General features: G+C 40.5%; 2 protein-coding genes and 1 long non-coding RNA gene across 16 annotated transcripts; 2 read left to right on the top strand and 1 right to left on the bottom strand.

The window, feature by feature from the left end:
- Window positions 1-5779: 5779 nt before the first annotated feature.
- PPP4R1 (protein phosphatase 4 regulatory subunit 1) lies at window positions 5780-68447 on the top strand. 11 transcript variants are annotated; one of them, XM_082697339.1, is made up of 21 exons: window positions 5953-5997; window positions 6746-6790; window positions 27165-27249; window positions 27567-27594; window positions 28057-28163; window positions 32855-32997; window positions 33662-33808; window positions 36241-36348; window positions 36486-36551; window positions 37231-37389; window positions 41638-41765; window positions 48417-48940; window positions 54569-54741; window positions 56066-56161; window positions 57733-57918; window positions 59611-59772; window positions 62631-62731; window positions 65469-65589; window positions 65687-65821; window positions 66266-66407; window positions 67290-68447. In XM_082697339.1, exons 3-21 carry the CDS (start codon window positions 27222-27224, stop codon window positions 67451-67453), a joined length of 2718 nt encoding a protein of 905 aa, XP_082553465.1. In that variant the 5' UTR covers window positions 5953-5997; window positions 6746-6790; window positions 27165-27221; the 3' UTR covers window positions 67454-68447. The 11 variants fall into 11 exon arrangements, with proteins under 11 accessions (XP_082553469.1, XP_082553468.1, XP_082553465.1 ...); XM_082697347.1 differs by lacking the exon at window positions 5953-5997 and adding an exon at window positions 6369-6531; XM_082697343.1 differs by lacking the exon at window positions 27567-27594 and having other exon boundaries at window positions 5780-5997.
- Window positions 68448-73819: 5372 nt separating this feature from the next.
- LOC309847329 lies at window positions 73820-81246 on the top strand. The gene is made up of 2 exons (XR_014302402.1): window positions 73820-74972; window positions 75557-81246. It is a non-coding gene; the product is annotated as an uncharacterized lncRNA (long non-coding RNA).
- RALBP1 (ralA binding protein 1) lies at window positions 80097-138327 on the bottom strand. Of its 4 annotated transcripts, XM_082697353.1 has the most exons (11): window positions 137618-137902; window positions 109003-109196; window positions 106407-106705; window positions 103875-104333; window positions 99874-100223; window positions 98256-98417; window positions 97129-97260; window positions 90751-90858; window positions 84525-84646; window positions 83722-83845; window positions 80097-82006 (listed from the first exon to the last, which is right to left on the bottom strand). In XM_082697353.1, exons 3-11 carry the CDS (start codon window positions 106648-106650, stop codon window positions 81740-81742), a joined length of 1968 nt encoding a protein of 655 aa, XP_082553479.1. In that variant the 5' UTR covers window positions 106651-106705; window positions 109003-109196; window positions 137618-137902; the 3' UTR covers window positions 80097-81739. The 4 variants fall into 4 exon arrangements, with proteins under 4 accessions (XP_082553479.1, XP_082553478.1, XP_082553477.1 ...); XM_082697352.1 differs by lacking the exons at window positions 109003-109196; window positions 137618-137902 and adding an exon at window positions 138134-138327; XM_082697351.1 differs by lacking the exon at window positions 109003-109196 and having other exon boundaries at window positions 137618-137898.
- Window positions 138328-144179: the final 5852 nt, after the last annotated feature.

The following is a 144179-nucleotide window of genomic DNA, read 5'->3' as shown; positions in this document are numbered from 1 at the left end:
AGATTTTTGGCATTTCCTATTTTTCCTTTATACTGTTTTGGAATTTTATACATGTGTTTTTTTAAAAAAGATTTTATTGATTTATTTTAGAGAGAAAGAGAGAGTGTGTGTGAGCGGAGGGGAGAGAGAATCCTGAGCAGGCTCCACACCCAGCACAGAGCCTGATGTGGGGCTCGATCTCATGACCCCAGGATTGTGACCTGAGCAAAACCAAGAGAGCTCGATACACAACAAGATGAGCCACTCGGGTGCCCCTTTACATTATTTTTTTAACTGGAAAAATAAAAAAGAGTATATGTCACAAAGAGATAGAATCTCTCCTTCCTGTTCTCCCCCCGGTAGAGACAATAACAAAAACAAACAAACAGAAACAACAAGAACATAGTTTGAAGGAGCAATGAGTTAGCACCCAAATTCAAGATTGTCTTAACCCGGGATAACTTGGCTTAAACCAGAATGGAAAGGATATAGATAGATAGATAGATAGATAGATAGATATATTATTATATCAGATTACATCACATTATTTTATCAGTTTATATCACAAAATTATATCAGTTTCAGGTGTACCTCACAGGGATTAGACACTTGTACATGCTGCAAACTGATCACCACAGTGAGTCTCATTACTGGGACTAAGGCGCGTGTTTGGGATTTTCATGGGATTGGTGTGAGCAAAATACAGAAAGACAGTTTTTGCATCCTTGGCCAGAATGAATTAAAAAAGCCTAGTCAGAAAGTTGCTAGGTTTGAAGTGGTTAATACTCTGGTCAGGATGTTAGGCGAGAAAAGAGTGAAAAGGTGATCTTGAAGGTTTCAGTGGTTCAGTCAGCAGGGGATAGTGATGGCCTAGCTGGCAAGACCATACACCTAAAAGGACAGAGGCTTTCTCGATGCCAGAGAAATTGGCTGGGAAGTTTTGATGGAAAAGTTGTGGACGTGATATACAAATGCTATCAGAATGAGGATTCCAAAAAACAAAAACAAAAACAAAGACAAAAAACAGAAAGAAAAGAATGAGGATTCCAGTGTCTGAATTCCAACTCCCCTATTTGTGATCTGACTTCTGACAAATTACTTAACCTCTTTGAGTTTTGGTTTCCCTTATTTTAAAAACGGTAATATCGGTGGGGGGGGCACCTGGGTGGCTCGGTCAGTTAAGCGTCTGCCTTCCCTCAGGTCATGGGTCATGATCCTGGGAGTCCTCGGATCAGCCTCTGTCCTGCTCCCTGCTCAGTGCCGGCCTGCTTTTCCTTCTGCCCCTCCCCCTGCTAACACCTTCCCCCTCTCCTACAACCCTTCTCCCCATGCTCATGTTCTCTCCCTCTCTTTCTCAAATAAATAACATTTTTAAAAAGAAAGGGTAATACAGCATTGTTTTAAGGGTTAAATCATGAAGTACATAAAAGCACTCAGCATACTATCTGACACATAGAACTCAAAAATGTTGCCAAATGCACCATATTACCATTGGAGGAAATGGAGCGGAGGGTACATAGGACATCCCTGTCCATGTTTTGCAACCTCCTGTAAATCTGAAATTATTTCAAAATAAACAGTTTAAAAAACGGATTGGCTCTTTTGTGTATGAGTCGCATTGTATCACTGCACTAATTTTTTAATTTTTTTAATCAAATGAAGGCATCAAAGACCAGGAACACAAGCAATTGGTTCCAAAGAGTTACACAGAAGCGAAATGAGAATGGAAGCAATTTGTTCTGAACCATAGACCCACAGAGCAGCATTACTGTGAAGTGACCTTAAAATCAAGGTATGGTTTATTCGAGGAGTTTATCTGGGTTTCAGTATTTTGTCAGCACATCCTCTGTGGGGTAGACTCTTCCAGATTGCTTTGAACCACAGCTAACGTTTTCAGCATTTTAAGAGAGAGGCACAAAGGAAATTAACACTGCTATTCTAATGTACTCGTTGCTCGCCATTTTCACATTTTAGGATTTACCATAAATTTAAACATTGGGAAGCAAATTGTAGAGGCTCCTCTACCTTGGCTGAAATAACTACATTCTCAGGGAAGAATCCCTTGGGCTCTACTAACGTTTTCTACTTATTTTACGGTAGTGGTTCCAACAGGATGCTCTATTCTATTCAGAACAAGCCTGTGCTCAGACTTGCAGTAGCTGCTGACCCTGAGAAGGAGCTTCTGTTCTGCCACATTCCATAGGCAGCCTCCAACTCTTGTAAATAGAGAAAGAGCTTGAATAGGGATGACGCCGATGGGGCTCATTTTATATTATGGCCGACTGTTGACTTCCTCCTCTATTCTTTCTTTTTCAGCATGGTCTGAGAAAATGTATCGTTAGCTGATGTGAGTAAAAAGAGATCCGTTGTCTTTGAAAAACAAAACCAAATTATGAAAGATCTAGGAAAGGCTAAGTTTTCACGTTTTGGAAGGTCACCTTGACACAGAACTTTAAAAGAAGCTAGAAAAGGCAAGGGAACAAAGAGATAAGAAAAATTGTACACAAATATTTACCTTTATACAACTTACCAGAATGTATAAAGGAGGCTTTCGATAAGAGATTAATTGGGGCAATTAGAAAAAAAAGAAGAACATGTTTGGTCTTTTTACTGGGGAATGACAGTCTATGAGGGACATCTCATCATCCTGACTCCCAAAAACACAGAGATGAATAAAAATGAATATTAAACATTTGTTTAAAAAGTACTTTCTCTTATAAGTATTTCTCCATTTTCATACTGATCCTTTTTTTTTTTTACTGTTCAAAACAATAACTAATAAATCTGCCTGTTATACCTTCTCGGCTTTGGGAATGAACATTTTGAAGAAAACAGTAAACGGTTCAATTATCGATACAAAAATTAATGGGATAGCCTCATGCAATGCCAGGTAGGTTTTTTAAACTGGTAATATTTTCCCCTGATATTTATTGTGTTTGTTTTTGAAGAGCCAAATACACCCATTTCCAAGGCTCCTTGGCAACTAATGGAAGTTTTCACGAGTATTTAAAAGAGTACTTATTCTGAAAAATCCAGGGCTTTGTAGCCACAAACTCAGATAATACTTTTCTAAAGACTTTATTTGTTTATTTGACACAGAGATAGAGAGAGAGAGACAGTGAGAGAGTGGACACAAGCAGGGAGAGTGGGAGGGGAAGAAGCAGGCTTCCACCAAGCAGGGAGCCCGATGAGAGATTCAATCCCAGTACCCCGGGATCATGACCTGAGCTGAAGGCAAACACTTAATCCACTGAGCCACCCAGGTGCTCCTCAGATGACACTTTTTAAAAAATGGACTTGTGGGGCGCCTGGGTGGCTCAGTGGGTTAAAGCCTCTGCCTTCGGTTCTGGTCATGATCCCGGGGTCCTGGGATCGAGCCCTGTGCATCATCTTGCTCTCTGCTCAGCAGGGAGCCTGCTTCCCCCTCTCTCTCTGCCTGCCTTTCTGCCTACTTGTGATCTCTATCGGTCAAATAAATAAATAAATAAATGGACTTGTAGGGTGCTGGCTAGCTCAGTTGGAGAAACACATGACTCTTGATCTCCAGGTTGTATGTTTGAGCCCCATGTTTGGGCTAGAGATTACTTAAAAAAGAAAAAAAAAACCTTTTAAAGAAAATTGATTTGTGACATTCCCTCTATTTTACAGATTTCAGTGGAAAATAGGCTCAGAGTTGACACTTCCTGTTTGTTGTGCTCTTACCACCAATAACAGCTTCTGGGACCCACAGGCTACATTATAAGTGAAATTGGGGTAAGGGTATACAGGAAAATAACTGCATTCTTTGTTTAGATACCATTTTTTATAAGGAGGGGATAGAGTGAATTTTGTTAAGTTCCGGTTTAAAAACCATTTATCTTGGGGTGCCCAGGTGGCTCAGTCAGTTGGGCATCTACCTTCAGCTCAGGTCATGATCCCAGGGTACTGGGATCAAGTCCTACATCAGGCTCTCTGCTCTGCAGGGAGCCTGCTTCTCCCTCTCCTTCTGCTGCTCCTCTTGCTTATACTCTCTCTGTGTGTCAAATAAATTAATAAAATCTTTTAAAAAATAAAATAACCATTTATCTTATCTTTATGACAGAAGTAGAGAAAGAAAATCAAATGTAAAACATATGTACTTACGCTGAACTGTGAATAAGGAAATCCTCACCGAAATGTCTAAAAACCACACTGCCTAAAAAGGGTCTGTAGTAACATGTAAAGCAGTTAGGATAACAAATGCATAGTTCTTGAAGAAAATGGACAGAATTACACACAGACATCTCCTTTGCTGCCTTCCCAGACAATAGTGAGATGAAGTTTACTGAGGCCTAGCTACCAAAAGCAGAGTTCCTTCGTCTTGGTACCCCAGGTTAGCAATTGGTACATAATCTGTTTTCCCATCATCGCTGAGCATTATAATAAACCTGACTTCTGGGTAGATTGCCCAGTTTTCGTTGTCTTTGTATAAGCAGTGGCTGAAGTATAGTAGATACTCTGTAGGTTTTGTGTTCTTGCAAAATCACCAGCTTAGTGCCAAGAGCCAAATCCTCTCCCCTCCTCCTTTCTACGCAGAACTGCTAAAAACAGTAGGTGGTCAACAAGACAAATATTCACAAGCAGGGCAGAACTCTCATGGACTGAATCAACTGAGGCTGGTTTCTCTTAATAGTTTGTGAATTTCCAGCTGTCATTTGAGAATTGGTGTCAGCTGAATTCACAAAAGGGCAATCTGCAAGGGAAAGAAAAAAATAGGCTATGAGTTTGTCCTTTAGTTTTTATTATTCTGTATTTGAGAAAATTAGACACACATCTGGAGTAATAGATTCTATTCTGATTTTTATTTGCTTTTAGAAATCTGTGGTCCACCTTGTCATAGCTGAGGGAAGTTTTTAGAATAGCGATGTGGGACCCATTTTATTACACAGAATTATGAATTTCAGAGAATCGATCTGATCCTTAGTCGGATTCTCAATGGCATTAAATGCCAATACAATGGGATAAGATGCCCACCCCCTTGCGGTCAAAAATCTATGTGAAACTTCTGACTCCCCAAAACTTAACTGTTTATAGCCTACTGTTGACTCGAAGCCTTAACCAATAACCCAGTTAGTTGATCTGTGTCTAATATGTGTATCCTGCATTCTTACAATAATACCTAACTTCTTCTTTTTCCGCTATTTCTAGGCTATGCTGTTTTAGTTTTTTCAAATCGTTGCAAATCTCCCCAAATTCTTCTAATGAATTTGTTTTAAAAAATCTACGTATGGTTCAAACCTGCATAGTTCAAGGATCAGTCGATAGTGTCCTTGGTGAAGACCACAATACAGAAGGGACAAGCTGATGATTCAGAATTCCCTGTCCTTTTCCAGAAGCCAGACCTGTCAATACGGCGTCAATTAAACAACTGGATGTTTTGTTCTCCACTTCGGGAGATTAACATTTTGGAGGCCTCAGGTGGAGCTGGAATAGATTAGAGTCTTGGAGGCAGGGCAGTGCGAAATGGAGTCAGAAAACCTGGATTCAGCCTCCGCTTTGCTTTTGGGCTTAACACATGTTTAAAAAAAAAAAAAAGCGGGAGTAATAAAATTAGTAATAGTGATTTCAGCCGTGCCCATCAGGTGCTCACGAAATTATTTCAACTAAGAAGTAACATGCTGGGTTCCTCATTCTTCATCGATCCCAGGAATCCTGAGCCAGGTGTCACCCTTCATTTACAAACGGGTTACACACCTAAGTAAACGGCAGAATCGGGATCTGAACCCGGGCCCGCCGGCGCACTTGCCCGAGCATTTCCCGCTTTGCCAGCGCACGAAGGGCAGGCCACGGGGGCAATAATCCGTGCCTCGGACTTAGACACGCGCCGGGTGGGAAAGTGGGCTACACTAGGATGACTTTGTCACTCAACCGCGGTACAGCCGAGCCCTGGGCTTTGTTACCAGCCACTTCGCGAGGGCCCCCAGCGCGCGGGGAGGCGGCGCTTCCTCCACCCGGAGGGTGGGACCCTCGGCCTCCGCCGGGCCTCGGATCGCCGACGACGTACGTGCAAGCCCTGGGAAGGGGGCGCGGGGCGGCGAACGGCGAGCCCGCGAAGAAGGGCCGCGGCCGACGAGGCGGTGGGCGAGGCCGGTGACCCAATAAAGCCTGCCGGGCCGCGGGAGGCCCCACCCGGGCCCGGTTCCGGGCACACGCCGCAGGGTCCCGGGCCGGCGGCAGCTCGCGCGCGCCCGTCGCAGCGCTCGGCGTGAGGGCGCCTCCGGCCGAGGGTGTGAGCGCGCGCCGCCGGGCCGGGCCGGGAGCGAGGGAGGCGGGAGGAGGGAGCGCCCGCCGCCCGGAAGCCGCGCGGAGCGGCGGGGCGAGGCGGGGCGAGGCGGGGCGAGGCCCGGGCCCCGCGGCCCAGGCCCGGGCTCTCGGCCCGCCCCGCGCGTGCCCGCGCGTGCGCGTCCCCGCCGGCCCGTCCCTCCTCCTTGCCGCCCCTCCCGCGCGCGCTCCCCGACTCCCCGGCTCGCGCCGCTCCATGTAGCCCCGGATCCCCGGGAGACCGAGGAGGAGGGGGCGACCACAAGATGGCGGGTACGTGGCCCCCTGTCCTCCGGGCGGCGGCGGCGGCGCCTCCTCCCCGCGTCCGTCCGCCAGCCGCCCGCCGCCGCCGCCGCCGCCCCAACTCGCGGCCGGCGCGGGGTCTTGGCGCGGGGAGGCGCCGCGGGGCCGGGAGGGCGGGCGGCGGGGGCGGTGCGCCGGGTCCCGGGGGCGCTGACCGGGCCTTTCTTCTCTCCCCTCGGCGCAGACCTCTCGCTGCTCCAGGAGGACCTGCAGGAGGACGCGGACGGATGTGAGTGCGCCCGCCGGCTGTCGCGGCTCCGGCGGCCCGCGGGGAGCGGCCGGGAAGGAAGGGCGGGCGGCGGCGGCCTGGGCCCGGCCGGCGGGGACCGGGCTCGGCGAGGCGTGGCCCTGGGCCGGCGGGGGCCGTGAACCGGAGGGAGCTTTGCTCTTCGGGAAGGGAACGGCGCGCCCGGGTCCGCGGGCGGCGAGAGATGCCCTGTCTGACGCCCGAGCTCGGGCCCCGCCGCGTCGCCCACCCTCGCATCACCCCCCGGGTGCCTGCGGGCTCGGGGCCCGCTCGGCGTCTGTTTCGGGAGGAGAGAGTGGCGGGGCTGAAATGTGAAATGGGCATTTGGGGTGTGCTTGTTCCCGGTGGGGGGCCCTTCGCGGACCACCACCCCCCTCCCCGCCTCTCCCCTCAGGGAGAGGCTCCGAGAAGGAAGGTGTGTTTTCTTAGAGTTGCTCGCAAGTATCACTCGGCGGCCAGCTGTAGGGGAGCCTGGTCCCGGCTCCGCCGCCTCGGGTCAGTTACCCGGGCTCTCCCTGTGTGGAGACGACGTACCTGTAATTTCCCTTTAGCCCCGAGCAGTTTTTAGATTGCCTCGACACCCCCCTGTGATTTGTGGATTACGGGAAGGATAGAAGGTGTGGCCTCATCGGGAGTTACTAGGTTGGGAGAGAGTATTTCTTTAACGCATGTACGTTCGCCAGTCACCCAGACCTCCCTAAATATTACAGTTTCAGCTTTTCTTTGAGAAAGGGAAGTTTTAAGAGAGTCGATCTTTTGTTTAAAAAAAAAAAAAAAAAACCCACACACAAACTTTGACATTGTGTCCAGAGTAGTGTCAGGAAGGAACTGGTAATTTAGAAAGGAATTTGTTTATTTCGTGTGTGCTTTTCTAAGCATCAGAAGATAATTTGGAAATGGTTCTGCGTTGAAATGATAACCACGGTAGAATTTGTGGTGTATTTAGGGGAAAGCCTGCCCGATGCAGAGATTTACTGTGGCTAATACTTAGGTAAGTAATTCAGAGATGGTTGCAGTTTGAAATTGCTCTTTTAAATACCGGGTCGTTAATCCTTAGTGTCGTCTAATGTGGTTTTTTCCTTGGCCAAATTAAGTTTAATTTTTAAATTCCTAGATGTTTTGAGTGAAGTAAGGGGGAGTTTACTATTCAGAAGGGTTCTCTGAAAAGAGTAATCATTTTTAAAGCAAATTAACCATATGCAGAATTAACTTTTGCTAACTCGGGCTTGTTTATTTAAAAAAAAAATTCTCTTAAAGGGAGCAGCAGTGCTAATGTAGTGAAGGACAGCTTCTACATTTCACCTGATGTCATATGTTGTGCCTGCTAGCAAGTTTGAAAGGTTATTCAAGGCAGCCATCGATTGCTTGCAGAATTAGGATTGGAAAGGTGGCTTTGATTGTTATCTCCAACAGGGGCTTCTCATTCCTGTAATTATGTTCAAGACTTTATAAATAGAAGAAACGTCACTCAGCAGGTGTTTAGGAATGTGTGAAGGAAGGACTTCTGCCTAATCTTTTATTTTCACCGAGATGCCATGCATATAGAGCATGACCTGTGGTGTGAGTTTCCTCATTGACCCTAAAGGAGCACAGTCTAGAGGGGAAAGCACACCTGTGAAGAACTCAACAATGGTTTATTCATAAGCCTCAAGACTTCTGTGTACTGAGGATATAGCTCTGCAAAGGATGGCCACAGTCTATGCCCTCTAGTGGTTTACAAGCAGTTTTAGTGTAAGTGTGATAATGAGGATATCAGAGGCAGTGAACCTCAGTAATTAATAGACAAAACTCCGAAGCCAGATTGTTTTGTTCCAGTTTTGGTATTGTCATTTTGGACAGACTCGTACAGCTTACTTAACCTGGTCCAGATGCTGAAGTTGTCATTTGTCGATAGGCATAATAGGTATTGCCTGTTTAGAGTTGTTTAGAGGCTTCTGTAAATGAACACACAGAAAGCACTTAGAACAGTACTTGGTAAATAGTACTATTATATGGTGGTGCTTAGGACTGAAGAGGAAGGGAAGCTTAAAGAACAGAAAAGGAAATACTGATGTTGAAAATTACACTACAGAATTAATGTAATTATAAATTCTTCTGATGCTTGCAGTTAACTTATTAAAGGTTTAATTTAGGATAAAACAGACATCTGAAGGCATAGTTTATTTGCATATTTATAAATTGGTTGAAGACTTTGTTAGAATAATTGTTTTGTTTTGTTTTTTTCAGTTGCTATGGTTTCACAGGTACCTTTACCCGGAATATTTAGAAACAAAGGATCTTTGAACATGTGGCCAGTTGAAGGACCACTTGCTGTTTATTGTGAAGGGAGAAAGAATGAGGGGGAAATCTGGCTATGGTGCCTAGGCCAAGGGTGAGAGAGAATGAGAAAGCTTGTCACATCCTGGAGAAGATGGAGGACCAGGGATGTCGGAAAGAATGGATCTTGGGCTACTCTTACAATGGAAACGTTATCATATGAGCCGATTTTCTGTCTCACGCCATTCTGGTATGGAGGCCTGCTTCCAGAGTAGTTGTGTACCAGTTCCTGCTGCTTCAGCCAAGGTCTAAGTCAGCCCTTGTGATGGGAAGACATCACTTTCTGGCCAAACTCCAGAGTCTTGGTTGTCTTTCCTAAATGCAGAACCTAGACAAAAAGAGAGTAAATATAATAGTACAGGTAATCTGTTGCTATGGAGACTAGGAGAGGACCTGGGTGTGGTCTGGATTTTGAAGTGAGGGGGGCATTGCCAGACCTTGATAAGAATCTTAGGTCTTTTGTTTTGGTTTAAGTCCCAAAGTCTCTGTACAGAGCCCATAGAAAAGTGGGCAGAATGGAGAAAAGGTTGGTCAAAGACTGACTTGGCTGATAGCCTTGAGAAAAAGAAATGAAATCCTAGTATGTGAAAAATGGTGCTTTGTATGTACATAGCAGAAGGTCATAAAGGTAAGTAAATGAAATGACTAGGTACTGTTAAGTTTGTCATAGGTTAAAAGTGGTACTTTCCATACTGTACCATGAAACATACTTTGAATTTCAAAGTGAAAGAAAGCCAGTGACACCCATTTGAATGGGTATCTCAGCAGAGTGACTTCAGAGTCCGGGGGAAATCCTGTTTCTTGAATCATGGGAGGCCATGCAAAATTTCAGGTAGACTTTGAAAGAGAGAGATTTTAAATTTCTATTATCAGTTTTCAAGGATGCATTTTATTTTATTTATTTTTTTTAAAAGATTTTATTTATTTATTTGACAGAGAGAGAGATCACAAGTAGGCAGTAGGTAGAGAGGAGGCAGAGAGAGAGAGAGAGGAGGAAGCAGGCTTCCCGCTGAGCAGAAAGCCCGATGCGGGGCTCGATCCCAGGACCCTGGGATCATGACCCGAGCCAAAGGCAGAGGCTTAACCCACTGAGCCACCCAGGTGCCCCACAAGGATGCATTTTAGATTTACATTCCATTTGCTGGATTTCTAAAATAGGTGAGATAGGGCTTATAGTAATCTTCTGTAAGATTGGATGAGTTAGAAGGCTGTTGTATTCTGATAAGTTAGCTGATGTGCAAGGGACTAAATTATTTTCTCAGGAAATGAAACTCCTTAACTACCAGTCAGAATTTTAAGGTAGGCTCCTGGTTCTAAATATTTATTGGAAATACTTTCTTTTCTTAAATCGCTTAGTTTACAGCATTGAGCAGCAGCCCAAGCCTGTTGTATAGGCAGTTTGTTTGAACCCATGCTTAAAATACCCTTGAGGATTAATCTAGCATGCTGTATGTGGTTTGATTTAACTGAGAGGTCATTCGGATGAAGCTTGGGTGTAATATAGCTTATTTAGTATTTATGTTAACTTTTCTTTCAACTGTAACTAGCGTGACGTTGAAGAGCCTTTGGAGCTATGTTATGTCATATGCCATACCACAGAATTGTTCATATTCGAAGAAGTTTTGGAAAATTTTTACACTATATTCTTTTTCAGGTTTGAGGGCACTATTGGATTAGAGTGAATTAAGGATGGATCCGGGACTAACTGGGTATATTTGCTCGGACTGTACTTCTTTCAAAGAGTCTCTGGGCCCTCGGACTACTTTTGAAAACTAGTTTTGATAAAATTCTTAATGTCCTTGCCACCTAAGGGAAGTAAGGAAAAAATTAGGGCTGTGTGTAGTAGCGGCCGGGGAATCAATTAAAAAGCTGTAGGAAGGTGCCCTTGAAAGCCATAATATTTAGAACTGTTGTTAAATGGGGATTTGGAAGAGTGAGTCATGAGACTTGATAGCATATTTTGATTGCTACCAACAAGACTACACAGGAAAAGTCTTTATTTAGAGATAATATAATTAATATCCTAGAAAAGCATGTTTAAAATTGGTTTTAGTGGTACCCCCATGTATATAGAATCAGTTAATGGTGTGTTGTGTAATAATTCTCTGCAGAATTTTTTTTTCTTTTTTCTTTTCTTTCTTTTTTTTTTTTTGTTTTGTTTTGTTTTTTGTTTTTTGTCTTAAGATAAAAGGAGAAAACCTTTTTTGTAAATATGCACATCAGCTGCCTAGACTTGTATCTGCATGACTTGGGGGAAAGATGAACAGCCCTTGCTGGGTAAAGTTGATTAGTCTGCCACATTTGATCACTGGTTTATTATTTCTGGTACTTTTGCCTCAGTTCCTCATCCCATCAATACAAAGAACTTATATTTTAAACTATTCACTCCTCTGTTCGCCTTTTATTTTGCTTTGAGATTTTTCTCTCCTGATGGCAAAGAATTTTTGCCATAAGGTACATGATGGAGTGGGCTGAATTAAAGTGTTACTTTGCCTCTGCCTTCAGCTCAGGTCATGGTCTCAGGGTCCTGGGATTGAGCCCCACATCAGGCTCTCTGCTCATCAGGGAACCTGCTTCCTCCCTCTCTCTCTGCCTGCCTCTCTGCCTCCTTGTGATCTCTTTGTCAAATAAATAAATAGAATCTTTAGAAAAAAAAAATGTTACTTTGCATTTAACTTGGATCTGAAAATAAACCTAATTGAATGTTTTGGAGGAGGAGTGGTGGCACATCTGTGGGGTTTGGGCTAAGGTTAAGAGGTTAAGAGGCCTATATTCCCTCTAAGTTCTGAAGCAGGCACTTCTGCACTGATCTTTCAGCTGGCAGGTCACCTAAGGTCCCCCTTCTCCAGATCCATCCTTCGATCCTCCTGACTGTTCAGTCAAGTGTTCTTAGCTCTTTACCCTCCTAGACTTGGTAGCAGACTTGTTCTCTGGCCTACTTGGTGTCAAGTTGGTGTTTGAGCATTTATCATGCTGTAATTCTGGAACACATCTCAGTGTAGTTCTTTTTTTAAGATTTTATTAGTTGAGAGTGTGCGTGCACAAGTGGGCAGAGAGGGAGACGGAGAAGCAGACTCACTGCTCAGCGGGGAGCCCCACGTGGGGCCTAGATCCTGGGATCATGACTTGAATGAGCCACTCAGTTGCCCCAATCTCAGTCTAGTTCTGTGCAGAGGAAAGAGCATCTGCATTCAGATTCTGCCCATTGCTGTTTATTCACTTATTATCTTGAGTAGATAACTTCTTGAGCAGAAAAACTTCTTTTTTCTCAGCTCTTCTCTGCCCTCAAAACATTGATGGACACTTGGAATGATTCCACTTTTGGGCTGTTAGAAATAAAGCTCTGGTGAGCATTCATGTACAAGTCTTTGTGTGGACACATATGGTCTTTCTCTTGGGTATGTATCTAGGAGTAGAATGGCTGTCTCCCTTTTTAAGGAACTGCCAAACTGTTTTCCAAAGTGGTTGTACCATTTTACACTCCCACCAGCGGTGTGTAAGAGTTCCCGGTGCTCCATACCCTTGCCAGCATTTGGTGTGGGCAGTCTTCATTCTAGCTGTCCTCTTAAGTATGTATAGTGGTTTGGGTTGTTTTGGTTTTTTTGTTTTTTTGTAGTTTGAATTTGTATTTCCTTAATGACTAATAATGCTCATATTTTCCTGTGCTCATTTGCCATCTATATGTCTTTGATGAAGTGCCTGTTCAAATCTTTTGCTCATTCTTTCATTGGGTATTTGTTCTCTTACTAAATTTTGGGAGTTCTTTATATATTCCAGGCACAGGTTCTTTCTCAGGTATGTGATTTGCAAATACTATCTTCTGTGTATAACTTGTCTTATTTTTAGCAGTGTCTTTAGAGGAGTAGAAGTTTTGAATTTTGAGGTTCAGTTTATTATTTTTTCACAAATGCCCTTTATCAGGTTGAGAAACTTCCCTGAGTTTACTGAGAGCTTTTTTGAAATTAGGAGTGGATGTTGGATTTTGTCACATTCTTTTTCTACAAATATGGTTTTCTTTATTTTTTTAAAATACGAATTACATTGATTTTTTTTAACTGAATGCCATTTAATTTTTTGAATGGAAAATTTCATTCAGATAAGATGACAGCAGATGAGTCATCATATCCCTCCTTACCCTCAACTTTCATTTACACACCTCTAACATCTGGGCTTTTGGGGGGGAATAGAGAGGAGGCAGCCAGAGTACTTTAGTGACATCCCAGGTGTTATTTTATTTTAACTATAAATATTTCACAAGGCATATACCTGAAATATGTGTAATCTGTGAGTGGAAGGGTATCTAAGATCCAGTAAATAATGTAACTAAGGTATGGTAAATAATGAAAGTTTGAATAATTTAATTAAATTCTTTTTCTTTTCTTTTTTTTTTTTTTTTTAAAGATTTATTTACTTCAGAGGGCATGCGTGGAGGGGAGGGGCAAAGGGAGAAAAGAGAATCTCAAGCAGGCTCCACATCCATAATAGGGCTGGACAGGGGGCTGCATCTCAGAGCCCTGAGATCATGACCTGAGCCGAAATCGAGTCGGACTCTGAACTAACTAGGCCACCCAGACACCCTAAATGATTGTTCTTTAGACATTGGCCTTGTTGGTACTACTGCAATAAAGCATATTTGAATAATTACTAAATTTACTTTCATATTGATCACCGGTTTAAGAGAAGCAATATCTTCTTTATTTTTATCATGCTAAGCACATTTTGCCCTTGTGGGCTAGCCTTTATGGAAGCAAAAGAATACTGGTGAACTAAAGTTGAATTTTCTATTTTAAATTGGTTTGCCGGGGGGTTGGGAGGTTGCATGAGCCTGCTGGTGGGTGTTAAGAAGGGCAGGTATTGCATGGAGCACTAGGTGTGGTGTATAAACAATGAATTTTGGAACACTGAAAATAAAATAAAAATTGTTTGCCAATATCATCTAGAATCACATAAACTTCTAAAATTGTGAGCTGTGCTGTACCTCTAGTGAGCCAGTGATCCCAGAATTACTGAAATCAAGAGCTAGAGGGCAGATTATATAATTGTTCTTTAAGCAGAAGAAAGTAATAAGCCCAAGGTCTCCCAGATAAGGGTGGCAAGGTGGCTAGAATACAATTCAGATCTTGAAGGTGTTGATGTCCTTTTCCTAGAGCTCATCTAACATAGCTCTTTAGTTGAAAAAGAGAGGTGGGAGAAATTTCTGGATTTCATTTTTTTAATTACCATTTATTATCATATTGTGTGTTGGGCAATGTGCTATAATCTTATAGTACTCCCCATGAGGTCTGTGGTAAGCGCAAAGTTTTACAAAAGTGGTATCAGATGAGGCTTATCTGATGGTTAAATAATTTGCTCAGTCCCCTAACTTGAAAGTGTTAGGTTAATGAACCTCTGTGACACAGTCTTTCTTACTTTATTACCTTTGACTACTGTGTTCTTCCTGCCTTCCAATTTGACTTCCCTTAATTTATCACTTACTTAGGTCATTAACCTCGTAAAGGTTCTGAAGGACACAAAGGTACTAACATGCTCCAAGTATTTGGTAGGTAAAATCATTTTTGTCCTGAGTTACTCCTATTTGTCATGGAAATGTTAAGAGCAAAATACACACTTTCCCTTTGTGTTTAAACACTCATGTACGGGGGAGACAGTCATTGCAGTAAAAGTGGCATGGGATCTGATATATCTGATCATCACATCAAGTGATCATTCTAAAATCTGAATTTATATTTAAACTAACTATACTGTTTTGAATTTATAGTCAGAAAGACTTGATAAAAATCATTTTTACATTTAGTTATTAACTTAGTGTTTGCTAGAAATAACTTCAAAACTTGGAATAAAATCAAGACTCCACTTAATGGAGTATTAGATTGGTGGTAATTTGGATCTGGATTAGCTCTAATTTTATACTTGGATTACCTATGGAGAAAAGGATTACTTACCAACTTAGTAGGGTTAATAGGACTATGAGGAAAATGTTTACTCCCTGAAGGGAAAAAACAACACATCTATAATGTATAGGAAATCCACACTTGCACACACTTGCAAGGGCTTTAGTGTGCTGCATGTTCCTCTGGCAAATACTGTTTAGGAAGCGTGATCTTGGTAACTAATTTGACAGAAGGTAAACACACTGATGCCTCTTCTATTTATATGTAGACTTTAGGGAAATGTTTTTAGAATATTCACATAGAATGAACTTTAGGAAATTATTCTTGCTTAACTTCAATTAGAAGATTAAACATGCTATAGGATGCCTTTATATGTCCCAGTAAAGATCATTTCTGAGGATTTAGTGAACTTTTAATATATTTAAAGGAAGGCTATCTGGTGAACATTGTCACAAAGTGTAAATTGAAACAACATACCTGTTGCTTGATGTTATACAGTCCTTCAGATCTGTTGTTTCTCTTAATCATTTTTTTCCCCAAACAATGCCTTAATTACATTTCTGCTACATTCCTAGACCAGGGATTGGAAAGTCAGTGAAGGAACAGGCTGTAAATATTTTAGGTTTTTTGGGCCACGTGGTCTCTGTTGCAGCTACTCAGGTCTGCCTGCGTAGGATGAAAACAGCCCCGGACAGTACAGAAATGAATAAGGATAGCTGGCTGCTCCATGCACAGATCAGACTGGGGCCAGTTTCGCCTGCTGGTGGTGATTTGCTACCCTTGCAACTGTACTGTTCAGTCCAAGGTCTGTAACATTTTTACCTTTACCTATAATAGTACCCATCACACCGTAGACCTTCAGCACATACTTACTAAGGTGAGTTGTGGTTTTTCTGGCTAAGCTAAATACGGTCATAAAACCTTAATTGTAGTCAAATAGTGAAGTAATTTATTTTCAGAGTAAATGTGAAAAATTGATTTAATTGAATTGAAAATTTTTAGACCCACAGAGAAGTTGCACAGGTGTTCTAGTTAATTCCCAAAATTCTTCACCTACCTCCAACTAGTGTTAACATTTTGCCAGACAGCTCTATTTTTTCCTATACATTACACACACACACACACACACACAGTGTAATATATACATTGTTCTTAATCTTCTTTGCATTTTTTTTAAGATTTTATTTATTTATTTGACAGATCACAAGCAGGCAGAGAGGCAGAGAGAGAGGAGGAAGCAGGCTCTCCGCTGAGCAGAGAGCCCGATGTGGGGCTCAATCTCAGGACCCTGGGATCATGACCCAATCCAAAGGCAGAGGCTCAATGCACTGAGCCACCCAGGCACCCCTTCTTTGCATCTTTTAAGAATAAGTTTAGAAATCAGACCCTTTAGCCTGGATCTCCTAAGAGCAAGGCCATTCTCTCATAATCAGCGATCAGATTCACAAAATGTAACATTGATACAATTCAAATATGTAAGAAGTAGTCATTTTCAAATTTTACCAGTTGTTTGATAATGTTTTTTATGGCAACCATTTTACCAATCCAGCTCCAGCATTGCATTTAGTTGTAATGCCTCTTTGAAAGCCTTTAGCTTTCATGATACTGATATTTTTGAAGAATCTGGTTTTATATAGTTTCCTCATGATTAGATTAAGGTTTTGCACTCTTTTTTTCTTTGGGCTTTTCTTTCTTTCTTTTTTTTTTTTTTTTTTTTAAACAGGAATACTATGTAAGCAGTTCTGTAATTTTTCTCAGTGCTTCATCTCAAGAGGCACCTGATGTCAGTTGTCCATTATTGGTGGTGGTAATTTTAACCACTTGATTAAGGTAATGTCTGCAAGATTTCTCCACCTAAAGATTCTGTTCTTTCCTTTAATAATTAGTAAGGGGAATAGTTGGACACCGAGGAAATACCTCATTCCCAAACAGACTTCTACCCATTAGTATTAGAATGTGTCTGTGATTCTTACTTGAATCCATTTACATTTCCTGTTCGGCAATCTGCTTTACTGAAGGGCATCCCCTTCCTCCCTATTCATTTGTTGGCTTATTTATTAAAATACCATCTTAAAGCCCATATCTTAAGGTAAGACTTTTATAAAAATGATTAAATCTCCAAGGTACATCTTGTTTTCATTTTCTAAAAAGAATGTAAAGAATTGGGAGACAAAATTTGGGAAATTTTATTGTGGTCTAAGTAGTATCAAGGGAAGAAAAATGGGAGGAGGGAGGACGCATTGTCTGTTTTTTGTGGGTTTCTTTTTTCCCCCTATTTTAGAGGCTATTATTAGAGACTACATGGTGAATGAAAGGATGCTGTGTGGTGATCAAGCTTGGTGAAAGTCAGGTTCCAGAAATTAACCATTCTCTTTGGTGTGGTACCTCTCAGAGGCATTAATATGCTAATGAGCTTGTCACTATCTTAGCAGAGGATGATGTACTCTAGTTCCCTCAAGTATCGCTGTGGGCTACCTTTCACTAACATGTTAATTAAGTGCATTATTCAGGAGAAGCATTAGACTTTTTTTTTTTTTTAAGGTAATAAAAGAATGAACAGGACAGTCTATGCCTTCAGGGAATTTATCTATGTTGGAACTGGGGACAGGCAAAGGAAAATGAAAGAAGGAAAAACAGCTCAAACACTGTGATTGCTGGCGGAATAAAAGCTAGGGCACCCAGACTGGGGGATTCAAAGAAGAGATCTTAATTAGAAGAGGAGGGGTGCTTGGGTAGCTAAGTTGGTTAAGCAACTGCCTTTGGCTGGCCCCAGGATCCCGGAGTTTCAGGATGGAGTCCTGCATCAGGCTCCCTGCTTTCGCTCTGACCCTCTCCCCTTTCATGCTCACTCGCTCTCAAATAAATAAAATCTTAAGAAAAAGGAAACTGAATGGTGTTTGTAAATAGGTAAGTTTAAACTGAGATGAGGGTAAAAGGGCAGAAGTGGGACAGATGTAATAAGGACATAGGACAGGAGGGTTGTGGGAATTGTGACTGGAAATGGGCTCCAGTCTGGTCGTGCAAAAGAGGGAAAGATGCTGTGCCAGATCACGGAGTCCCTTCAATTACAGCATGAGAAAGTGAGTCCCTTAACCCTGGCTGTCTGGGAGTTTTGGGGTCGGGGAGGGAGGGGGGAGGAAGGGCGGGGAGTGTATTGAACAGAGTAGAGCTTTAGGAAGATAGAAGTGGTTGTGATGTGTAAACTGGGGTAGAATGAGGGGAGACGAAGTCAGTGATGGAGGGTAGTGGTCTTCAAAGTTACTCACTGTATACTTCCTAAAATAGTTTCAAAAACACTGTTTCATGCATTTTTAAGTTTATAGCTATTTTTAAAAACAAAACTTATAAATGTAACTGTTACAAAGTTTTAAAAAATCTACATAGCTTAGCACTTTGATGACTTTTGTCATCCATTTTCAAGAATAAACTTTTAAGGGACGCCTGGGTGGCTCAGTTGGTTAAGCAGCTGCCTTCGGCTCAGGTCATGATCCCAGCGTCCTGGGATCGAGTCCCACATCAGGCTCCTTGCTCCGCAGGGAGCCTGCTTCTCCCTCTGACTCTGCCTTCCACTCTGTCTGCCTGTGCTCGCTCTCTCTCTCTCTCTCTCTCTCTGACAAATAAATAAATAAAATCTTTAAAAAAAAAAAAGAATAAACTTTTAAGTTGTGAATGTTAGCCTGTTCTTTTTATCTTGATATCTTTCCATTTCCTACACAATTTTACTGAGTAGGTATCTCAACAGAATGGATGGGGCTTTTTAAAAATATTTTTTTTTAAGTTTTTTGTCTGTTTGTTTTTGTTTTTGAGAGAGAGCATGAGCAGCGTGGGGAGGGACAGAGGGAGACCTAGAGGGAAAAGCCGATTCCCCTGCTCAGTGGGGAGCCTGAAGCATGAGCCAAAGTCACTTAACCAACTGGACCATCCAGGTCCCCTGCATAGGGGTTTTTAAAAAGTGATGTATGGGCTGCCTGGGTGGCTCAGATATTAAGCATCTGCCTTAGGCTCAGGTCATGATCTTAGGGTCCTGGGATGCTGTTCTGCATCAGGCTCCCTGCCTGGTGAGAAGCCTGCCTCTCCCTCTCCCACTCCCCCTCGTTGTGTTCCCTCTCTTGCTGTCTTTCCCTCTCCCTGTCAAATAAGTAAAATCGTAAAAAATAAAAATAAGTCACGTGTGTATTCATGATGAATATAGTTTGCCAGAATGAGACAATACTTAGCATCCATTTCTACCTTTTATTATTTTAAGACCTGTGCGTACTGAGAAATTTTGTTGATACAGATAAGTTGATGGAAATGGTTTTGTTAGCAGCACTAATTTCCTTTAATTTCTTCGAGCTTATATGCTAAAATTTTTAAAGACATGTTTTTAATGAGCTATCAGTCTTTTCAGTTTTTTAAAAGCAAAGAATTAAAACATATCTGACTTGTAAATGTCTTTGTTACAGTCTTTAGAGAGTTGATCTCTTAACAATTCCAGTAGTATCTCCGTGGCTCTGTTTGACAGTGGAGGTTTTTCCAGCCTTGGGGCAGTGTAACATGGTGGTCTTGGAGCTGAGAGAGATGTCTTTACTTGTCCTGTGGAGGCTGGAGATTGTAAAAGGGAAAACCTTAGGATCCAAACTCCTAGACACATTTTTGCAATGAGTACTGGAAGTTGGGGGTCTAAGATATCCCTTCAAGTCATCCATCTGATTTATTCCCAGGATAATCTTTGTGTCCCTCGTGGGCTTCAGGTGCCCTGGTTTGCTCTCAGCAAAAGACATTAGAACCTCTGAATGAGGGTGTTGGGAACTGAGAGGTGGGAATACAGAATATTTTATAAAAGTCATCCCCCCTAAAAGTAGAATTTATAGTTCTTAGCAACTGATTAAATGATGGGGGCCAGAAAGGTATATTAAAAAGGAAACTGTATGGGCATCTGGGTGGCTCAGTGGGTTAAAGCCTCTGCCTTCAGCTCAGGTCGTGATCCCAGGGTCCTGGAATGGAGCCCCACATCAGGCTCTCTGCTTCCCTCCCCCACCCCTGCCACCTGCCTCTCTGCCTACTTGTGATCTCTGTCTGTCAAATAAATAAATAAAATCTTAAAGTCTACAGTTACTTTTTTTTTTTTTTAAATGTTTGAGAACTCAAGATCACAGGATAAAGCCCTTGAAGAAGAGCTGATTTTTATAAGATCTGTTTGGACAGTTTAATTTTTAGAACAAATGTGACATTGAGGTGGAGAGTCTATGATGTACCTGCAAATATGGATCTGGCATCAGGGCAGGAGACTTTTGGAGGTTATTTGCATTATAGGTGATTATAGAAGCCATGCATTTTCAAGGTGGAGGGAGAGGAAGGTGTGTGTGTGTAAAATGTGAGGACAAAAGTAGAAGGAAACTGCCTACATAAAATGATGAGAAAAAAATAAGACTAGTCCAGAAAGGTTGAAAAATACTCAGGATGGTGTACTTCCAGAGAACCCAAGAAAAGAGAATTTAAGAAGAGGGCATTGGAATAGTGAAAATCAGCTTTGTCAAGTGCTGTAGAGGAGTAGCACAATTGATCTAAGAAGGGCCCTCTAGTTTTGGCAAATTACTGCTGATCCTTAAGATGAGAATCCCAAGAGTAAAGGAGAAATAGGCCAGATTGCTTGTCTTGAGGAGGAGGTGAAGGCTGTACAGGGAACTACCTCTTCAACAAATTTGATGAAAAATCATTTTAGAGAATAGCAAGCTTAAGTTCTGGATTGAGTGTGTCAGGAAAAAAATCCAAGTACTCAGAATTGACCTTAATGACCTTTTTATTGCTCATAGAGTATAGTGTACAGGACTTCTCTTCCCTCCACCATTGTAATGTTACTGTTTCCGTAGTAGTTGAGTCTTCGTTGAGGTGGTTGGTGTTTAAAGGCAGTGTTGTTGGGAAAATATACCTTGCAACAGCAGTAGCATGAGAAGCACTTGTGTATCTTCTCGTGCTTTTATTTATTTTTTTTTTAAAGATTTTATTTATTTATTTGACAGAGAGAAATCACAAGTAGATGGAGAGGCAGGCAGAGAGAGAGGAAGGGAAGCAGGCTCCCTGGTGAGCAGAGAGCCCGATGCGGGACTCGATCCCAGGACCCCGAGATCATGACCTGAGCCGAAGGCAGCAGCTCAACCCACTGAGCCACCCAGGTGCCCCCTTCTCGTGCTTTTAAACATATCTGTGGTCAAGAGTAGAACAGTGGTCAGGAGTGCTACTCAGACTGTTCTTCCTTGCTTTTGTTCTGGCTGCCCACACTCTGCCCCTGACTTAGTGCTGCAGAGTTCATCAGATACCTTTATGACGGTAAAGTAGGAACAGGGTTGATTTTTTGAGGGTAGTTCTGGGAACTTAGGGATTTGGCACATCTTCTGAGAATTTAAGGTTTAAGAATAGTAGATTCAGAATTCTTACTGAAAGAGCATGAAATTAGCATGAATTTGTAATATGTCTAAGCACTGTTAACAAGGAATAGAAAAGAAACTTATGGTGATGCAGGTAGAACCAGGATTGTCTCCACTGAATTAGAATGTACTCTTAAAGGGGACTAAGGCTCCTATATACTTCTTTCCTCCTCTTCTTAAGGGTGTCAGATAATCGGGAGAGGAGTAATGTGATACCTGGGGTTCTCTTAGAATGCTGTGTAAAGGCAAAAGGTCTTTGGCTTGGAAAAGAAGGCTTCTTGCTTAACTTCTAAAAAAAAATGTGGTTTTAATTAATAATTGAGAATTTTAATAAAGTGTTAGCGTAGCACAGTTGAATAAGCATATTTTCTGCCCAGAATTGTCGCCCAAAAGAGGTAACAACTGTTGAATTTAACTAAGTTGTTGCTTAGCATCCCTGTGCCATTCCTAATTACAGGGTGGCAGTGTGACTTCTCTAGCCAGGTAAGAGGTTATTGCAAGATGTAATAATGTTACTTTTTTAAAATTAGAAGGCTAGGTTGATTTTGGTTGGCCACATTCTCCTACTCTTCTGTCTCCCTTCTTTGGGAACCCTGTGCTACAGGGAACCCTGTGTCCCGCCTTGTGCTACAGTCCTTGGGCAGTTTGCCAGACATGGCATGGTTTGCCTTTACTCCCTCCCCATCCTTAGATCTCTCTGCTGGGAATGCCCTCTTCCTGCCTTCTGTCCTGCTTGGCAACTCCACTGTATCTTCCAAGAACTGCCTGATTTTTTGAAGTCTTCTTCTCAGCAGGGCAAATTTAGACCTACAACAACTAAAAGCATATAATACTTAACAACATACTGTGTATATTCTTATACTGTCTGTCTTTCTTAGTATGTATGTGTACACATATCTGGACATACATACTTACATGCATGTACTTTGTCTAGTGTTTATATCTGTGTTCCTTATTGAGTGCTTGGCACTCCGAGTATATGGACTGCCCTACTTACTGGTTTAAATGGATGAAAACATTTAAAAATAAATGAAAACCACATTGAGATTCTCTGTATCTAGAAACAGACCTAAATGCACAGGGGAGGAAACATTTACTCATTTGCCTGACTCCATGTTAGAGACTTTATAGACGTTATCTTAGAATGCGTGTCTTAAAAGTCTTTCCCTTTATTTTGTAGATGAGGAAGCAGACCCAAATTAATTAGGTATTTGTGTTACGTTCATATAATTCATGAGTAGCAAAACATGAGATTTGAACCCAGATCTGTCTTACTTTGAAGAGCCTCTATCCTTTTCACACCACTGTTCGCTGTCACTATGTAGAGGTTAAATTAATCATTTTGAAACTTCCACATGGGTCGAACTTTAAACTTTTACATTTTCCTTAAATTTAAAATAGCTAAAAATTGGACCATTGCTTTCTGCTCCTTTGGATATCCTTTGGTTCTGGAGCAAGGAGCTGAGAATAGGTAGAGGATACATCCTGAACTGTAAGGATATTTTCTCCTTTCCACTATATGACCTCTTAGCTTATTACAAAGGGAAGTATTCTGTTTTATATGTTAACAAAGAGAAGTGTCATTTTTCTGTTGTTACGTTCTCATCATTTTTTTTTTCTTGATCTCTTAGTGTGTATTGTAACACATTTGGTTCTTATAATTTGGGAGTAGAAGGATCTGTTGAGTCTAATTTATGTTTTGGGTCTTTGTCATATGATGCCTTAAATATAAGGCTTCAGTTTGTCCTCTGGGGTTCTATTCCTATTAGGAATTCTCTTCTATTAGGGTTCTGTTAGAATTCACTAAAACCCACAAGTTTTCATTGTAAGATTGAAGAGTGCACTTACAATGACGAGCACTAAGTAACGTATAGAATTATTGAATCAATTATATTGTGCACCTGAAATTAATATAACACTGTATGTTAACTCTACTGGAATTAAAGTAAATACTTAAGTAAGTAAAAAAATTTTTTTAAAAAGATGTCATATATGGGGGGAGGGGGGTTGGGAGAAGGGGGTGGGATTATGGACATTAGGGAGGGTATGTGCTTTGGTGAGTGCTGTGAAGTGTGTAAACCTGGTGATTCACAGACCTGTACCCCTGGGGATAAAAATATATGTTTATAAAAAATAAAAAATTTAAAAAAAAGATGTCATATAGCTTTTTCATGGAAGCATTTATTTTATAATTAAATGTGGGGTTTTGAAAAAGTGAAGATTGCCCACTTAAGTGTTTATTGGAATCCTGTCTCTCATGCAGAGCTTGCAAGTCCTCTTCCTTTTTCCACTCCATCCTGGTTGCCCTTCAGCTAAGACAGTAAGTTTCCCGGGGTAGAAGAAGTATAGGAATTTGGGGAGGTCAGGTAATTTGAAAAAGTATTTTAGAGTGATCATTGTCTTTAATATGCTTTTTGGTCACTTTGAAATTTCAAATAACATGAAAAGATGACCTGGTTTTTCTTACTTCATCAGTGGAGGAGCCTAAGTTTTTAAGGCTGTGACGCCCTAAGGGCTGCTGCTGCCATAGTGTCAAAGCCTCTGTAAACTGAAATTAGTTAACCAGGAAGAAGGTGCTCAGGTGGGGTATGGAGGCATGAAACGTCTCTCTTCATCTGCAGTAATGGTCCTCGTCTTTGTCTTTTGTGTAATACTGGTATCACCACTTTGGCTTTCTTAGGCTTACTGTTTCATGTTTTATCTTTGGTGTAAAAGAAGAAAAAATTCTTTTCAACCAGTTGGTTGAGATTTTGGCTTTAAAACTATGTCTCTGGTGGATAGGCTATAGTTGGGTGTTACTTTTTTATTAGTTGGGGATCTCTGCTTTTAAGTGTATAGTCCGCTTATATGTAATGTAATTACTGGTCTGCTTGGATTAGGTCTGTTTTTTTTTTTTTTTTTTTTTTTTTTTTTTCTGTCTCTCTCTTTTATCCTCTGTTGCTTTTTTCATGACTTCCTTTTGGGTTAACGATATTTTTTAGTATTGCATTTTAATTCCCCTATTGGCTTTCTAGCTATTCTTTTTTGTGTATTTTAGAGAGTACTCACAAGGATTGTAACCTTTTATCACCATCTAGTTAGTGTTCTTGCATAAACTATAGGATCCTTATTAACTTGTTCAGCTACATTTACTACCTCTGTGTTGTCTGTTTTATCAGAGAATGTTATTTACTGTACCATCACTCAGTATATACTGTAGGGTTTTTTCGTTAGTGGTAATAGTCTTTTTTTATTAATTATTTTTATGTTTCTCTTCTTGCAACCTGTGGCAGACATTTGCAAGATAACTGAGTAAGACTTAAGTGTGCACTCTGTCGTGTGGGAACCAAATTTTCCTGGTCTCCATAAAGATGAGATCCAGAGTGTTATTAGTCCAATCAAAAACTGATGAAGAAATCTTATTAGTTCAGAAAGGAGAGTTCAGGCCAGGATGAATCCACAGATACTGGCAGGAGGCAACAGTTCTGGGAGATTGTCACCATTGCCTGTGCCAGAGTGGAACATCTTTTGTAGAGAACTCATTCATTGTCAACCGTGGTGGTAAGAGTGGTGTCCAAATTTGAAGCAAAATACAGTTTTGTTGCCCTCTAACAGTATGTTTCTTAAATATGGTTGTTCCACAATTTGCATTTGGATTAGTAGGGGTATTTATTAAAAATGAGTGTTCCTGGAGATTACCCCAAACCTCCATAATCAATATTTGACTGTGGCACCTGCTGTCTGCATTTCAAGTTAAGTGCTCCAAGCTTGCCTTATACACGGCAATGTTGGACAATCGCCATTCTAGGAGTCCTGGCTTTCTAAGGACCAAGTATCGTGATTTTAATGGTTATCTTTAAGATTAACAAGTATGAGGCTGATGAAACAGTTTGGTCATAGTCATAGAATTCTAGAGCCTGCATAAAGGTACCTTTGAGGTCATGCTAGCTCAACAGTCCTGTACTAGAAGGAGAAAAACAGAGGCCAAATAAGAGTATCTGAGTGGTTTTTACAACTTTCTGATTCAAAATAAATACTGTGCTATGAATTATAGATCAGCATAAACTATAAAAGTTGTCTGTACTATGTAAGTAATTATTTTAATGTTAGGTGCTATTTTTAATCCAGTTTGAAAATCTCTGCCTTTTAATTGGGGGTATTGATACTATTTGTGCTCAGCAAGGTTATTGACATGGTTGGGTTCAAATCTCACAGCTTTCTATGTGTCCTGTCTCCTCTTTTATCCTCTTTTTCTGCCTTTTGGATGGAATATTTCTTTTATGATTCCATTTTATGGCCTTATTGGCTTACTAGCTATATATCTTTGGTGGGTTTGGGTTTTTTGTTTTTTTTTTTTTTTTGGATGTGTAATGGCTACTGTAGAGTTTCTGATTAGTGTACATCTTTAAACAGTCTGCCTTCAAGTAACATGTTATCTCCTCACAGTGTAAGAACAGTATACTTTGCCCTTCCTGCCTTTGTGCTGTTATAGTCACACATTTTAACTTCTATATATGTTAGAAACCCGAAGTACATTTTTTTTTTAAAGATTTTATTTATTTGATAGAGAGAAATCACAAGTAGACGGAGAGGCAGACAGAGAGAGAGAGAGGGGAAGCAGGCTCCCTGCCGAGCAGAGAGCCCGATGCGGGACTCGACCCCAGGACCCTGAGATCATGACCTGAGCCGAAGGCAGCAGCTTAACCCACTGAGCCACCCAGGTGCCCCCCGAAGTACATTTTTTTAAACTTTTTATTTAAATTCCAGTTAGCATACAGTGTAATTAGTTTCAGATGTACGATACAGTGATTCAGCACATCAGCACATTCAGTATTCAACACCTGGTGCTCATCACAAGTGCCCCCCCAATCCCTACCACCTATTTCACCGACCTCCACTCTGTTCATTCTAGTGAAGAGTAGATTTTTTTATCTTTTTTTTTTTTTTTGCATTACATATTTTTACTTTAAATAATTATCTTTCAAAGAGATTTTTAAATAAGAAAAGTCTTTTGTACAATTGGTGTAATTTTCTTTTTGCTTGAAGGACTTTAATAATTCTTGTAATTCTTGTAATAATTCTTGTTTGCTAGTGATGATGTCTGTCAGCTTTTGTGTGTTTGAAATCTGCGTATTTGAAAGATAAAGAATTTCAGAGATACTTTAAGGATGTTTATTTATTGGCTACAGAGTTGTAGGTTGACTTTTTGTTTTGTTTTGTTTTTGGTTTTTGGTTTTTGGGTTTTTTTTTTTCTTTTTTCTTTTAGTACTTCAAGGAATGCTTTACTCTCTCCTGGCTTATATTGTTTCTGATGAGAAGCCTGCTATAATTCTTACATTTGTTCTTTTGCTTAAAACGTGAGTTATTCTGACTGCATTGCAGAATTTACTTTACCAGTGTTTGACATTTTATTTAGAAGTTGTTAGTGTTCTGATTGAACATGTAAGTTCTCAGTGATCACACTGTGCTGAGTTTTCATAGCCTCTGTTCCCTCTGTTTCTAGAGACAACTAGACATACCTATAGAAAAAGGAGAGGGAGCATCCTTGAGTCTTTCATGGCTTGAATGTAAGAGTTGATGTAAGAATCTCTTGTGATCTTTTATGTCACTCCAGAAACATTAAAGATAGTCTTATTTATGCTGCTTCAGACAGGCAAGGGGTACTTTTTAGTTTCAGAGTGTTATAAGGAGTATTTCTGATGTCTCTGATAGTTGGTGTGGATGACTACAGCTCAGAGTCTGATGTGATTATTATACCTTCAGCCCTGGACTTTGTCTCACAAGATGAAATGTTGACGCCACTGGGGAGACTGGACAAGTATGCTGCAAGTGAGAACGTGTTTAACAGGTATGTGCCTATTCTTTTCCTTGTGGAAGTGGAAGGATTAATTACTACATTCATTTCAATAGGGAAAATCCAGTTTTTCAGTTTAAAGTAGTATTAACATGTGTAGTCTCAGCCAGCATGTTTTGTTAATAATCACAGCCAAGGCCTCTTTTATAATTGTTTATTCCTTGATCCTAGTAAGCATGTGACACTCTGTTAGCATTTTGGCCAAAAAAACCCCAAAACAAATAAAAACACCATTACCTTTTTGGTGTTCGGCATAATTTTAATATTTGTGTAAAGTGATTACTGAGGGGAGTATATTATTCTTTCAACAGATGATGCTGTAAACCTACTATGTGCCAGGTGATGTTCAAGGGGATTGGGACGCTTCCTAATGCATTGTTTCTCCAACTGTGGTCCCCAGGATACCTGTATCAGTTTTCTGGGAAACCTGAAAGTCTTAAATTTTTTGAGTATAGATGTATAAATCTCAGTAAAAATGTGTGAAGGTAATATTTTACATAATGAGGAATGTGTGTATTTTCCTATAATTTGATAGTTGAAGATAACTGAAATTTTATAGAATTTTCAGTGACCTTAGAAATTTGTCACTTCAGTTAAAGATGAAAAATATTTTGGTAAATATTCAGTCTCTTGTTAACAATAAAATCCATGCTGGCATTTGTCACTTAGGAGATTAGTGACTTAATGTATGTTATAAAATATCTTAAAAAATTTTTTTTAAATCATGTAGCCTACCTTTTGGAATTCTAAATATTACTTATTAACACTGCTAAGCACTATATCATTTTCTTTTTCTTTTAGACAAATGGTGGCCCGGAGTTTGCTGGACACATTGAGGGAAGTCTGCGATGATGAAAGAGATTGCATTGCTGTTTTGGAAAGAATTAGCAGATTAGCTGACGATTCAGGTATATGTTAATGAAGAGAAAGGTTTCTTTAACCAAATTTGAGTTTTTATGAACTAATGAAAAACTTAGTGTATTATGAGACTTGTTTAAAAGATTTCCTAAATAAATTACCAAATACATCAGTAAGAAATAGAAAAAAAACTTTATAAGAGCCACATTTTGTGGTTGGTTTGTTTAATTTTGGAAATTTCTCATCAGAAAAATCTACAGGTTGTTTTTGCATCATGTATGTTAATATTTTAGGATTGCTGAAAACTTAAAAATAATTTTGAATACATTTTAAAAGGGATGGAGTGAGCTATAACTTTTTTAAGGCAAATATAAAATGCTTCTATCAGTCATGATAAAACTAGAGTGTTTTGTCTCCAAAGAGAAGATAAGATGGTCTGCTTAAGAAAGAGGTAAACCTGGGGTGCCTGGGTGGTTCAGTGGGTTAGTCTCTGCCTTCCACTCAGGTCATGATCCCAGAGTTCTGGGATCGCAGGCTGGCTCTCCGCTCAGCAGGGAGACTGCTTCCCTTCCTCTCTCTTTGCTTGCCTCTCTGCCTACTTGTGATCTCAGTCTGTCAAATAAATAAATAGAAAAATTTTTTTAAATGTTTAAAAAAAAAAAAAGAAGTAAGCCTGACTTCAATATGGTTATATTAAGTTTCTTAAAAATATTTTTTCTTGAGGCAAAATATGCATAACATAAACCTTACCATTTTAACTTAATCTTAAGTCATATCCATATCTTTATTTTTTATTTTAGAAACAATTCAAAAATAAATAATATTTCTTTCTTAAACCCATTATCTCTTTATTAAAATGTGTTATTTTTCACTTTCTAACAAACTTTTTGGCATGTAAGCACTCTGATTTTTAATTTTTAGATGGGCTCATCTTTTGGTGAGCAATTTGTTTTAAGGGACTATGTTTTACTATTTACATAAGCCTTAAGTGTTTTTTTATTTTCCTATAGGAAAAAATTCATAAGTTTACAAATAATCTGTCTAATAGTGACATCTAATGATGATATATGTACTTGCTCATATATGGATGCTTGTTCCAGAATGGTTTTAGGAGAATCTCATCAATTACAATTTTCACTTACTTATTTTTTGCATTGTGGCTATTCCTTTCTTAGTTATTAGAATAGATATTCTTTAGGGAGAAATTTGTGTTTATTTTCTTTTACCTGTTTGTCACCCATGGTACTTGTTTTTATAAATATATTTATCTATATATAGTTGACCCTTGAACATGGGTTTGAACTGTTCAGGTCCATTGATAGATTTTTTTCGATGAGTATAGTACTTTAAATGTATTTTCCTTATGATTTTCTTAATAACATATTCTTTTCCCTAGCTTACTTTATTGTGAGAATACAGCATACAATATAAAACATAAAAAGTACATGTTAATCGACTTGTTATTGGTAAGGCTTTCAGTCAACAGTAGGCTAATAGTAGTCAGGTTTTGGGGGTGTCAGAAGTTTTATGTGGATTTTCTACACAGGGAGGGGTCAGTGCCCCAGCCCCTTAGTTGTTCAAGGGTCAACTGTATATATATATTTTTAAATATACTCTCAAGTTGTTGAGTTCATGGTAAATATGACTATTGACTTTCTATTGACTAAGACTATTGACTTTTCTATTGACTTTCACATTTTTTTGTTCATTTGATAAGCATAATACAGTGCACAGTCCTAGGCCAGATTCTAGAATAAATGCTAGAGCAGTTACTAAGGTGAATAAGAATTCCTGTCATCAAATTAACAGTTTAATGAATGCAAATAACTTAAAAATAATACTTTATAACAGGGAGAGTTGGTGCTGGTTTCAGAAAGTTAGTGACATTTAGTGAAATTTAGTAGAATGATGAGGTACAGAGAAGGGAAACCGCATACTCAGGAGAAGGAAAGACTGGTTTAGAGGATTAAGGAGTTCAAAATAGTGGCCCATTTGGTCAACAGGTAGTTTATTGAGTCTATGGCTTAAAATAATGAGGCTGTTCAATAAGGCAGTCAAGGGCTAGATTGTAGGGGTTCATACCGTGACATCCTAGAGTGTGTTTTTATGATATAGAACAGTAATGTACCAGTACAGACACTTGGTGACATAGATGGGCAACAGGAACACTTGCTGGGGGGCTCTGTTACTTTACTATTGAATAAAACTCACTACAAAAAGTACATGGACTGGGGTGCCTGGCTGGCTCAGTGGGTAAAGCCTCTGCCTTTGGCTCAGGTCATGATCTGACCTGAGGGATGGAGCCCTGCATCTGGCTTTCTGCCCAGCAGGGAGCCTCTTCTCTTCCTCTCTCTCTGCCTGCCTCTCTATCTACTTGTCATCTCTCTCTGTCAAATAAATAAAAAAAATCTTTCAAAAACAAAAAAAAGTACATGGACTATAAATTTCCGGCCCCATGAAGAAAAGCAAAATGAAGGCCCATGTAATTACTACTCAGATCAAGAGATAAAACTAGCATCCCGGAAACCATTTCAGGGCACCTTCTCATTTCTGTCCTGTTCTTCTTTCCCAAGGTAAATCCATGTTTGACCCCTAAGTGTATAGATTAATTTTCCCCTCTGAACTTTTATATGGAATCATACTGAAAATGTTTTTTTGTGTCTAGCTTCTTTATACTTCTGAAGCTTACCATGTTGGTGTGTAACTGTATGTATAGATTTTTAAAAATTGAAACAGAAAAGAGTTGGATGGAAAAAAAACTTACTAAATTAGTAGTAAATTTAAACAAGCATTTGCTCTATAAAAATCCTAAAACTATGAGTAATAACTTCAGGGAAATAAAAAAATCAAGATAGAACTTGATAAGATACGGCAGATGAAAGACTTAAAGGTTCTCAGCTCCTTGTTTGCTTAAGAGAATGGAATATATGCATTAATTTTACAACTGTATTTTTCAGTAGTCACGATCAGCCCAGCTTATCAAGTTGGAGACCTTGGACTCAACTCCCTTTTCTTTGTTCTCTTCAGCCATCATAGTAGCTCTGAAATCCCTCCCCAGCACTTCAGTTCCTCCCATATGACTCACAGTGTGTTCATTTCTTGACTCTGTTTTGTTCCATTGGTCAGTTTGCCTAACCAGGTCTTTGAAGAAAGAAAAGTTACTGATCACATTCTTTTTTTCTTTTTTTTAAGATTTTATTTATTTATTTAAGAGAGGGACTGAGCAGTGGGGAGGGACCAAGGAAGAGGGAGAAGCAGACTCTTGGCTGAACAAGGAGCCTGATGTGGGTGAGAGCATGACTTGAGCCAAAGGCAGACGCCCAACCAACTGAGCCACCCAGGCACCCCTACTGATTTCATTCTTAACCAGAACTGTAACTTGTATCCTTCTTTTGCTTCAAAAATATGTATAATTATTAGGTCCATGTAAGCAAATACAGGGTCAGTGAGGAAAAGGAGAGGCCTATGTCTTTTTTTTTTAACTAAAAAACAAAACAGAAGCACTATTTTGTTCAGTTACTGTCTAACTTCAAATGGCAGAACCATGTAATAGAAATTCCAAATATTGGTTTGTTGATAAGATTCTTAGCTTTGTAAGATGCTAGTGCATTTTCTCCTGATACTTTCATTAATTTCTGTTTGTTGAAATCTAAAGTTCCTCTGGACCCATGCATGCATATTTACCTTAAAGTAACTGTAATGATATAATCATTAATACCAAAGTTCTAATTAGGTCTGATGTAATGAATTGTATTGATAATCTGTCATGTCTGTATGTGTCTTGGTCATTTGCATTTCTTCTGAGAACTACCTGTCCTTATCCTTATTTTCTTCCTTGTGTTCATTTGAACAATGGGTTCTTTGTATATTGTTATTAATATGTGTATTTTCTCCCAGACCAGCTTGCCTTTTAACTCAGTATGATACCTGTTGTCTATAATGGAGGCTTTATAAAGTGGAATTAATTGGTCTCAAAGTTGGTGTGGGGGTTTTGTTTACCTTGGAATGGCTTCTCACCTCAAGATTTAACATTTTTTTTTTAAATGTTGTCTTTTAGTGCTTTTGATCTTTAAAAAAAAGTTTGGAACTTTAATTATAATTCATGTATGATATGCAGGATAGGAATCACCCCTTTTTCTCACATAACTGATTCTCCTGCCATTACTTTTAGGCAGTTCCTCCTTTTGAAACCCAGAGATTTGAAATACTATATTTGTCATTCTTAAATTTGCTGTACGTACTTGGGTCTTTTCAGATCTTTTGTTTCTTTAAATTGATTGGTCTACTTTATTTTAGTCTTAGTTATTTTTAACTGTAAATTCTGTATTCATTGATTAAATTTAGGTTAGGAACCAGTCCTTATGACTTGTCCTAGGAGGCTCTTAAATAGTTCATAGATATTACATATTTTGTAGATGTGAATATTGGATATTTAACCCTAGCATATGTGACACAATGTAGGTGATGGATAAATTTGGTCATAATAGGAAATGATTGCATACTTAGTGCACAGTAGGAAGATAGAAGCCTGGCGATGGGAGTAGGATCTTCCTTTTACTTGAGGGGTTGACCTGCATATGCATATGATTGTGAAAAAGGATCCTAGAGTTAGAGAACACTGTGTAAGTCCCTTTTATGCTGAGGATAGAAGTCCAGAGCTTTCCTGAATAGTCTTACGCCCAGGCAAAGATTTTGTGAATTTGGGATAATGTGTTTGTTCACATTTCTGTTATTTCAATAGAACCGACGGTGAGAGCAGAGCTGATGGAACAGGTGCCTCATATTGCATTGTTTTGTCAAGAAAACCGGCCTTCAATCCCATATGCTTTTTCCAAATACTTACTACCTATTGTGGTTAGATATCTTGCAGATCAGAATAATCAGGTAAGAGTGCCATTTACATATTCTTACATTTACCATGTTGTATGTAGAATGGCCTCCCCTAGCTGGCCTCATTTGAGTGCTTTTTCCTCCTCAGCTTCATTATTCTGTTTTTCAAAATGACTTTGTGTCTTAGACAAGATATGTTGAGAGTCTGGCAAATCTAGAAAGTCCCCTTAATGCCATGATAAGACAGTGCCCTGTAGCTGCATTCTTACATGGTACCCTCATGGGTGCCCCTCAGAAAGTTTGCTAATTAGAGAGTCACCGTTCACAGGGGTGGCTTTCCTTTTGCACATGTGATAGCATGTGAGCTGGGAGGAGGGGCAGAGGGAGAGGGAGAGAAGCCGACTTCCTGCTGAGTAGGATACCCAATGCAGGGCTCAGTCCCAGGGTCTGGGATCAAGAGTCGGACGCCCAACCAGCTGAGCCACCTGGGCACCCCACAAGGATGGCTTTCCTGTTCCAGTTCATTTTTTGCATCATAGTCTGCCAAGTTCTGTCTTGGCAATAGCTGGAGAAAATAGCAACAAGTTTTTTATTTGCAAAGTTTTGCCAGTTATGAATCCCTTTAAGTCGAGATGAAAAGTCTTCACTTTCGTGAAAAACAAGTAGTAGAGTCTTGTTACATCATGTATGTACTTGGTTTATTCTAATTTTTTCCTAGGTAAGAAAAACAAGTCAGGCAGCTTTGCTGGCTCTGCTGGAGCAGGAGTTAATTGAGCGATTTGATGTGGAGACCAAAGTGTGCCCCGTCCTCATAGAGCTAACTGCCCCAGATAGCAACGATGATGTGAAAACAGAAGCTGTGGCTGTAAGTAGAAGACACTTTTTCTTTAACAGGCAAAAGTTCATCACTGTTTTGACAAATAGGAGGTGCTCAAATATTGTAGTATGTACTGTGGAGTTTATTAGGTATCACAGTAGCCCCAGAGCATTAGAAAGGGCTAGAGAGGGACATAGGCATATAAAAGAGGTCTGTGTTCTGCGGGCCCCATGTTGTGCTTTGCATCTGTGAATTAGATGAGCTCTATCGCAGGGCTCTGAGAAAGCAAAATTTGCAGCAAGAGAATAATAAGTAACTGTAAATTCATTATTACGGAAAAAGAAGATGGGAGAACTAATCAGTGCAGTTAAAACAAAAAACACAAAACCCCAGTATTGAATAAAGTAACATTGGTTACACTTTTTTAGGCACGATGTAAGCACAGGAAAAAAAAAAAAAATAGCTCCTGCCCTGACAGTGTGGTCCTTGGGGGAAGGATAGTCAGGCAAGTAATTTTATAATGATATATAATATGTGATAGAAATTGTGAAGATAAGAAAAACACATGGATTAAATCATGTACATAACAAAGTCCGGTTTAACAAGTCCATCTAAAATTTCAGATCTACTTGGAAAGTGAGAGTTTACTGTTTAAACCTAAAATAGGGACATCTGGCTGGCTCAGTTGGTGGCATGTGTGATTCTTCGTCTTAGGGTTATGCGTTCAAACCCCATGTTGGGTGTAGAGATTACCTAAAAATAAAATAAAAAATAAAACCCTAAAATAATAGCATCTTTGTAGATATGAAAAGAATTACACAAAAATTGGGTAATGTTTCTGAATCATTAGGATGAATTAAGTTATCTCTATAGTCCCCTTTCCCTTGGAAATGTCTTGATTCCATTATTTTATTTTTTAGATACTCCATGCCAGTTAATAGTAAATTTAGATACTTTTCAGTAATATCACTTTTATTGAAATGAAATTCACATAATGAAAAACCATTTTAAAGTGTACAATTAAGTTAGCATTTAGTACATTCACCATGTTGTACAATCAGCACCTCTGTCACATTCCAAAGTGTAGAATTTTTTTTTTTTTATTTCACAAGTTCCTCAATGAAGAAAATCAGGTTTTGCATAACTGAGGAGAGTTTAACTTGCTCTTTTATTTTCATGGGACTTAATAATAGTGACACATTTGTAACTAATGGACTATATCCAGCACTAGAATGAAACCCGGGATTCTTCTACAGTCGGTTTATTTATTTTATCATGTTCTGCACATCCTAGCTTTCTAGTTGTTCTCTATCTTGGAGACAGTTCATTCTGATTAATTTAATTACGTTAGATCAGTGATACAGAATGTAACTTCAGATCTTTAGGGATTGAAAATGCTTAGAAACCGTATAGAGTCAAAGAACAAAACTGGCTTTGGAATTTGGGAAATACAGATGTTACCACCAGTTGTGAGGATGCTGGGATTTTGATAGGGATTGTGTTGAATCTATAAATCAGTTTGGAGATAATCACCCACCTAACAATCCATGAGTATGGTCGATTTCCCCATTTAATTACGTGTTTGATGTTTTTCCTCAATGTTTTGTAGTTTTCAGTAGGACAGCATTTCTGTATTTTGTTGAACCGTGTTTCTTAACATTGTTGTGAATGATACTGTTTTTAAATGTTTTCATTTCCTTGGTTCATTTTTGGTTCTGGTATATGCCCTGCAAATTTCCTAAGCCCACTTATTTGTTCTAGTGGCTTTTCTGTAGAGTCCTTGGGATTTTTCTATGTAGAGAATCATGTCCTGTATGAATAATGTTTTCTTTCTCTTACTTCTCATCATGTTTGTATGGGCTAGGAGTCGGTATAGTCATAACAGACCATCAGATGTCTTTCTGTACTAACTGGAGGGTGGAGTGGGGTATTCCTTTAAATAACACTGGGCCAATTTTCAAACATAGTTCATCCTCATTTGCCTGAGACTGCATGTTGGAACTGGGTCCTTGTCTTCATTAGAACCAAGGGACACAGTTCTCTTTTGCACGAGTTTCTGTTAACTTGGTACTTTGCAAGGTAAGGACTGCCTCTAGAGAGTCTTCTCTTAGCAGTACAAGTATACTGAGCCCAAAATTCTTCTTGTGGATCATCTTTCCTTTGAACAGTGACCATTTGTTTTCTTACTGTTAAAGTTACCAGGCAAAATAATATGATTGAAACTTTACTCAGAAATGAAATTTTTCAGATTATCTCTGGGTTTACTGTGCATTTGGTAATTATTGATAGTAGTAAATATCTATTTTTCTCCCTTGAACCTGGATAAATAAGATGAATGTTGTTTGTGATATATGCGGGAAAATGATGCCACAACCTATTATATTTTCTAAAGTATATACTTTTGATAAGTTAGCAGACTTAACTGGAAAAGTCTTAGTTTAAAGATGTTTTCAGTGTGCTTTTGTTCTTATCCATTTTAGATAATGTGCAAAATGGCTCCCATGGTTGGGAAGGACATTACAGAGCGTCTTATCCTCCCTAGGTTTTGTGAGATGTGCTGTGATTGCAGAATGTTTCATGTTCGAAAGGTATTTTTTAGGCATTTTGTTTGTTTAAGAACACATGGTTATACTGGTTACTGTATTGATATGTGAAACTTAAAAGATTGTTTTAAAAGCCCTGTGTTTGGATGATTTTGAAATGTCAGTCATGCTTCTGTTGTCAGGTCTGTGCTGCCAATTTTGGAGATATCTGCAGTGTAGTTGGCCAGCAAGCTACTGAGGAGATGTTGGTGAGTAGTGCAGAGATAAAGGGGTAACAGAGGGGTAAGCAGTCCATTACAGAGTAGTACATAAAGTTTAAAATGCATACATTTACCCCCACATTTTATTAACACAGTCTCATGAATGTGAACCAGAAAGATAATAATGACTCTGAGTTTGGGAGTTTACATTTCTATAATCTAGGCACTTGAATTGTGTTTTGATTATAGTTTGTTAAAAATGCAGATATGTGATATGTAAGGACCATTGATTTATTTTTACCTCTCCCATTTCTACTAAAGAAATCAATTGTACTCGAAGAAATCTGTAATTTTATTGCAAATCTCAAGTATTCTAGTGACAAATCTACAGCTTGTTATTTTTAAATGCTTAGTGCCTGGGATATACATGCTTCGTGTACCAGTTAACCTACTTAAAGAGTTTCTGAAACCATCCATTAGGCAAAACAGCTTAGGTACAAGCTTTTGCATGAAACTGAAGCTATCTTTGTTGTTTCTGCTTTTCCAGTCAGCAGGGCTATGAATGAGGTGTGATTTATTTCATATTGCTGAGTTTTAATACAAAACGAGTCTTCTAAATTGTTACAGGAAAATCTAGTATTTTGAAACACTGTGAAAGCAGAAAATGAAATAAAATGAATCGCTGAAACCCACGTTGTCTGCCTAACATACCATTGTCCTTGCGTAGCTGCCCAGGTTTTTCCAGCTTTGTTCTGATAACGTGTGGGGAGTCCGGAAGGCTTGTGCCGAATGCTTCATGGCGGTTTCCTGTGCGACATGTCAAGAAATCCGACGGACTAAGCTGTCAGCACTGTTTATTAATTTGATCAGTGATCCTTCACGTTGGGTAGGGTTTTGTCTAATTCTCATTTCTGTAGAATAATACATTTTACACAAAACATGATTTTGATTTCATGATTTAAGAAATAATTATGTTATTGGTAATTGTTTTAGGGGTAGACAGGCAAACTACTATATTAACTTTTTTAACTGGAAAAAACTTCTGTACAAATAGAAATCACATTCATTCTAAGGGTATGATGTGGTATATTGATTTTCAAGCATTAAACCTTTGGTAAGTCTCACCTGGCCAGAGTGTAATAATTTTTGATATCTTTCTAGACTATTTGATACTATTTTGTTAGGGGTTTTTATTTCCATATTATAAGAAATAATGGTCTATAGTTTCTTGTGGCTTTTGGGGGGGGGTTGTTTTGTTAACAGGGTAATAATGGCCTCATAAAACAAGTTGGGAAGGGCTCCCTCCTCTTTGTTTTCGGAGAATTTGTGAAGAATCAGTGTTCTCATTTAAATGTTGAGTAGAATTCAGCTATGATACCGGCTCAGTTTGGACTTTTCCTTTGTATGTAGTTTTGTTTGTTTTGTGTTTCCTAATCTCTTTACTTGTTATAGGGTTATTCAGATAATCTTCACTTGTTAGAGACTTATTCAGATTATTTTTTCTTGAGTCAGTTTTAGTAGTTTGTCTAGGAATTTGTTTTATGTAAGTTATCTAATTTGCTGGTATATGATCTGTAGTATTTTCTTCATAATCTTGGTATTTCTGTAACGTCAGTAATAATGTCCCTTCTTTCTGGTTCTAGTGTCTTTGTCTCTTGGCCATACTGCTGAAGGTTTGTCTGCTCTGTTCATCTTTTTAAAGCTTTAGTTTCATCAGTGTTCTCTTTATTTCATTAGCTTCCACTCTAATCTATATTATACCCTCTCTTCTGCTGCTCTTTATTTTTCCAATGTCTTGAGGCAGAAGATTAAGTTAGTAGTTGAGATCATCCTTCCTTCTTTGAGTTACCATCCAGGGTAACTGGCTTTTAACCTGAAGAGCTTCCTTTTGTGTTTATTGTCCTGTAAATGTGGTAGCAACAAATTCTGTTTCTGCTTATCTGGGTATGTCTGTATTTTGCTTTCATTTTTGAAAGTTAGCTTTGTTGGGTACAGGGCTCTTGGTTAACAGGGTGTTTTTGTTTTGTTTTGTTTTGTTTTCAGTTTCTTCGAACACTTTGTGTCTTACCCCCTGCCCTCTGATCTCTCTTGTTTTCGCAGGAAGTTAGGTTTATTTTATTGAGGTTCTCTTGTAAGTGGTATGTTACTTTCCTTTTGCCACTTTCAATATCTTCTTGCTTTTGACTTTTGGCATTTTCACTATGATGTGTTTGTAGATCTCTTAATTTATCCTACATGTTGAGCTGCTTTCATGTGTAAATTACTGATTTTTAATAAATTTGGGAACATTTTGAGCCATCATTTCTTCAAATATTGTGTCTTTTCTCTTCTGGTATTCCCATTACACATATAATGGTGCACTTAATGGAGTCCCAAATTTTCTGAGATTCTGTTCATTTTTCCTCATTTTCTTTTTTCTCTCTGTTCATTGCTAAACTTTATTAATATACCTTGAGTTTCCTCATTCTTTTTTTTCCTACCAGTTCAGAACTACTTAAATGGTGAGTTTTTATTTCAGTCATTATAGCTTTCAGCTCCAGAATTTCCATCTGGTTCTCTTCATGTCCTCATACCTTCCTTTACTTCTTTATTCATGCTTTCCTTTCATTCTGTGAACAATTTATAATGGTCACTTCGAAGTTTTTTTCTAAGTCCAACATCTTAGTGTTCTCACACATACTTTCTGTCTCTTAATTTTTTCCCCAGTGTGTGGATTATACTTCTTTGTTCCTTTGCATGCTTTATAATTTTTTTTAACCTGGTCATTTTAGATAATACAGCAGATTTGGGTACTTCTGTCCCTCTCTGGGGCTTGTTACTGTTACTTGTTTGTTTAGTGACTGGCTGGAATGTGTTAGTGAATTCTTATTCCCCCTCCAGGAAGCACAGCTTTGGACATGTCTACATGCCTCCCTCCCATCCTGGGATGACCTCATTTTGATGAGAGTGGGAGGGACAGCAGCCCCAGGTTCTCTTGGCTCCTCTATCCTGGTCTTACAAGCTGGGGCAGGGACTATATTCTGAGTATTCTCAGAGCCCAGAGTTCTGAGCCATGTCCAAGGTAGAGCTTCCATTCTACCAATGGGCATTGTGCAGAAGAAGGTATGCCCAACAGGTAGCGGGGGACAGGGTGATAAACCTCAAAAGTCCTCTGGCTGGAGGCTAGAAGAGGGGGAGGCCATTGCTGCTGGCCATAACAGTTTGCAGTAGAGGTTCTGCCTCCCTGATTCAAATACCACTGACTGGCTTTAGTGAATATTTATAGATATTCCCTCTTTTGTTGTCTGCCCTAAGGGCTATTTCCAGAGGTTTTACTTGGTGGGGTTTTGGGTGGGTTGTTTTTGGGTTTTTTCTCCCCCATTTTCAACGATTTCACTGGAGAGTGGGTGAGTGGCTCTCCTTATGCTGTTGTGCCTGAAATAGTTCTCAGGACCTTACCATATGCATTTTCCAGACAGACTCCACAAAGAGGGAAGACTGTTAAGCCTTAGCACGACTTTAATGTTTAAAATGTATGAGATTGTTAGAAAAAATTATGTGGCTTATTTGAAATTTTCATTTTTACTTTATCATTGTCTTGGCTTAGTGATATACAGTATTTCCTGCTAATTTGGGAATATGTTTATATTAAAATGAAGGACTCCTGGGGGTGCCTGGGTGGCTCAGTTGATTAAGCCTCTGCCTTTGGCTCAAGTCATGATCCCAGAGTCCTAGGATGGAGCCCCGCATTGGGCTCTCTCTGCTTAGCAGGGGGCCTGCTTCCTCTTCCCCCTCTGCCTGCTTCTCTGCCTTGTGATCTTTCTCTCTCTGTCAAATAAATAAATAAAACTTTAAAAAAAAATGGACTCCTGAAAATCTGTCATTTGAAGTGTATATAAATCTGGTAAGGGTTTGAGACAAGTTCAGAGTTTTAACAGGATCTAGAGTAGACTAAACTCTTGCATATAATTTTGAAAGTTACCTTTTATGTTTTTATAGAAGTAACATTTTATTGACTCTAAAGGAGAAAAGGACCTGTAAGTTCACACATATGCTTCTCTTTGCTGTCTTGTATATAATTCTAGCCTTTTTAAAAAAATCAATTGAATCATTTTTTATCTGCTTCCCCCAGAAGGTAAATACTAATAATAGGCAAACTTCACATGTATTTGCCTTTACAGAATTTACACATGTCATGTAATCATCTTTTTTTTTTTTTTAAGATTTTATTTATTTGACAGAGATCACAAGTAGGCAGAGAAGGCAGACAGAGAAGGGGGGAAGCAGGCTCCCTGCTGAGCAGAGTGCCTGATGCGGGGCTTGATCCCAGGACCCTGGGATCATGACCTGAGCCAAAAGCAGAGTCTTAACCCACTGAACCACCCAGGCACCCCTGTAATCCACATTTTAAACCATGGACAAGGTATTGTTTGCCCTCAAGGGCAAGGTCTTAGAGAAATTGGTTTGCGGTTTCTCCCATCATAGTTGCCTCTTTCAGATTGTCTCCTCCTTCTGCTTCCTTTCATAAAACCTCTCTCCCCCAGTTTTTTTTTTAATCAAGATTACAAAATAATACAGGAATATAATATGAAATAAAATTCTTAACCCTTTTTTCTGTTCTCCTACTTGAGACATTCATGGATAACAGTAATATGTGCATCCAGATTTTCGTGAAATATATTTTAAGTCAATATTCTGTTTCTGATAAGTGCGTCCATAGTTCTGACACATCTGTCTTGTTTCCTTGTAGAAAGCAGATTATAGTCTTGCCTAGCAGAAAACATGAAATGGATTTATCACGTTTTGTCAACTTTATTGCTCTATATTTTCTGTTTGGCAATCTTCATTTTCTTCTGTTTTCCTGGAAAATGCTGCAGGCAGGATGTCCTTTAGTTCCATGGAGATACTCTGGGGGATCTCATATTTATATTCTCATGGTATCAATATTCAAGCTAGATTTTAAAAAATTGAAAGTAAAAAAACAGTTTATGAAGAATTTCTAAATCCTAGCAGAAGAATGATATATAGTTCTGAATGTGGGAAGGCTTTGTAGAAATTACCTTATTACTATTTTAACCATACTTAGTATATGGTAAGTACACTGTTAATAATCCCTTAATTTTAAGTTTTATTACTGTCCTCTTTTTCTTTGTAGGTTCGCCAAGCGGCTTTTCAGTCTCTGGGACCTTTCATATCTACTTTTGCTAATCCATCTAGCTCAGGCCAGTATTTTAAAGAAGAAAGCAAAAGCTCAGAAGATACATCAGTAGAAGACAAAAATAGGTATGATTTTTTTTTAACTTCACTTTCCAGCTTTATTGCTTGTGAACGTATTTTTCATTTCTTCTATAATAAATGTTCTTTTTGGAGACTTTGTTATTTCTCTTGATTGTAAAAATGGGTAGATACTTTTAAAGAGCTATATTTTAAATACATTTGTTAAATGTCTCTTTGGTTAGTTACATCTTAAGTGAGAAGGTGAAAACACGCATAGCACACTGAGCTTGGTCCCGGCCATAGAGAAAAGTATAAATGACAGATGTGATGATAATTTTTGAATGTTTATTTAATAAATTAGTTACCGAGTAAACCATTTATTGACATTTGGAATAGATGAAGTAATTGTTCTACAGTTTAAAGTGTTTAGTGTTTTAAGGGGTAAAACCTAATTTAGGAATACGTTTTAGTATGTAGTCCATTTTTTACTATTATTTTTCCTTTCAGTCAATTAATTTAATTGTGGATCTTGAACTCTGCCTGCAGAATGAGGATTATACTCTCTCAATCTAGGGGGAAAGTATTATAATGATCAGCTGATGTACTGATTAACTAGAATATCAACTTTAAGTGTAATAGGGCAACTAATTTTAAAATAAAAATGACAACTCTGATTTTTATTTTTAAATTTTTTTACATTAAAAAATTCTTTCAGCTTTTAAAATTTATACTATATACTTGGGAAAAAAGAAATCAAGCCTAATTTAGCGCATGGGAAATACACACTTTTATAGGTGTGCACTTGAAATAATTTAGAACCTGTTTTTGAAACAGTCCCTACTATAATGCTTGAGTTACCATAGTGTCTTGTCCCTCCCTTGTCATGATGCTAATGGACATTTTCTTCTGTAGGTCTTGATACTGTGATATTTGCTTTCTTGGTGTTTTGATTTGGCAGTTCTTCCTTTCTTCTCTGCTGCCTTGTTTTACCTTTTTGCCCGTTCTCCTACTGTCCTGCTGAATAGCCAAACAAACCTGAGGTACTGTTTTTTGTAAAGGAAGAAAATCACTCTAAACCTGTCTTCCTAGCAAGCAAATTCTGTCAGTTCTTTTGAAAAACAGCTGCTGCAAGGAGTTTGACAAAAATGATGATGGGGGGAAATGTTATGTTTTTCATTTTTAAAGTCAGTGTACTTTGTTCACTACCTAATTGTGCAAAGACTATTACTTTATTTTTAAATCTGGAGAGTCTAGTAAGTGAAAATATAAATTTACAGAGAATTTTTTAGGTCAGGGGTCAGCAAACTTTCTGTAAAAGGCCAAATAATAAATATTTTCAGTCTCTGGCACAACTGCTAACCTCTGCCTTTGTAGGATGAAAGCAGCCATAGACCGCATGTAAGTGGATGGGCTTGGCTGCGTACCAGTAAAACTTTATTGACAAAAGTAGTTGGAGTGATTACCATGGCCAGTGGTTGTACTGACTGCTTGTGTAGGACATTACTGGAAGAGATATTTAAAGGTAGTTATCTTTTACCTACAAACCTTAATTCCTCTTCCATTGTAATGAGGTATGTCTTAATGTCAAGTCAGTACTTTTTGTAGCATTGTATTTTCACTATATTGTTAGACTTTATTGAATTGTGTTAATGGTAGAAGGGAGGGAAGAGAGAATTTCTGGCTAAGGAAGGAGTTGTATTAAATACCGTAAAAGCTTTTTTTGTAGTTTTACTTCCTAACTTCAAAAAACAAACAAACAAACAAAAAAAACCAGTCCTATGTATTATTAGTTTCAGAACCATTAGTTTGTTTACCCTCTTAAATACTGCACTGGCTTTTGTTCTAAGCTGTCTTAAAACTTGTTTCTTTATTTAAGATTGATTGGTTGGTTGATTATACGGAAATTAATTGAGCACCTACTATGAACCAGCTCCTATAGATAGAAATCAAGAACTCAGTTCCTGTTCTCAAGGTCCTCTCAGTTTTCCTAAAATTCAGATCTCCCAAACAAATATCTTACAAAGTTAGCAAGGTTTTGACAGTCTGTTTCCCCTACTATTGATTATATAGTTTTCATTCTGATCCTAGAAACATTTAATATCACTTAATACTCTCTGAAGCCTTTATTGATTTTAGATCTCTGACTTTGTATACCAGATTTATCTTTCACCCTAGATCGGGTTACTAATGCTTCTTGGAAGGTGTTAATAAAGGCTACTTCCAGAAGCAGAGTTAAAAATTTGTATTTGCACTTTTAAATTATGTAAAATAAGCATTCCCTTGTTTTCTTAGTTGAGCAAACTGTTACATTGTTCTCTGAATACACTTAAATTCTTTTGGTTCTCTTTGCTTTCTGTTTGAGAAGCTGTTCTGTTCCATCCGACCCATTTAACAAAGTGAACTGTCAGCGTGTTTGCTGTCTGTAGACTCACTACTTCCACGAATCTTTTCTTGAGGTTTTTTGGAAATTCAGAGCTTTTGCATCTTGGCTGTCAGCACTGGAGTGAGAGCACTGATTTCTGATCCCTATCTTTTCAGTTGTGTATTCGCGTGTATCCTACAGCAGACTGCAGGTCCGTCTGCTGTGGCAGTCGAGTTCTGAGTTTTTGCGTGTAGAGCACCTTCACTGGGCCTGGCACAGAGTTGGCATAGAATAAACCTTGAATGAATCATAAGGGAATCTTTAATCTCAGAAGCCTTAAGTAGGTATACTACTTCTGTCGCTTTTTATCAATCCAGCTTAATGCCAGCTGTGTGACAGTAAAATTGATGGTTGCTGGTACAAATTTGGAAGTATTTCAGTGATGTGAAAACTTCATTCGGCTAATTCACGGTACAGGAAAGACATATGTTCTTTGCTTTTGTGTCAGGACACACTGCTGCTTGACCAGCTGTGCCACTGGTCATTTTCTCCTGGAAATAACGTGCACTGATTTTTCTAGGCCCACAGTCGGTAGTCCAGAACTCAGAGGGGTATTAATAGAAAACTTAGGTAGACACTACAGGAAAATTAACGTTCTGGTAGAGAAATTTCTGGCTTACCCTGATATTCTCGTTACTTGTATTTCTTAGGAAATGGGGTAATTCTCTCATTTGGCAGAATCAGAGTTCTTCTCAGCTTTTGAAATGATTTTTACTTGTATAATAGCATTTGGAAATCTGACAACTAAGAATATCAGAATTTTAGTATTTAGTAGCTGGATCTTGCATTGACTAACTCCCAGCTCTGGGAAAAATTAGTGTTCAGATAACTTATATTTTTGCCAATTCATACGTGTAGTAGTTCTTCCCAGAATTTAACAGTAGGGAAATTTTTTTTTGTCTCCTTAAAACCATGCTAGGAGTTTTAAGTTTGGACAGACTAGTAATTGTAACATTAGACAAATAGAATGACTTCGCCCTTCTTTTTTTTCCCCCATAAGAATATTAAAGTTTAATCGTAATGGCATGGTGAGAATAGTAATCAAGAAATTTTAGGCCCAAGGAATAGTTTTGCATACTGAATGGCCTTTGTTGTTATTTGAGAGAGGGAGGGAGAGGGGCAAAGGGAGAGAGAGAATCTTAAGCAGGCTCCACTCCCAGTGCAGAGCCCAAAATGGGGCTCCATCTCACAACCCTGAGATCATGACCTGAGCTGAACTCAAGAGTCAAATGCTTAACCCACTGAGCCACCCAGGTACCCTCTGAATGGCCTTTTTAATTAGGTTCTTTTGTGTATTTTAAATGCAGGATTTTTAAAAAATTTATCAGATAATAGATGAAGACTTACAAGTTTTAACCCATTTGGTCTCCTCTCCCACCAAACAATATCTTGTTACTCTAATTTTTTACATTTAGTTTTCATATCAGAAAAATGGCAAAAATAGCACAAAGAATCCATATGCCCTTCAGATTCTTGAAATGTTAACCTTCTACCATATTTGCTTTATTGATCTTTTTTCTGAATACTTTGATGTTTTAGACATGATATTCTTTTTTGCCTTTCTTTAGTATTTCACTGTGTATTTCCTCAAAGTGCAGGCATTTATACATAACCATGGTTCGATTACCAAAATTAAGAAATTAACATAGGTATAATATGTCATCTAATCTAGAGACTATTCAAATTTCAGCAGTTATCCCACTAAATTTTTAAAACAGAATATGTCTTTTAAGGACCATGTGATTGGCAAATACGTAATTCATGTAGAAGACATTTATTTGGCATAACAGCATTAGCTTCAAGAACTGTTCTGGAGAGGGAAGGAATCTTAAAGGTTGCCTAAGCCTGTGTCTCATCCTTACTACTAAGGAGTAAATGTGGAATCATGGGGGCCTTGAAAGGCTCACAGGTTTAGGGCAATGCAGTGTTGGCCCTGGGACAAGGACCTGGGAACTCGGGGCCCAGCTTGCACGCAGATGTAACAACTCTGTTGTACATGCACACTGTCTCTTTTGCAGTCCTAAGAATAGAAGGGAAGCACCAGAAGTAAAATGCTGTCATTGTTCGGTACATTTTCAGATGACTTCTTACATATTTTTTCTATAATTTTTTCAAGTTTCATTAAAATAATCATGTGTTTTTAAAAAAACATATTTTTGAGAATAATGTGAACATTACCCTGAGATAAAGTGCACTCAGAGGGCAGTTGATAATTTCATGGGAATGTGTATGGTGGCTACTAACTAGGAGAGGACATGGGTGTTCGTGTCGCCTTCCGTTTGCTCGGTCCTGGTGAGCCTCTTCTTTAGTACCTTTTGCTGTGTGTACTTAAAGGCACACGCTGTTTCCAGGAGCACCTTTCATTTTTTCCCCACACTCTCAAATTTACCTACACATCCATCCTTAGTTCCCTCTCACATTTCTTATCAAAGAGGTGTGTCTTGGCCCCTTGAATCTGTGCACCTCTGTTCTTGAGCTCACGTTCTTCTTTCTTAGATCGTGCTCTTATCAGGGATAGGGTCTCCTGTGCCTGCAGTTCCTACAACTCTTTCGCTATGGCACCCCGAAAAGAATGCCTTCACTCTGATACTCATTGTGTCTTTCATGTTTCCATTCCTCTTTCTTGCCTCACGCCCATCTAAGTCCTACACCTGGCCTTCTGAACTGATGACCTTCAACTTGGTCCTTGGTGTCTGACCGGTTTCCCGTGGACGTCCCCCTCCCCCAGAATGCAACCAAGGTACCTCACTCAGCCTGTCCAAACCAGAACCCATTAGCCTTCTCGTTAGACTGTTCTTGTGTTTTCTACTTTCAGTTGGTGCTGCTGCAATTTGTTCTGTCACCCTAGCCAGAAATTTGGCAGTCTTTCCAGATTCCTCTCGTTGTTTCCCATCTCCAGCCTGCGATAAATCAGTAAACAGATCCTGTTGGTCTGCTCATCATTTGAATGCGTTTACTTCTTCATAGCCCCAGATGTACTGCCTTCATTCACCAAGTCCTTGCTGGTTCCCACTTCCTACTCACCTCCGCCCCATTTTCCACCCTGCTTCCAGGATGTTTTCTCAAAAATTAACGCATCTAAAAATGCAGTTCTAATTCCTGCCTTACCCCATGTAGCCCATAGGATCCATTCCAGAGGTGTTGGGTATGCAGTTCGGTGGCTCTGGCAAAGTTCTTCACCCTGGTCACATTGTTTCCTTCTTGGAGCCATAAGAGACACGGCTGTTTTCAGAGTGTGTTACATATTTTAGGTCATGCTTGCCTCTACATATGCTTTTCCTCCCTTGAATACATGTTCTTCCCCTTAGCCTTGTAAATGTTTACTGGTTCTTCTAAGCACTGCTCCTGTCATTTCTTCTAGGCCTTTTCATCTCACCTGCATCCCGCTTCCTGTGCCCAGTGTGCTTCTGTATTTTCCACTCTGTCTGGTGGTGCTACTTGCTTACGTGTTCGGTTCTCTTGTTTGCCTGTAATTTAATCTCGCTGACCAGACCTGCTTCTTTTTCACATTTGAATCCTCAATACTGGCTTCGTTCCGTGGCTCTTAGTAGGTGCTCAATACATGTTTGTTAAATTTAACAGAGTCAAATAAAAGATAGGAGATAAACATTAAAACTTACTGTAGTGCTTTAGTTTAGATAATGGACGGTGGTAAACGTGGACTTTAATTGAGGAGCTTGTACCCATCTGCCCTTATCAACTAAGTCATGACTATTTTGGAAAACTTTTGGGAGTAGAGCTGGAAAGTATGGAAGAAATTTTTTTAAAACTTCATTTACACTAAAATGGATTTTAATACTTTGTGAGATAGTAAATAAGGATCTTTTCTAATACTGCACAGAGGTTTTTTTCCTTTTCTTTTTTATAAAAGCAAATGGGTTTTAATTCTCAGCTTTTCAGTACATCATTGGAGCAGTGGCAATACCATGATCCTAAGAATCAGACCATTTTTTAAGTGCGTTGTAGGAATGTACCTTCCTACAATTTTTCTTTAGTTTATTATTGAAATTAGCCTGGTATTTAAGAATCCTGGGATTCTACAATGTTATTTTTTCCAACTCGTGTAATGCTTAAATATCTAGACTTATGCTTAACAGATGTTCACATCTCTGAGTACAGAACAGCTGATGGAAAAAGAAGCATTACCAGTATATAAACTACTCGATTTGTATGGATAATCTGTAAATTTAATATTGAACTTGTCTAAATATTTTATGTAGTGTCTCTCATTGAGTTTTTTTCAGTAATTATTTTTACACTTTCATTTTTTTTCCCCCCAAATGAAACAATAAAAGGATCAGAGATCAAGAAGTTCCAGAGGATGTACAGATCAGGCCAGAGGATGTTTCTTCAGATCCCAGTAGTAGTAATTCCAGTGTCAAACTGGAAAACATGGTGGAAGATCATGCTGAAACATCTAGGAAATCTCCAGGTGAAATAAGTGTCCCAATGGACAGCTCTTTACTTTGTACTTTGTCCTCAGAATCTCATCAGGAAGCAGCTAGTAATGAGAATGATAAAAAACCTGCTAACTACAAATCTGCATTACGGCCAGAGGGTGGCGCCAGTTCACCAGATTCAGCTCTCTTAGATCAGGAATTGTACAACTCCTTCCATTTCTGGAGGACTCCTCTTCCTGAAATAGATCTAGACATAGAGCTTGAGCAGGGCTGTGGGAATACTCTCAGCCCAGAGAGACCAGAAGAAACCTCTGAAGTCACCACACCAGGTTCTTCAAATATCACTATGGCCACCAGAAAGGAACTTGAAGAAATGATAGAAAACCTAGAGCCGCACATTGATGATCCAGACGTTAAAGGTATGGAAGAGTCTATCAAGTTCTTTACTCTAAAGCAGATATAAAATATTATTTGCCAACTCTTTTTCCAGAAAAATTGCCTTTTTAAAAATTTATTTTCACCATCATCATCGTCTTGATAAATACAATTAATCTGGTACCTAGGAAGTTTTGTTTAGATGAGCTCATCACTGTGTTGCTAACTGGAGCGCACACACACAGATTTGTTGATTTACAGATCACTCTCCCTGAAATCGTCACAGTTGTTCAAACAGTGCTTTCCAGTTTTAGTCTGGAACCCTGCCTTAACTATTTCATTCTGGGCCCTATTAACTTTTTTATAAAATAACAGATACAGTGTATTTTAAGGAAGGACTGTGGTCTATTAACAGTAGACAGAGCTGTCTGTTCATGGAATATGTTTTAAGAGCTATGAACATTTATAACGGTCATTTGGATTTTGGTTTCTCAGTTTCGACTTTTTTCCATGGGATTACACATCTATTACCCAGATTCTTTCATGGTGGACAATGGCCTTAAAGGCTGTTCTGTGTTAAAAAGGGCCCTCTTACAAAGGGGAAGTGTGTTCTAAGTCAGTGGGTAGGAAATGAGTCAACCTGAGGCATTGTTCTGCCTGCTGGGGCTTGGGACCTGGTTTAAGGTCCGTGGGGCCAGGACCAGATGCAGGTGTTGTCTTTTCCTTTGAAGAGTAAAGCCCTGCTTGTGACTCTCTATAACCATCCAGTGACATCTGAATTTCACAAAGCTGATTTTGGAAAATCTCCCATAACTACAAATCTTCAGATCGTCTATCACTTTGTGGACTGAATAACTTTCTCTCTTTTTCTCTCCCTCTCTCTCTCTTTCTCTTCATTTTCCTTTTCCTTTCCTTCCCATTTTCCTTTTTTTACCTTGTTAGTTTCAGAAGCTAAAATTTCTAAACTGTCAGTTTGCTAAGTGTTGGGAAATGCCCGTTTTTAAAGCAGATAACATGATAGATAGCTTCAGTATTCTTATAACAACATACAAAATCTGTTGTGTTTAAACTTTGAAAATTGCATCCGTGGTGGTTAAATTCTCAGTTATCTTTATTGGCTTTAATTTGTCATTTTTAAAGATTTCCTGTTATAATTTTAAACTTGGAGAAAAATGACTTGAGTGAAGGGCAAGTTCATGTCCGTGATTGTTGAACATTAATTTAACTGGCAAATGGTCAGTTTCATTATTTTTAGCCTCTTTTGGGGGGGATTTAGTTTATATCAGTAGAATCCAGCTTTCTGATTGGACACTTGTGTGAGATTAGACACACAGCCAGTTGTAACCACCCCACTGTCAAGATACAGAACCATTCCATCGCCCCAGAACATTTCTTCACACACCTTTAGTCAGTCCTTTCTTCCCAGCCACTAGCAACCACCAACCTGCCTTCTGTCCCTGTGATTTTTGCCTGTTCCAGAATACAACATAAATAGAATCAGGTAATAAAAGCCTTTTTTGAGTCTGATTTCTGTCCCTTAGCATCATGTATTTGAAATTTATCCTTGTCATTCTGTGTATCACTAGTTCATTCTCTTTTGTATAATTATTTTTATCATTGCTGTTTAATATATTCTGCAGCAAGGGCAAGAACAGGGGATGGAATATTTCCAATAGAATATTGTATTTTTTAAATCTCTCATGGTAGATTATTTTTTATGAAAACCTTACAGCCTTGCTTTCTTTGCTCATTCTTCAGTGTGGCTCCTGTCACTCTTGTTTATCCCGTGACCCAATAGTCTGTGTTCTAGGACGGCTTGACGAGGTAGAGGGCACTGCGGTTTCCGTTTCCTAGCACCTTCATCAGAATCTTACCGGGGCGTTTGTCTCCTCCACCCCAGATGGGACGCGTGGAGACCCGGAAAATTCCACCTGAAACCCAGACTGTTCACAGCGGAGGGTACTCAACGCTCGATGAACATTGGTCTTTACAGGTTCTCGCTTTAAAAAAAGCTTTTAGCTTTAACAGCCCTACTATTTGTCAGTTTATTCAGTTTGTCAGACTTCAGTAACACATATTTTGAATCAATCTTATGCTCCATTTTTATGAGAAAGAGATCACTAGCTGGGCTTTTTAGGGCTGTTGTGGGAATGCTCACTGCATTCCAGTACCCGCCAGATCTCTGACGTGTTAGAGCACGTAACAGATGGTAATTGAAATATTTGAATGAGCTATGTTAAAAACATTTTTAACAAATAAGCTAAAAGTGAGAGCGTGCCTTTTCAAAAAGACCTGTGTGTACATGCGAGTTAGAGGATCCGACTTTGTTTCAGAAGGCGGCTAATCCTGTTTCACTTAAGATAGGACTGTGAATGTGTAGGCCACAGGCGAGTGATTTCAGTACAAGTACTGAATGGCAGTTTAATCCAGTCTTCCTGGTTCAGCTCTTACACCCGCTATAATCGACATCTGCTGCCCTGTTCTTGCTGCGCATAGTGACCACCCTCTCGGGACATAAGCCTTGACTCATCAGTGCACTCAGCGTTACTCAGCACCTACTGCTGTGCGAGGTCTTTTTCTCGGCACTAAACACACAGCAGCAGCAAAGAGACCAAAATCCCGGCCTCGCAGAGCCCAGGAAGCGAACTTCTCACACACAAACCGCTGTGCGTCTTGGGTGCTGCAGTAAAACGTAGACGGGCAGTGTTGGGCATTTTCTCCTTGGGCTACAGAATTTCTTTTTTTTTTTTTTTTTAAGATTTTATTTATTTGTCAGAGCGAGCGAGAGCGAGCACAGGCAGACAGAGTGGAAGGCAGAGTCAGACGGAGAAGCAGGCTCCCTGCGGAGCAAGGAGCCTGATATGGGACTCGATCCCAGGACGCTGGGATCATGACCTGAGCCGAAGGCAGCTGCCCAACCAACTGAGCCACCCAGGCGTCCCTGGCTACAGAATTTCTGAACTTTTTATTTCATTGCCATCTGAGGGCATGTTTAACTTGTGTTAAAATTTCAGTAACTATGCCTTAATTGTCCCTAGTATCGGAAGGTGTTTTGAAGGGCTGTACCTTAATTTTGGACACGTCCTCATTTCTAATTCTGCCATTGTGGGCAGCCACAAAGTGTCAGGAAATGTCTACCTTTTGAGTTAGTTCTGTTGCGTGTGTAAGTTTTTCTTGTCCACTGGCCTGTGGAGTCGTAAAGCCGCACTGCCCAGAGAAGGCGTTTTCGGGCATATGCTCAAGTCGAGTTTCGGCACTCCCAGGCCTCTGCGTCACTTGTCCCCTTCCCTCGTCACTAGCGGCTAGTGGGCATTGTTGGGAAGCCGTGACAGGGTTGGGGCCGCTGCTTATAAGGCACCTTTTGCTTCCCAGTCTTGCTCATTTAACTCTTCCCTTCGTCAAAACATTCATGGGGTTTTTTTCTTGGTGGATTTTTGGTCAGAAAAACTTGTGTTTCCAGCAACTAGAGAGATGCTCTTCTCAGAGAAAGAGAGCCCTTTCTCAGTCCTAGAACAGAAACAGCCTGTATGGAGGGCCAAAGGGGGAAGTAGGAAAACACGAAGAAGGTGTAAGTGATCTTCTTTTCTGAAATACCTACCTAGGGAATTTGAGGTTTTTCTGGCTTTGTCTAGGGCAGTTTCAAAATCTCTAGCATTTGGGATCACCAGGCTGATTCAGGGTTGAACTCTGAGTAGCATTACTGATGCCATGTTGGCTTACTCTAGCTAGACTCATAGACTACAAAAGGAAAGAATGCCCAACCTCACCAAATGCAGATTTTTACCCAGTATAGACCCCATAGAAGAATTGGGCCATTTTGGCAGCCATGGTCAGAAAAAATCCTCTTATTCCCTGATTGAAATCAATAAATTGTTAGGAATTTGTGACCAACCACCAGTATGTTGTATAAAAGTGAGAGATTGTTATAAAGTTTTAGCTTAACTGTACTAACTTCTTTAGGGAAGGAATAAAATTCCAAGTTTCTAGGTTGTCTCTACTTCTGAGCATGACTCACTGGGGACTCTGTTTCTTCACGAGTCCATGATGAAACCAGCCTTGGTTCCTGGGATTTCAGTCTATATTTTAAGTAAAATGCAAATTTTGCTGAAGACCCATGCATTCGGTTTTCTTAAACTTGTGGTGTATCCTGCTGAAATTTCAGCATTTAGCCCGGCATTGGATTCTACTTCATTCTCTGGGTGGAGAGTTGGAAGCATTAGGTTTCCTCAGGAGCCAGTGCTAGGCTCTGTCTTTATCTTTATATATCAGTTTGTTGGGGAAGGTAACTTCACAGTATAACTCATTTAAACGTTTATGAATGTACAAATCTTAAAGTAGACAAAGAGAAATATGTAGTCCATTTCAAGAGAAATGACTCATATAAGGCATTTTCCATGAAAGGCTTTTGATTAGTTACATCCTGGGAAACAAAAGGCATTAGGGCTCTTTCTCACACCCTGTGCACTTTATGTGGGACAAAACATTCTAACCTTTATGTATCGTGCTGTCTCCTTTGGGACTGTTTTGATTTTGTTTTGGAAACTTCAAAAGATTCCAGAAGGGAGCCTAAACTGATTGAAAGGATTAGTACAAATTGCAGCTAGAATTCTCAAAAGAATGTGCATACTTTTCATGAGTAACTCTTTATGATTAAACACCTTCAGTTTACTTAGTTAAGCAGCCAATGACCTCAATAGAATAGAAGCTCATCACGCGTGTCTCCTGTGTCTCTGTTGCCAGGGGCCTGATGTGTTTGGCCTTGAGTTTCCTGAATGCTACAGCCGCATAACAGGCGCTCAGTGAGAGCCCTTGGATTGCTTTTTTTTTTTTTTTAAATAATCTCGGAGTGAAGTGGGGACACACTTTCTAATCTTTCTACTAATTAATTTCGAAGTTAAAATTGATGAGTTTTTATATTTTGAGCATCCCGGTGGATTGTTATTCAAACAAGCATTTTTGGAGGGCAGGGGGCTACATGTCTCAATTGTTTGGGAGAAGGAAGAATGCCTTACTTTAGTTTGGATCATGTTTAGAAAGAAGGTGTAACTCCAAACATAGGTAGTGGTGTTTGCCAGATTTAAGAATCACTTGTGGTAATTTGTCGTTTTGGTTTGCTACAAGCAAGACAGCGCTCACATGGGGGGGGGGGTGTCTAAGCCACTAATTTCATTTTCAAAAGGAATTAAAGGAAAATAAAATAAACGGGAATAAGATATGAGATATTGAAATGTAACTGCACCAAAAATCTTTGTAATTACCGTTGTTTTATGTTGGCAGGGTTGTGTGACTGCTCTTCTGCTAAATAGCTTAGTAAGTAAGCCTTGTGAGTTCGATTCTTGCACTACCAAAACATAGTTAACTTACACTGAACTTGACTCCTTTTAATAAACTGGAGGTACCTCCAAAACTAGATAGCATTTCTCTTTCATACTAACGCAGAATAATGTACAGTAGTGGATAAACATTTTTAATCTCATGAAAGCATATTAGTTTTTTCCTTTTTCTCTCGAAGGACTAATGATTTACCGCAGTAGTTTTTTTTTTCAGCTTTTTGATGGCAGGGTCAAAAAAGTATACATTTCATTGATAACCTGTAGTGCGAACGGAGAAGAGACTTGCCCGCACGCTGCCGGTTCTGCCGCTCACACGCCCTTTCCCTGTTCCGCCCACAGCGCAAGTGGACGTGCTGTCCGCCGCGCTGCGCGCTTCCAGCCTGGACGCTCGCGAGGAGGCCAGCGATGCAGAAAGGAGAAGCGATGTGCAGGACGGGCTGGGTGTGAACGAGCCACCAAACTGTAAAATAAATCACGACGCCTCCGTGCCTTTAATCCGCGATGCTGTTGAGGTAATGCACTCAGTCACGCGTTTCTCCAGTGAGCTCCATTCCAATCCGGAGTCTTTTGTTGGGGAATAGTTGTAGCCAATCACTTTCTAATGAGGGCATTCTGTTTGTTGCCGATTTTCTCAGCTCGCTCTTGGCATAAAGGGAAGGTAACTGTCACCACATCCTGTCTTTGTGACATTAGTGTCATGTTCGGTGCTTGGAAGTGTAAATCCCAATCCTGTCTACATGACCATTGGAGTAGCCTCAATGTGTTAACGTAGCTCACTGCAGTGAAATAGTCTTACTGGAAACAAAGCCCTTTGTCAAGAATCATTAACTCTTCCCTTTTCTTTTTGGAGAGGTGCTTTGTTTCTGATGGGACCATTTCACTGCAGCAAGCAACACAGCATTCTGAGCGGAAGATCGGGACTTGAGGCCATGTTGCGGAGGGCCAGTGGCATTATCTGGACTCTGGAGTGTGAGGGTGGGTACTGTTATGAGCATCATCTTCCCTGTGTACTTGGAGCTGTTCTGTGTGATCCTACCCCGATCTCCTGCCGCACCCCCGCCCCCAGCCAGCATCACGTGGGATCGGTATTTCTAACCCTTGTTGAGAGAAATGCAGGGAAGGAATAGCACCACTGGTTGCCAGGATTGGTCAGTCCCAGATCAGAGCAGCCAAGCGATGGACTCAGGGAAGAATGCTGGCGTACACACCAGGGATGGAGAGGGCTCTTAGAGTGGCAGTGGATTTCTGTTTTGCTTCTTGTTAGGTGACAGCTGGTAGAATTAGAAATCTTAAAGGATACTTGTGCTTCAGAATGAAGCCCTGGCCACCTGTCATCACTGGAGATTTGAATGCTATGGTATCTCTGCATTTTAGAAGGTGTTTTGTTTGTTTTGGAGTTTTTTGGAGCTGGTGAAAAATAACATTTGTGAAATTAGAAATAGCCAACAGTAGAAGAACAACTACATAGGACATCCCGTGACCTATAAAGCACTGACCAGAAGCACCCTCTATGATATAATAATACTACCTTACAAGTAAGCTAATTTTAGATCTTGGAGCCATTTCAGAATTACTTCTCAATTTACATATTTTCATGAGTTTATTCTGGAATTCATTTGCATACATTTAGCAACGTATTATGCAAGTTAGACTCAAGTTGGGGGGGCAGTTCTTACGAGGTCTTAGGTATGGTTATAAGCTTTTAAAAGCTTGAAGAATTTGTATGTATTTATATCTTTGGGTAGTCGTGAAAGGTAAGTAACTTAGTAAGATGGTTTAAGTGAAGGACACTTACAGAAGGGACAGTTCTTCACGTAAATATTTTTTTCCTAACAGAATATGGAGTCTACGCTTTGCTATATTCATAATGATTCGGACTTGAGCACCAACAGTAGTTTTAGCCCTGATGAGGAGAGGAGATCCAAAGTGCAAGTAAGTGACAGCACGTCTCTCTGTGGTGAGTGCCTTGTCCATTCCTCTTCGAAACCCATATCCCACCAAATGTGGTCCTCCTTACAATGAGTTCTTTTATTGTATTTTTATTAATTTATTATTAATAAATTATTAATGATTAATAAATTATCAATAATTATTTGTAATACTAGTATATAATACGGTAAGAAAACTCATAGAGTAGAATACAAGCAGAAATCTTCCTCTTCTCACAGCTGTGATCACATTCTTCAGAGGAACCATGGATCACAACTTCTTCCCTTCCTTCCTTTCTTTCTTTCCTTCCTTCCTACCTTTCTGAGGGGGAGGGACAGAGGGGGAGAGACTTTTAAGCAGATTCCTCACCCAAAGCAGAGCCTCACCACGGGGCTCGATCTAATGACCCTGAGATCACAACCTGAGCCAAAATCAAGTCGCACGCTTATCCATCTGAGCCACCCAGGTGTTTCTTCATAAACATTTTATGGGTTCAGAAACAAGAACACGGACTCCTTTTTGTCTGTCAAAGACAGAACCATGCTATCATACCTAGGTATTTCACGGTGCCTAATTTGCCAAGCATTACAAGATACAGCTCAATTTCATAGATGAAAATACAAAAAATGTCCCAAAGCTATATAAAGCACCATCAATGGCGAGTTACCTGCCAGTTTCAGAAATTTTAAATGTGGGGAAAATATTCTTATGGAATATTTGGAATATACTAATTTGTACCTTGCCTCTGTATGTGTGTATGCGCGTGTGCGCTTCCCGCACCCCCAACCAGTGTTGTTTATTTTGCGTGTTCTCCCAGAGCTGTGTAATGTGTACATTAACAAGATTGTGTGGACATTCTTCTTTTCCTAATGTTTATATGAACAGTTAGAAATTTATTCACTCTTAAATTTTATAGGTAATTGCTCAATTTCCATTGAAAGGTAGGTGGTGGTTTTATAAAATCCAGGTTGGTAATAGTGCCCCTGTTCTGTCCCATTCACGAGATGACGTCAGACTTGACCAACCTGGCCAGTGTTGAGAGGTGCTAGTCCTACTGTTGATGCAGCTTTTCAATACAGTAATCAGTTCTAATCATCCCCTACACTGTATTCTGTTTTAAGATCTTCCTGTTTTTCTTCTAGAGTGGCTGCCTTTATTTACATGTATATTTTCCTTAGCATGTTTTTCTTACCTCTTCTCAGTAGATCCCTGGAACTTTGAGACTGGGTTTTTCTCTGCTCGTTGAGATGCTCTGTTATTCTTCATCTATTTAAAAATAAGTTTACTCAGGGCGCCTGGGTGGCTCAGTGGGTTAAGCCTCTGCTTTCGGCTCAGGTCATGATCCCAGGGTCCTGGGATCGAGTCCCGCATCAGGCTCTCTGCTCAGCAGGGAGCCTGCTTTCCTTCCTCTCTCTCTGCCTGCCTCTCTGACTACTTGTGATCTCTATCAGATAAATTAAAAAAAAAAAAATTTTTTAAAAAAGAAATAGAAATAAAATAAAATAAAAATAAGTTTACTCAATTTATGCCTGGCCTGCTACACTAAGTCCGGGCTGTGTGTCTCTCTCCATCAGGATGTTGTGCCTCAGGCTCTGTTAGATCAGTATTTATCTATGACGGACCCGTCTCGTGCACAGACAGTCGACACTGAGATCGCGAAGCACTGTGCATACAGCCTTCCCGGCGTGGCCCTGACCCTGGGCAGGCAGAACTGGCACTGCCTGAGAGAGACCTATGAGACGCTGGCGTCAGACATGCAGGTGGGTGTGTGTGGACGTGCCCCGCAGAGCCCGGTAGGGCTTCTGTTCATGTTCCAGCAAATACTTAGTATTACAGGAAGTCACGTGCAGAAGAGCTCAAAAGTAATACCAGAGAGCTTGCTTTTGTGTGGTCCAAGTTCTACCCTTTGGAAATTATTGCATCTGACCTGCCCAAGTTCCTAACTTACAAATGTGTTACTGTCTTAAGTTTTGTGTAGATTGTTTCTATGCACAGTGTTATAAATGCTTCTTTTATTTTCTTAAAACCTTGATAGAACTGTAGTAGTTTTAGCTCTGCTGAGCTCTGGGCCCTGGGTCGGTGAGCGTTGCAGTAAAGGCCAGGGAAGCTGTATGTATGTGTGTTTGTGTGTATGTGTGTGTGTACACAAGCACACCTGAGCATGCTCTCCTCGAGACCTACACATTACCAACACCATCCCCTCCGAAAGAAAAGAAAATGTGAAATACTGACCCTAGGCCATCTTGCCTGGATATCCGTGTGATTTTGTGGCTCTTTTCCTAGATCTTGTTGACTTAACTTCCCCTCCTGTTAGGTCTGCTTTCTTTCTGTATCATACACCAAAATTTTGCCCCTCTTCCAGAAGATCTATTTGGTGAAATTCATCTCTTGGTTATTAAGAAAGCAGTCTGGTTAGACTAATTTATACTGAGATATGAATAATTTTCCCTTAAATGTGTTGGTAATGCATTTTTTCAAGTTGTGCTGTTGACTCAGCAAGGTAGCAGTTGAAAGTAATCTTAAGAGAACATAGTTTAAGTTCCTTCTCTGACCTATGAGGTTAGCCAGGGTCCGGGTGAAGTGAATTTATCCTGTGTTCACACACTTCTTCACCAGTGGAACTGGGTAGGGGACTGCAAAGGCCCACTCTGCAGAGTGCAGTACCCTCCACACTGGCAGTTTTCTGTCTTCGTTCCACAGGCCTTTTCACCATTCCTGTGGGGTGTGCACCTCAGGGCCCCTGGTGACTAGGAATGCCCCGGATGGGCAGGGCTTCATGCCTCTATCCCTTCCTCTCCCCTCCCCTCCATCAGAACATCTCTGCCTTCATCTGCTTGAATGTGGGTATGAAATTTTATTTCAAGAGTGGGGTCTAGTGTTTGGGATTGGGAATAAAACTCTTGCTGTAAATTCTCAGCAAGTAGAGTGTTCTAAGCTGAGTAGCAAAGTAAAAAATTTTTAAACTAAAGCAACATAAAAAATGTTTTTAATGTAAACTTCCCTACATTTTCCCATTCTTACATTTCTTTAATTGCTAATTCCCTAAAAACAAATTTCATTGTTTTTTTTAACCATAAGATAGACTGTACAAGAATCAGAAGGGGAACAGTCAAGCAAGGACAATACTCACCAGCCTGTGGGACACCTGTAATTCAGGCGTCCAGTGTTCAGAGAACTACAAAGACTATGCTAGTAGTGATTTCAGACTTTTTTCCCTTTGTAAATGAAAGGAGATTAATACGTACTGTGTAGGGCTTTGAAATTTCTCTGTCAGTTTTTGAGACAGCAGGCATTTAAAGCCGAGCTTCTGTTCTTAACCATTACTTCTGTTCCGATTTAATTGTTTGAGCTTGGGAACATCCAGATCTGTTCGCCTTCACACGCCGGCTGAGAGGTAAAGTGCTCAGTACTGTGTGCGTCGCTTATGAATGCGGTCATCTTTATCTCTGCAGTGGAAAGTTCGAAGAACGTTAGCCTTCTCCATCCACGAGCTTGCAGTTATTCTCGGAGACCAACTGACAGCTGCAGATCTCGTTCCGATCTTTAATGGATTTTTAAAAGACCTCGACGAAGTCAGGATAGGTGTTCTTAAACATTTGCATGATTTTCTGAAGGTAACTTTTAAAATTTTTCTGCATAAAAACAGACTAAAGTTCCACTGTGGAATTTTTGGTTTTCTCTATCCACCAAGATGAAGTTTCCCTATGTGTTCTATGTAAGAAGACAGAGTCATGAGCTGATAGTGAGATGTGACTTAAAAAAAAAAAAATGAGGGGCGCCTGGGTGGCTCAGTGGGTTAAGCCTCTGCCTTCGGCTCAGGTCATCCCAGGGTCCTGGGATCGAGCCCCACATCATCGGGCTCTCTGCTCAGTGGGGAGTCTGCTTCCCTCTCTCTCTCTGCCTGCCTCTCTGCCTACTTGTGATTTCTCTCTCTCTCTGTCAAATAAAATCTTAAAAAAAAAAAAAAAAGTTTTAAAATTTAAAAAAAAAAAAATGAGGTAGTCCCATTCTGATCACTTTAGCTGGTGTCCTTTCAATTTTTTTTTTTTTTAATTTATTTATTTGACAGAGATCACAAGTAGGCAGAGAGGCAGGCGCAGAGAGAGGAGGAAGCAGGCTCCCTGCCGAGCAGAGAGCCCGATGCGGGGCTCGATCCCAGGACCCTGGGATCATGACCTGAGCCGAAGGCAGAGGCTTAACCCACTGAGCCACCCAGGCGCCCCTGTCCTTTCAATTTTTAATTTTATGAGACTGACGCGCTGCCTACTGCGCTAAGGAGGCACCTTAATTTTTAATTTTAAAATCATTATACTAAATTTCATTTTTAAACACTGTTAGATCATGATTACAAGCACTTTTCAAAATTATTGAATTAAATATATGTACAAAAATTCCATGAACATTAAGTTCGGAGGCGCTATGTGATGTTTTAAAAGTCCATATTTTAGGAGTCGGTATGGATCTCTGGTCTTGGAGGTAAACACCTGTGATCTTACAACTTGTTAGTCCTGGAATATTGTTGTTCCTTAAACTATAACCTTGAAGTTGGCTCTTATAGTTTGAAGTTTGGAGGTACAGAAGTGATACAATCCTACTTTCAAAAAACATTGGTACTGTGTTTGACACTGTATTGTTTTATACAGATCATACTGAAATTTCTCAGCCTGTTCCATTGACGTGTCATTAGAGCTCCCTGCCACCACCCCCAATTCAGAATCCAATCAGGAATTGCATATTGAATTTAAATATAGTCTCTTTAGCCCTCTTAACTCCAGAACAGTTTCCTGACTTGTGTCTTTAATGTCACAAGCATCTTTGAAGAGGCTGAGCTGCTTGTGTTGCAGATGGCCATCAGTCTACACGTGTTATGCATTGAGAGTCGGTTCCGCGGCTTTGGTGGGCTGGCACGTGACCTGTCCGCATGTCCCGTGGGGGTAGTGCACGATCACTGCCTCACAGGCGATGCTGACTCTGGACAGGCGACTGTGGTGGTGTGGGCCCACTCCCTCCACTGTAAAACCACCTGTCACCTCCCTGATTAGTCATCACTTGGAGTCGGGGGGAGACCTTCAAACTGAAAACACTTCCCCCCCACCCCTAGACTGTCACCCAGAGCTTTGATCCGTGCATCTATACACGGGTCTCACCTCAATCAGTCATTACTATGCTGGTTGTAAAATGCCGATTTTCTATTTTTATAATTCCTTCTCCATTTATTAGTTGGCATTCTCATGTAAAATTCATCTTTTCCTTCTCTCCCTCCCCCTCCTTGGAAGTTTTTTTTGTGTGTGTTAGGTGTGAACTCTGGAATTTTTCCTATTCAGAGTAATCCATTTCTGTCCTTGGTTCTGAACATGAGTTTGGCTGACAGGAGCCCCCGAAAGCTGCCTCCCGTGCCCCTCTGATCTGTCCCCTCACGTTAAGCACATCCTTGCTTCCGGGCCCACCTTCTCCTTTCTGTGCCCCAGCCCCGAGTCCGCTGTTTCTCCAAGGAGCCTGGGTTTTCCAGCGGAGTGCGGGGAGTTAGAACTGCGACCCAGGCCGATGTGCACGCTGCTCCCTGGGGGTCATTTCCTCTCTGTAGGAACAGGACCTAGGAGTGGTTTTTTGGTTTGGGTTTTTTTTTTTTTTTTTTTTTTTTAATTACTGAGTTCATATTGATAACTCCTCTTCCAGTCCCACACCATTTACTTTCCTTTTTCACAAAAACACTTTGTGTTTTTCCTTTTCTTTCATGGTAAAAACTCTGTTCTTAACATGAACATACTCAGTCGTTTAGTCTGTTCCACAGTATACTTCAGGTAGTTCAGAATTACTCCACCGATATTATGTCCAACATCAAGTTAACCAAAAAAACGTCCAAGATTTCCTAAAGTACCTTGTTCTTGGAACATACCCTATGAACCTGTACTCTCAGAGTGCTTTTATTTCTGCGTGATTCTTAACTGTTCAATACAAAGTTAAGTTTGCTTGCTTCTGTATATATCAAATTTTAGGGTTTTCCCCCTTAGCAACCAGAAACCTACTTTAAAATGGCCGTAGAGCAATTATTGGGATAAATTTTCTTTCACTCAGCAAATATTTATTGAGTACCTGCCACGTGCTATCACGGTGCCAGGCACTGGGCTCACTCATGTGAGTGAGAGCACATGACTGTCCTCACAGAGTTCACGGTAACAAGGGTGCCCTAGGAATACAGTGGGTCAGTCCTACCATATGTCTGTAACTAAGGCACTGTAGGGTTCAGAGGAGATGATGCATGGCTCAGGGAACAAATATTTCCAAAAAAGATCAGACTCTTAAAGGTGAATGGGATTATCAGAGAAAATGACCTGTCAATTTTTAAAACAATTAGATGTACCTACTACATATGTTCTCAGAAGAATTAACTATATTATAGTTGTTGTCAAGCAGTCTAGTAAAAGTAATAATACCTATATCTTAGCAAATATTTTTTATTTTGTCACTTCAGCTTCTTCATATTGACAAAAGAAGAGAATATCTTTATCAGCTTCAGGAGTTTTTGGTGACAGATAATAGTAGAAATTGGCGCTTTCGAGCTGAACTGGCTGAGTAAGTTCTCAAAATTTACTGGACTATGTTTCGGAGGGGTATTTACTTAGTTCATCTTCACCTTTTTGCTATTTGTTCATCACTTTGTGTAGATACAAGTTTCTGTCTGGTGTACTATAAAACATTGCTTGAAGTGCAGGTCTTGCTAGCAGTGAATATATTCAGGGCTTTTTGTTTTAGTTTTTTGTTTTTTTGTTTTTTACCTATTTCGCCTTTTTTTTCTTACTCTGGTAAGATACACATAACCAAAATTGCCATTGGTGGAAATTTAGTATACCCGTAGTGTTGTGCAACCATTACCATTGTCTAGTTCTAGAACATTCCAATCTCCCAAAGGAGATTTCCACAGTCATTCCTCATCCTTCTGTGCCCTCACCTTCTAGCAACTGTTAACCTACTCTCCGGATTTGCCTATTCTGAACATAAAAGTGGAATTTTATGACATGTGGCCTTTTGTGTCTGACTTCTTCACTTAGCATAATGTTTTCAAGATTCATGCATGCTGTAGCATGTGTCAGAACTTTATTTTTGTAACTGAATAATACTCTGTCATATACCACTTCTCAAGATTCATTCATCCATCGATGCATGTTTGGTTGTTTCTACATATTTTATTGCTGTGACTGTTGCTGCTATGAACATTCATGTACAGATTTTTCATTGAACACCTATCTTCAGTTATTTTGTGGTGGATTTGCTGGGTTATTGGATAATTCTGTTTAATTTGTTGAGGAAGCATCAAAATATTTTCCACAGCAGTTGTCCCGTTTTGCATTCCCACAAGCAGTGCACAAGGATTCCAGTTTCACCACATCCTCCCCAACATTTGGTGTTTTCCTTTTTTTTTTTTACCAAATTATAGCCATCATTCTAGTGGTTGTGAAGCAGTGTTTTTTTGTGATTCTGATTTGCATTTCCTTAATGACTGGTGGTGGTTAACACCTTTTCATATGCTTGTTGGCCATTTGCATATAATCCAGAGAAATGCCTGTGCAAGTCTGATGCCCATTTTTTAAGTGGGTGTTTGTCTTAAATTGGGTTGAGTTGTGTTTTTCTCTGTATTCTGGATTCCAGACCTCACTTGGCATTTTTAAAAGATGTCTTTGCTGGGTTTAGATTGGGACTGATAGTCTTGGTGGTTTTTTGTTGTTGTTTTCTTCGTTCACTGAGTCCTGGCTTGCTGGGTTTCTGACTGAATGTAGGCACCTCTCTTCTGCCATTAGGGTGGAGGGTTGGGTCTGTCTAATTAGGAGCAAGCTGGGTTTGGGCTTTGTTGTTGCTGTGACTGCTCTCAGAGCCGGGTAAGCTTTGCTGCTTTTCACCATGGCCTGCCAGTGGCCTTTGCTGAGGGTGGGAGCTGGGGTCCCAGGGGGCCTTCTGATGTGTTAGTGTCCCACCCTTGGCTTGCAGCTGGCACGAACCCTTGGTAACTGGGGTGTCTCTTCTCCTCCCCTAGCTGGAGACTGTTGGTAAGACATGGTAGGCTTGTGCTGGGGAAGGGGAGAATCTCTGTTATTTTGGTTCAACCTCAGTCTCTGGGAAGCCCTGGGTCCCTGGGCTTTCTCAGAGACTTACCCTCTCCCCTGTAGCATCCAGTCTCTGCTTTGAATCTGCGGTCTGTGGTGGGCAGAGGTTCCTGCCCCCCGCCCCAGCAGGAGGAGACTTGTGTAGTTATCAGTGTAGGGTCTTGGCTTAAGAAGGTTGGCTGCCCTCCTCTGTGGGAGAGAGTTCTTCTCCTCTGCCACCAGCCACAGCATGTTCGCCTGTGTCCATGGGTGGGTGGGCTTTGCTGCTATAAGGCTCAGGCTCGGTAAAAAGAAGGGCCCCAGAGTGCATGGGGCTTTACGCCTGTCCCCCAGCATGTGTCCCTCAAATCCTGCCTGCTGAGCGGCCCCTCAGCTTTCCTGACCCCAGATTTTCTCATGTGGTATACACCGCAGGGAGGCCAGCAAGAAAGTTTGCAGTGTCAGAAAATGGAGTCAATAAGCGTGCTTCTCATCTGAGTAGTGTGTGTGTGTGTGTGTGTGTGTGTGTGTACATAAACAGACACATTGGTCATTGCTGTATTACATATATTCATGCTTATAATTTACTCTCTGCTGATTATGCATATAAATAGTCTTAAATGTAAAATCTGAAAAGCAAAAATCTCATTCCTATAGGAGGTATTTTTTCAAGGGCATTGTTGTGTCTACTCAGAGTAGCCTGGTGTACACCGTCAGTCTTCACGTGTCCCCGGTTGTAAAAAGAACAGTCTCCAGGCAACCTCTTCACTTCTGTTATCCCTAGTAAACGTATCATTCCCTTAGAAGCTGCTCAGAGCCTTGACAGATAGACATCAGGTTACCTGATACTGCTGGAACGTCTTGTCTGGAAACTGATTTGTAGATGGAAGTTTCTTAGCATTCTGAACAGTTACTGTGGAAAAAATGTGTTCGTGTCCCAGTTGAATAGGAAATGCATTGCTCTGTCTCAGTTCCTGTAGACAGTTCTGCAGCATTTGTTTTCCTTACATTTGAGTGGAGGAGAGACTTCTTGAACTTGCATAGTGTTTAAATGCGTTTCTAGATACGTACAGATTAGAGACAGCTATGCATGAGAGACCCTTAATTTCCAGTCTTTGCATGTGTTCATCTTACAAATAGTATCCAGAATTACAAATTACTCAGATGATTAACCTATTTTCATTTATTTTAAAATTTTAATTATATTTTATTTTTATAATTCATTTTTATAGACAGCTGATTTTACTTCTAGAATTATATAGTCCCAGAGATGTTTATGACTATTTACGTCCCATTGCTCTGAATCTATGTGCAGATAAAGTTTCTTCTGTTCGTTGGATTTCCTACAAGTTGGTATGTGTTACAATTTTTACAGTTTTTGAGCAGCACACTGTTCAGTAAGCTCCTAGAGCAGAAGCTATTCCTTATATCTCTGTGCTGCGTCTTGTAGGTCAGCGAGATGGTGAAGAAGCTGCACATGGCCACGCCCCCCACGTTTGGAGTGGACCTCATCAATGAGCTTGTGGAGAACTTTGGTAGATGTCCCAAGTGGTCTGGTCGGCAAGCCTTTGTCTTTGTCTGCCAGGTACGTGAAGACTTACCCATTTGTGACCCATTTTTCTATCTGAAACTTTCACTCTTTGCCTCTCCACACCCTCTTTCTCACCTTTAAGGACCAGAGTTTTGCCTCTGGCTCTTCCCAGGTTCACGGGTTCCCTAGAGTCTCCCTAGAGTCGGCGTCTGCCATCGCACAGCCGTCCACTAGGGGGTGCCCGGGGTCCACGGCACGGGCGGGTAAATGCGGGTGACTGCGTACACTCCAGGAATCAGTGGAACTGTTAAAAAACTATCTGTGGGGACTTAAAATTATGTCCTCTTAGCTTTGAGTTCCCAAGGGCCTGGAATATTGGTTTAAAAAGAAGTAACTAAAATCTGGAGCACTTCAGTCATCTCTCAGCACTAACATTCGCCAGTATTCTGGTTTGGTGGATTAACGGGCGGATGTGAAGCTGCTGTTTGTCTTTCCTAGACCGTCATTGAGGACGACTGCCTTCCCATGGAGCAGTTCGCTGTGCATCTGATGCCGCATCTGCTGACCTTGGCGAATGACAGGGTTCCCAACGTTCGAGTGCTGCTCGCCAAGACACTAAGACAGACTCTGCTGGAGAAAGGTGGGTGGCTCGTTGGGAAAACTGAGTGTGGCGGAGAGCATGCGTGGGGACTCCACGGAGGGAGTATTGTATGTCTGCAGATGTAATCTGATAGATTTGTCCTCTCCCCTGAGAGGGGACACAGGTTGGAGGACAGGGACTTGTTTACCTTCCGACCCCAGAGCATTTCTTTTATAATTGCAGACTTAGTTTGAGAGATTGGATAGTCGCTCTAAGACCGGAGGAAAAACTCTTGCCTTCGGTCAGCCCCACGTGACAGGTGTTACTGCTGTTCGAGGCCGGGAGGCATGTTTGTGTTTCCTCCTCCTCTTCTTTCCTTAGACAGAAGACAGGCGCCCCTGAGGATTTGCTTTGCTGCACATCCTAATAAGCTGCTCGAGATTTAGCTCATTTCATTTATTGTCCTCCCCCCAAAATGCCTAATAAATACCATTTAATGCATAAACTCGTGAGTGCAGCACAGAAAGGTTTGCAGTAGATGTCTAAGAATATGGGTAAATGAACACTGCTTTTTTCTCCTTTAGAATTCATTTATCGTTTTAATAGCAATTATAAGGAAATGGCTAGAGAAGACTGGTTTTCACTCATGTGTGTGATTGGTATTTGGAGCATTTTTACTGAGTAAATTAATAGCTATCCCAAGTAAAAGTTTTATTGTGTCAGCTTCGCTGCCATTTGGTCTGTTCTAGAAATAATCAAGATAAATCTTCAAATTCTCTCATGTTTGGGGATGTTTTTGTATTACACAAATCTGGATTACTGTTTATAATTCAACATAGCTTGTGTTTACACTTTGTGACTAAGAACTTAGTATACTTACGCCTGCTAAAACTATGAATTATTAAACTAATTTTATATGTAATCTGCACTTTGTGTCTCCAGAATATTTCTTAACCTCTGCCAGCTGTCATCAGGAAGCCGTGGAACAGACCATCATGGCTCTTCAGATGGATCGGGACAGTGACGTCAAGTATTTTGCAAGCACCCACCCCGCCAGCACCAAAGTCTCGGACGATGCCATGAGCACAGCTTCCTCGACCTACTAGAGCGCTGGAACCTCGTTGTCCTTCTGCTTCCTCGGGAGCCAGGGGCTGACAAGTGCTCCACGAGAGTCATCTGGGACAGCCTTCGGGAGGAGGAGACACCTTCCTCTCGCGCAGACTCCATTGCAGGTGCAAGTTGCCTACACTGATACCAGGGATTTTAAGAGTCAAGAGAAAGTACAGTAAACACTATTATCTTATCTTGACTATAAGGGAAAATAATTTCTCAGAGGATTATAATTGTCACCGAAGCCTTAAATCCTTCCGTCTTCCTGAATGAAACTTGAATTGGCAGAGCATTTTCCTTCTGGAAGGGAGGAGATTCCCAGAGACCTGCATTGCTTTCTCCTGGTTTTCTTTAACGACAGATAGATGGAGTGGCAGCCAGAAGGCGGCTGTGAGCCAGGATGTAAAGAGACCTTCAGTATTAGCCCGCACTGTCCCCACGCAGGCAAGGACCTGTTGGTTCTGTGGCCAGCTGCCCAGCCCCGCCCTAAGTGTGAATAGTTTTTGGCGTGTGTAAATGCAAAAGGAGATGGGGAGGGGGGTTCTCCTAAGGGCTTGATGCTAACACTACAGTAGAATCTGATTTTAATTCTTAAATGCAGCATATTGCTGTGCACATTTACAGAACGTTGGCTGAAATCTGTGTCCTGATTTTCTTCATGCTGGTCATGACCTGAAGGAGTTTATTGGCACGTGTGCTGTATGTGAGGTGTTTTTAACTTGATCATGATCGGCTCTGAGGTGCAGCTTTCCTTCCCACACTGTACATACCTGTGACCACTCTCGGGAGTGCTGCGGTCTTTAATCATGCTGTTTAAACTGTTGTGGCACAAGTTCTCTTGTCCGAATAAAATTTATTAATAAGATCTATAGAGAGAGATATATACACACTTCTGGTTGTTTTCTAGATGTCTGCAGAAATGCAGTTTGTGACCTGTATTAATGATTTAGTATGAAGTGGGAAAACTAGATTAAAATATTTGTCTTTTAATTAGTTCAGTAATTTCTTTGCCATCAGCACATGCCACCCAGGGCTAGGTTCCGTTGTGGACATGTAGGGTGTGTGCCCACTGGAGCCGGTCCGGGGCGGCTGGCTGCTGCGACATAGGAGCCCTTGGTCTGGCTGTACCTTGAAGACCTGCTCCATGCTCTTCGCCCGCGGCACCCCTGTGAGCTCTGGTTTCCATGACTCATGTCTCGGCTGGCAGAGCTGCAGGAGCAGGACTGGGCCCCACGAGGCTTGGGGTGCAGACTGGGGAGACTGAGGCAGCTTTCTGTAGGTACTGCTACCGAGAAGGGCTCGGTTCCTTCCTGTCTCCTCACAACCGTGCGAAGGGAAGACCCCGGGCCAGAGGAAGCCACAAGGACCTGGTGGTCTGCGTCTGCACGAGGTGGGGCCAAGAGCCGAATGGGCTACTGGGGCCTCCCCGCGGAGACGCAGGTGCTACTCAACCACGTTCTGATGGCTCCCGCCACGCCCCGGGGTTCCCGGGGTTTCAGCTACAGGATGTGTACTTACATGCTGCATGTCCATGCGGCTGCGCGTCCTTGGGAGCAGGGGCCACAGCCCTCAACTTGGAGATAAAGAATTTGAATGTAGGGTCTGCTTAAAAAGGCTCTGCCACTGGTGATTCCGCGCTTACCTTGCCACTGAGCCCTGCCTTGGGGGGCTGGGAGCACCCACCGCTGCAACCGAGGGGCCCTCCCGGGCTCCCGGTGGCACTGTTCCCAGCTCCGCCCGGGGAAAGCAGACCCAGATTGCGCCGTCGCTGGTGGATGTCACAGGGAGGGGCAGGGTGGGAGTGGCGCCGCTTGGATTCTAGGCTGGGTAGTCCGCGCGGAGGGCTGGCCGGACTGGGGCTGGTCGGGCCTCCAGGGCCCCCAGGCTGGCAGGGGCCATGGGTGCCTGCGTGCGACAGGATCGTCTAAGGGAGAAAAGGAGGGACACTGAAGATTCAGCAGTTCTTAGACCAACTCCAGGAGCCAAACCAGTTAGGACGCAAGCTGATTTCATAATCAGAAAATGAGTAAAATGGTAATTCAGGTATTTAATATGGGGTAGCTGATCTTAGAAGATATTCTGTGATTTGGGGACTTCTGAGTGAGGTCGACGAAGGTGAAGAGGAAAACTATCTTTTTTCCAAAGCTAGAGCTCCTTCCCCAAGTGGTCATGGCCGGGCATTGGGCCTTCTGCCCTCACCTCTGCCCCAGCAGCCTGCCTGGCTTGGAGTTGCGCTGTTCTAAAGGATCTTGGCTGCTCCTCGCCTTGTCTGAGACAAATCTCTTTGCCAGCTTTTGTGAGTTTTCAGTGTCCCTTTACCCAGCCCTCAGGCCACCAGACCTCCTACTTGCTTAGTGGAGTGGCTGGGCGTGGGGGCACCTTTCGGCTGTGATCTTTGCCCTTAAGTCTTGGAGATAGTTCTGTGATGCCAGACCACTAGTTTTTCTGGAACTATCCAGCTGAATTGGCAAGTGCTGATCTCCCGACTACCACGCACATGCCCTCAGAGCCATCCAGGCTGTTGGCACGCCGATTGTTAGTTTGCGAGGCCGGAAGGTGGGTGCACAGTGTGTTACTGATTCTTCTCACACCTGGTCAGTCCGGGCCCCACTTTGCATCGGGGGAGTCTGTTTCCTGGCAGGCTGGAAGCTGAATTCTCTGAAGGAGGCGTGTGGACCATCCGCCCACTGCAGCGTCGAGAGTGTACATGTCTGACACACCAGGCGTGGTGTACTTGGGGAGCAGCGGGGAGCAGTGCTTCCTCACAGATGCATCTCCAGGGAGGCAGGACTGGGAGCGGGGGCGGCAGGGTTTGAAACGGACCATCTATAGGAAAAAGCTCAGGCTCCGGGACACATGCGATGATCTCCTTGTTCGGTCGTGTTCTGTGCAAGACTCCAGGAGACCGCGGGGATGAGTGATGGGTAGAAGAGAAGGAAGCTCCCGGCAACCCGAAACCAAGCAAACGCTCTCTCCACAGTGAATAATCTTGTGACTCAAACCAGAAGAAAAAAAGTTGAGTCTGGAAATAAATGTGAGTAAGCAAGACTCTGTGCTTCTGTATTCAGCCTTTCAAAACTCTCATGCTAGGTGGAGAAAGTTACAAAGAGCGGGGCAGGTTCTTTTCCTAGAAAACTGGACAGCAAGTGTCGCATGCTGTGATCAGATTGCACCCTATGCGGCATCAGACATTGCTCTTCTAGGTTAATTTCTGTTGTTTTTTCTTTTTTAAGGTTTTATTTATTTATTTGACAGATCTCAAGTAGGCAGAGAGGCAGGCAGAGAGGGGGAGGGAAGTAGGCTCCCTGCTGAGCAGAGAGCCCAATGCAGGGCTCATTCCAGGACCCTGGGATCATGACCCGAGCCAAAGGCAGAGGCTTTAACCCACTGAGCCACCCAGGCACCCCTGTTGTAGGTTAACTTCCACCAAATCTGATTTAAGTCAAGGTTTGCCAAAAGAAATTCAGCAAGATTTGGTACTTTGGGTTTCTAGTCGGAGATTTCATCCTAGAACTCATTCTGCCTGGCTGTCTCCAGTGTTAATTGATACCTACAGTTGTTACTAACTGGAGCTGAGGCAGCATGGGGGTCGTGTTTCTAGATGTGCCGGGAGGAAGCTGTGAGCAGTGGTATCCTGCTGCCTGGTCCTGTCCCTGGCCTGGTCCTGTCCCTGTGGGCTGTCCTAGCCTAGAGTTCACTGGCAGCCCAGCACTCAGTATGGAAGTTTGGGAACAGAAATACTGGAGGAGATGAATTTGCCTGGGGAACATCGCCTAGGTGGTCACTGACGGGGGGTGGGGGGTGTGGACAGAGCCTCAGCTCCCCAGAGGCCACCCCAATGCCATCTAACTTCCGGTCTGCTACAGCGGGGGTGTGCCCTCATGGCGGGTCCCCCCAGTCCCCGAGAAAGTTCTCCGTGGCTCCCACAGAGGAAGAATAGTGCTGTATGGTAGGCTATGTGCTGCCGGCCACCTGACTTGTTCTGGATGGCCATTAATTCTGAGTTTTTTCTGGGGGCTTTTGTAGTTGTTTTGGCTCTTAAATATTGCTAGCAAAAATGTGGCTCGTTCCGAATGCTGCCCCTCAAATGTTCAGACATCTCATTCACCTGCAATCTTGTTAAAGGAGAGATTCCAATCCGGAACTCCTAATCCGGAACGCCAATTCAGGTGACGTTTTTAAATACTAAGATCTTAGAAGAAGCTGTTCCTGTGGGATCTTATTTTTTCCAGATTAATACTCTCACTGCAATTTTGATATCTTAACTGCAATGGCACAGTAATCAAAAAGATGAAGTGTTTAATATCTGTATTTTGTTTTCTCAGTTGCCAACCATTGCTTTAAGGCATGTGGTGGCGGCACCCACGTGGTGACCCGCCGTCGGGACAGGTGGCCATGGCCACAGTGGCTGTGGTGGCAGCACCAGCCCTCCCACGGCAGAAGGGAAGAGCAAGGGTCAGCCAGGTACAGGCTCATGGGATTTGGAGTGGGGGCGGCCTGCATCCTCCAGCTGTCCAGAATGTTCCGTTTGGCTCGACCATCATCTCCCATCCGAGAGCTGCCTCCTTCTGTACACAAATGCCATGCTGCCCGCTGGGGTCCATACCGGCCTGCGCACCCACTCGGCGAGTGTCCCCACGGTCTCCACATCAGAGGCAAAGTGCCAAACCTGGTCAATCCTCAGTCCAGCCCTCCCTCCCCAGCTCCACCTACTTGACAGCTTTCATGCCTTTTCTCCTGCGTTCAATTACCCTGTGGTCTCTTCTCTTTTCCTCAAGTAGTAGGAGCTCTTGACTGCGCAGCACTTAGCATCGCTGGAACCTTCTGCAGAGGTAGGATCAGCCTTGATGCTAAGGTGGGGTGGCCAGACAGAAACTAAAAATTCAGGGGACGAGAGCTAGGTCACCCTTACTCAAATATTTGTCACTGTTGATCTGAAGTGAAAGTGTAACTAGAAGTCTGTACATGGCAACCCCATGGTAAGGTCAGCCTAAGTCAAAGACAAGGCCAGAGAGGAGTATGGCGCCACCAGCCCTCCGGGGACTCCGCCCGCCCAGAGGTGTCGCCCTCCACTGCGCCCGCCTGAGCTGCAGGGGCCCAGGCGCCGCAGCTGCCAGGGCCGAGTTCATATCTCCTTCCAGAGAACTTCCCCTTCCTTACTGCTGCTCCCTGCTTGGGAAAACAGACAGCAGAGGTCATCGAGACCACCTTACTAGCACTGAATGAGAGATGCTTTGATCCCTAGGTGAGAAACACCGAGAATTTTGGATGCGACCTTGATCCGAAGACTACAGACATCCTCCCGAAGAGGCGGCTCTTGCTTTCTCTAAGTGCAGCTGGGATTTTCAGCAGTTTCTTGCCTTTTGTTGGGGCTGGGCTCTCCAGAGAATCTATTCTGAGCCTGGCCGAACTGGCCCAGGGTGCCCGCAGAGGCCACTTCAGTCCCTCTCAGTGTCGGGGAGGCCTGGTGACAGGAGAGGCCAATAGCCAGCTGTGTACCATGCCATGGCTTCGAGCCTCAGGCCCCTATTGTTAAAAACAAGACAACAGGCCCAAAATGGAGTCACTTACGCTAATACCCCTGTCACCAAATGAAGACTCAGCTTAGTTTCAGCTCTCCAGGAAATGAATTTGAAACCAGTCCAGTCAGGAACTACCTGACCAGCACTGGGAGGTAAGCGACCCAGGCCATCCCCTTGATGAAAGCAGCTCCACAGTAACCAACCTGCTTTTTGCCAGTTCTAACTTCTCTGTCCCTGCTCCCTTCTGCCTACAATCCTTTCATTTTGTACCACTCCTTGAACTCCTTTCTAACTGCTAGATGAGATATTGCCTGTTTCGAATCCATCTTTGCTCAAACTTAAAATTTGTAACATGCTCAGACAGAGACACCCGGCAGCGTGCAGGACCAGTGAGCCACGAGGCACAGGCGCCCACCGAGCCCCCTAGAGCTTTGCTTGCGCTGCTGTGGCCGTTGGAGGCGGTGGCTCACTCCTTCTTGGAGAAAGCCTTGCAGCTTTTGTATCAGGAGCCTTGAGACTTGATTTGAGCACGATTTCCCCAGACTGAGCCTGACTGAGCCTGACTGAAAAACCAGAATGAGTCCAGATTTAACTGGGTCCCACCTGAAAACTGGATTGGGCCCAAGGTAGAAACCAGACTGGGTCTGGGGTCAGACTAGATCTAAGCTAGCTGGACTGGGTCCAGTGTGAGGCCTCAGATTTCAAATTTTATTACAAGGCTGAACAAGCAGGTTTAACTTACCAAGCATAATAATCTCGAGTACAGTGGCTACAGTGGACTTTTTTTTTTTTCAAGATTTAGCTGACAGAGCATGCGCACAAGCTGGCAGAGCAGCAGGCAGAGAGAGAAGCAGGCTCTCCGCTGAGCAGAGAGCCCAGCCGATGTGAGGCTCAATCTGAGGACACTGAGATCATTAGCGAAGGCAGACATTCAACCAACAGAACCACCCAGGCATCCCTACGGTAGACAACTTTAAACCTAATAAGCTTATCCATTCATGAGATGCTTAGAGAAAAATGGGTCCTAGCCATCAGCGCCCTATTAAAAGTAAGAGGGAAAATTTTTTTTGTTCCTCCTCCTCTACGGCTTCTGGGGACCCGGAAGAGACCTACTGGGTCACCCCTCCCACTCTGGGACCTGCAGATGGGCTCCTGGGAAAACTGGCAAGAGCCCGCAAACTGAGAATTTTACCAGGGTCAGCTCTTCCATACCTCTGTGGTGCTTGGTCAACAGAGGAGGCAATGGTGTGACCTTGTCCCTTCCTCTCCACATTCAGAATGGCAGGCAAAAAGCCTTTGTTACGAATTAGAGCTTTGAATTAGAACTTGGAACTTGTTTCCGGTTACCCCTGGGTGTCAGTCCTTTCTCTCCTGTGCAGTTATATTGCTTTATTGTTGGTCTCATTTGGTGTCCACAGAACTTGGCTTGTCAGCTGCCAGGCTGGGGACCCCAGAATATGGCCAGATAGAAATGTGGATTGCACTCTCCCTTCCAGACAACTGTCGCAGGCTCTCAGGGACTTGGCTCTTTGAGTATCTTGAGTGGCTCTGGATAATCAGATGATAGTACCTTTTGCACCTTCTTTGGGGACACCTCGTGTCCACGGGGTTGCTCAGTACGGACAAGAATATTTACCATTAGTCTCAGCTGAAACCCAATAAGCTAGATGTTAATTAGCTCAACAGCCAGAATTTGGCCAAACTGGACATTGATATTCAGAGCCTGATAGTTTTATTTTAGTTTTGGGGAGAAGGCCTAAAAAAATTCCTCTGTGTCCTAAAGGAAAGAACAAGATTCTGAAGTCTTTGTGGAAGGATTTACTAAAACATTGCAAAGACACACAGCCTGAAATCTAGAATGTAGGAATGTTCTGATTTCCATCTTAGTTGAAGATCTCTCCATGATAGAAAAGCAGCAAACTGAAGATGATGGACTTGGATGGCTGGGTCAGCCTCTTGGCATCATTCAGGTTGCAACCCAGTTCTTTGAGAGGTAAAAACAACTATACTTGGGGTGCCCAGCTGGCTCAGTCAGGGTCATGGGCTAAAGCTCCACAATGGGTGTAGAGATTACCAAAAACAAACTTTTAACAGTAAATAAACAAAAACAACTCTGTCTTACAAAATGAATCTCCACAAGAATAGAAACGTGGTTCTAAAACCATCTAAAGCTCTTCCTGCCATCTTTACGAACCCCCAAAACGCCCCCCACCCCGTTCATCTCAGAAGGCTTTGAGAACAAAAGTCCTTCTTGGCAGAGTTGCGTTCTTTCTCTCCGTCTTCTGAGATGGAAGAATTCTACCTGGTCTGCTCTGTGTAATTCTCATCGGGGGAAAAAAGATCTTTAAATTCTTCTCTACAAATATTAGTGGAAAGTAGAAGCCATGTGAGCCGGTAACCTTAATTTATTCTATGTTGCCTAACACAAAATTTGTATCCAACTGTTCTTTCATAAACTAGTGAGTTCTGCACTAATATAACTATCTTAGAGCTGAAATCTTAAAGCTCCAAGACCAGGGTCTGCAGGTTTAGGCATGTCAGTGTATTTACCTTATAAATGTGATTTTTTTTTTTTAGCTGCAGATGATGTTGCCCAAATTAATTTATACGGAGCTCTATTTGGCTTAGGGACAAGTATTACATAAATCAGGTATATTCTCAGAACACAGAAACTAACCAAAATGTTATTCAAGCTCATGTGATCTAGGATAATCTTAAGTAAATAAAATCTAGTTTAAGTTTGTTGGTTTAATTAAAACAGGCATGTCTTTAGAGTTATTAACATTAAATATAATGTGAACATAAAACTTTTATTCTACCTTAGTTTACTAAAAATCAAATAAGCTCATGTCTCTGTTACAGAATTTGTCAGCAAGAAAGGTAGGATGGTGGTTAGCAGTTTAATATCGTGAAATTTTCACAACCAGCCTAAACTGTTAAGAACAAGTGAATTAAATAGATGTAAATTAAAGTTTATAAATGAACTTTTCACCAACAATTATGCTTTTTGGTATTGTCTACTTAAAAATAGTTTTCAAAATATTTTTGGTAACTTGAAACCTTAAAGTTATACTGAGATAAACAATGGATATTCATGGAATATCTAGATCAGTTTCCAAATAAGAATACTGAAACACTGGGGGACCTGGGTGGCTCAGTCAGTTAAGCATCTGACTTTTGGTTTCGGCTCAGGTTGTGATTTCAGGGTCATGGGATTGAGCCCCAAGTGGGGGATCCCCATTCAGCAGGAGGCTGCTTGCTATGTTCTCTCTCCTTCCTCCTCAACCCCAGCCCCAGCCTCTGCACGTGCTCACTCGCTCTCAAATAAATGCTTTTTAAGATTTTATTTATTTGACAGAGAGACAGCCAGCCAGAGAGGAAACACAAGCAGACGGAGTAGGAGAGGGAGAAGCAGGCTTCCCGTTGACCAGGGAGCCTGATGTGGGGCTTGATCCCAGCAGCCTGGGCTCATGACTTGAGCCATCCAGGTGCCCCTCAAATCCTTAAAAAAAAAAAAACAAACATTAATTACTGAACAAAGGTTTACCACTTTTGCCTTCCTTTTATAGAGGAAATAAAGACATTTGGCTCTATCGGTAAACACATTTTGTGCTAGGTTGGAAAATTTACTGAGAGGAAGAATATGCTTTTGGGAACCATGAAAATGTGTCTATAAATCTGCCAGTCCACGGACTCCTAGTTTAGGAGTCTACAATTGTTTACTTCTCTGTTTTCACTAGGAATGAAGGATCGTGAAGGTGACAAATTTTAATCAATGTGTAGTGACAAAAGCTTCTTAGAAATAATAAGGGTGGGGGCATCTTGGTGGCTCAATCAGTTATTAAGCACCAGATTCTTGATTTCTGCTTAGGTCATGATCTAAGGGCTGTGAGATCGAGCCCTGCCTTGTTGAGCCTGCTTAAGATTCTGCCCCACAACCTCTCTCCCTCTACCCTCCCACTCTCCCTGCCCCCCACTCTCTCTCAAAGTTGGGGGGGTGAAAGGAAACACCTGTGTATGGAAAGTAGATAAGGAAAGTAAAAGGATTGGCTAAGTTTTCCACAATTAAGGAGAAAACCCAGGACAAAATCTGGACAGAAAAAACTTGTAGAAAATTTGTGGATAAGGAATCTTGGGAAAGTAATTTAAGTGTAGTGAAGCTGGCTGAGACTGGAATATAGAGTAAAGACAGAATATAGATTAAAGAATAAAGATTGAATCTATATTGGAATATAAATGCATTAAAAATGTGTTTTAGGAAAAAAAACATTTTAGTATCAAAAATATACAGATACAAAAATCAGAATTTGGTTTTCTCTCTGTTAAAAGGACAAAGTTTTCTTAGATGATTGTTCTGCTCCTAAGAAGAAATTGCAAAGGTGGTTTTGTGGGTTTTTTGGTCTTTTTTTGTTTTGTTTAAACTTTGGATAGCAACGATTCTTCTTCCCCATATTACTTACTCGCTTTATACTGTTTTTTATCAGGTATCCAATTATTTAAGAAAACCCAGTCTTCACGATACTGAGTTTTCTGTTCACAACTATATAACAGCCTATATTTACCCCAGTATCTCTTCTATTGTGACTTGCACTAGATAATTATTTCATAATTACCTGTCATCCTATTTAATCAAACGTTTAAAACTTTTGACATTTTCTTAAAATTCTCAATAGTTTTTTGTTGTCGTTGGTTTTTTTTTTTTTTTTTCACCTCAAACTAACTTCAAGATTTCCCAGAGAGCCCATGGAAAATCTCAAAGGCTGTCTTTCATTAATTTAACATGTTAAAATATGTGGGAGGCATTGTTAAATGCTTAGATTATATGTGTACAGTAAACCTTCGGCTATATGATGGGGCACCTGGGTGGCTCAGTCGGTTGGGCATCTGCCTTCAGCTCAGGTCATGACCCCCAGGGTCCTGCATCGAGCCCCCGCATCAGGCTCCCTGCTCAGGGGGGAGGCTGCTTCTCTCTCTCCCTCTGCCTGCTGCTCCCCCTACTGCTCACTCGCTCGCTCTGTCAAATAAATAACCCTTATGTTATATATGTATGGATATATATTACTAACAAGTAATCCAGAAATTGCAATTTCTAGATATTTGTCAAAATTCTCATTGTCCATTTACCTTAAATGATGAAATAACTACATTTCCTTCTACGAAGAACTCATCAAATTATTAACCATGGGCATTTTTAAAGTCTTATTGTTTATAGACAGTTGCTTTACCCTGATGCTTTAGTAAAAGTGAGATTCGTGGAAAGGACCCTACCAAGTACTCTTGACTACTGACGCTGCTGCCGAGTTACAAGGTATTAAACCCTGGGTGGAGATTTCACACTGAAGATGGTTCCACCTGACATCTAGGCCTGTGCAAATGGCCGGAGATCTTAAAAGAAGAGAGACCAGGAAAAAAAGCAGCCAACATTGAGGTAGACAGCTTTCTCCTAAGACGTGGGGCCAAGAATGTTTCTTTCTATTCCTTCTTTCTCTGACCATCCTTTCCCTAAGTCTTACAAGTCTTACATCATGAAGGTCTTTAGGATTCTTCTGTTCACCTTTGCCTTGCCTCTGGCCCATAAACTACCTTGTTCACATACCTCAAGCAGGTCATCAGCATCTAAAAATCTGTTGGATTTGTTACAATGCTGGTGATCCCATAGTTGTGTCTATTACAAGCTTCTCTCTGATTTCCAATCCCTTGGTTTCTTTGGAACAAGTTCAGCCCTCTCTTAGTCCTGTCAGGCTCCCCTAATCCTCGGGTCGATCCCTCTCTCTCCAGCTAACAACCCCAAACCTGGGGAATCTTGGCATGCAGGCTTGGAACCAAGAAACATACAAGAAGCTACCCAGAATACAACCACCCATGCAGTCCACAGGTCCTGAAATTTTACTGGCTTCCATGGCTGTCAGCTGCCTGGCCCCAAGCCACAGATGCAAACCAGATTTCCCAGGAAGCCTTCGTGATTCCAGATTCACTTCCTTCAACAGATTCTGCTCTTCACCTGGCTAAGCATGAGTGCAAATGTGGTGATCAGAATGTCTCCTCAGCCCCTGAAGGTCCTGAAGAATCTGCTGCTAGAGCAACAGCTGCCCCACAGCAGCAAGCAGACCCTCAGCTCTCCCACCAGAGAGATTCCTGATACCAGGAAGGCCCTTGGTTACCTGAGCAAGGAGGTGTCTGTGCTGTGGCCGGTGCCACTTGCTGCACTGATCTGTGAACACACCAGTTGGCGTAAGCGACTCCTTCAAACAGGGTCTCTGTTGACTTATGTGGGTCTTGGGGACCATGGCTCTGCAGCATACTCCAGACACTGGGATTTATCCTGCTTATAGGCCTAATAACTCCCTGGTCTGAATCTCTCAGAAGCTTTAAATCCATGTATGCTGCCACTTAGCAGGATGCAAATGATCTCCCTAAGAATACAGCATCAGAAAAGGAACAGAGAATGACCAAATTAAAGAATGTGAACCCAACACTGGGTGAAAACTGCAAGAACACCAGAATGGGAGCAGAGAGGAGCGCGAATGCCTTAAGTTTTGATCCCATCTCTCAAGGCTGAGAGTCTCATCAAAAGTGGGGGTTAGTGTTAGAAACAAGAGGCCCAACTCAGGATCACTTATGTTAAGTCCCATGTCAGCAACCACAACGTAGTTCTAGCTTCGAGGCTCCAGGCAATGGAATCTTCATCAGGACTCGCCCAAACCACGCTAGTTAATCTGCCTGACAGACCCCTGTCAGCCCCTAAAGTAAGTGACTTGGTAATAACCGACCTCTTCTTTTGCCAAGTTGGGCTGACTGACCTGTGCTTCATTTCGAAGGGCACTTTGCACTGAAGCAGGCCATCACTCACAGAAGAAGCTGCAGCCCCGATCGCAGGCAGCTGGGCTGCACGATCACATGCTCCCTCAGTAGCACCTACGTGGGGAAGGAGGACAGCAAACCTCGCCACCAGCAACGGGCATAAAGTCCACCGAGGTGAGGAACAGACAGCGAGTAAAAAGGTTAGGGCACTCTTGGACCGTAAATATCAGACCAACTCCGGGTTAGCCACAGGATGCTAACTACTTCAAGAAAGAACGTATACCAAAAAAAAAAAAAAAGACGCTGGGTTTGGTAGTTTGTTTTTTTTCCTCAAATGGCTGTTGAATTTATTTCCTTGATCAATAATGGTCCTGGCAAAAATTAGTTAACCAACGCTGAGACAACTGTAATGAAATACTAATTTTAAAAATCCATGACACCTTGATAGAAATTAGAGTTTACACAAACAAAAAAAGGAACCTTCAATATTGCCAGCAAATGAAATGAATGTAATATGACCGACGGGACAGCAAGAAGGCTTTTATACGTTTATATTTGACACCTGACCATATTTTCAGTCACCATAATATCTTCTCTCCAGATTTAAAAAAATAGTATGCTGATTTCTATAACAAAGCTTTTTTTCGTACAAAAATCAAACAATGGCCAACAAGTCACAACAGTGCAATAGGTAGAGAATAAAAAACCGCATCAAACAGGTGCTGAAAATAAATAGTAACTAGGAGAGGACAGAGCCCTCGTGGGGGGTTTGTTTCCATCACCTTGAGTGTGTGGGGTCTGTCTTCACAGCCGTGAAAGCTGACCTACCTCATGGGTGCCACTGATTCCGACAGAGCGTGACTGGACACGGGTGCCTGAGGGCGGACCTCCCAGATGCCTCAGTCACCAGAGAAGTTGCAGAAGCAAGAAAACAGGGTCGGGGATCACAGCTATCATTTAAAGGAAAAGTTTTCTTTTTCTATTGCTCAATCTTGTCAATTGGGAGTCCATCAGCAGGTTCACTGAGATGAAACGGGTCACTGAAAACTTTTGTCTAAGAGCATATATGGCTTATTCAGGCAAAGAGACTTTTACATTCTAGCCCAAGCAAGCAATCTCATTCTCTGTTTAACGGCAGATCAGTCACACAGATTATTTCTGGGTTCAGAAACAGATCCTCGGTGTGGATGCCTCAGGCCAGGCAGCTACCTGCGACCAACCCAGTGAAAACATGCGCTGATCACCAGCAGCGAGGAGCCCACAGGAGCGAGGCAGCTGCCCCGGGGCCAGTGGGCAGGCTCCACCGGCAGCTCTGTCTGGGACTGGCTAGGCCATCCTGTGACTCAGGCTCGTGGACTGGGGTTTAGGACTGTCAAAGGAGAGAGTGACAAGGGTGGGTAAAGGTTAACCTCAGTAAGAGCCGTTCTGGCCCATCAGGAGATATGAGGCAGCTCCCCATTATATAATCTGCACCGAAAAGGTGTAAAAGGCACGAGCAAGAGTGACTAGTAAGCAGAGATCCCGGAGGGTGAGACTGTGGGGCAATCCACAAGGCAGGAACAGTGTTCACCTTGTTTGGTTCCCCCCCTTGAACGACAGAAAGAGATCCTGATTCTGCTGTAATAAAAAAGCAAAGAAAGACGATTTTTGGTTTAAAAAGAAGCCACTCAAGGGTTAAAATAGTTTTAAGTTAACAAAGAAAATTAATCTTCAAATAAGCTGACACTATCTGGAAAACTCATCTGTCCCCTACAAGCCCACACTGCGTGCACTGCTTTGTCCTCCCGTGTAACCTGAGCCTGACGCGGAGAAGTCATACGTGTGAAAAGAAAGAAGAGTCTGAGAAGAAAAGACATCTTTACAGAATGTACAGCAGAGAGTTGTCCACTCCGACTCTCAGGGTTACAGTAAGATGCACAGGTCTCGTTGGGTCTGGGGATTCTGTGACGCTCGGGCTGCTCAGATGGGCGTCTCCTTCCTGTCTCTGCTCGGGGACGGCTTGGCCTGCTCCTTGCCTGCCTTTGGCTGCTCCTTAGCTGCTTTCGTCTCTGGGGCGCTGTCTCTGGGCGGCTGTCCGGCGCCCCCACGCCTCTCAGGCTCGTCCTCGTCCTGCACCTGCGGTTCGGGCTTGGCTCGCTGCAGCTGGAGCAGGCGCAGCTGCACCCGCAGTTCGATGATGGCCTCCCGCTCTTCGTGAATCGCTTGATTCAAATGATTGTTCTTTATCTTGAATGACAAAGGAACAGTTGTCACTTAAGAAGGGGAGAGGGACAATGAGGAACAAGGGTATCCTACACAAGAATCTATTTCTGTTTTAGGCAACTTGTGAAACGAGTGAACATGAATATGCAAATGAGACACAAACACCTTGACCCGGAATGCACAAAATCCTCCTTACAGAAGAGTAAACACATCTGGAAAAGATACATGCAACAACAGAAAACAATTTGCTTAATGATATTAAATATTTTAGTGTCTAAAATGGTTTGTTTTAAACTGGCTCCTGACCACCCCTTAGGTAAGTGGAAGATAGAAGTGACTTTACCAGCCATCAGAAGTGACAAGTCAGAGACAAGAGGAAATCCCAGAGTTGTCTCAAAAGCAGATATCCTTGTCTGTTGTGAACGGCATCACTTCACACATGTCCTGTAGTACTTGGGCAAACAAGCGCTATCGGTTCTACAGCGCTTCACTCCTTCAGCAAAGCCGAGGGAGCTAATCCCAAACTCCACTGAGCTCCGGAGGCGGCGGGCTAGCGCCTGTGGCTCAGCAGTGGCCTTCACCCGCAGTACGTGTGTCCCAGCCTCCCCTGCAGCCAGCCATAGCTGGGCACTGTGCGCCTCTGACAGGATCGGGCATAAGCGCTGGCTTCTACTTGCACTGCTTGCCCTTAACCACCAGGCCCTCTTGGGTTCCTTCCCTGTTGCTGCTAAGAGTGGATAAAACCTAAGTGCCTACTCTGGACCCCACGTGTCTTCCACTCGTGTGGAGGGTGGGAGACCTAGACGTCTGCCAGGCAAGGCACAGAACTGTCTTGTTCCAAAACAGAAGAGTATTCTCTTCATTAAAGCAGCTAAGCCTGTACCCTAAGTCCTACAATTCTGGAACGTTTTCCTACTTAGGATTTTCATATGATCTGTAAAACGTTAAATAAAGTGCCAACACGAGGACCTTCTAAGGAAGGGAAGCTATCTGGAGGCCCAGGTCCCAACTGTGGCTCTGCTTTTCCCACAACACAGCCCTGGCTATGGCAAGTGTTCTGAGCCTTGAGCCTCGGTGGGCTGCCCCGTCTCAACTCTGTCTGTACGACTTACTCTTTTCTGTGGAATTCTAGTTTTCTATGCAGTGGGTGGCTCTGATCTGCCCCAGCTGCTGAATGTACCGGGATGAGAGAAAGTCATCCCACCATTCTTGGACTCTAAGAATGGCTTTCTCTCAACCCTCAGGTAAAACATCCAGAGACAATGATTAATCTGGGGTAAGAAGGGAAATTCTGATCATGTAAATCTCTTGCTTTCATTTCACCATGCGCTTGCCTCCCAGATCCCCAGTGCCAAATTTATTCACACTGGCTGCTTCAAGGATTGAGGGACGAGAGAAAACTTTGTCCCCATTTTACCCACAGGTGAGTCAGGCGACTCTTCCTTCTTCCACCAGCACTTCTCTTTCTGTTCATCTCTGGGAAGTTAGCCCAGATCTTCCACAACCGTTCAAGGACAGTCAGGAGAGGCTTCCCCGTAAGTGGGAGTCACCACACCCAGGGATGCCTCGTGAGGTCACACCTGTGCTGTGTGCTCGGCCAGGACCAGCTCACGCCCTGCACACACTGGTGAGATGTCCCCTAAACTCCTCTCTACTCAGCCCCCCGCTGTTTCCCAAGGAAAAGACGACTTCTAAGGGAAAGAGGTAGCCTCTACAAGTTTGGGGAAGCTGGTGCTCACTTCTAGTTCTTCATTCTGCCTCTGTAAGTCCTCCAGGATGATCTGAAGCTCCTCTTCGTCCTCACTCTCACTCTCACTGTCTGAGGAGTACTCCTCAGTCTCACTGCGGCCATGCTGCTGACGGCTGTGGGCGGGAGATCAAGAGAAAAGGACAGTGAGCAGAGGAAGGAATGCTGCCTCCTTCCTACCCTTCTTTTAGATTCACCAGGTTTTCATGACACACTTAATATAGCACCATTCTTAAGGCTTAATCAAGATGAAACTTAGCTGGGGCGCCTGGGTGGCTCAGTGGGTTGAGCCTCTGCCTTCAGCTCAGGTCATGATCTCAGGGTCGTGGGATCAAGCCCCACATGGTGGGGAAGCGGGGGGGGGGGGGGTGTCCCTGCTCAGCAGGGAGCTTGCTTCCCCCCCCCCCACCCCTGCCTACTTGTGATCTCTGTCAAATAAATAAATAAATAAAATCTTTTAAAAAAGAAGAAGAAGAAGAAACTTAGGGGTGCGTGGGTGGTCAGTCAGGGGAGCGCCAACTCTTGGTTTCAGCTCAGGTCATGATCCTAGGGTCATGGACTCGACCCTGCTTGTACTCCATGCTCTGCAGAGTCTACTTTAGAGTCTCTCTCCCTCTCCCCTCACCCCCAATTGTGTACACACTGTCTCTCTCAAATTTTAAAAACAAAGAGAAAGAAAAAGATGACTGATTTGGATGCCTAGTTCTTTTGTATGAAATCTGAGAGCTAAAACAATTTTATGTTTATATTTAACTAAATATTCTTGTATACTTAAAACTCTCTGCTTTCCTTTACCTCTGAATTTCAGCAATCTCGGCTCTGAGGCGTTCAATCTCTTCTTTTTCTGAGGCAATCTGTCGGCGCAGAAACTGCTCCATAGCTAGAAGCTCCTCCTGTTCAGTCAGGATCTCATTCTCCTGAAATAAAGACCACTGGTGAACACCTTTGGAAGTATGAGTCTAGGACAAGTCACTTTTCTGGGACATTGTTCCCTTGACTTCTTTAGCCCTATACATGCATAACACAAGTTATGGGAAAGCTTGGACTGCAAAGCTTGTATCCTGTTTCCTTAATGTTAAGGCTCTCTGAGAAAAGGTTCTCTGGGAGGAATGTCTAGATTTTTCTCAAGACATAAAATGCCACCTAGGAATCCCATGTCCTCATTTTGCAAAAGTTCCATCACACTGGGCCATCACACTGGGCACAAAGCCAAAGGTCAAGTGACTATGTCTGTTTTTGATTCTCAGTCCCTTCTGAATGCCTTCTCACCTCTCAGTAAAGGGAGTGTCTGTCAAAATGGCCCTTGACCATGCACTGTGATAAAGACCCAGGAAATACAGAGCTGATGTCAGTATCATCTCAAAGCAGATCTAGTAAAGGCAAGATGTTCCCAGAAATCTTTTCTCCTCACCAAAAGCTACCATCCTCTTCAACGCATGTCCCCAGAGATGATAAAGAGCAAATACTGTGCTTTCACAGAATATGCATTTTTTTTTTAAGATTTTCTTTATTTATTTGACAGACAAAGATCACAAGTAGGCAGAGAGGCAGGTAGAGAGAAGAGGAAGCAGGCTCTCCAAGGAGCAGAGAGCCCAATGCAGGGCTTGATCCCAGGACCCTGGGATCATGACCTGAGCTGAAGGCAGAGGCTTTTACCCACTGAGCCACCCAGATGCCCCCAGAATATGCATTTCTAAAACTGAATCACCAAAGTGGGGGGAAGAAAGATCTACCCAACCCCTCCAACCTAGAAAAAAGAACCAAACCAGAATGTCAGAGGCAGAAATGTATGGCTATGAGAACAAGGAGTTGTAGGCAAAGGTCTACAGCATTTCCTTCCCAACTCCTAGGTATCCAGAGGATAAGCACCTTTGATCAAACCTGAAAGACACTGTGGTCAGGTTCTAAAGGGAACCATCCAAAGCTTCTGGCAAGCATGAATGAGCTCTTGGAGATGGAATATGCGGTGTTCCTTCCCCACGGGCTTCTAAACACAGATGCCTTTCCTTTACCACAGTACACCTAGTAAAACTAATGTGCTGAGAAATATCAGACTGGAAAAGTCTGAAATAAAGACATAATCTGGAACCTCATCTCACCTTCAGGGGAAGAGCTATGTGTCCCTGTCAAGCAAAACATGGTCTTTCTCAAGTGACAGAAAAGGCCTGGAACTTGCATGGCTTTAGGTATCCCACTTTCATGGATTTCTGGGAGTACAGACTGATTGCTGTCAGAATTTCATTCATTTCTGGTTAAACTCTAGAAGATTCTCGTTAAAAGAATTTCATTCATTTCTGGTTAAACTCTAGAATATTCCAGAACAGAGTTAAGGTTGACTTAAGAAGTTCAGAGGGAAAGAAAGGAGCTCACCTTCAGCTCTACACCTAGAACAATACATACTAAAGAACTATTTGTCAAATCAATGAAAAATAAAACAAGTTATCTCCAACAACTTTCAACCGCAAAGAATAAAAATAAATATTATCAGCAACAACAATCAGATAAAATCTGTACTGTGATGGGGCGCCTGGGTAGCTCAGTTGGTTAAGGCACTACCTTAGGCTTGGGTCATGATCCCAGGAGTCCTAGGATCAAGTCCCATGTCAGACTTCCCTGGCTCTGCAGAGAGCCACCTCCTCCCCTCCCTCTGTCTCTCCCACTGCTTATGCTCTCTTTCCTCTCTCTCTCTCTCTCTGTGTCAAATAAATCTTTTTTTTTAAAAATCTGTACTATTACATTTTAAGAATCCCAAATTTTGTGGTCAGGAAAACTATTAAAGTCCAATCTCATTAATATGGAAGAAGTACAACTAATCTGTAAGTTGGGGAAAACACATAAAACTCAGACCTGTGTATGAATAAGATAAGATTAAGCACCTAGGGGGCACCTGGGTGGCTCAGTAGGTTAAAGCCTCTGCCTTCAGCTCAGGTCATGATCCCAGGATCCTGGGACGGAGCCCCTCATCGGGCTCTCTGCTCAGCAGGGAGTCTGCTTCCTCCTCTCTCTCTCTGCCTGCCTCTCTGTCTACTTGTGATCTCTGTCAAGTAAATAAAATATTAAAAAAAAAAAAAAGATTAAGCACTTAGAACAGTGTCCAGTAAAAAGTAATCAGCAAAAGGTAGTTTCTTTCTCCAGCAGAACACTTAAGGAAATGCCACATAAAGGTAAGAACAAATACAACAGGCATGATCCCTCTCAGGCTACCAAATCATCTTACAACTTTTTTTAAAAGATTCACACCTCTGTAGTTGAGCTTCTCAAATTTAATATATGACGATCATTAAGAGTCTTGCAACAAAAAAAAAAAAAAAAAAAAAAAGAGTCTTGCAACACACTCCTGAGCAAGCAACAGGTCAAAGATGAAATCTAATTAGTAATGAATCAAAGTGGAAACACAACATGTCCAAAGTATGGGATCCAGCAAAACCAACTCGAAAAGGGAAGTTTATGGTACAAATGCCCTCACTAAGAAAAAAGTCCTGAAACAACCTATCTCTACACCTCAAGGAACTAGAAATAGACCAAACTAACCCTAAAATTAGTGGAAGGGAGGAAATGATACAGATCAGAGCAGAAATAAATGAAATAGAGACTAGAAAATCAATATAAAAGATCAATAAAACTAAGAGTTGGTTTTTCAAAAAAAATAGCACACCTGTAGCTAGACTAAAAGAACTCAAAACCATAAATCAAAGAGGAAACATTACAATTGATACCACGGAAATATAGAACATTGTAAGAGATTACTATAAGCATTTGTACACCAACAAACTGGATAACCTAGAAGAGAAGGAAATGTTCTGAGAAACATATTACCTACAAAGACTGAATCAAAAAGACTGAGTATCGGGACGCCTGGGTGGCTCAGTTGGTTAAGCAGCTGCCTTCGGCTCAGGTCATGATCCCAGCGTCCTGGGATCGAGTCCCACATCGGGCTCCTTGCTCCGCAGGGAGCCTGCTTCTCCCTCTGACTCTGCCTTCCACTCTGTCTGCCTGTGCTCACTTTCGCTCGCGCTCTCTCTCTGACAAATAAATAAAAAATCTTAAAAAAAAAAAAAAAAAAAAGACTGAGTATCTGAACAGAGCAATACAAAGATTGACTCAATAATCAAAAATTGCCTAACCAAACAAAAACAAGGACCAGATGGCTTCACAAGTGAATTCTACCAAATATCTAAAGAAATAGTTCCAATCCTTTTCAAACTCTTCCAAGAAAACTTTAAAATGCTCCCAAACCTCTTTTTACAAGGCCAGCATTACCCTCGTCCCAGAGCCAAAGACATTACACGAAAGTAACAGGCTGGCACCCCTGATGAACATAGATGCAAAAATCCTCAACACATACCAGCAAACCAAATTCAACAATACATTAAAAAGACCACACAACATGATCAAATGGGATTTATCTCTGGAGAGCAAGGATAGTTCAACACATGCAAATCAATAAATGTGATACACCACACTGACAGAATGAAAGATAAAAAATCCTATGATCATAATCTCAGTAGATGCCAAAAAGCATTAGACAAAATTAAAGTTTTTCCTCTCATTATAAAAAATCTTAACAAAGTGGGTATAGAAGGAACACAGATCATCGTAATAAAGGCCACATTTGGCAAGCCCACAGGTAACATCATACTCAACAGTTAAAGGTTAAAAGCATTTCCTCTAAGATCAGGAACAACACAATTATGCCCACTCTCACTTCTATTTACTATTTACTACTGGAAGTCCTAATTAGAGTAATTAGACAAGGAAAAGAAATAAAAGGTATCCAAATTGAAAAGAAGTAAAATTGTCTCTGTTTGCAGACTATATATTCCATATATAGAAAACCCTAAAGATGCTACCAAAACAACAGAAAACAAAAAACCTGTTAAACCCATTCTGTAAAGTTGCAGAATATAAAATCAACATACAAAAATCCGTTGTATTTTTGTATACTAGCAAACTATCTGAAAAAGAAATTAAGAAAATCCTATTTACAATAGCATCAGAAAATAAAATATTTTGAATAAATTTAACCAAGGAAGTAAAAGATCTATTAAAAACTAAAACATTGATGGGGCGCCTGGGTGGCTCAGTGGATTAAGCCGCTGCCTTCGGCTCAGGTCATGATCTCAGGGTCCTGGGATCGGGTCCCGCATCGAGCTCTCTGCTCAGCAGGGAGCTTGCTTCCCTCTCTCTCTCTCTCTGGCTGCCTCTCTGTCTACTTGTGATTTCTCTCTGTCAAATAAATAAATCTTTAAAAAAAAAAAAAAAAAAACTAAAACATTGATGAAAAAACTGAAGACACAAATACATGGAAAAATACCCATGTTCACAGATCAGAAGAAGTAATATTGTTAAAATGTTCATACTACCCAGAGAGATCTAGAGATTCAAAATTCCAATGGTGTTTTTCACAGAAATAGGAAAAAACAATCCTAAAATTTATACAGAACCAAAACAGTCTGTTGGTATCAAAGCAATCCTGAACAAAAGGAACAAAGTTGGAGGCATCACACTACCTGATTTCAAAGTATACTGATTTCAAAAGCTTTATTTAATAAAACAGTATGTTACTGGTGAAATAGAGACCAACAGAGTGGAACAGAGAGCCAAAAATAAATCCACCCATTTACGGCCAACTCATCTTCGCAAAGTGCCAAGAACACGTACAGGGAAAGGACCATCCCTTCAATAAATGGTGTAGGGAAACTTGTCTTCCACATGCAAAAGAATAAAACTGGACACTTAACCTCATTCCATATATATAAGTCAATTCATAATGAATTAAAGATTTAAATATAAGACCTAAACTATGTAACTATTAGGAAAAAACAGGTTTTTCAGGAAAAACACTGGTCTAGGCAATGAATTTTTAGATATGACCCCCCAAAGCAGGCAACTAAAGCAAAAAATAGACAAATGGGATGGCATCAAACTAAAAAGCAAAGGAAAAAGTCAAAAGAGTAAGGAGATAACCTATGGAATAGGTGAAAATATTTGCAAACCACATATCAGGTAAGGGGTGAATATTCCTAAGTTTCTAAGGAATGCAACCAATACAACAGGTAGAACACAACCAACCCATTTCAAAAATGGCAAAGGACCTGAACAGACATTTCTAAACAGAAGACCTACAAATCACCAGTAGATAGATGCTCAACATAACTTATTATCAGGAAAATGAAAATCAAAACCGCAATGAGATATTACCTCACAACTGTTAGGATGACTATTATTTTAAAAAAACAAAACAAAACAAACAACCATTGGCATGGAACTCATACACTGTTATGGGAATGTAAACGGAAGGCAGCCATTACGGCAAATAGAATGGAGGAAGTACCATATGATCCAGCATTTCCATCTCTGGGTTTAAACCCTAAGAAAATGAAAAGGATACTGAAAAGATACCTGCACTGCCATGTTCATTGCAGCATTATTCACAATAGTCAAAAGATGAAAACAACTCAGTGGTCAATGCACAAATGGATAAAGATGTCGGTGTGCACAGACACATACACTGGAGTATTATTCAGCACTCAGCACTGAGAGAAGGAAACCCTGCCATTTTAGGATAACATGGATAAACCTGGAGGACATGATGCTAAATGAAAAAAGCCAGAGAAAGGCAGATTGTATGATCTCACTTTTAGGTGGAATTAAAAAAAAAAAAAAAAAAAAAAAAGTAGAACTCATAATAGTAGAGAGCAAAACAGTGATTACGAGAGGCTGGGGGAGAGAGAAGATGAGGGGATATTGGTCAAAAGATACAAAGTTGCAATTACAAAGGAGGAGTAAGTCTAGAGATCTAGAGAATCTAGATCTCTGGAAATACACTAAAGGAATGGATTTCAGGTGCTCCCATCACAAAAGGAAAAGGTAGTTAGATGAGAAGACAATGTTAACAAGCTTTATTGTAATCATTTCTCTATGTATAGGTCTATCAAATCATCATGCTATACACTTTAAATATGTACAATTTTTTTTTTTTTTAAGGATTTTGAAAAACAGAAGAAAAAGGTTAGCTTACCTGGGCAAGGAGAATATTTATAACTTCCTCATTTTCATTCATTTCTTCTTTGGAAACATCCTCTTTTGAAAGACTGGCAATCTCTTGTGCAATCTTGGTTTCACACTCCTGTTCAAATAAGACAAACGAAGAACTGGTCAGCCCAAATGTAACACATATTCAACAATTTCACACCATCACCATTTAGAAGTTTCCTTCTCATTTCCTAGAGCTGAAAAGGTAACAGTTGTAGCCAGGCGAACTATCTGGCTAGAGGAGGATTTGTTAACTGGGCTTGGAAAATAACATGCAGATCTTGGTTTGTGGCTGCACCACGAAAATGGTCAATTCTGGTTAATGTGTTCACCATTTCTGGAACCCATCCATATAAAATTATATCCTGTGATACTTTTTTAGAGAAAGGGTGTCAATTTTAAGTATGCAATTCAATTAATTTTGACAAATGAATACAGCCAAGTCACCATCACCACAATCACGATATAAACATTCCCATCACCACACAAAGTACCTTTCACCATCTGCTGGCACCTGACAACCACTGACTTATTTTTCATTGCTATAGTTTTCCCTTTTCTTGAGTTTCATATAAACTGAGTCGATCCATAAGAAATATTTTATATGTGGCTTCCTTCACACAGAATAATGTTTTTTTTAAACTATTCATCTACTTTGCTGTTTGTATTAGTAGTCTGCTGAGTAATATGCCATGATACACCAATCTGTTCATCCATTCACCAGCTGATGGACATTTGGGTCCTTCCTAATTTTGAGCTATTCTAACTAGAGCTGTTATGAATATTTCATACGTTTATGTTTTGTGTGGGTATGTGCTTTCTTCTTTTAAATACTTAAAAGTGAGATTGCTTGGTCATATGGTAACCATATGTTTAACTTTGAAAGAAACTGCCAAACTGTTCTCCAAAATTACTATACCATTTTACATTACCAAGAGCAACAATGAGAGGTCCAGTTGCCCCATGTACTTGTCAACACCCGGTTTTTGTTTTTGTTTTTTCTTTTTACTTGTTTTTATAGAGAGGGAGAAAGAGGGGAAGAGAGCAGAGGGGAGGGGCAGACAGAGAGGGAAAGAGAAAATCCCAAGCAGGCTAGAAGCCCGATACAGGGCTCAATCTCATGACCCTGAAATCATGACCTGAGCCAAAAATCAAGAGGAAGATGTTTAACTGACGGAACCATCCAGGCACCCCAATACCTGGTATTTTCAATTTTAGACATTCTTGTTGGCGTGTGGTAGTACCTCATTGTGACTTCAATTTTTATTTCTTTAATGTCTAATGATATTGAGCATCTTTGCATGTGCTTATTTGCCATTTGTACATGATCTTTGGTAAAGTGCTTTTTCAACTTTTTTGCCTTTTTTTTAAATTTTTAAAATTTTTAGCCTTTTTAAAACTGAATTATTAATTGTAACAAATGTACCGTACTCTGGTGGGAGAGCAGAATATATACAGGAAATCTCTGTACCTTCCTCTCAATTTTGCTGTGAACCTAAATCTGCTTCCAAAAAAATAAAGTCTAAAAAAACCCTGAATTGTTTGTCTTATGAGTTTTTTAATATATTCTAGTCCTTTATCAGGTATGTTTTTTTACAGAATATTTTGTCACAGCCTCTGATTTGTATATTCATTTTCTTAATGGTGTCTTTTGAAGAGCATGTTTTAGCATGCCGATAAAGTATAATCTAACAAATTTTTGAGAGAGGAGGGACAAAAAGCACATATGAGCAAGAGTGTGGGGCGGGGGGGTGGAAAGGCAGGTGGCACAAGAGAGAGGGAGAAGCAGACGCCCCGATGAGCAGAGAACCGGATGCGGGGCTCCATCCCAGGACCCTGGGCTCATGACCTGAGCCGAAGGCAAACACTTAACCAATTGAGCCACCCAGGCGCCCTAACAAATTTTTCTTTTACAATTCATGGGTATTGTGTCCTATTTAAGAAATCACTGCCTAAGCCAAAGTCATTAAGATCTTCTACGTTTAAAAAAAAGAAAAAAAAATCTATGTTTTCTTCTGGAAGTTTGCTTTTTTGTTTTTTGTTGTTTTTTTTTGTTTGTTTGTTTGTTTTTAGGTCTTAATGTATGACTCATTTTAACTTAATTTCTGTATATGCAGTGTGGAAAGAGTCAAGGTTTTGTTTGGTTTTTCTTTTTTGGTATATAGATATCCAACTGTCCCAATACCATTTATTGAAAAGAAAATCCTTCCCCACAGAACTTTTTTTAAAAAAAAAAGATTTTATTTATTAATTTGATAGAGACAGGGAGAGAGGGAACAGAAACAGCTAGAGTAGGAGAGGGAGAAGTAGGCCTCCCACCAAGCAGGGAGCCTGATGCAGGGCTCAATCGCAAGACCCTGGGATCATGACCTGAGCCAAAGGCAGACACTTAATGACTGAGCCACCAAGGTGCTCCTCCCCACAGAACTTTTATCCTCTTTGCTGAAAATTAATTGTCCATATGAGTGTGGTCTATTTCTGGACTTCCTATTCTACGTCTACTTTTATCAAATATCCACTGTCTTGGTTACTGTAGCTTAATAGTAAATCTTAAAATCAGGTAATGTGAATCCTCCAACATTGTTCTTTTTCCACAGTCATTTAGAACATTTGTATTTCCATATAAATTTTAGAAAAGCCTGTTAATTTCCACAAAAAAAACCCTGTTGAGATTTTGACTGGGACTGACTCCACAGATCAATTTGAGAATATCTAACATCTTAAAAATATCGAGATGCATCACTCCATTTATTTTAGGTCTTTATTTTGGTCTATATCCAACTGCTCATTTGCTAATCTCAAGAAATATAACAGAGTACTGTGCATCTAATCTTGTAACCCAGAACCCTGCTAAATTCACTTATTAGGTTTTTTATAGATTCCTTAGGATTTTGTATGTAAACAGTCATGTAGTCTACATATAAAGACTCTCTTTCAATCTGTATACCTTTTTCTCTTTATTGTACTAGCTAGAATGAACCTCCAGTAAAACGCTGAACAGAATGGTGAAAGCAGAAATCCTTGCCTTATATACCCAATCTTAGGAGAAAGCATTCAGACTTTCACTACTGTGTACAAAATTAACCACAGATTTTTTTCAGGCTATATCAGGCTGAGAATGACATTTGCTGAAAGCTTTTATCATGAATAAGTGCTGAATTCTGCTAAATGCTTTTCTGCATTTACTGATATGATCTTGTAGTTTTTCTTACTTCTTACCATAATGAATTAAATTACTTCTATCTTTAAATTTATTTTTTGAAAAATAATTTTTAAAAATAAGTTTATTATTTTAAAAATAAATTTATTTTATCTTTAGAAGTAATTTATTCCTGGATGGGCATGGGGAGGGAATAAAAAAATAGAAATAATTTATCCCTCAAAGTTGAAATCAACTTGACAGAATCTCATGAAAATTTATGAATGAATTAGCACGTATAAAAAGACAGCATGAAGAAAACTGACAAAGGTAATCTATCCTTTTCTATGCGCTGTTACAACTCCTTTTTTCAGGAGAGAAGGAGAAGTAAGAGTAATGAAAATCAAACACACATTATCCCTGTCACAGGTCTGAGACCCTTCATTTGGAGTCTGGTGGGCAAAGGGACATGGTTCATAATTACAACCATGAGGTCAGTCAGTCAGTCATTGATTCCAGGCTGAAGCATGAAGGGGACCATAATGACAACAGGCACGGGAAACAAAAGATAGATAATCTGGTAAGCAGGAGAAAATAAGGAAGAAAAATACACAAAGGCTTTTGCTAGTCTGCCAGTCCTGGAGTACATGTGTAAAAAACCCCATGAATGCTTCCTTTCTGATGACGCTAACTCCACATAAATGTACACTCGCCCAGTCTGATGAATGCTAATGTTCCCTAGAAGTAACACTGGGGCCTGTCACTGAATTTGCACATGGACTATAAGACAGTTTAGAGATCTGAGATCTGAGCCTCAGTGTGGCTGAGCAACTTCCAGGCTCAGAGCCAAGCACCACACACTGAGCCCAAGGAGATCAAAAGTCTGACTCGTGCACCCCAACCTTATCAGGAGTCACATGCTAGTCTTCCTATTATTAGGTGAATAAAACTCCTCCTGATCTTCAGTACCTCTTTGTGTTTCCAAAGAGCTGACTCAAAGGCCTCCAATTCCCCAGCAGTCTCTGAAATGTCTCACTATCCAACTTCTCTGTTTACAAGTACAACCAAGCAGGAAATGACAAAACACCTTTCAGTAAAATCATCTGTTTAATTAAAAAAAGAAAACAAAAAAAAAAAAAACAACTTTCTGGAGAGATTCCCTATTAGGATGAAATTTACCAGCTATATGAAACTACTTTCAGTTACTAGCCCCCCAAAACTACCTTTGCCTATAGCAAAATGTAGGTATTTATACATACATTTTCTTTGATGCTATTAAAGATTTATTTATTTTAGACAGAGTGGGAAGGAGGGTCAAAGGAGAGAAAGAGTTTAAGCAGACTGTGGCTGAGCTTGGAGCCTGATGCGTGGCTAGATCTCACAACCCTGAAATCAGGACCTGAGGCAAAACCAAGAGTCAGATGCTTAACCGACTGCACCACCCAGGTGCCCCTTCTTTGATGCCACTAACGATGTTACTACAGGGGCACCTGGCTGGCTCTCCATCCAGACTGTGCATTTAAACCCCACACTAGGAGTAAAGCTTTAAGACAGTTATACAGATTGTTTTAGCTTTATTCTTAAGAAAATGTTTGTCCCTCTTCATTAATAAAACCATGACTTGCACATTTATCTACTGAATATCATGGGTCAAACATTAACAAGGCCAACACTGGGTCATCTCAGTGAACTGAGTCAGTGCCTGTAGAAATGGCCTACGTTGTCGGCTAGTCAGTCCACAAGGTGCTTTTTATATTTTGTTACTTTGGTAACATCCAATGGGTACCTGGCCAGCTTGGTTGGTAGAGCATGCCACTCTGGAATTTAATGTCATGAGTTCAAGCCTCATGCTGGGCACAGAGTTTACTTAAATTACAAGAATAGAAGAGTGATTCCCTATTATACTTCACAGATTCAAAAGTTGTTGATGCTTTGCCCCATTATTGTTTGTACACCTTCTCTTTAAGCATGCACTTGAACATTTTTGGGTTTTTTGTTTTTTGTTTTTTTGTGTTTTTAACAAAGAACAGGGGTGCGCAGAGAGAGGGGGAGGGAGGGAGAGGCTCCATGTCCAGTGCAGAGCCTGACAGGGGACTTGATCTTACAACCCTGAGATGGTAAACTGAGCCAGAATCAAGAGTCAGACACAACCAACTGAGCCACTCAGGAGCACATGCACCTAAATATTTCAGTGTAGATTTTTTAAACAACAAACACACTCATATTAATATGGTATAATTATCAAAATCAGAACATTTTAAGGTTGACCCAATTTACTAGTACAGCCTGTTTCAGCAGTTATCCCAAGTGTCTTTCATAACACTTCATCAAACTGCCCAGGATCCAACACAAGGTCCACTTATTGTACTTTGTTGTGTCTGTGTGGTCTGTGGAATAGTTCCTCACCCTTCGTCTTTCACGACTTTCATACTGTGTGTGTGTGTGTGTGTATGTGTGTTTTATTCTCCAGCTGTGTTCACTGAGCGCCTGAAACCCGTGCTATGACAGTAGCCGTGAACACACCTGAGCATCCAGATCTTGATTTCTAAATACTGAAAGGAACCATGGCTCCTTGGACAAAGAGCCAACTGCAGGGCTGGGCTAGAGAAAATACAAGATAAACCTCGAACATTCTGTTGTGCCAGAAAGAAAGGAAACCTCAAAAACTGATGAGTGCATGTCAGAACACTGGAGCCACTCGAGCGGTTCTTACTGGCTAAATATGTATCAATTAGATTATAAAAGTATTGATTACAATATCACACGAAGTATCAATAAGTAAATTAAAAAGGTAAAAAAAAAAAGCAACTTTCTAAATTAAACATTTTCCTGGTATCAAACCGTATATAATCATTAACTGGAACATTTAAGCAAATAAATTTCCCATCAGGAACTTCACTTCAGGAAACATGTATATATTGTGTTTTTAAAAGAAACTAACTGGGGCGCCTGGGTGGCTCAGCTGTTAAGTGTCTGCCTTTGGCTCAAGTCATGATCCGGGAATCTTGGGATCAAGCCCCGAATCTGGATCCCTGTTCAGTGGGAAGCCTGCTTCTCCCTCTCTCACTCCCTCTGCTTGTGTTCCCTCTCTTGCTGTGTCTGTCTCTGTCAAATAAATAAATCTTTAAAAGGAACTAACTTAAAATTGTATATAAAGAAAATTCCAGCACATTCAGTTTATATTCCATTATAAACATGATATACCAAAATGACAAATTTACTCACCTGTCTTTTAGCTTCTCTCAGTTTCCTTTTGAGGGCTGTCAAAATTCTTTGTACTTCCCATAATCTTTCTTCTTTAGATAAATCCTTTACCCCAGCCTGCAGATCTCGATGTAAACAATTCAAAAGAAACTCCTAGAAGACAACATGCCACACAATGAGTAGTGTCCCATGTCTTATCATCTTAAAACCACATCCACATGCAATTTCTCAAGATGTATAACCAACTATCTTTCATTTATCACTAAGGGAACGAAATAATGGCATGAATTATTTTTTCAAGCATATGACTGCAAAATCCTTTTTTGCCTGGACATTGGGTTCTCATCATTAATTTACACCGGTTGACTAACAGTTCATTCCTAACCCTTCCTATTAACAACTAATAATGGGAGCTCAAAGTAGATAAAGGAAAGAAAATCAAATAGGAATTTGATAATGTGTATGCAAATAAAAGACATAATAATCATCAAATATAAGTAGATTTCTCAGTCTTGAATTTCTTAATCAGTTTTGCTAAACACACACACAATCAGATGAACGATGTCTTCTACCAAAGTAGCACAGTGGAAAAGCACAGGATTTGGGTCAAATCCCAGTTCTATAGTTCAGTAACTACGTAGCACAGGGTCAGATATTTCGTTTCCCCAAATTTCTTTGTATCTGTAAAATATGGCTGGTCACAGCAACCTTGTCCAGATAAGCTAACATTTTTGGACTCCTTACAACATACCTGGCAGCATTATCTCATTTATGGTAATAAGCTTCACATCAAAACACAAAATGACCCATTTTAAAATGGGATCACCATGGCTTACAGAATTTGACCAATCTGCCTAAAAATCAGTCCGCTAAGAAAACCTAGGGAGAACTTAAGGCCAGGTCTTTTGATTTCAAAACTGTGTTCTTTCTACAATATTCTCACTTCACTGGCATGAAAGTGCCAGACAGAAATTTCTGCCTTCCATGTGCCATGAACAATGTGTCTAACATAGTTCCAGGCACACATAAATGCTCAGTGAACAAGAACTGCTCCTACTAATCATTACTACCAATCATCGTCATCATCCAAAACGGTCAGAGCAAAGGTAGGCTCTTTGGGGCTGAAGCGTGGGGCTGAGCACACACACCTGTCTTCTGATCTCCTCCTTGATGTTCTCCTGGGTCTCTGGCAGTGTGGGCATAGTGGCCATGTTAGACCATCGAAGAGGTTTTGTCACTTGCTTTAGTATCACATTTCCAAAGAGCTCTTGCACATGTGTGAAAAACACATATAGGACACGATTGCTAATCTAAGAAAAAATAAATAAAAAGATTTGCAAAAAAAAAAAAACCTATTCAAATTATCATTTTATTTCATTTAATTTGCGTCTGTTGCATAGTACATCCTTTAATCCTAGACATGGGGATGACAATTTTCCTCAGTAGTGACCAGATATGCTTTGCTAATCAATGGCCAACTGAAAGAAAAGAACGGAAAGGCAGCAAGAGTTCAGTGAGTATTCCAGCACCGTAAGGAACTGGGGGGAAAAAAAGGATAGGAGAAAAGATGCAGAAGTCACTGGCCATCAATTTGCTCTTTTTTAGCAATATAATATTAACTGATTTTAAAAATCTTATGTTCATTATTCTCAAGTTATTTTGAGACCTTTTAACTCACACAAGTAGATCCATTGAGGAACACGAAGGAAGTAAGAACACTTGCAGGTGTCAAGCTGGGCTGAGTGCAAGAACCCTGACTCCAGAAACGATGCCTTGTGGACAGATATGCACAGCTAGCATTTAAATATGATGCTCATATGCTGGGAGATCAGGACATTAATTATTTTCTACCTAACACTTACAATACACTTGAACCTTCTATGAAATAATTGTCCCCAATATAGTAATATCAAGTAACAATGTAATATTTACCAAATTCTGAAAGCCTGACTAGTCTGAATGATCAAACTGAAATCTGAGAAACATTTTACCTCCTAAACACAATCAATGAACAAAGAAAGTGTAAGAAAATACCCTCTTACAACTGTGCATTATAACAGTGGCTGATAATAACCTAGTATACTGGCCAAAGAGCGAGCTTAAAATAAAAATACAACCATCACTCCATTTTTTGTCTTTTATGTCTGGCTTCAATAAAATATCAATAATTCTAATTAAAGGAAAATATATGCTCTGCGCCAGGACCAAGTGAGGAGCAATAAACAAATGCCAAATATTTATGTTGTAAAGAGACACCAATTAACACACTACCCAGCTCCCTGAAATGCCCCCTCAGATTAAATTTCTGTAACATTCTTCCCTAGGATCTATCTTTATGAATGAAATCACCAGGTTAAGTCCCTGACCAAACAAATGACGTTAGGCCCCCTTGTGCCTGAGTCTGATATGTGGACATGATATAATGAGGCAACAGTGCTATTCGAAAAAATAAATCTTTGAAATTCTACAGATGAACTCCATAATCGTGGGTACCATGGGCTTCCCCTCTACTCATGACGGATCACTGTCATCAGAAATGGGTTTAGAAACCCACACCAAAGACTGTACAATACTCAAATTACAAAGCTACACGCTGGTCTTATGATGGCACTGTCCATATCCTGAAAGAAAAAGACCGATATTCAGGCTAATCTACCGTCTACATTTGCTGGTTAACTGTTTCTGTATGCGACCCAGCAACAGAAAATGTCTCTGACACTCCCCAGGGTCAGCGTCAGAGGGCATGTGCGCAGAAAGGCCATGTACCTGAACCGTTGGGCTGAGCACTATAGAAATGTTCTGTATATTCATTTTTGTTTCCAGTTCCTTTGCGATAACATGGTCCATGTGCACGATCAGCCAAGAAATCAGAAGATAGTTACATTCTGGCAGTTCTTTGAGCAAGCGCTGGAATTCCTGCACCTTCTCGCTCTCTGTGCTCCTCCCACATGCCTCCTCAAAGCGAGGCATCAGCTCTTTGGTAAGCAGATTCTCCGGAAGGTCTCGCAAATACTGCTTCAACAAACTGGCTACAGTGTTAGGTTCATACTCTTCCAAATTGGGAGACTCCTCTCTGTCATAGGCCGCTTTCAGCTCATCCACCTTTGATTTAATTCCTAAAAACATTCAAATTCCAAAGAAAAAGAGTATCAAGCAAATATAAATAATCAAACAGCTTTTTTTTTAGCACAGCACCCACTCCTCGGGGGAGATCTGGGGAGAGCCAATCTGACAATAACAAACCTCTAGTTAGGAAGTATTTATCCGCTCAAGGTGTGCACAATTCCTCTATGAAGAAAGTAATACGAAAAACCACACTGTGTGGGTGAATTCAACCAAAAGCTAAATAATGGAAACTCAATACTTAGAAAAAAAACATCAGAGCAATCACAGAATATCTTAAGTTTCAAAACATGCCAAGTGACTTGGGGGGCAATTTTTTTTTTTTTTTTTTTAAGTTTAAATCTAGGTAGGTAAAAATTCAGGCAGACATTCAACTACAATCCAAGCATAAATCTTGCTCCACATGAGTGGCCAACTGCCTTTTCTAACAAGTCACAAGACTGACAACATAAAACACAACTCAGCATTTATAAATGTGTCCAAAAAGTTGTGAATAATTACTTTTTTATAACATATGATAAATGCAAAAGGTGGGTTTGCTGTCAAAACACACTCTTTGAAAAATCTTATCCATTAAATAAACCCCATCTGATTTCTATTTTTAAGTTCAATTGTTATTTTCTTAATCTGAAACACAGCTGGAACCAAAAAAAGTGAAACTTGGGTTTCTAAAATCAAATTGTTTTGCTTTTCTTACAGGACAGAAAGAAATGCTGACACACAAAATGACTGCTTTTCAAACATTTTGTAAGTTTTTAAGTCCTTAGGCCGATCTGCAGTTAAGTGATATGGATTCATAAAAGTACAAGGTAGCTTTCTGTTGTGTTTATTACTCAAAACTTTAGGCCAATTATTTGAAACAAGCCACAGATTAAGGCCAAGAGACTGTAATGATTGATGCAAATACTCCAGCGTCATCTAATCTGAACAGCATTTTATAATCAATAGTGCTTACATCCAGAATTTGGCCTTCCTTATGTGAAAACCTTCCATTATAATAAGTCTGTAATTTATCCAGCACTGACAAAATTGATAACTCAATTTTATCCATTGAAAATATGAGTATAAGAAATTTTATCAATTGAAAGTATTAAAGTAAGAAGACAAAGCTTATTTTTATATAATGGTCATTTTGAAAAAGAAAATAATTCTCTTTTTTTTTAAAAAAGATCTTATTTATTTATTTATTTATTTGAGGAGGGGAGGAGCAGAGGGAGAGGGATAAGCAGACTTGGTGACAAGTGTGGAGCCTGACGTGAGGGTCAATCCCATAACCCTGAGATCACAACCTGAACCGAAATCGAGAGGTGGATGCTTAACTGCCTAAGCCACCTCCGTGCCTCAATAAATCCCTTTTTCTTGAGTGACAACTTCAAGTAAAATTCTTAGCAAAGACCCACTCTCTCTATTTATATGTATCTAATTTTTCTCCCCCATCTGCCTATCCAGAAAATTGCTCAAGTAAATAATTAAAATATGTGTCTGGTTTGCTGTTACTCTGAAATTATCAAAATGTTTTCTTTTTAAGAATTGGACACTTCAAATAGAACATCCTACGTAAAGAAAGAGCATGTCCAAAATGACATATATTTGTTCTAAAACTGGAATTTACATACAAATAAGTAAGAGCCAAAAATCTCCAGCAGATAACAGTATTGTTATGGGCATTCAAAGAAAGAAAAGTCACAGCCATAAACTCTAATCCAGAATGCAGCATACTGTCAGAGCTTAAAAAATAATAAAAAATTGATCAAAGCAGAAGCTCAGCCTCCAGGAGTCAGTGATCAGGGGAACAGCTCCATTTGAACGCTCTGACACACAAAGAGAGGAGTTCTGCAACTCTGACTCTCCAAAAGAATGCAAACATCAAAAATAGGTCAAAAACAAAAGAATCCTTTGAACAAAGCTGTAGAAACTCTTCAGAGAAACTTTCACCTCCAACAAAATTCCTTCCTGCCTATCAAACATGTGAGAGAAGCAGCTATCTCAGTCAGTACTGTTTAAATCTTTACAAATCAATTAATCATTAGTTAGGGGTTTTTTCATCTTACTTAGCTTTAAAAGTCAAATCCTGGGGGGTTCCTGGGGGGCTCAGCCCATTAAGCAGCTGCCTTCAGTTCAGGTCATGATCCCAAAGTCCTGAGATCGAGCACCACATCAGGCTCCCTGCTCAGTGGAGAACCTGCTTCTCCCTCTCCCTCTGCTTACTGCTCTGCCTATACCTGTGCGCTCTCTCTCTCTCTGTCAAATAAATAAATAAAATCCTTAAAAAAACAAAAAATAAAAGCCAAATTTTCAAATTCATTTAAATGTGTTTATCTCCGTGTTACTAGAGAGTTATAAATTCAAATTCAATGCCTAACTTGTGGATTTTATTTTCTAGAAAATGGTTAACATGTTAGCTAGAATACTCTTAAACAATGACATGCTATCTAGCGGACTAGGTAAAGGGTTCCCCAAATACCAAAGGTGCCTGTCCCTTCCCAAAAAAAGAAAAAAAACAAACCTGCCCTCTAAAAATGTTTATGAGCCAAATAAATGGAAAAACTCAAGGAGTCTCTCTATATATTCTAAATTTGTATGATTTGATTCATAATGAAAACGTGTGACCAACAAGTTTTTATAAAACAGATCTCCAGTATTAAGAAACTGAATCACAGGAAGGCAATGATCTGGAGCACAGATGTTGCCACAGGCAGGACAGACTTCCACCCTATATAGTTCAAAAGTCCTACTACTTTGTAAGAAACAATCTTTTTCCTTTAAATAGTACAATAGTATACATTATGCTTGATTTTAGACACCTGAATGTATTCTATTCTTGCCAAACATGAAATTTTAATTTTCACAGATAGGGAACATACATAGATGGATTTTCCATCCATAGATGGAAAATCAATTTTACTCATCTATGGAACAGCTGCATGCAGCTGACAAAAGCATTCACATTTGGGCCTAAACATTTAGCAAGTAACATTTGTATGTCCCTTAGCCGAACTCAGGGAAGAGGATTATGTCAATAAGTGTCTCGTGCAGGGCGCCTGGGTGGCTCAGTGGGTTAAAGCCTCTGCCTTCAGCTCAGGTCATGATCTCAGGGTCCTGGGATAGAGCCCCGCATCGGGCTCTCTGCTCAGCAGGAAACCTGCTTCCCTTCCTCTCTCGGCCTGCTGCTCTGCCTACTTGTGATCTCTATTTGTCAAATAAATAAATAAATAAAATCTTAAAAAAAAAAAGTGTCTCGCGGCCAAGACGCATTGTTCACCCAGATACCCTTCCTTGTCCTGCTCATCTCCCTCACAACGCTGAGCCCTGCTCAGAGAGAAAGGAGGCAGGAAGAATAAAGCACAGTCTGAGCGCACCAGAGGGAAGGGACACTACTCAGATACTTCACTTAGACTCAGGGGGCTGCTCCCCAAAGTGAAAACTAGTGTGGAAAGCCTCCTAAGGGAAGGGAAAAGCAAACTGTGGACAGAGACACGCGCGCGCGCGCCGGGTGGGGATTTCTGCTTAACTGGAAGGATGGAGGAAATGGACAAGACTTAGGACCCATGCAATAATTTTCCTCACAAGCCAATCATTTTCCTTCCTGTGAAAAACGGAAGTGAATTTTCAGACCACCCAAGAGGAGCGCGTGTCTCCAGTACCTGACACTCTGTAAATGCCTTCGCACTTCATGCCGTACTTCTCCACGTAATCCACACACTCGCGGAACACCGCCGGCAGCCGGATGCCATCGTACATCATGGTCCGCTCAGCTGCATCAGTCAGGGGAACTCCGAAAATGGGCTTGAGATTGGGGACGTCCATCTGAGGCACCTCTGGCTCCTGAATTGGCTTCTTCTTTTTCTTCTTTTCCTTCCACTGTTTAACAACATCAGCTGCTGTCAAGTCTTTCGACTTCTTCTCTTTATGTTTCTCTTCTTTGTGCTTTTCTTCTTTATGTTTTTCCTCTTTGGGTTTCTCTTTTATTTTAAAATCCTTCTCTTTCTTTTTAGAAAAGCTGGGCTTCTTAAAAACATGGATTCCCTTGGACCTTTTCATTTTGGAAGGACTTTCAGCTTCATCTCCAGAGCTATCTTCCTGAAAGGCAGCATAGCCTTCAGCTGCCAAAGAAGTACAGGAAATAGAAGTCATCTATCTGTTTAATGTCAACCCGGCCATAAACTTCCTAAAAACAGGACCCAAAAAAAAGTGCTACCGGGCACTGGCTACCTCGCTTTTCACTCCTGGTCAATGCCTCCTGGGTACTGCCAGTAATGAAATGGGTTTCTTCTCGGTGCAAAGGAGATGAGGCAGTGACATCTCCTGACCACAAGAGAGGGAAATGCAAAGGACTAGTTACCTTTACGACTGGTTTTAGGTGGAGTTTTGGCAAACCAAGTATTATGAATACACAACAAAGGGATCTACAGGGAGGGCTAATGGAAAGGGTCCTTCTATAAAAGAGCTTTTTCTCATCATCTGACAAGGTGCTCTTACTTACTTTAGATTTTTCCCACACATTTGGTCCCTGTAATTTGAAGCAGTCTGACACCATGACACAAATGGCACTGGTGTTTGGAGGCTCCCGTACTTCCCCTATCACACCCCGCCCTCCTGTCACTATCTGTTAAGTTCCTTCTGGAGACTGGAGCAGGGACTGAAGACTCAGGTGGATGGAGGACAGAGCCAGGAGATTCCCTCGCCTCTGGGTGGTCGCTGACACATCCACCCATTTCCCAGCATCTCGAGCCCTGGTTTCCACACTGACACTTGCTTTGTATCATATTAGAACTATCCTAGCTTGGTTTTGTTGCCTCCAAATATAATTCTCCTATTCTTTTCTTTAGCCAGCTGCCTTAAAAGCTATTTTATAACAAAGATAAAAAACTATTTCACAAATCACCCTCTATTTAAAATACTACAACCAGAAGGACGGGAACACGGAGGGCATGATACCATGATATAAAGCCAATGCAGTTCTCAGACAATGCTGGTGTGAGTGTAAACTGGTACAACCACTTTGGAAAATTGTTTTGCAAGATCTACTACTGCTAAAATGAGCATGGCCTATAAGAGAGGAACTCCAATCGCAGGCATACACAACGGAAATGGATAAACACCTGCGACACTCACAGAATGAGTAGAAATATTCATTTTATCATCTCAAGTTATATTCCATTCATCACACATTTCAATCCTCAAAGAGCTTCTGTAGAAAGCACCAGCTACCTTAAGTACTAGAAGCCCAATTCATGAGCCAAAGAAGGCAAATAACCCAAATGACCAATAACAGCAGAGTACATTCTAGTATATTAATGCAACGAAACAAAATCCGGCAATAAAAATGAACTAATTACTGTCACGTTAAACAACATGGATGAATCTAACAAATGTAACTTTAGGCGGAAGAAACTAGATGCAAAAGGAAATATGCTTAATTTTTATAAATTCAAAATTAGGCAGCTTCAAGCTATACTGAAAGAAGCTTTACCTCTGGGAAGGGTGGGGGATTCGCTTTGAAGGGATAATGGAAGGGAATTTCAAGGGTGTTGATAACACTCTATTTCCAGATGCTTCTAATTACAAGGACATATATCCATTTTGCGATATCTCATTCAAGTTATACACAATGTGTCCATCCTACCTCAGTGTTATGCTTCAAAAAACAAATTAACTTAAAAATATCATAAAATTCAAAATAAAGCAATACTTGAAATAACTCAACTGATCTGCTTTTAACATATTAAAGAGCTATGCTTAAACAACTCACCTTTCCTACTGAATAGGAACTATAAATAGAATACATTATGGTATTTGCTTAAGACAAACAAATAACAACCTTTTTTCAGTTCCAATAAAGTGTAGTACCCTAAATGGCTTACACAACCTAGACAAGAAAGTAATATTCTATATAAGTAAAATTCCAGTATCTACTTCTTATACATTATTTAAAATAACCAATATAAGAAACTTCTACCAAAAAACTTTACCATTTCTGGAAACTTGGTATTTTTATTCACAAGAATAGGACCCTAAAATACAACTCTAGTATACAAAAATTGAGACCCAGAAAAGTAAAGAACAGAGAATGTCAAACAAGAGTCTTTGGACATATTCCAGAAGACAGCAGGTAAGGGATCAGAGTAAGAGTTTATCTAAAACATATCAAAAGCATAGAGAAAAATGGCACTTACTCCTTTTTTCTTTTTTCTTAAATTTTCCTTTTTTCTTCCCATGGTCTTTCTCATCATCAGACACTATGTCAGGAGGTTCATGGAGGCTGTCATGGGGAGGCGAGGGCTCGCCGGTGCGGTACAATCCAGGGAACTTAGTAGGGCTGATCTCCTCAGAGCTGGGGGTTCGGGTAAGACCACTGCCATGCTCCACCCTGCGGTGTTCACTGGGGCTGCTGGTGGGGGGCAGGAAGCACTCAGTCATTCTGCCTCCCTGATGAGACAGTGAAGAGGGTTTCTCTGTTACCTATCCATTACACCTGCACATAAGGGAAAAAGGTCATCAACACCAACCAAAACACAAAAGCACCAAACACACACAAAACATAGTGAGTAATCTTGCATTTACAAATCAAAAACATTTCTCTTCACGACCCCTCTTTAGAAATACTCATTCATTTTATCATCTCAAGTTATATTCCATTCATCACACATTTCAATCCTCAAAGAGCTTCCGTAGAAAGCACCAGCTACCTTAAGTCCTAGAAAAATAAACCAAATGAAAATCAGAGTTCTCAAAGTAGTATACAGAGTTTCTTTTACAAAGAAGTCCCCCATTGTAAGGGGTTTCATTTTGGTGGCTACATAAATCTTACTATTTTCTTTAAGGTTATGAACAAACAACTATAAATAATAAATTATAAAAACAACTTATATAGCTATGCATGAATAGTTCAGAATCATAATTAAAATTTACAATAGCTGTAGTGATATATTTGATGATTCACGCAATTATAGATGCTTAAATTCTATATTGCATGATATTAAGTCATTTGTGTTGATAATAACTATTTTATTTTGTACTGAAATTCTGTTGAAAGAAACAAGGGAGCCCTTATTTGCTCAATCCTAAAATACAAACAAAATAGATTAACTGGAACGGACACTGCAAAGGACACAGTAAGAACTCAAGATTTGTTCACTTTTTCTTCCTTAGAGGTTACAGTCCACATACAGTGTTCTAAAGTTACTTGGATTAGTTCTTATTCCTCATTAATATACTTATGATATTCATTTGGAAAACTATTAGGATCACTTGTTTCTCTTTGTGCTTACTTTTAAGGTTATTTTGCAATTTAAAAAATCCATAAGCCCTAAATGACAAGACCTTTTCTGACCATGAACACAAGGTAAGACAAGCAAATATAAAAAAAAAAAAAAAATTTTTTTTAATTGCAATTTGCAACAGCTTAAGTTCTTTAAACTGCAAAGAGTTCTTACAAATCAATAAAAATATGAACAAATCAAGATAACCACACAAAGGATATGATGTAATTCATAGAAAAATGACTAATATCCATATGAAAATAATGTTCAAGTACAATTCTAATTTTTTAAAAGATTATTTATTTATTTATTTGACACAGAGAGAGAGAGAGATCACAAGTGGGGGGGGGGGGGGCAGATTCCCTGATGAGCAGAGAGCCTGATGTGGAGCTCCATCCCAAGACCCTGAGACCACGACCTGAGCTGACACTGAGCCATCTAGGCCCCCAGAGCTCCAAAGAAAGGGGAAGCCAGAACACAGCTGCCAGGAAGGAGCATAGCTGTAAACTACAGAAATAAACCCGCTGATAGGCATTCCTTCCACACTGAGCCATTTTGTCCTATGCTCCCCCCTGGCTTTGTGCACGCTGTCTTCATTCCAGAGAAGCCAGCCCTCCTTCCCGCACTTCTGCATGGCCAATGCACACTTATCCTTCACCATGATGCCTAAAAATGGGTATGAAGAATCTTTTTGAAGTGATGGAAACAGCCTAGATTTGGATGGTGGTAACGGTTACAACAAACTGGTCGATTTACTAAAAATCACTGAATTACACACTTAAAGTGGGCAGATCTTATGATACGTAAATTATACCTAAATAAAGCTGTTCTTTAGGGGCACCTGGGTGGCTCAGTGGGTTAAGCCGCTGCCTTCGGCTCGGGTCATGATCTCAGGGTCCTAGGATCGAGCCCCGCGTCGGGCTCTCTGCTCAGCAGGGAGCCTGCTTCCTCCTCTCTCTCTGCCTGCCTCTCTGCCTGCTTGTGATCTCTCTCTGTCAAATAAATAAATAAAATCTTAAAAAAAAAAAAAAAAAAGCTGTTCTTTAAAAAAAAAAAAAAAAAAGGAACAATTACCAGCAACATTTTATCCAGGAATCCTCCCTCATCACTCCTTTTCCATGCTCCCAAAATCTCCGAAACACACCTCCGGCACTGCAAGCCCTGTGCTGTTTTACTTGCCTGGGCACCCATCTATCCTGTCCAGCAAATTTGTAAGTTCCAGCATTTAACACAACACAGGCATTACAGGAGGTACTCAAACATTTCCTTAATGAACTAATTAGTTTTTTCCATGCTCTTAACATACTGTGTACTGCCGATGAGACAAAGACTAGAAGAAGTGAACCCTTTGCCTTACATTTTAATTAAGGAAACAAAGCATGGAACCCAAATTTTATTTTAATTCCTGCGGCTTCAGCAACATTCACATACATTAACTAACTTTAGTACATCCTGGGAGAAAAGAAGTACTTTTCATGTTCACAAACAGGAGTGGGTCACAGTGACTTACCCTAAGTCACACAGGAAGAAGGAAAACTGGGATCTACCCTTAAAGCATCCATTCTTCCCATTACACTGCCCTTCGTGTCGACCATGCAGAGGAGAGAACATGCATGCCAGGAGGAATGGCACCGTACAGACACAAGCAGGAACACAGAGCTTATTTGTAGGATGGCAGCAAGCCTGGTCTGATGGGAGCAGTTCCTGGGAAGGGCAGGAAAGGCATGGAAAGACGAGGTGGGTTCTAACTGAATGCCAACTCAGGGCCCAGCTGAAGACGTCAGCCTTGATGTAGCCAAGTCATCACTAATTCCAAAGCCAGCAAGTGACAAAACTGGCAGTAAGAGGAGTAAGGGCAGGAATATATACATCCAAATGCCACACAGATTTGGGTTGTTCTCTCCTGTCCTACAGAATTTTGTAACCTATGTCTACAAACACACACGTTCTCCCAGTTCATTTGTTATCATTACTCAGTTTCCATCCTAGACTAGTGGAGAAGACAGGTTTCCCCATAAAGCGTTCAACAGATTATCTTGCAAAAAAAACTACTTGAGACAAGTATTTGTTGACTTGCCTCCCCAAGAGTTGGGAATGAGTAGAAGGAAGGGCAGCAGCTAACAGCATACATGAAGGGTGAAGGTCTGAATACACAATGATTTAAAAGCATTAATATGCTTCCACTGGGACACACGGAGCACTGGAGGAGCCACTTCAGTGGGCAGAAGCAGCTTAGAAGGTCCCTGGTAAATCTGAGTATAAGTAGCCTAATGTAAGAAAATAAAACAAATATTAGAAAATCCAACTTCTAAGGCAACAGAAGAACTGATGTAAATTTGTAAAGATTTGAAAAAAAGAACACTTATCCCCACTCCTCTTGGTAAGTACAACTAAAAATCCTGAATATTAGTTAAAAAAAAAAAAGACAATAAGACTGACAGAGAAGAAGGCTGGTGGTTAGAGACCTCAGGATTTTTTTTTTCTTTTTTAAGATTTTACTTATTTATTTGACAGAGATCACAAGTAGGCAGAGAGGCAGGCAGAGAGAGAGAGGGAAGCAGGCTCCCCGCTGAGCAGAGCCTGATGTGGGGCTCATCCCAGGACCCCAGGATCAGGACCTGAGCCGAAGGTAAAGGCTTTAACCCACTGAGCCACCCAGGTGCCTCAGGATTCTAAGAACAGAGTTGGGAGTTTCCAGGATTTTCTTTTTGCCTCTACATCCCAGAAAACTTTTAAGATAATAGTGGAGTTAGTAAAGAGATTCAGGCAAACACCAGAAAAATCTGTAGCCCTGCCCATAACCGCACAGTAAGAGGGAGATGAGAGTTGCACCCTCAAGGTGTGCCCCAGGTGGGGAGCTGGGCCTTCCACACCTGCCAGCTGCCAAGAGTACTCTGCTCTTGCAAGTGTGTCAATGGAGACCATGTGAAGGATCTGGACTTCCATCCCAAACTTAAGTAACTAAGAGCCCCATTTCACTCCTGCTGGGTAGTCTCAGAAGAGGCCTAGAAAAGAATCAATTTTCAGCATCACCCAGTGGTAATGAGGCCACCCCACCTCAGTGTCAATGGAGACCACATGGAAGCCAGAAGCAAAAGAGGAAAAGAAAACCTCCAAAGAAAAGATTAATTACACAGAAAACAAATTGCAATATAGAACTAAAACCAGTAATTACACTATAGGCAATGAACTAAGCATTCCAATAAAAAAGGCAGTGATAATCAGACTGCACAAAAAAGCAAGATTCAGTGATACACTGTTTATAAGAGATCTACTTTAAAGATAATTATTATACAGAGAGGTTAAAAGCAAACGAATGGTAAAGATACACCATACAAACCCATAACGTCAGAAAAATGGAATGACTGTAATACCAGACAATAAACTACAATACAAGAAACACTGCCAGAAGAAAAGGATGTCCCCACAATCATAAACGATGCAATTCTACACACGTACATGCCTCATAACAGAACTCCAAATACATGAAGCAAAACTGACAGAAGTACAAAGAGAGAAATAGACAAATCCCCATTTATCTCAGAACTCTCAGTAAATGACAAAACAAGTAAATATAGGCAAAAATATCTCAGGTGGAACACAAAAAGCACAAAGCACAAACCATAAAAGAACAAATTGATAAATGAGATTTCATCAAAAGCTAAACCATCTACACACTGAAAGAAAATTAAATTAGGAAAATTAAACAACAATCCATGTACTGGATGAAAATATTTGTAATACATAAATCTGACAAAGAACTCATTTCTTTAGAAAAAAAAAAATGAATGTGTATACATACAACCTAGAAGGTACATATTATCTTACAAATCAGTAAGACAAACCAATCACAAAATAATGAGCAAAGAATAACAGCAAGCAAAAGATACAGATACTTCACCAAAGAAAATACACAATCAAAAAGCACGTGAAACAATGCTCAATATCATTACATTCTTTAAGAAAATGCAAAGTAGGGGTGCCTGGTTGGCTCAGGCATTAAGCATCCACCTACCGCAGCTCAGGTCATGATCCAGAGGTCCTGGGATAGAGCCCTGCATTGGGCTCCCTGCTCAGTGGGAAGCCAGCTTCTCCCTCTCCCACTTCCCTTGCTTGTGTTCCCTCTCTGGCTGTCTCTCTCTCTATTTGTTAAATAAATAAATAAATAAATAAATAAATAAGTCTTTTTAAAAAAGAACATTAAAACCACATTATCTCCTACAAATCTACTACACAACCACTAACATTAAAAGGACTGGCAGTACCAAGGGTTGACATGAATGTGGAGCAACTGGTATTCTCATCAGTTACTGACAGTAAGGTAAAACTGCACAGTCACTTTGGAAAAGTATTTAATAGTTTCCTATAAAATTAACATACACTTTTAAAAAAATTATTTATTTATTTGTCAGAGAGAGAGAGAGAGCACAGCAGGGGGAGCAGCAGGCAGAGGGAGAAGCAGGCTCCCAACTGAGCAAGGAGCCCGATGCAGGGCTCAATCCCAGGACCCTGGGATCATGACCTGAGCTGAAGGCAGACAATGACTGAGCGACCTGGGTATCCCAATATACACTTTTATCACCTAACAATTCCACTTTCAGGTATTTATTCAAGAGAAATGAAAATGTAAGCACACACAAAGACTTGTCAATGAAAGCTCACAGTACCTTTATTTATGACAGACAAAAACTGGAGATGACCCAAATATCTATCAAACGAAAATTAACAAATCATCATACATCCTGATGAAATATTATTCAGCAATAAAAAGGAATGAATTACTGATAAACACAACATAGATGAGTATCAAAAACAATGAACCAAAGAACCAGATACAAAAGAACACACACTGCATTAGTCCATGTATAATGGAATTCTAATACAAGCAAAACTAATCTGTAGTGACGGAACCCCAATCAAAGGTGCTCCTGGGACAGACGTGGTCAGCCAGGAAAGTGAATGCAAAGAAGTACAAGAGAATTTGGGGATGATAAAGTGTTCTACATCATGATTGTGGTGATGGTTTCACAGGTATTCACAACTGCCAAACCACAAAGAACTGTACACTTCCAACTGGGTGCATCTTATAACATGTAAGTTATACATAAGGGAAAAAAGTTATATATAAGGGAAAAAAAGAAAACAAAACAAAACAAAACTTTTCAAAAGAAACTGACAGGCTGATCCTAAAATTTTTAGAAATGCACAAAACAGAACAGCCACAACCACCTTGGAAAAGTGCAGTTATTAAAGCTAAAGTAATCAAGATGGCATGGTATTGGAGTACGGAAAGACAAATAGGTTGGTGGAACCAAACAAAATTCTGAATGAGACCCACATGTATGCAGTCAATTGATTCTCAATAAAGGTTCCAAAGGTATTCATGCAAGAAAGGAAAGTCTTCAACACATAATGTTGGATAACCATATGGGGAAAAAAGAGAAACTCAAGCCACTCTGTCACATTTCATACATAAAATGTAATTCATGGTAAATCATACACATAAAATTTCAAAGTTAATAACTATAAAACTTCTAAAGAAAAACAGATTTTTGAGATGTCAGGCTAAGAATTTCCCAGTCACAACCAGAAAACATTAACTATAATATTAAAGATGGAAAAATTGGACCTTATGAAAAGTAAAACCTTCTGTTCATTAAAAAACACTATTAGGAAAATGAAGTCAAGCCAATCTTGGAAAAGACATTTACAGAATATATACCTGACAAAAAATTTATATCCATAATATATAAAGAACTTCTTACAATTCAATAATAAAAAGGAAAACAATGGGCAAAACAGTTGAGAAAACAATTAACAAATAAAAATATATGACTGGTCAAGAAGCCCATACAAAAAGCTCCAACTCATTAAACACCAAAGAAATGCAAATTAAAACCACGGTAAACTATCAAAAAACGCGATCTAGAAAGGCTAAAATTTAAATGGAATGAGATCATTCCTAATGCTGGTGAAGATGTGAGACACCAGGAAGTTTTAATACATTGCTGGTGGGAATGTAAAATTTTACCTCTTTGGAAGTGTTTGGCAGTAACTCTTGTTAAATCCTACTATATTCCACTACTGCCTATTTACCCAAAAGAAATGGAAATATATCCACAAAGGCTTATGATCAGAGTAAGTTTATTCATAAAAACTAGAAACATCTACATTTTTATCAACAAAAGACTAAATCAACTACAATATACTCAGGTTAGCATTTTTTTAAACATTAGCATTTTTTAGAAGGAACAAACTACTCATACACACAACAAAACATGAATTTCAAGTCCGTACACCTAGACACAAAGGATCACATAATGTATGATTCTGTTCATGTAAAGTTCTGAAACAAGGAAACTTACCTCTGTCAAAAGAATTTAAAACTGCGGTTGTGGGGGCGCCTGGGTGGCTCAGTGGGTTAAAGCCTCTGCCTTCAGCTCGGGTCATGGTCCCAGGGTCTTGGGATTGAGCCCCACATCAGGCTCTCTGCTTGGCAGTGAGCCTGCTTCCCTTCCTCTCTCTCTGCCTGCCTCTCTGCCTACTTGTGATCTCTGTCTGTCAAATAAATAATAAATTTAAAAAAAAAAAAAAAACTGTGGTTGTGGGGTTATGGGGCAGAAGCAAGCACTGAGGACAAAAGAGCAGGAGGGAATCTTCTCGGTTGACAGCTATGTGCCATATCTTAACAGGCATATGGGCTATATGTATGTACACATTTGTTAAAACGTAATAAACTACGTATTTCATTGAATATCAATTATATCTCAATAAAATCTCTCAGAAGGGAGCAAGCCATGGATGCTATACATAGAGATGACTGTGATCACAAGCCATTAAAAACATACAGATCTTCCTTTTTGAGAATGTTGCTCCTCCCACCTCTATCATAAACATCCCACCACCCCGATGCCCCACATCACTACAATAAAAATGTCTCTTTTAATCTTTCCTAAATGAAAGCCTGTGCTGGTTCCTGTATAAGAGTAATTTTTCTCCAGAGAGAACTGCAGGTAAAAAAAAAAAATGGGTTTTTTCATCACCATAGTTTTTAATGAAGAAATTTGTTTAAATCTGTGAAGGGAAAAATGGGCATGGGAAGGCAAAATCTTAGTAGTAAAGTGGTTAAACAAATTGAAAATACACAATAATGCACAATAATGAGTAACTGGAAGTACACAACAATGCACAAACATTAAAATATTAAAGTATGTATGTGGCATATAAAATACAGTACAGATGCATGAGTTGCACTACACTAAAGGTAAAAGATGTTACTTCAGCAGTATCTGACAAAAAGCACTACGTTAAAGGTGTAAAAAGCACTTTCACAGTTATAATTGAGATAAAGCAAAAAAAAAAAAGGTTTCACAAAACTAGACTCAAACCTAACTAAGTGGCATAAAAACATTCAGTTTTTCTCCAAGAACTAGGATATTCATTATTCTTTAAAAAGTCTTTTCTGGGGACGCCTGGGTGGCTCAGTTGGTTAAGCAGCTGCCTTCGGCTCAGGTCATGATCCCAGCGTCCTGGGATCGAGTCCCACATCGGGCTCCTTGCTCCGCGGGGTGCCTGCTTCTCCCTCTGACTCTGCCTGCCACGCTGCCTGTGCTCGCTCTCACTCTTTCTCTCTCTGACAAATAAATAAATAAAATCTTTAAAAAAAAATAAATAAATAAAAAGTCTTTTCTGCTCAGGTACCAGTATTAATCAGTACATGTAATAAGAATCACTCACCCATGCAAAAGGACAAAGTAATATAAATAGAGAAGAAAGAAAGTTTGCTAAACTCTCCCGAAATGAACTTTGAAGAATAACTCCAATAATGGTTTAATGGTTTATTAAATTTGATAATATCAACACAGAAAAAGACCCAGTCCAGAAAACTAATAACCTGCTGAACTAGTTTACAAGACAAACAAATTCAGCATTTTATAAATATTCCTTATTAATAAATACCAAGCTAAAATTCAGCAGAAGCAGTTTTTCCTTGTTTTTACAGTTTTTAAAAATAAGCTGTCAACTAAGACTCTCCAACCTAAATCTGTAATAAGAGAATCCAAATACTGGCTCATTAATGTATTACATACTGAACCTCTACCCAGTATTAACCTATTATTTGAAAATGCCAAATTTTGTGAACAAAATTTGCACCCACAATACATTTTGTTCTTCAAATGGAAGAAATTTTCTCAGAATTAAAGGACAAGAGTATTCAGACCACAAGAGACCACTAAGTACCCCACACAATAAATGAAGAGACCCACACCAAGGCACATTAGGAAGTTTCAGAGCACAATGGGATATAAAGGAGATACTAAAATAGATTCCTCCAGAAAGAGCAATTACAAAGGATAGGGGACAATTTGCTAACAGAACACTGGGAATTTAAAGACAAAGAAAACAGCTTCTAAACTCTGAAAGAAAATTAGTTCCAACAACCATTCAAGCATATAGATAGAATAAAGAACATTTTCAGACACACAGTCTCAAAGAAGGTACTTCCCATACACTTTCTCAAGAACCCCAATGTCTTGAGTGCAACCCTGGAAAGCAGCAAAGGCAGCCCCAGGAAAAGCAGGCCTGTGACCAACTAGTGACACGGTTCACAGTGACACAGGAAGAAGAAGAGCTCCCGGGGACAATGGGATTTACAGACCTCTGCCCAAGTGGAAAAGAACAGTAAGATCTGGTAAAGAGCTGCTGGAGCTTTTGGAATAAATCTGTCACAGGAACAGAACAGAAATGCAAACTGAAAATAAGAGATAACCATTAACTGTTAGGAAAAGAAAAAAGTAGGTGAGAAAATGAAACTATAGAATAGCCTATTGCCTGGCTTGGCATTATACAGTATTTGTCCAGTCATCATAATGAAAACAATGAACACGAATTCAATCAAACACTGTGATAGGCATGACTGTATCAGAGTGCTAAAGGGAAAGAATTCAGGAAAGGCTATGAGACCTAAATTGTCATCTACAGTAAAACCCAGTTAATACACCACCCCGAAAACTGGTATCTAAAAAAAAAAAAGGAGTTTTAGTATATCATTTAGAAATAAGGAAATACCGGGGCACCTGGGTGGCTCAGTCGGTTAAACGGCTGCCTTCGGCTCGGGTCATGATCCCAGGGTTCTGGGATCAAGCCCCGCATCAGGCTCCCAGCTCAGCAGGGAGTCTGCTTCTCCCTCTTCCTCTGCTGCTCTGCCTACTTGTACTCTCTATCTCTCTGTCAAATAAATAAATAAAATCTTAAAAAAAAAAAAAAAAAAAGAAACAAACAAAGAAGGAAATACCAAAAAAAATAGCTAAAAGGAAAAAATTAAGACTGCGGGGGTTGGGGAGGGTGTACCAGAATGGGACAGGGTTTTACACTGTAAGTCTTTCAGTACTGTATTGGGGGGCCTCCAAGATCACCCCACAACCCACATAACTTGGCACAGAGTCATACTTGTGGCTGAGATTTATGACATGAAAGGATACAAAGCAAAAACAGCAAAGGAAAAGGCAAGCAGAGAAAAGTCCATAGGACACCAGGCTTAAGCTTCCAAGAATCCTCCTGCAGTGCTGTCCCAGAAACCAGCTAAATGCTCCCTTCCAGCAACAGTAACATGTGAAGTACTGTCTGCCAGCAGCTCCTTAGACTGAGCCCATGGTCTCTGTGGAGCCTACCGTGTATCAGAATTCCAGACTCCCAGAAAGAAAGCAGGTATTCAGCGGAAACCGCACTGCTTTTACCAACAGTTGAGACACAGTATGCCACTATTCTCATTTAGGAAAAGTTTTACATGCTGTAGGAAACTTAACAGTCAAGTTCTCCAATGCCAGCCAAGGGCAGACTTTGTAGGCAGGTCTTCTACAGCCAAAAGTCTCAGCCTCCTGTAGTAACTCTACACCAAGTACTATTTGATATCTTAAACTACCTTATAAATTTTTCTGATATAATCTTAAAACAAAAAAACTCAGGCGCCTAGGTGGCTCAGTCAGTTAAGCATCTGTCTTTGCCTCAGGTCTTGATCCCAGGGTCCTGAGATGAGTCCTGCATCAGGGTCCCTGCTGAGCGAGGAGTCTACTTCTCCCTCTACCCTTCCCCCCTCATGCTCACTCTCTCTCTCTCTAATAAATAAATAAAATCTTAAAAAAAAAAAAAAAAAAAACTTGAGGGGCGCCTGGGTGGCTCAGTGGATTAAAGCCTCCGCCTTCAGCTCAGGTCATGATCCCAGCGTCCTGAGACAGCCCCACATCGGGCTCCATGCTCAGCGGCCAGTCTGCTTGAGATTCTCACCTTCTGTCTCTCCCCCAACTTGCATGCATGCACGCACACACGTGCATACACACATACACACACACTCTAATAAATAAATCTTTAAAAGATTAAAAAGAAATAAAAGAAAAAGGGACTTCTCTTAAAATATGAATATTGTTGTCCAAGAAAAAAATTTTATAAACAAAATGCAACAGATATAATCCTTCAGATGAAGCAGATAAAGTTTAGAGGCGCTCATATCATCATCAGTGAAATTCCTTGCATGATAGTATGTTTGAGGTTTATGACCTATGGCCACAAAATGCAAACTAGTATTCACATTTACAGGCTTGACAACAATTTCTCATGCATATCCCCAAAGAGCAACTGCCATGCAATTCAGTTGTTATATAATAATTAGTCCTTTCAAATCTACTAACATTTGTTTAGGGCTGTACTTTAATAGAGACTTTACTCTATTGTAAAGTTGTTTCTTTTCTGTACCCATCTTATATATTATCAGGTTTAATCTTTAGTTTCTCCCCTAACCCCAGGAGCTTATCCAAACCAATAAACATTTAATTAGAGTTGCATGTGCCACTCACAGAAATTCACTGAATGACATAATGATTTCATGTCTTCCACTCAGATTCCCAACATTCTCAGTGTCACTGACTAAAACATTAAGACAAAAAAATAAATAAATAAATAAAAATATACTTAAGCCAAGATATATATGTAAAAGAAAATTTTAAAATGTAAAATTCTGAAGTTCCCTACAGTGAAAATGGAAGTATGAATGCCATTTCAATGCTGACATCTAACATACAACTAATGACAAGAAAACAAAAAAAAAAACTAAAGTTAATTCAGGAAATTGACATAATGCAATCTGTAAACTCAACCTCCACATAAGACCAAAATCTGAAGAACATAAGAAACAGATTCGTAACTACAGAGAACAAAACTAATGGCTGCCAGAGGGGAGGGGAGTGGGCGGATGAGCAAACAAGTAAAGAGGAGTAGGAGGTACAGGCTTGCAGTTATGGAGTGAATAAACCACAGGGATGAAAGGTACAGCACGGGGAACAGAGTGGAAGGTACTGTAATAGCATTGTGTGGTGACAGATGGTAGCCACACTTGTGTCACGTGAGCACAGTGTAACATACAGACTTGCAGAATCACTATACTGATGAAACTAATACAACATTTGTGCCAACTAGACTTCAATATCAAAAATAATAATAAAATAAAGAGCACAGTTTGAAAGTGAAAGTGCAAGTTCAGACTCTGAGGATTAGAATGTCAGGTGCCCTTAAGCTGCCCAGGTGGCACAGTCGGTTAAGTGTCCAACTCTTAGTTTCAGCTCAGACCATGATCTCAAGGTCCTGAGACGGAGTCCAGCATCAGACTCCCCGCTCAGTGGTGAGTCTGCTCCCCCCACCTTGCCGCTTCCACCACTCGTGCACTCTCTAAAAATAAATAAATCTTAAAAAAGAAAGAAAGAGAGAGAGAGGGAGAAAGAAAGAGGAAAGAGAGAAAAAGAGAAAGAAAGAAAGAGAAAAGAATAGAATAGAATAGACTAAACTAGAAATGTCAGGTGTTAGCAAATGAGTAGCCAAAATATACAGGAAATAATTCCACCCTCTGCCTCCAAGGTGAAAGACTGGGAAGGACACAATTCAGTCCTACATACAGCTGTCCAAATCAAAGAGTATGTATGTTTATTAAGTATCAGGGGAAAACCCACACTAGATTATTGTCTTTAAACAAAATCAAAAGTGCTATCACTACCTGTAACTCTAATACAGAAGACAAGGAAGTTTTCTTATTTAAAAAATCGTAATAAATATCATTTGGTACTTACAGAGAAACAGAATATATTTAAAAGAATTTTTAAAGGGACGTGGGGAGACAGGCCTCTTTCCTACCACATTTCATAATCACATAATCTACTCACAAGTAAATCTTAAATGAGAACTCAACTGGAGAGTGGAAGGACCAACAAACTTTACTTAACAATAACTAAAAACACACACTATGGGGGCCACAGGGTTGGCTCAGTCAGCCAAAAGAGCATGCAACTCTTGATCTGGAGGTTGTGAGTTCAAGCCCCATGTTGGGTGTAGAGATCACTAAAAAAACAAAACAAAAACAGAAATAAAACAAAACAATAAACTTAAAAGGCACACCATTGGTTACAACAGAAACTGGGCAGAAGTAGCTAGCCTATGGGTCCCAAACCATGCACTGAGGCACCCCGAGCATTATAAGCCAAGTCATAGAGGAGCCATGGGGTATTTTCAATTCGAGACAAACAGTAGCACCCAACATCTGTCAGACACTGTACAAACTACCAGCTAAAAGATGTTCAATTTCAATATTAGGTTGAGCAACATTCTTTTCAATGACATATCTTTGTGAAGTGGGATTTTAGGGAATAGCTGCCACAATTTTTTTTTTAAGTACCATGTGAAAATCAACACAAGACAAGAAATGAGAGTGGTAATGTCCAATCTGATTATAAAGTACTAATATGTACAGTATCCAGCAGGCACAAGCAAACCATTAATTTTAGTTAAGAGTGAAATAAAAATATTATTTTCTCTTTCAATTTATATGATTTTTTTTAAATGTCTACTAAATTGTCATGACATAAATACACATTTTTTTAAGTTGTGTAAACCTAACAACATAATACATGGAACTATTAGGTATTCCCATTAGGCTGACACCACACCTAAGAACAGGATACATATACACCATGAGGCGGAAATATGTCACAAAAGAAAGTAAAAAGTTAGGAAAGATGCCTGGAATCAAGTCAAAAGATAGGACTCAGAAGCCAACCAGAAAATGCTTCCACTAGCCAAAAATTAATAAAATAATTGCAATGAACTAAAATATATCAAGTATATTTAAATCTATGAGTTCATAATTATACTCATAAATAAAACTCACTGGTCACTTTGAAGGATGGTAGAGAACCATCTCATCGTTTAGAGTAGCTGGTAAACAAAGGGGAAAATTTATTCTGAATTTCCTATACAACAAGTGCTGATGCAACAAGTTTCTTTTGATCAAAACTTTCCACCTAATAAACAAAGAAGTGAAGGACAATGACCACTTAATCAGCAATTTAAAAATGGATACCAGCAATGATTTTCAATGGCTGCTAAGATCTCACACAAAAAAAGAAACCACACCTTAATGTGCTCTCTGACGGACTCACACATCAGCCTTGCAAAAATAAGCAAATAAAACCTTAATCAATCATTAAGACTCAAAATTTATAGGGCATAAAATTTAGTTTCTTTAGTTAATACTTTACAAGCAAAAGAGAAGGAAAGGAGGGAGAGTGGGAGAGTGAACATAAAAATTAAGAGACTTAAGACCAAAAATGAAAACAGCCATAAAGGACTTCAATATAATGAAGGGCTGTTATGTACAAAGAACTCTTGAAACTCAGCAATATGAAAACAAACCAATTTAAAAATGGACAAAAGACCAGATTACACCAAAGATGATATATAAATGAAAAACATGAAAAATGCTCCATATCATAACATTAGGGAATTATAAATCGATGAACCTGATAAAACAAATTTAGACTTTTTAAAAATTATTTTTCCTTAGGAATGCCTGAGTGGCTCAGTCAGTTAAATGTCTGCCTTTGATTCAGGTCATGATCTCAGGGTCCTGAAATGGAGCTCCACATCAGGCTCCCTGCTTAGGGAGGAGTTTGCCTCCCTCTGCCCTCTCCCTGTTCATAGCCTGTCTCTCTCTCATATAAATAAAATCTTTTAAAAAATTATTTTTCTTTAAAAAATGTTCTTGTAACTATGTATGGTGATGGATATTGACTAGGCTTCTTATGATCATTTTGCAATGTATACAAATATGGAATCATTACATTGTACACCTGAGATAAATACAATGTTATATGTCACTTATACCTCAACTTAAAAAAAATACCAAAAAAAAAAAAAGAAAAGAAAGAAAGAAAAGAACCATACCTATTAGAACGCCCAAAATCCAAAACACTGACAAAACCAAATGCTGGAGGTGCCTGGGTGGCTCAGTGGGTTAAGTCTCTGCCTTAGGCTCAGGTCATGGTCTCAGGGTCCTGAGCTGGAGCCCCGCATCGAGCTTTCTGCTCAGCGGGGAGCCTGCTTTCCCCTCTCTCTCTGCCTGCCTCTCTGCCTACTTGTAATCTGTCTGTCAAATAAGTAAATAAAGTATTTTTTTTTTTAATGCTGGTAAGGATATGGAGCAAAAGGAATTCTTATTCAGTGCTGGGAGTCTGCTTGGGATTCTCTCCCCTGCCCTTGTCCCTCCCACGCTCCCCTCACCCTCTACCCTCCCACCCCATTTGTGCACACACACACACACACACACACACTCTAGCTTTCTTTCCCTTGCCTTCTCTCTCAAAAAAAAATAAAAATAAAAAAGATGTTTATGGCAGCTAGCTTAAGAGAATTACATTTATTCATAATTGTCAAAACTTAAAAGCAACCAAGATGTCCTTTGGTAAGTTAACAATAAACTGTGGTACATCTAGACAATAGAACTCGGGGCTAAAAATAAATGAGTGAAATCTTAAATGGACAAAGAATTTTAAGTTCCTATTAACTAAGTGAAAGAAGACAACCTAAGAAGGCTACTTACTGTACTGATTCCTATTACACGACATTCTGGAAAAGTTAAAGCTATGGAAACTGCTAAAAGATCAATAGTTGCTGTGGCTGGGGGAGAGAAGGATGCAGAGAAGGAAGAACAGGAATGGCACAAAGGACTTTTAGGGCAGTGAAAACACTGTATGATACCATAATGACAGATACAGGTCATTATATGTTTGTCCAAACCCACAGAATGAACAATACCAAGAGTGAGATTTAATGTAAACTATGGAATGGGTGATTATGATGCGTCAATGTAGGGTCACCAAGCATAACATGCACCACTCTGGTGGGGGGAGGGGGAATGCTGATAACTGGGGAGGCTATCCATGTGTGGGGATAGGGGGTTTATGAGAAATCTTTCTGTATTCTGCTCAATTTTGCTCTGAACCTAAAGCTGCTTTAAAAATAATCCTTTAATTAAAAAAAAGTAACATAAGGAAAACAGGAGAAGGCTAAATTTAATGTCATAATACATCCTTTAATATACACTTAAATGTATATTAATACTGAAATACCAAATAAGAGTATTATTTAAATTTGACAAATACCAAATAAGAATTCTATATATTTATATGTTTATATATTAAATATATTAAAAATAAATATATTAAATATATATGCTCATACATTTTCTTTTTTTAATTTTTTTAATTTACTTATCCATTTGGCAGACAGAGATCACAAGCAGGCAGAGAGCCCGATGTGGGGCTTGATCTCAGGACCCTGAGATCATGACCTGAGCAGAAGACAGAGGCTTTAACCCACTGAGCCACCCAAGCACCCCTCATAATATACATTTTCTTAAAATGCTAAACTTAAATCGGGCTCCTTGCTCAGCAGGGAGCCTGCTTTTCCCTCTGCCTCTGCCTGCCACTCTGTCTGCCTGTGCTCGCTTTCTCCCTCTCTCTCTGATAAATAAATAAAAATCTTTAAAAAAAAAATGCTAAACTTAAGTTGAAGAACTTAGTTGGTATCTGCTGCTTTTCAATTGATTGTTACCATACTAGTAGGATAACAAAATGGACTTCAATGAGTCTTTTCTCCAGTTTTATAGTCCCACTTTTGTTTCCTGTAATTTTCCTAAGAAGAAATTCAAAAGTTCTTGATTCACTATTTCAATTTCAGAAAAAAACTACTTAAAACTATCAACATCTTAAAACTACAGTTATAATTTACAAATCTTCCTTACAAAGTCTTCTTCCCAGTACAGGGAAGGGGAGCTTTCTTTCCTCCTCTTTCCCAGTTCTCTTTATTTTCTTTAGTAGCTTCTTATCCAACTATATTTATCTAAAGGCACCCATCGCTGGAAGGTTGGTCAAAGATTCCTATTTATGAAAAGGTTTGGAAGAAAGTCCTGGGGAGTGGGGCACTGGGAAGAAAGAAAGTCCTGGTCACAGAAAACCACTGTTTCTATAACTGACAAACACACCCCATTTTTAAATAATGGCAATAGTATGCAGCTTTATCCTCAACCTGTCACAAGATCTGCCTCTTGATTTGTAGTGGTTTTGAATTAATTTAACATTCAATTCATAATGAACTGCCACACTTCCTCACAATTCCAAAGTGAGTTTTACTAGTATTTTTGTTTTCAATAACCTTTTTTTTTATTTTTTATTTATTTTTATTTGACAGAGAGAGATCACAAGTAGGCAGAGAGGTAGGCAGAGAGAGAGGAGGAAGCAGGCTCCCTGCTGAGCAGAGAGCCCAATGCGGGGCTCGATCCCAGGACCCCGGGATCATGACCTGAGCTCAATCACCTTTTATGTAAAGCTTCATTTTTAAATATTTGTACAACTTTTCAAGGCAACCATTTTAAGGACTCCTCTCAAATATAAACAGACCCAGTACCTGGCACCCAGCAAGGCTCAAAAAATAAAGATTCCCTCACTCCATGTATTACAGCTGTTTAGAACAGTAGGGTGCTTGCAAGTCTCAGTTGGTTGGGCAGCCAGCTCTTGATTTTGGCTCAGGTCATGATCCCAGGGTCATATGACTGGGCCCTGCATCAGTCTCCTCCATTAGCGGGGAGTCTGCTTGGGATTCTTTCTCTCCCTCTGCCCCTCACCATTACACATTCTCTCTCTAAAATAAAAAAATAAAAATAAAAATAAAAATACCCACACACTAAAAAAATCCAAGAAACTGTTTAGAATAGAATGTGTACATATTTAGGGACACCTGGGTAGCTCAGTCAGCTGGGTGACCAACCCATGATCTCAGCTCTGTTTGTGATCTCAGGTTCATGGAATCAAGCCCTGAGTCAGGCTCCATTTCAGTGCCGAGTCTTTTGAGATTCTCTCTCCTTCTGCCCCTCCTCCTGCTCACGTGTGCACACTCTCTCTTTCAAATAAGTAAGTCTTTTTTAAAAGTATACATACTTCTACATACAGCTTTCTTTGTATGTGTATAAAACATCTCTGCAAGAACATACATGAAACGTTATTTCTTTGGTAGTATCTTTAATGGCTGAGAAAAACACAACTGTATTATTTGTCTCACCCAGGCCCCCTTCTCTCTGTAAGGAAACTGGGAAATACCCTGATAGATAATTTGATAAATAGGAAGCATATGGGCTCTGGAGTCTGAGAGATGATCTGGATTCAAATCGTATGGAACAGAGCTATGCATCTTGACTGAATGCCATCACCTTTTAAGGAACAAATTTCCTTATCTGTACAAAAGAATGTTGACATCTTGCAACCTGTTGCCAAGATTTTTAAAAAATGAAAATTTCTCATATACAGTAGGTACTTAGGAAGCAGTAATATTAGCCAATATTTAGTTGTGCTATTTAACTATAAAAAAGCAAGGGCATAAAGATGTCTGGACAAAACTTGAGATTTGTCTAACCTGTATTTCTCCCCCTTCTAAGACTATGAAAAAGGAAGCTTTTCCTGCCTTTCCCCTTTGATGATCCATTTCAAAACCCTTCAAAAAATCTTAAGTACATTTTTAAAACAAATTCGTTAATACTTTTACTACAATCATTTAAAAGATATTGAGACAGCGAGCATACATATACAAGCAGGAGGCACGGGAAGGGAAAGGGAGACGGTATCTCAAGCAGACTCCCCATTAAACACCAAGTCCAACACAGAACTTGAGCTCATGACCCTAAGATCATGACCTGAGCTGAAAGCAAGAGTCGGACACTTAACTGACTGAGCCATCCACGTGCCCCATCATAAACAAATTTAAAAAGGCAAGAAGAAACTTGGAAAAAAAATACTGGCACTAGACACAGCAAATATTTTTACTGATTTATTTACTTGAGAGACTGCAAAAATTGGGGGAGGGGGGAATATCCAGCAGGCTCCCTGCTGAGCACAGAGCCCAACACAGGGCTCCATTTCACAACCCTGAGATCACCTGAGCTGCAATCAAGAATCAGACACCAAATCAACTAAGCCACCCAGAAGCCCCTAGAACATGACAAATATTTATAGAATTTTCTTAAAAAAGAAAAACAAGGGGTGCCTGGGTGGCTCAGTTGGTTGGACGACTGCCTTCGGCTCAGGTTATGATCCTGGAGTCCCGGGATCGAGTCCCACATCGGGCTCCCAGCTCCATGGGGAGTCTGCTTCTCCCTCTGACCTTCTCCTCGCTCATGTTCTCTCTCACTGTCTCTCTCTCAAATAAATAAATAAAATCTTTAAAAAAAAAAAAAGAAAAACAAAAACAAAAACATGATAGAAAGTATAAACACAAAAGACATAAAAAATACATTTTAAAAATGGAGGTGCCTGGGTGGCTCAGTCAATTAAGCATCCAACTCTTGACCTTTGGCTGAGGTCATGATCTCAGGGTTGTAAGATCAAGTTCATCGTAGGGCTCCATGCTCAGAGAGTCTGCCTGAGATTCTCTCTCACTTTCTCACCCTCCGTCCCTCCCCATTACACACAAACACACACACACACTCTCTCTCTCTCTCTAAGATAAATCTTTTTTAAAAAGCTATTTTAAAAATGAAAGAATAAAAAATTAAAGAGATGCTCTTTCTTTTTATTTTTTTTTTTGAACAGTAAGTTGGGTTGTTTTTTTTTTTAAGATTTTTACTTACTTATTTTGAGAGAGAGACAGACAGAGTGAGAGAGAGCACGAGAGGGGAGGTCAGAGGCTCCCCATTGAGCCGGGAGCCCGATGCGGGACTCGGTCCCAGGACCCTAGGGCCATGACCTGAGCCGAAGGCTGTCACCCAACCAACTGAGCCACCCAGGTGCCCAAGAGATGCTCTTTCTTAATCATAAATTTTCTGAAGATGAACAAATCTAATACCCAATAATGGAAAGGTATGAAGAAACGCATGCCCTCATACACTACTGGTAAAAGTGTAAACTAATACATTTAAAAGGGCAACTTAGCAAAACCTATCAAAAATTAATATTCTTACCTAGCAATTCCACTATCAAACCTTTACCCACAAATACACAAAATAAGCAAAAATGTAATTAGAGGGTAGTTACTATAGTGTTTGTAATAGCCAAAAAACCTTTATTTATACTGCATCTCTTTAAACACCTAAAATCCTTGAAAAATAAGTACTATGAGAACATACTGACCCACTGTATGCTACATGAAATATGAAACTCACTTGAACTATACTAATAAAGGTAGCCTAAAAACAAGTGCAGTATAATAAACAGAGTAATGTTGGCAAAATGCTGGCATAAGAAACAGCAAACACAACTAAAAACTGTCAGAACCAACTTTTCCAGACATGAGAAACTAACCAAAATTTTGTAGGAATCCAGGGTACTTATTCAAGAAAAACAGCTAAATCTTGGTAAGAACATAGAGCTTTGTGGCATTTAACCTGTTCTCGTCGATCTCATCCAATCGCTCCCCGGATCAGTGGTGGCTATGAAAACAACAGCTCACATTCCTGATACTGGTACAGCAAAACAAACCTCACTTACAAACAAACTGAAATCATTTGTTTTGACCAATCTATGGCTCCTTGGAAGACAGGAAAAGTCTTGCTTTAGCTCACCTAATGCTGCTAATTCAGACTTCCCAAAAGCTAAAGCTACTATGGGACACAAAGGATGTTTGTCAAAAACACATACAAGCAAATGTTCTCTGTGCTTGTCGCCTGACCCAAAGAGTAACAGTTGGTGTAAACAAACTGACCAAAAGCCTTGAAAAGAAAGGCTGGGCAATGAGGTATTTTGAGAAATAAGGACCTTAAACAGCTTCAACAGATTCCTGGGAATCTAGGACACAACATGTATGCCCAGGGCTGTGCACATGCTCAGGAATTCTGCCAGCCCTTGGCTGACAGTTTTTTTCTTTTAGTACTGTCTCATCCCACCACCTCCTGGCCTCTATGGTTTCTGCTAAGAAGTTGGAACAGTCAGCTGTTAAATGATACTGAGGATTCCTGGTATATGAAGAGTCACTTCACTCCTGTTTCTTTCAAGATTCTGTCTTTGTTTCTCAAATGTTTGATTAAGATTCTCGATATGGATCTCACTGAGTTTATCCCACCCCATAAGTCCTTCTGGATGACTCTGACCTCTACACAAACAGGAAATTAAGGCTAACCAGAGTTGTAAAGTGGCTGAGTGCTGAAGGAATAAAATATTCCAAGAAAAGCACAACACCCTTCTGAAGATACTGGAAGACATTTTTGGTACCAAATGTTTAAGGAAATACCTGTCCAATCATTAGCTGACACAACACAGATACAAAATTCAAGGGCACACATGACAAAGAATATATACTTCACAAAATTAGTTCAGAAAAGTTCTTAAACAAACTAACGACAGCTACAACAAGGAGCAACATCTCTGGGGAAAGAAGAGCCTAATTTCCATGGCTGCCACATAAGACTCAAAATGTCTAATTTCAACAAAAAATTACATGTATGTAAAGAAACAAGAAGGAATAGCCCAAACACAGAGAAAAAAAGCAGTCACTAGAAACTCTCCCTAAGGGATCCCAGACATTAGACTTACTGGACAATGACTTTAAATCTGTATTAATGTTCAAAAGCAAAAGGAAATTATGTCTAAAGAACTAATGGAGAGTGTAAGAACTCTGTCTCACCAGATGAGGACTATTAATAAAGAGACAGAAATTATTTTTAAAACAATCAAATAGAAATCCTCAAGTTAGAAAGTACAACTAAAATGACAAATTCACTATATAGGCTTAGCAGCAGATTTAAGAAGACAAAACAAAGAACCAGTGATCTTAAAGATAAGTCAACTGAAATATGTCAGCCAGGGGATCAAACAGAAAAACTAAAGAAGAAAATGTAAGAGAGCCTAAGAGATTTGTGGGACACCATCTGGCACACCAAGCATAATGGCAGTCCCAAAAGGAGAAAAAGAGCAAAAATATTTGAAGAAATAGTGGCTAAAAACTTCTCAAACTTAACGAAATATATTAATCTATATACCCAAAAAGTTCACCAAACTCCAAGCAGGAGAAATTCAATGAAATTCCCACTAAGGCATATCTTCATCAAACAGTTCAAAGACAGAGAATCTTGAAAGAAGCAAGAAGGAAGTGAATCATCACATACAAGGAGTCCTCAATATCATTAACAGCTGACTTCTCATCAGAAACCATAAAAGCCAGAAGGCAGTGGGATGACATGATCAAAGTACTGGAAGGAAAAAACACTGTCAACTAAGAATCTTTATCTTGTAAAATTATCCTTCACAACTGAACGAGAAAAACAATACATTCTCAGAAGAAGAAAATGTGAAAGAATTCGTTGCTAATGCATCTACCCCATAAGAAATGCTAAAGTGAATCCTTCATGCTGAAATGAAAGGACACTAGACAGTACCTTGAATCCATATGTAGGAATAAAGAACACTGGTAAAAGTAACTACATAGGAGGGGCAGTTGGGTGGTTCAGTCATTGGGTGTCTGCCTTCAGCTCAGGTCACAATCCCAGGGTCCTGGGATCAAGCCCTGCATTGGGCTCCCTGCTCCTTGGGAGGCCTGCTTCTCCCTCTTCCACTCCGCCTGCTTGTGTTACCTCTCTCCCTGTGTCTCTCTCTGTCAAATAAATAAATAAAATCATTTAAAAAAAAAGGTAATGACCCAGGAAATATATAAAAGACATATCAATTTCAAAACACAGTATAAATATATCTTCCAGGGCGCCTGGGTGGCTCAGCCAGTTAAATGTCTGACTTCAGCTCAAGTCATTATCTCAAGGTCCTGGGATCAAGCTCTGCATAGGGCCCCATACTCAGCAGGGAGTCTGCTTGTCCCTCTCCCTCTGCCCCTGCCCCCACTTGCGCACACATGTACACGCATGCGCTCTCTCTCTCTCTCTCAAATAAATAAAATCTTAAAAAAATTTTTTTAATGTATTTTTTATTTGTATCTCTTTTTCTCCTTTTTGATTTGAATGACAATTGCATAAAGCAACAATTTTAAATCAGATGGGCATACAATGTATAAAGATACAACTTGTGGGGCACCTGGGTGGCTCAGCGGGTTAAGCCTCTGCCTTCAGCTCAGGTCATGATCTCAGAGTCCTGGGATTGAGCCCCACATCGGGCCCTCTGCTCAGCGGGGAGCCTGCTTCCCCCTCTCTCTCTGCCTCTCTGCCTACTTGTGATCTCTGCCTGTCAAATAAATAAACAAAATCTTTAAAAAAAAAAAAAAAGAAAGAAAGAAAAGATACAACTTGTGACAAAAGCACCATAAGGGGGAGTAGAGCTACAAGAGTACAATTTTTTGTTTGTTTGTTTGTTTTTAGGAGTACAGTTTTTATACACCACTGAAACTAAACTGGTATTAATCTGAACCAGACTATTACAAATGAAAATATTAATTGTAATCCCAGGGCAACCACTAAGAAATAACTCAAAATATATAGTAAATAAGATATAAAGATTTAAAATAATACAGTGCAAAGAAATACAGAAGGCACGAAAGGAAGAACTGAAGAATAAAAAAGATATAAAATATACAGAAGACAAACACCAATAGGGCAGAAGTTGCTCCTAATCAGTAATTACATTAAAGGTAAATGAGTTAAATTCCCAAAATTATAAGGCGGATAGTGACGAAACAGATTTTTTTTTTAAGATCCAACTATATGTTGCCTACAAGAGACTCAAGTTCTAAAACACAGTTGAAAGGATGAGGGTGCCTGGGTGACTCAGTTGAGCATCTGCCTTCGGCTCAGGTCATGATCCCAGGGTCCTGGGATTAAACCTTGTTATCAGGCTCCCTGCCCAACACAGAGTTGGCTTGTCTCTCTCCATGTGACCCTCCCCCTGCTCATTCTCTCTTACACATGCACATGCTCTAACTCTCTCTCTCAAATGAATAAATAAAAAATATTTAAAATTTAATTTAATTTAAAGAGAAATGAAAATGATGGAAAAAGATACTTCATGTGAACAGTAACCAAAAGAGAGCTGGGATGACAGACTATACTAATACCAAACAAAATAAATGTTAGGACAAATCTATTACAAGAACCAAGAATATTATAGAAAGATAAAAGGGTAGGTCCTGTCAACAAGATAACAACTATACATGTACAAGCACCTAATAAAATAACCCTAAAAGACATGGAACAAAACAAAACAAAACCTGACTAAATTGAAAGGAAAAACAGTTCAATAATAGTTGAAAACTTCAATATCCCCCTTTCAACAATGGATAAACCAACTAGATAAAATACCAATAAGGAAAGAGAAGACTTGAACAATACTTTGAAGAAACTAGACCTAACAGACACTCCACTCAACAACAGCATAATACATACTCATCTCAAGCATACTTGGAACATTCTTCAAAACAGATCAAATTTAGGCCACAAACAAACCTGAAAAAAGTTTGTAAGGCTGAAAGCACACAAGTATGTTCTCTGACTACAATGAAATGACACTGAAAATCAATAAATACAAAAAAAAAAAAAATTAACAAACATTTAACAGAACATCTGACAAACTAACAACAGACGGCAACTGATAAAGGGAATCAGTGAAAAACCCACATTTAACATTACACTTAATGGTGAAAGACTGGAAGCTTTCCTCCTAAGACCAGGAACAAGACAAAGAGGTTTGTCCTTGCCATTTCTGTTCAACACCGAACTCTAAGTACAAGCGATGGCAATTAATCAATAAATAAAATGCATGCAGGGGAGCCTGAATGGCTCAGTCAATTAAGCACTTGCCTTCAGCTCAGGTCATGATCTCCACGTCCTGGAATCAAGTCCCACATAGGGCTCCCTACTCAACGGGGAGTCTGCTTCTCTCTTTCCCACCACCCCTCCCTGTTCATATGCATACTCTCCCTCTTAAAATCTTCTTTAAAAATAAAATAAAATGCATTCACATCAGAAAGGAAGAAGTATGGGGCATCTGGGTGGCTCAGTGGGTTAAAGCCTCCATCTTTGGCTCAGGTCATGATCTCAGTCAGGGTCCTGGGATGGAGCCCCACATAGGGCTCTCTGCTCAGCAGGGAGCCTGCTTTCCCTCCTCTCTCTTTGCCTGCCTCTCTGCCTACTTGTGATCTCTGTCAAAAAATAAAGAAAATCTTAAAAAAAAAAAAGGCAGGAAGAAGTAAAACTGTCTCTATTCATTCACAGATGACATGATCTTACACAGAAAACCCAATAAAATCTACTAGGAAATTACTGGAGCTAATAAATGAGTTTAACAAAATTACAGGATACAAGATAAAAACAGAAAATAAACTCCATATCCACACACTAGAACAATCTCTTTTGCAGAAATGGAAAAGCTGGTCCTCAGTTTAATATGGAACTGCAAAAGGCTCTAAATAGCCACAAAAAAATAATCAAAAACAACAAAGTTGGAAAAAAGCACACTTCCTGATTTCAAAAGGTACTACAAAACTAGAGTAACCAAAACAATGTAGTACTGCCATTGGTATAAACATTGAGACCTATGGAATCGATTTGAGAGTCTAGAAATAAATCCAAACATCTATGGTCAACTGATATATCAACAAGGGTGTCAAGATTATTCAATGGGGAAAGAATGGTTTCTTCAACAGATGGGAATAAACTATTGAATGTCCACATGCAAGAAAATGGACCTATATCTCAAACCATACACAAAAAATTTTACTCAAAATGAATCAACACCTAAATATTAAAACTAAAACCAAAAACTTTCAGAAGAGAGTACAGTGTTAATTTTCACATCCTTGGATTCGACAATGGATTCTTAGATAGGATGCCAAAATCATGAGTAACAAAAGAAAAAAGTGGATAAACTTGTATTTCATCAAAATTTTAAAACTTTGTATATCAGAGGCTATCATCAAGAAAGTAAAAAGAGAATCTAAAGAATGGAAGAAAGTATTTGCACATCGTATTCTGATAAGGGTCTAGCATCTAGACTATATAAAGGAACTCTTAAAACTCAACAGCAAAAAGACAAACCCAATTTTAACGGGCAAAGAATTTGAATAGATATTTTTCCAAAGAATATAGACAAATGACCAACAAGCACATGAAAAGATGGTCATTATCATCATATCAAACCTACAATGAGATACCAATTCACACACACTAGAATAGCTAAAATTTTAAAAGCCATAAAATAACAAGTGTTGGTAAAGATGAGGAGATATCAGATCCCTTATACTGCATAATGAAATGGTGCAGTTGCTTTGGGAAACAGTTTGGCTGTTCTTCAAAATGTTAATCGTAAGAGTAGCCCTATGATCCAGCAATTCTATTCCTTGGTATACACCTAGGAGCAACATACAGCCACGGAAAAACTTGTACATGAATATTCATATCAGCATTATTCACAAGAGCCACAAAGCAGAAACAGCTCAAATAGTCACCAACTGATCAATGGATAAACAAAGCATGGTGTAACAAGGCAACAGAAGATTATTTGGCAATAAAAACAAATGAAGTTCTGATATATGCTATAATATGGATAAACCCTGAAAACAGTACACTGAGTAAAGGAAGACAGTCACAAATGATCATCTATGTGATTCCATTCATATGAAATGTCCAGAATAGGCAAATACAGAGGCAGATCACTGCTGCTAATGGGTGGGAAGAGAAAGAATGTGACCGATAATGAACAAAAGGTTTCTTTTTTGAGGTAATGAAAATGTTCTAGAGTTTACTGTGGAGATGGTTGCACAAATCTACGAATATACTAAAAACACTGAATTGTACAGTCTAAGAGGGTGAATTTTACATTATACGAATTACATTTCAATTAAACTGTCCTAAGAAAAAAAGCAGGCTCAAGTCTTTGTCATGTTAAAAATCACTCTTAACCCTTTTTATCATCTGCTAACAACTCTTTCCATTATTCCCTTCACAGCTAACATTTGTTTATTCTTGAACTAATCCATATTTACTTTCTTCACTCTCTGATCACCCATCAACTCCTCAATTCAAAGAAACGAGCTCCTTCCTCCCATGATAGCATTAGGTAGAATGTTACAAAACTGCTCTTAGTTATCAGACTGAACAGACTCCTAATAATCCTTGTTTTACTCAAGTCCTCAGAGCTTTGGAGTACAGCTTCCTTTTTCAGAAATTTTCATGTTTTTGTGGAGAGTTGGTTGTGAAGCATAGCTTCCTTTTGAAATGATTCTATTTTGGCTTCTATGACATTTTCTCATGATTTCTCTGCATCTCTAAAAACTTAGGAATTTCCCTTCCCAGGTCTTCTTCCTCAATTTCACTGTAAATGTCCTCCATTGTCTATTTCCAGAACTATTCTCCATGGGTAAACTCTTCCTACATGTTATAATGTAAATCAAAGGTTTCAGCTACCACCTATAATACAGCCTGCTGACTCTCACAGCAAGACCTCTCTCTCTTCGACTCCAGATCCACACACCCAACTCTGCAGCTGCTTTCCACTTGGAAGCTTCATAGACAACTCCCATTCGATACATCCAAAAGCTAACACACTGTCCGTCCCCAAGCTTGTTCCTCTTCCTGTCTCAGTACAGAGTTGATGCTTGAACAACATAGGTTTGAGCTGTGTGGGGCTATTCAGATGTGGTCCTTTTTTGATACAGTACTGTATTGTAATCGTGTTTTTTCTTCCTTATGATTTTCGTAACATTTTCTTTTCTCTAGCTTTATTATAAGAATACATATAAAACACGTAACATGTAAAATATGTGTTAATTGACTTATGTTATCTGTAGGGCTTCCAGTCAACAGTAGGCTATTAGTAGTCAAGTTTGGGGGGAGTCAAAAGTTATACATGGATTTTAGACTGCAAGGGGAGTCAGTACCCCTAACCCCCCTCATTGTTAAAGGGCCAACTGTACTCTACCACTGTCTTATTCAATGACCCAAGTTAAAATCCAACCACACCTGAATCCTATGAATTCTACCTTCTGTCAAACTACTCCTTTGTATCTCCGACTCTACCTTAGTTTAGAGCTACCTTAGTTTAGAGCTACCTTCTACCTTTCTGCACCCTGCCTGATCTTCTTCCTTCCACCCCTTCTGAAATCTGCACTCTACAATACCAGAACAATCTTTCCAAGAGGAAAACTTTATCATGACTCTTTCCTGATTAAAATTCATAAACTCTACTACTTCTATAAGGGGAAAAATTCTAGAAACCTTAGAATGTCAAGCAACTCTCAAAGAACTATCTGTGCAGCCTCGTCTTGCGCTACTTACCACCATAAACCCAGTGCTATAGTTGCAGAGAATGACTTCCGGCTCTTCGAAGTGTTCCATGCTCTTTCTAATCACGTCCAACTTTCCTTCTGCCTTTGGTTCATTTCCCTCATTTTCTTTCCTTTTTTTTTTTTTTAATTTTAAGATTTTATTTATGTATTTGACAGAGACTGAGCAAGAGAGCACAAGCAGGTGGAACGCACTCTTGCGGAGTGGGGTGAGGGAAGGGGCAAAGGGAGAAGCAGGCTCCCTGTTCAGCAGGGAGGCCAATGGGGAACTCGATCCCAGGATCCTAGGATCATGACTAAGCTAAAGGCTTAACCACTGAACCAACTGAGCCACCCAGGTGTCCCGTTCCTTCATTTTCTGCCTTTGTCATGCCTAAACCTTCAAGTTTAACACACAAAGCATAAAATACCTAATGTCACACACAGCAGGGAGTTAAAATGGGCTCAGCTGGCTTAGGTTTCTGTTTTCTTTATCCTGTCTCAGTGACTTGTACTGGCTTACAAGATAAAAGTTGAAACTACTTTAACTGTGTTTAAGACTATTCATGGAAAAAAAAAAAAAAAAAGAATATTCCTAATTTGGCCCCTGCCTACTAGCTACACCTCCAGATTGTAAAATTCATTATGGAACCTCAGACTCCCGTGCTTCTGCTCACACCCTTCCTTCTACCTAAATGGCTATCCTTGCTGTAGTCTTCCTCTCCACATACTTTTTCCTTTCCACTGCCAACTTCCTCAATCTCTCCTTCTCTCCCCATAAGAAACTGATCACTATCTCCTTTGTACACCCTCTGCCCCCACACCTTCTCCAAAGTAATCTTAAAAACATATTGTACTTGAGAACAGTTCAAGTAAAAGATAAAGCCTTATCACCAGAAAGCAGGGGCACTGCCTTATCCATCTGCAAGTCCTCTTCAGCCGATATAGTACCTGCTACATAGTAACTCCTCTATACTAAATGACCCACGTTCTTCCTTATTCCTTCCAAACATGCTAACTTAAGTTTCTATCAGGAATTTTCTTTCAAAAAAGAAAGAACATACTTTTGGGTTACATTCGAACCTAATGTCCCCTTTCTGAGCAAACAGCTGTGCAAATACAAGTGTACAAATTAAAGTTAATATTCATTCTCTGATAACACTTCTGGTTTTCTAAATTAGATCTACAATGAGAGATACTATTTGAAGAGAAAGAAAATTAAGTTATGTCATACTGCTTCAAGATACTTTGTTCAAAGAATTACTTCCCAGTGGTTACTGTTAAACTAAGTCTATCCCACTTAAATCTATAGGGTCACTCTGAAAAGTGAGAACCACTCTAACTTCCTTCCTACCTCTCCTACTGCCAGGAGTTTACAGCAATTACTCATTTCCAGAAAGACACTCAGAAAGGAACTACCAAATCACCAAGACAACTAGGAAGGCGTCAAGTGAGGTTACTTTTCTTATTCACAGACCCATTTTTTTTTTTTCATTTAGAAGTGCTGCCTCCATAACCACCAAACCAAAAGTGAGCTTGCTCCTTATCCCCACTTAAATACTTTATGAATAACCGCCAAGTATGATGGAATGCTACCGAAAGTGCTGCAGCATGTGAACATGCCCACTCCACTCTACAAAATACCCACTGAAAGCTCTTCTAATGAGGCGAGATGGTGTGTGAACTCCACGTCCAAACGACTCTATTTCTCCTACAACGCACATTCCAAGTATCTCGAGTTAACATTTTAATTATTTTCAAGAACTCTACTAGGCCTTAGAGGAAACAAGCTGCTTGGTCAAGAGGGAGGCTCTGAAGTAAAGAATCCCCAAACTGGAAACACCGAAATTATTCCAGGTTAAGACTGGGGTGTGGAATATTTTGTAAAACCTGTTTCATTCTCATAACGAGAAATTTTTAAAAAGGGAGGGGGGGGAGGTGACCTCAATAAGAGCATGTGATCACAAACATACTTGGAAATGAGTTGTAAAAAGAATTCTCAACTCCAGATCTGTCCGTGCATTCGCACTGAAACCTGAACGGAAGACCGCAGCACCCAAAGGAGCCCCTACTGCTTCCGTGCCAGCGGTGGGAAACATCAAGAGCCTTTTCCTAGTCCGCTGGGCAAGTCCTGGAGACGGGTCAGTATTCCGGGTGCGATTTAAAAAATAGTGATTATATAAAAGACAGTCCTCTCTCCCCCGTTCCGGTGCCCAAGAGCTGCCCTAAGGCCTGGAGACTCAGGTGGGGAGGGGCCCGGTTCCCGACTCTCCTCCTCCGGACCCCGAGGGCACCAAATCACAAATGCGGATGCCACGAGGGAGGCCCGGCCGGCAAGTGGGAGGAACGGCCGGCAACAGGGCGAGAACTGGGGAGAAGCCTGCCCGGGATGAACCCGCACTCGGGGCAGCCACGCCCCCCACCCCCAACTCCAGCTCCGCGCGCGGCGAGCGCCCAGCCCCGCATGCTGCCTGACAGACGCCGCCTGCGAGATGGGTGCGGAGAGGGCTTCCCGGGCACGCGAGGGGCACCGCCACGACCCCTGCACGCCACCGCTGCCCGCCACTGACCTGTGCCCGCCGCCGCGCGACAGCCCGCCCCCGCCTCAGCCGCCGCCTCCTCGCGCTCACGGTGCCGCCGCAGCCACCGTAGGCGCCTCCTGCGCTGCGCCCCTAGCCGGCCTCGGGCGCCCCATTCCCACCCCGCCCCAGCCTCCGCCTGTTTACAATGATTGGGACAGAAGCGACGAGCCGGCCCAACGCGCACGCGCATTCCCTCCTCCCGCCGCTGCCGGCTTCCTGGGTCCTCCTCTCTGCGCTGACGGCTTAAGCCGTCAAGGGCAAACGCCCTGTGCCCTCGCGCGCAGCATGCTGGGAGGGGTAGTTCTCGGACCCCAGCGCCCCGCTTACGTGAGGACCCTTCGTCGAGGAAGGACACTACAACACCCAGGAAGGACCGCGATCCCTTCGGCCCAGAGGCTCGCTGAGGAGACTGAGGGAGCGCGCGAGAGAAAGCACCGCGGTAGTGCTCAGCGGGCGCCTGCGCAGTTCCCAGTCTTGGGGGACTGGGTGGGATGTAACACCTACCCGGTATCAGAGGATCAGTGAAGACGGCTTGAGGGCGTCGCCTGCGCTGGTCTTGAGAGAGCAAAGAGCTTTCCACTCCACGTTCTGGCCGGCTGCTCCTCAGCTCCCGAAGTGCAGAGCTTTTGTGCTAGCAGGCTTCGGTCTTCCTAACCAGTTAAACCAGCCTAGGAGGCCGGCCTAGCCGGCCGCTGGGTGGGGCATCTTCCCGGCCTTGGACTGGGTGGGGAATCTGGCTTGGGGTGGGGACTCTTAGTGTGGGCTTTCCTTAAAGGAAGCGCTTTGAGCCTCTGAGGGGAAACATGCACAGAACTCTGTGTCGGGACCCCGCTGAGAATTCCTAAACTGGGTATTGACAAGGGCCAGCCCCCGGTTCGAGCTGGCCTGCTGGGCTGTCTTCCCCCGCCCTCTCTGGTTCAACACTTGCAAAGGTAACACCTGAATTAAAACAGCCTACCCACACGTGTAGGTTGCAAAGAGAAATAACTGAATCGTGGAAAAGGCTGAAAATAACTACATTTCCCCCCAGGAATCCTAAGCAAAACTTGAAGAATTATTCTGCTAATGCATGCCTGGAAATCGGGTCTTTTGAAGCGTTCTTGTTTTATAAAAGTTGGCTGATTATTAGGGGAAAGAGACGATTTGAGATAAACGCCGTTCCCAATCATTTCCATTCCTACGTGCAATCCTCTTTTTAGAACTTCATTGAATAATGTCGATTAACCTACTAATCTGTCCTGCCGCTCTACCTCGCAGAGAAGCTGACAGATCGGACAGTAGGGCTCTCCCTTGTACACCCCGATTTCTACTCAGCCCCCTCAGCCTGACTTTGAAGAGCTTCCTGCAATTAGATACCAGCATGGTCTGTGCAAGCCCTTGTTTTCTCACTGTTTGAGGAGCTTTCTTTTTGCCCCTCTGGCAAAAGAAGTGTCCTCTAACCACTGAGATGGGCATGTCACAATGCCAATTAATAATACACTTTACTTCCAGCAACACTAGACGTGCCAAGGAATAGGCACTGAGCTGAGTGGGGCATTATTGAGCCATTGGCTCAATTACTGGACTCAATTATTGAATCCAATCGCTGTATGGACACAGAAAAGAGAGCAGGAAAAAAGCTTTTTACTGAGGTAACTGCTGATGGCCATGTTCTTCACAACATAGTCTTTTCTGCAGTACCAATAAATGAGGCCAAAACCGGAGGGGAGGGTGGGGTGGGAAGGAAGAGAAAGCAAGAGCTGACAGCATGAAGACTCTGGTTTCAGTTTCAGACACTAAGGTTTGTATAGCTCTTGTATAGTGCTTTGAATACTTAAATTACCAATTATTAGCATGTTCAATATTAGCTTTAAAAAGGAAGGAAATTCTAATACATGTAAAACAAAAATCATAAGAACTCAAAGGACAAATGGATGATTCACCTGTGGTTGGAGGTTTCAGATTCCTGTCTCAGCAATGAACAAGAGAATGTCAAGATGGATACAGAAGACCCATATTACAGTATCAACTTGAAATATTTGACATATGCAGAAAACTTCAACAATAGCAGAATACACATTCTTTTCAAACAAATGAAACATTGTCCAGAACAGATCATATGGTAAGCCACAAAACAAATCTCTATACATTTTAAAGGACTGAAAACATACAAGATACATTCTCTTTGTATAGTGGAATTAAATTGGCAAAAATAAAAATCTAGAAACCCCCAAATATCTGGAAATGAACACATTTCTAAATAACCCATGGGCCAAAGAAGAAATTACAAGGGAAATTAGAAAACATCTAGGGGCACCTGGGTGGCTCAGTCATTAAGGATCTGCCTTCCACTCAAGTCATGATCCCAGGGTCCTGCAATGGAGCCTTTTGTCAGGCTCCCTGCTCCATGGGAAACCTGCTTCTCTCTTTCTCCTATGTCAAATAAATAAAATCTTTTAAAAAAGAAAACATCTGGAACTGAGTGGAAACAAAAATATATCAAATTTAAGGGAAGCAGGAAAAACTGTACGTAGAGGGCAATTAATAGCAGTAAGTGCTTATATTAAAAGGAAGACAATAATTTAAGCTTCTATCTCAAGAAGGTAGCAAAAGAGAAATGAATCAAACCTAAATTAAGTAGAAATAAAGAAATAGGATAAAAATAGGAATGAATGAATCAAAAGCAAAAGGAAATAGAGAAAAGGACCCAAGAGCTGGCTCTTTGAAAAGATCAAACTGATAAACCTTTAGCTGGACTAAGAAAAAAAGGATATAAATTACCAAAATGAGAAATGAAGAGGGACAACACTATAAACAAAAATGACATTTTGACTATAGACAAAAATGACATTTTAACTATAGGCAAAAATGGGGGTACCTGGGTGGCTCAGTGGGTTAAAGCCTCTGCCTTCGGCTGAGGTCATGGTCCCGGGGTCCTGGGATGGAGCCCTGCAGCCCCTTATCGGGCGCTCTGCTCAGCGGGGAGCTTGCTTTCTCCTCTCTCTGGCTGCCTCTCTGCCTACTTGTGATCTCTGTCAAATAAATAAAATCTTTGAGAAAAAAATGAAAAGTATTATAAGGGAATATTATGAACATCATAATTCTGATAATTTTCAAAATAGCTGAAAATGGAGGCATTCCTGGAAATAACAAATCACCAAAACTAACTAAAGCAAAAACTAAAAAATCTGAATAGCCATATCAGTAAATACAAATATTCCCACAAGGAAAAACCCAGGTCAAATGTCTTCACTGGTGGAATTCTAGCAAATATTTTAAGGGAAAAAAACAAAAACAAAAACAAATCTATTAATCCTCTTTTAGACAATAGATGAGAAAGGAACACTCTTCAATTAATTTTATGAAGCCACCATCACCCTGGTAAAAAAAAAACCAAAAACGTCACAAGAAAATAGAAAATCCTTCATGAACTGTACACTTTAAAAGGGTCAATTTTGGGGTACATGAATTATATCTCAATAATGCTACTTCTTTTAAGATATGAGAACTGGATTAAATATTCTAAAAGCAACTTGAATGAACAGAGTAGAAAATACAGTATCTGTTGTCTGTATCCTTGGGACTGGCACCTAAATGGTTCACTGGGTCATAGCACTGTATATAATTGAAATTTCTTATTTGTATATTATAAAATATATGTTATAGTTTTACATATCATATAAAGGATACAATATTTTGAGCTCATGACAAAAACAGGTGTCAGAACTATACGACTTCACATTTGCTCTTTGCAACAATTCACCCTACAACTCAGTGGCTTTAAACTACTCTGCTGCTCTTCCAGTTATGGTCAGTTGGTGAATTAGGTGGGCAGTTGGGATGGCTGAGGTTCTCTCTGCAGTCATCTCTCATCTTCCAAAGGCTAGTTTGTATTCTCAGCACAAAAACATTTTTGTCAGTTATCCATGTCTCATTGGCCAAAGCAAGTCACATGCCAAGCTCCAGATTCAAGGGATGGATAAACAGAATCCACCTACACAGAGACACAGGAAAGAATTTGTGGCCGTTTATTTGCAATCTATGACAAGAATTCTTGACTCGCCTTGGCTCCTCCAAGAATGCTTTTATAACCTCCAACGTCTGTAAATTAGTGTGAATTAACTTTTGATTGAAACAGTCATGAATCAAATGTAAGTATAAACTGCATTCTAGTGTCTTCCCTCCATTCCTTTCTAATCTTAAAAGATTTTCTAGGAGTAAATAAACTATCAAGCTGATTTGGATAAAAAATTTTCCTTCCAAGCCTTCATCTGATATAGCAGAATTTTTTCCATTTCCATTATATGCTGCAAAGCCAGTGCTTCATGTACTCATTTCTGGGGGGAGAAATGGTAAAACTGGTGTCATCATTTAAAGTATAACATTAGCTTTTTAAAGTTTATTTTTAAGATTTTATTTATTTGTCAGAGAGAGAGGAGTGAGAGTGAGCACAGGCAGACAGAGTGGCAGGCAGAGGCAGAGGGAGAAGCAGGCTTCCCGCTGAGCAAGGAGCCCCATGTGGGACTCGATCCTGGGACGCTGGGATCATGACCTGAGCTGAAGGCAGCTGCTTAACCAACTGAGCCACCCAGGCATCCTGGATTTTTGAAAGTTTTTAAATTGATAACATTGAGGTTATTTAGAATAATAATTTAGATCATGTTTATGGCTTATAGTTTTGGTCTAGATAAGTCTAAACATCTAAAAGAATTCCTCGGTTTCCTTGTGACCTGGGATGGAGAACTGCCCTCCCCACCTTACCCCTTACCCCCCCATTCATTGCACTCCCTACCCCCTCCCCCATACCCTGCTTCTGGGAGCTGTAAGTACTACATCTTGTGGTTTTACTTTCTTTGTATGTGTTAAAACTGCACCTTCAGGGGCACCTGGGTGAACTCTTGGTTTTGACCCAGGTCATGGTCTCAGGGTAGTGAGATTCAGCCCCATGAAATGGGTTCCATGCTCAGCAGGGAGTCTGCTGAAGAATCTCGCTCTCCTCCCTTTGCCCCTCCCCCACCACTGGGAGCACCTGTGTACGTGCTCTCTCTCTCTCTCTCTAAAAATTTTTAAAAAACAAACAACAACAATAAAACAATAAACTGTGCCTTCAGTCAAAAGGACCCTTTTCCTAAAGTGGGAACTCAAATGCTGAGGGAGTAACCTCCCAGCCCTGTGTGGGTGGCTTCTGCCTCTTCACTTTGGCGGGTCATTATCTGCATATTCTTAATTTAGTAGACCAGCTATGGGCCACCCAACACACCCCACATATTTTAAAGTAATCCTTTTTCTATTCTGACAAGTAACTGACTTGGTTTGGCCAAATACAGATTACAAATCACTCTACCTCAGAGTGTTGAAGACTTTGCTACAATCCTCCTAGCTTCTAGTGTCGCTGTGGAAAAATCCAATGTTATTCCGATTGATCCTTTGTAAACAAAACATCAAAAACCTTAAATTTTCTTCTTTAAGAAAAACATACTTTCAAATTCTCTATTTTGTCCATGGTTTTATGAAATTTCAGAATGGTATGTCTTGAGCTGGGATTAGTTTTATTCTTTTGTGGGTGAGGCATTTGCATTTCAGTGGCAGGATCTTTTCATGAATTGCCTCATTGATGACTCCCCCCCATCCACTTCTCTCTTCTGTATTTCTGTAATTCCTGTAATTTGCTCTTGAATCCTTATGGTGGTCTTTTATCTCCTATTTTTGTCTTTTATTGCCTATTTATCTCCTATTTTAGACTCTTTATGTTTTTACTTCCATTTCTGGGAAAATTTCTACAACTATATTTTCAAACTATGTATTAAGTTTTCCATTGAGTTTCAAACTTTTAATTTCTCTTAACTTTTTTTCTCTTAATTTTCTTTATATAGCATCCTGTTCTATTCTTGAATGAAATAACCTGTCTTTCCTTCCTAGCAGTGAAACTTATGTTAAGGTTTTCTCCTCCTTGCATAATCTCTGATTCTTCTCGGGTTGTGATTTGATGGTTTTGTGACCACTGTTTGTGTTTGTTTGGCCTCTGATTTTCATGTTAAAGATTTTTCTCAAGTGTGCAGTGACTCTTGGCTATCTAACTACATTTGAAAGTGTGAAGCTAAAAGGCTTGTATGTGGAGGTGGGGCTTGGGACTTGTAACCTCATTCCCTCTTGGTTGGTCTGGCTGGGCTACTTTGTTGAGTGTGTCAACCTACTGGTTTCTCCTAAAAGGTGTTTCCCCCAGAGGACTTAACTAACCTTATTGGGGTAATCATTTTGCCATGGATACATGTATGAAATCATCATGTTATATACCTTAAACTTACATATAGGTCAATAATATCTCAATAAAACTGGAAATAAGTAAATTCTCATTAAAAAAAGAAAAAAGAAAGGATCCGCATTATCCTTTGGCATCCGCATTATCCTGAGGTATGGCCATAGAGCCATGTACTCTTGGATCTCTGAGTATAGGGAGTCTAGTTGCCTGAATGTCCCAGATATTGTATTCCAGGTGCATCACATTAATCTTCCCAAGGCCACACTTCCCACATTGGCTGCTCCCCAGTCAGTGACTAAGAGTGCCAGGAGT

This window comes from Mustela nivalis, assembly GCF_964662115.1.
Source record: "Mustela nivalis genome assembly, chromosome: 14".
Taxonomy (NCBI): Eukaryota; Metazoa; Chordata; class Mammalia; order Carnivora; family Mustelidae; genus Mustela; species Mustela nivalis.
Note: the sequence above shows the minus strand (reverse complement) of the source record. Positions and strands in the feature narration are given on the sequence as shown.

Bases quoted from the DNA above. Each gene is read 5' to 3' on its own strand.
- PPP4R1 (XM_082697338.1), top strand. The intron at 6,791-27,113 runs GTGAGTGCGCCC...TGTCTCTGATAG, and splicing joins GCAGGAGGACGCGGACGGAT to TTGGTGTGGATGACTACAGC. The intron at 65,822-66,265 runs GTACGTGAAGAC...TGTCTTTCCTAG, and splicing joins CCTTTGTCTTTGTCTGCCAG to ACCGTCATTGAGGACGACTG.
- RALBP1 (XM_082697352.1), bottom strand. From the start codon at position 106,650: ATGACTGAGTGCTTCCTGCCCCCCACCAGCAGCCCCAGTGAACACCGC. The intron at 104,334-106,406 runs GTAAGTGCCATT...CTTCTTTGGCAG, and splicing joins TAAGAAAAAAGAAAAAAGGA to CTGAAGGCTATGCTGCCTTT. The intron at 84,647-90,750 runs GTAAGCTAACCT...TCTTTATTTCAG, and splicing joins TAAATATTCTCCTTGCCCAG to GAGAATGAGATCCTGACTGA.